At 28.1% G+C, this 119,007-nt stretch overlaps 7 protein-coding genes and 2 pseudogenes across 11 annotated transcripts; 5 read left to right on the top strand and 4 right to left on the bottom strand.

The window, feature by feature from the left end:
- The first annotated feature begins 30,209 nt into the window (after window positions 1-30,209).
- On the top strand, window positions 30,210-34,326 carry CDPMEK (4-(cytidine 5'-phospho)-2-C-methyl-D-erithritol kinase). 3 transcript variants are annotated; one of them, XM_022873595.2, is made up of 11 exons: window positions 30,210-30,531; window positions 30,637-30,732; window positions 30,849-30,917; window positions 31,077-31,181; window positions 31,274-31,330; window positions 31,510-31,692; window positions 32,296-32,388; window positions 32,478-32,577; window positions 32,944-33,043; window positions 33,478-33,563; window positions 34,028-34,326. In XM_022873595.2, exons 1-11 carry the CDS (start codon window positions 30,391-30,393, stop codon window positions 34,123-34,125), a joined length of 1,128 nt encoding a protein of 375 aa, XP_022729330.1. In that variant the 5' UTR covers window positions 30,210-30,390; the 3' UTR covers window positions 34,126-34,326. The 3 variants fall into 3 exon arrangements, with proteins under 3 accessions (XP_022729330.1, XP_089618161.1, XP_022729329.1); XM_089762035.1 differs by having other exon boundaries at window positions 31,507-31,692; XM_022873594.2 differs by having other exon boundaries at window positions 31,492-31,692.
- Window positions 34,327-34,380: 54 nt separating this feature from the next.
- LOC111284719 (uncharacterized) lies at window positions 34,381-39,007 on the bottom strand. 2 transcript variants are annotated; one of them, XM_022873592.2, is made up of 3 exons: window positions 38,776-38,976; window positions 38,297-38,423; window positions 34,381-36,533 (listed from the first exon to the last, which is right to left on the bottom strand). In XM_022873592.2, exon 3 carries the CDS (start codon window positions 36,511-36,513, stop codon window positions 34,555-34,557), a length of 1,959 nt encoding a protein of 652 aa, XP_022729327.1. In that variant the 5' UTR covers window positions 36,514-36,533; window positions 38,297-38,423; window positions 38,776-38,976; the 3' UTR covers window positions 34,381-34,554. The 2 variants fall into 2 exon arrangements, with proteins under 2 accessions (XP_022729327.1, XP_022729326.1); XM_022873591.2 differs by lacking the exon at window positions 38,297-38,423 and having other exon boundaries at window positions 38,776-39,007.
- Window positions 39,008-48,780: 9,773 nt separating this feature from the next.
- On the top strand, window positions 48,781-51,053 carry LOC111285330 (uncharacterized). The gene is made up of 6 exons (XM_022874723.2): window positions 48,781-48,962; window positions 49,175-49,247; window positions 49,488-49,581; window positions 49,692-49,808; window positions 49,892-49,949; window positions 50,250-51,053. Exons 1-6 carry the CDS (start codon window positions 48,930-48,932, stop codon window positions 50,703-50,705), a joined length of 831 nt encoding a protein of 276 aa, XP_022730458.2. The 5' UTR covers window positions 48,781-48,929; the 3' UTR covers window positions 50,706-51,053.
- A 1,501-nt stretch (window positions 51,054-52,554) lies between these two features.
- Window positions 52,555-53,938, bottom strand: LOC111286467 (cysteine proteinase inhibitor-like). The gene is made up of 3 exons (XM_022876451.2): window positions 53,693-53,938; window positions 53,369-53,579; window positions 52,555-52,741 (listed from the first exon to the last, which is right to left on the bottom strand). Exons 1-2 carry the CDS (start codon window positions 53,792-53,794, stop codon window positions 53,370-53,372), a joined length of 312 nt encoding a protein of 103 aa, XP_022732186.2. The 5' UTR covers window positions 53,795-53,938; the 3' UTR covers window positions 52,555-52,741; window position 53,369.
- An 8,799-nt stretch (window positions 53,939-62,737) lies between these two features.
- LOC111284285 (protein DGS1, mitochondrial-like) lies at window positions 62,738-69,409 on the top strand (annotated as a pseudogene). Its single transcript, XR_016342782.1, has 14 exons — window positions 62,738-63,056; window positions 63,151-63,265; window positions 63,810-64,013; window positions 64,199-64,336; window positions 64,480-64,641; window positions 64,782-64,976; window positions 65,111-65,211; window positions 65,869-65,958; window positions 67,043-67,115; window positions 67,190-67,218; window positions 67,316-67,439; window positions 67,674-67,784; window positions 68,732-68,832; window positions 68,957-69,409. The product of XR_016342782.1 is annotated as a protein DGS1, mitochondrial-like (transcript).
- Window positions 69,410-71,115: 1,706 nt separating this feature from the next.
- Window positions 71,116-76,584, top strand: LOC149518400 (cysteine desulfurase 1, chloroplastic-like). The gene is made up of 10 exons (XM_089761560.1): window positions 71,116-71,396; window positions 71,492-71,634; window positions 72,100-72,259; window positions 72,364-72,550; window positions 73,129-73,274; window positions 73,348-73,420; window positions 73,554-73,617; window positions 75,236-75,329; window positions 75,840-75,998; window positions 76,303-76,584. The coding sequence occupies exons 1-10, from the start codon at window positions 71,205-71,207 to the stop codon at window positions 76,471-76,473; spliced, it is 1,389 nt and encodes a 462-aa protein (XP_089617686.1). The 5' UTR covers window positions 71,116-71,204; the 3' UTR covers window positions 76,474-76,584.
- Window positions 76,585-77,505: 921 nt separating this feature from the next.
- On the bottom strand, window positions 77,506-78,551 carry LOC149518399 (heavy metal-associated isoprenylated plant protein 47-like). The gene is made up of 2 exons (XM_089763336.1): window positions 77,980-78,551; window positions 77,506-77,882 (listed from the first exon to the last, which is right to left on the bottom strand). Exons 1-2 carry the CDS (start codon window positions 78,062-78,064, stop codon window positions 77,740-77,742), a joined length of 228 nt encoding a protein of 75 aa, XP_089619462.1. The 5' UTR covers window positions 78,065-78,551; the 3' UTR covers window positions 77,506-77,739.
- A 10,883-nt stretch (window positions 78,552-89,434) lies between these two features.
- LOC111284283 (feruloyl CoA ortho-hydroxylase F6H1-3-like) lies at window positions 89,435-97,668 on the top strand (annotated as a pseudogene).
- A 7,465-nt stretch (window positions 97,669-105,133) lies between these two features.
- On the bottom strand, window positions 105,134-111,083 carry LOC111286026 (uncharacterized). The gene is made up of 13 exons (XM_022875790.2): window positions 110,691-111,083; window positions 110,494-110,589; window positions 110,283-110,360; window positions 107,978-108,058; window positions 107,680-107,899; window positions 107,516-107,574; window positions 106,938-106,987; window positions 106,738-106,825; window positions 106,393-106,650; window positions 106,199-106,291; window positions 105,943-106,047; window positions 105,646-105,762; window positions 105,134-105,530 (listed from the first exon to the last, which is right to left on the bottom strand). Exons 1-13 carry the CDS (start codon window positions 110,754-110,756, stop codon window positions 105,459-105,461), a joined length of 1,383 nt encoding a protein of 460 aa, XP_022731525.2. The 5' UTR covers window positions 110,757-111,083; the 3' UTR covers window positions 105,134-105,458.
- Between the last annotated feature and the right edge of the window lie 7,924 nt (window positions 111,084-119,007).

Below are 119,007 nucleotides of genomic sequence, written 5' to 3'. Positions count from 1 at the left end.
ATTTATATCAGAAATTTGAAAAAGAAAAAAAGTTTTTTTGTCATAAATATTATTTGACTGATTCCCATTCTTTACTACTGTTAGTTCCCAACACATTTTGGAAAGGAGAAATTTGAACAAAAAAATGAATATATACAAAAGATTGATACATTTTCTTTATTTCCATTTGAATATTCAAAATTTTTGGGTCACATTTCTTTATCTTTTACTAATTTCTTGAATCAAATACAACTTGAAATGTTCTCCTTGCTTAATATTTTGTTGCATTTTTTCATGCCCTTTTTATAAACTAACTAATTAGGTGCTTTAGATTAATAACTTTGGGATCTTAATCCCCTTGGTAATAAGGTATCATTCCGTTATACATACATACATACATATATATATATATATAACGGAATGATCAACTTACAAGTGTAACTTATTTTTTTTAATTTTTCATATTTTTTTAACATTTGATTTTAATGATTCCAAAGAATTAAAGAGATAAAGGAAAATAAAAAAAAATTAATTTTATTACTTAAATCTATTAAAATTAATGATTAAAGCAATATGTAAAACTAAAAAAAAAAAATACATTGTATACGTTGATCCCTTCTCATGTCTATATATATAAATATATATATATATAGACACACAAATTCAACCTAAAAAAAAATACTAATTAATTAAGAAATCTGCTGCTTTTATTTCAAGTTTTCACTTTTCTCTTTCTTTTCATGTTGTGATATCCGACTCTTTTGCATCCTAAATTTACTTGCTAGATTTTATGATATATCGTAGTTTTCCCGTATCTTCTACCTTCTATATATGAAAGTATATATGTACTCTTTGTTTTTAAATTTGAAAGTTTAACACATATAACCTATTTAAATAAAAATAACAAAGCACGTAAGGTTTAAATATAAATTGTACAATATTGTTAAACGAAAAGCATGAAAAGTAAATATAATTTATTTTCAGTTTATATTTTTAAGAAATAATTAATATTTATTATATTTAGTTATAAACCTTAGCTTTCTGCTACTAACTCTGAGTGAATTATTATTTATAATATTTAATAAGATAGTTAAAATGATATATATATATATATATATATAAATATGGATCTTATTATTAATAGATTTTTTTAAACTGAATTGATATATGAAAAATATAATAATCTGAATGCATGTCGAGTGCAACAAGTAAGATTTGAATATTTATTTTGGCTTTTATGATTTTTTTTTTGTAGGTGCCGTTTTGTCTAACATTTTTTTTTATTTTATTATTATTGTGATCATCAACAACTTTGAATAATTAAAAAGATGAAAAATTAGTTGATTATGTATTTCACTATTTATTCCATATAATATATATATAATTTTGACGAAACATATACAAATAATATGTAATTTTGAGTTTACTTTAAACTAATATCAAACTCCTTTTTATCGGGAGAAACATCGGAATTTTTTTCGTTTTCTTAATTACATTAGTTGAAGAATATTTATTTTTGCATGCTAAAAAATTCAATGAGTCATCAAATGTGGTCATATCAAGTTAGCTAACACTTCTGTTACAAAACAATTATATGTCTTTTCGCATCTCAACTCATGAAACTATTAAATTTTAAAGAACATTAGATTATACAATAATGAGTAAATAGCACGTGTGATTTTTAAATTTTAGGTCAAATTTTATATTAATCTTTAAATTTTAAAAAGTTTTAATTGAATCCTCAATTATTTAAATATGTATCAATATAAATCCTCCATCTACTGAATCATCTAAATTAACGAAATAACACAAATCTAGCGTGGCATGATATATCCTTACAAAATTGTATTATATGTAAGGTTAATATTATGTCTTTGATTTTAAGTATCTCGACCAAAGGATGAGTCAAACAATTGGAGAGACAAGCAACAAGCAATCAAAGATTGAAGCAATCAAGCACACATCAAGCAACACACAAGGGAAGCAATTCGGCAACAAACATTGAAGCAATTTAGCAGTAAATTCAATTAGACTCCATATAGAAAATTCATCAAATCCATACCCAAAAACCCATTAAAAATCATGATAAAAAAACCACCACCTAATCAATCCACAATCTCTAATTTAGCAAAAATCTACAACACTAGCAAGCAAACCCAAAATCATCCATACCACAGCCCACAAGTAACTACACTTGATATTGACCATTAGCTAAACTAATTTATAGAAAATCCAAAGTTTCAACCTAGAAAATAGAGCCCATTAAAATTAAACAAAACCCAAATGCAGAAAGAGAGGCATCGCAAAAGAAATGTCTAACAACAAAATTTTTTAAAGTTTAGTGGTTCTGTTAGGGTTTTCCAAATAGAAAAAAAAAGAAACCAAATTCGCTAAGTTTTGTGTCCAACATATAACAACAAACGAGCTTGCAATTGGTGCAATGTACAATTAATTTTATCTATTTAAATGTGTATATACATACAAAGTAATATTATTTATAAAGTTATATGAAAGTTTTCAATATTTATAATATAGATAGAATTTATATATATGTCATAATGTTTAAATTGAGAGAACTTATTCATTAGACATAAAAATTATTAAGTCGTCACTAATTTTTTTTATTTAAGTGTGATTGACTAGCTATATGAATTTATCCTTTTTAATGTTGTCATAAACCTAAGCTAAGGGTTCGTAAAAAGAATATGTTCTGTTTGTATCATCAAAACTAAGGTTTAGTTATGTGCAAAAAAGGTATTAGCACCCTTTTATACCCAAAATCGGTACTTAATTAATTATGTGTTATATGATTTAAGCCTTATCAAATATGATTTTATAAACCAATTCCAATCCTTTTATTTATTTATAAAATATGGTGATACAAAGATTCTATCAAAAATATCAAATAATCACACAATCATCCAATAAATATTAAATTATACATTGCAAAAATTATCACGTAAATATATTATAAATCATATCAAATATCATGTAATAATATCATGCCTAAATCATGCTAAAATATTCATATAAAAATGTCATGCAAATATATTAATTATCATACAATAATAATAATCATGTAAATATATAATATCATGGAAATATATTATAATGCAATAATATAAATAACTATTTATGCAAATATATAATCATGAAATCAAATATAATCACACAAATATATTAGTAATTATGTATAATCATACAATTATACATACAATAAATATAGAAACATGTAACTAAATATCATTCAAATATAATATTAATCATGCGATAACATATAATATCATACTAGGCAATAAATATAAACTTATGTAATAATAATAATAATAATAAATAACTATACAAATAAATATATTAATAATCATACAATCGCACAAATAAATTAATTAATAATCATGTAATTATAATGTAAATCATACAAATAAATATGCAATTAAATATATAATCATACAAATAAATGTACAATTAAATATATAATCATGCAATCACACAAATAAATAAATTGATAGTCATGCAAATAAATTACTAATCATACAAATAAATTAATAATCACGCAAACATATTAATAGTCATGCAAATTCATGCAAAAATAAATACCATGTAATAAATATAAAAATAAGAGTAAGTAATTAAATACTATAAAAGTTATGCCAAAATCACAAAAAAAAAAAAGCAAACATTACCTTAATGAATCATGAGTTCCAACAATTTTTTACTTTTTAAAAATTAATGTTTTCTACAATAAATCTTAACCTTCTTTCCAAAAACTTCAATTGGATCTTCTTGCAAAATTTCTTTACTTGATTGCTTCTTCCTTGTTGATTCAAAATTTCGTTGTTGATTGTAAATTTATCTCTGTTTTCAATGACCTATATTTGATCTTAAAGTCAATTACAATAAGGCTCTCCCTCTTATCTTAGATTCAAGGTCCTTATATAAGGATTGAATCCTTTTCGATTTGAAAGAAATTAATTCAAACGAATCTAGGATTTTTTTTTAAATTTTATTCTTTATGTAATCTTTCTTTTTTCAATAGATTTAACCCTAAGTCTTTCCAAAATTATTCAACCATTAAAGTTAAAATCTGATATAAAATCTAAGAGTTGAATTGAATCCAAGATTTTTCATGCAAAATCTCACATTTTTTTCTTTTTTATTTTTAGCTTTTTTTATTTTTTTTACCAATTGAATTTGACTCTTTTGACTACAAAAACAAAAATAAACCAAAAATTAAACTAAAAAGTTAAAATACAAATAAAATTTAAGGCACACAATTCACTTTTCCAATTAAGACCCAATTGCACAATCAAAATCAAAATTTGAAGCCTAATGAATTTCAAAAAATACCCGAACAAAATAAAGTATCTACAGTTGGCCCCTCTTTGTATATTTTTTGTGAAATAGGAATTGTACAAATACAAAAAACATCTATTTTATTCGAGCAAAAAAAAGTCAAAAAAGAAAATTGTAAAGGTTTCTCCTTGACAGAGGCGTTGAAACTTTTGGAAAATAAAATGCTCTCCCACAACTAAAACTTTGAAACTTTGAAAAGATAAAATGCTCCCTACAATTGAGGATTTGAGACTTTTAAAAAATAAAATGCCCCCCACAAGTAAAGTTTTGAAACTTTTGAAAATAAAATGCTTCCCCTCAACTAAGGTTTTCGAACTTTTGAAAAATAAAATGCTCCCTCACAACTGAGGCTTTAAAACTTTTGAAAATAAAATGCTCCCCACGACTGAAGATTTGAAACTTTTAAAAAATAAAATATGCCCCCACAATTGAAGCTTTGAAACTTTTGAAAGTAAAATGCTCCCCATAACTGAAGATTTGAAACTTTTAAAAAATAAAATACACCCCCACAATTGAAGCTTTGAAGCTTTGGAACTTTTGAAAATAAAATGCTCTGCCACAACTGAGGCTTTTGAACTATTGAAAAATAAAATGCTCCCCACAACTGAAGCTTTAGAACTTTTGAAAACAAAAAATGCTCCTCTACAATTGAAGCTTTAAAACTTTGAAAAATAAAATACTCCCCCACAATTGAGGCTTTAAAATTTTTGAAAAATAAAATGAGATCATTCTTACCTTCGAAAAAGCTCCTCCCTAATATAGGCATTGAAACTTTAATAAATCTTACCTTAAATTGAGTTTCTGTATCTCATCTGAATCATTATTCATTGCCTTCCAATGTCTCTTCTCAAAATTGTTTCCTCATTTAGTTTTTTCTTCTTACTTTCCAACCATATGCAATGAATGAAAAGATTCTCCATAATTCTCAAATTCAATTTCAAGATTCAAACTTTAATTTTTCTTTCTTTCAAACATACATGATGCATAGGATTAATATGATGAAAATAATGTATGCATACAATGAATGCATGAGCCAAAAAAATTTTAAAATTCCATCCTAATTTCACAACTTAAACTTTGATCTTTCTTTTCCAAACATGAAGTGCATGAAAGCAATAAATGCATTGATATATACAACATGAAATGAATGCAATGAACAAAATTTCTACCTAATTTCGAACTTTAAACTTTTTTTTTTCAAATATACATGATGAATGCCATGAATGAATGCAATATTTTCAATATGATGCATACATGTAATGCATGTGATGAATGCAATGTATGCTATGCAATTCATTTATCTTTTCAATTGTGGTAAATCATAGGATTTTTAAAACTGTTAATTTATCTTCTCACTCCTTTTAACTCATCAACACTTATGGTTTTCAATATGAGCTATCATGCATCATCAATTAGTCTTATCTATTAAATTATCCAAATCCAAAGTTTCTTTCTTTTAATAAGATCTCAAGACTCTTCTTTTCAGCTTTTCATGATATTTTTCTTCAACTTCTTTGGAACTTGCCAACAAATGTATCAATTAATTTATGACCCAAAATTTAGCTTCATTATTTGATCTCAACATTTGGAATGTTTTTTTTCATTTATATGCCACAAGGATCAACATCACTTTAAACTTCTTTCATCTTTCACATTTCATTTTTAATATGCCCCAATAACTTTGAAATAATGAAAAAATCTTTCATAACAGTCATTTATTCATTCATCATCATTTCAATTCAATGCCAAATGTAATACATCACATTGCTTTAATTCATCATGGGAAGAAATAAATGGTGAAAAATAAAAAAAATCAAAGAAAGGGTATTCATTATAAGAACAAGTTTAGTAAAGAATAAATAGGTAAATAAATTATTTTATGATGAATCATCAAGTTAAATACTAGAAATGATACGTAACATCTAAGATAATGAATTTTCAGACAATTCTAGATAAATTAATTTTGATTTCTTTTTTAAGAGCTCATTCAATTTATATTCTTGATCTTTCATCAATTCAAGCATTATCCCTACTTCTTAGGGATCTTCATCAGTGCTATTTTTTCAAGTTTTTTTTTTGTTATTTAAACCTCCCTTTCGGATTTTCAATTTAAGTTTTTCTTTTTTTTTTCCTTTTCTTTGTTTTATTTTTGTTGTGCTTTTTTTTTTCTTTTTTGCATATCATGTCCTTCTTATTCCTCATTTTCCCTTAATCTATCAATAACATTTTCATCAAAATTTCCAACATTCCCATTACAAGTTTGTCTTAGTTCAATTTAAGATTTTTCACTTCGAGCATTCACATTAGATCAAAATGCACTTTTAAAAGATGTAACGCAAGTTAGGGTGAGGGGTTATGAAAGAAATAGATAACATAAGCCCAAAATTAATTTGAAGGGTTATAAACCAAATGATCATTTATTATCATAAAAAGCAGCTTAGTTTTTTGTCCCATTCTTCATCAATTCTCTCTTTTTTTTTCACATTTTTTTTATTTGCACTTTACATCCATTTTTAGGAAAAATCTAAGTGCCAAATAGGGGTTTTTTTTCCCCCTAAAGTCATTATAGACCTTTATTTTCTTGTTTCGTTGTTTTTCTCTTTGTGATTAAACTTTTTTCAAACTTTGTCCTCAATGTGAATGGGATAGCACATGAATAGACTCAAATGGGATAGCACATGATTAGGGTTTATTTCAAAAAAAATTTAATAGACTCAAATGGGATAGCACACTCCTTGTGTGAAGAGTAAAAGAAATATGACCATTTCTTATTTCAAATATGAATACTCTTAATAAAGAATATTTATTGATTAAGAGTAAACTTGTAAGTGAACCATCACAAAAAATACACACTACATCATTTTCGTCTATAAATGAACGAAATTTCATGCTAGTTTTATTTCATAAAACTTATCTTTTTTTGCCTTTAATTATCCCAGTAGATTAAGAATATCAACTTATTAATTCCATCAATATGAATGATGCTTTCAAGATAAAATTATGAATTATTGTCATGATTATCTGAACATCAATTATTTAGAACATGAGAGTAAGTGAAATATGAAAGGTATATATATAAAAACAATGGAACAAATGAGGAAATGTAATGAAAATGCATATGTCACTTTATTGAAATGATGAAAGATAAATAAAAAACTGGTATAAAAGACTCGAATGTTCCAAACTTACATTACTTCTTAAAGTTTTTAAGGTAACAGATAGTTATATAAATTTCTTCAAAATTATGCCCTAGTGTGGCTCAACAAAAAGTTTTTGATGACACATGTCCTTACTTCTAGATCAAAATTCACCTATCCATTTTTTATCAAACTTTGCACATTACACTTCAATGTTGGGTAATTTTTTGTAAAATGGCCAATAATCCCAGGATGATAGCCACAAATAACATTAACATCATACCACTTTGGGTAAAAAGGCTTCATAAGTTTTGAATAAATTGGTGCGATCAAATACTTTTCAATTAGTTGAAGGAGTAGTTTAGTGTATGTTATAGAAATTAGATCTAATAGAGCTTTTTCTCTTTTTACCCCATTCTTAGGTTAAGCAATTGATCAAAAGTTGAGTAAGTATATGACTGGTTGATGAGCATAAAGACTTAAAGAGACATTATTGATAGTTGGATGTATGGTTGGTACATCGAGTTATGCTCACTGTAGGGTTAAGTCTCTAACTTGTTACCGTTCATGAATTACAGCTTAAGAATTTTTTTCTTTCTTTTTTAGCATAGCTCCTTTCTTTGTATTACTACCTTCAAACTTTTCATTCTTGATGGTATTTTCAATGATCTCTTTAAAAATTATCATATCATTACAACATTTTCAATCATCCTTTCATAGTAAAGAGTCTTGAGAGTATTGACAGACAAGATTGTGATCTTTTTTACAGTGAGCAGTGATTAAACTTAGGCAGCAATATCCTTTCATCTCTAAGTATATTCTTTGAAACTTTCAGAATCTTTCTTTTATATGCTTTGTAGAGACATGCAATCTAGTACCAAATCTATAATATGTTTGTATTATGCAATGAAAGCCCTTACAAGTTCTCTCCATCCATAAATGTGAGATCTATCCAGTTACAATACACTTAACAGCTAAATTAGTAAGATTGTCTTAGTAAATATGGATGAGCAATTTTTTATTATGAGTGTATGTAGCCATTTTGGAACAAGACATCGTAATATATATGAAAGGGCATTTGGTTCCATCATACTTTTTGATCTTAGACACTTTAAACTTTGGTAGAATCACAACATCAAGAACCAAGTATAATCCAGTAGCATCCATTAACCTATAAAAGTTTATTTTTTCAATGGCTCTAAGCTCTTTTTTATAAGATCTATCTTTTAATAACCAAAGCTTTCTTTAGTTTCACTAGTGCCTATCTTCAGCTTTTTTTATTCCTTGAAACTATCAAGATTTAAATCTTATATAAGATCAAATATCTTGATGTCAAGAATAGAAAAAATGAAAACATGAGAGTAGTTATTGGCATGTCAATCTACACATAAAAATAACTTACAATGAATGACATTTGGTGCTAAACCTCTTGAGATGCATGTGCTGAATATGGGCCAAAACCAAGAGGTATAGTGGATCAGTCTCATTTTGTATCACTACTTTTTTCACCACTTTCTTCTCATTGCTTATATTTTTCAACAATTCAATAATAGTTTTCAACTAACCATTCAATTTTTCTTATGCTTTTTCAAACTTTTGGAGGCAAAGAGTATTTTTTTTCTTCTATGATCCTTGCTTAATATCTAGTGTTATAGCGCCTCAAATTTTTTGAAGATTTAGCTATCTTTGAATCTTAATTTTTCATAATTTTTAAGAATTAGGATGACTTATTATCATGCACTTTGAAAAGATATTTATGTATGAATACATTAATACATAAATGCAATGAAGAGGATTTACACATAACAATTGTTAATAAAGAAAATCTTTATTGAATTGAAAGTTATTTCCAACCAAAACCAATATTACATCCATGAAAAAGCTAAAGTTTATTATAAAAAATAATCTCTAATTTGTCGATATTGACCTTGTATTTTCTTACAAAAAATCTAATAGTTTTTGGCCATGTACTCCTACTGGTGGCACCCTTATCTTTCATTCTTCAACTTTTTTTACCATGTCCTTAGCTTTATAAGTAGCCATGGTAATTTGATTAAGCAAGCACTCCAACTAGTTATGCTTTCTCACATATGCCTTATTTGCTTGCTAACATTCTTCATTCACAATAACCATTTGTGTTCCAATTTTGATCACTACCTCATTAAGTATTTGGATGTGCTTTTATGCTTCGGTGAATATTTCATCATTTTTTTACATCTTTGCTTGCAATTGTCCATTTTTTTTCAAAAGTTGGGCTAACTCACGATTAGCAGATGACTATGTAATGTTGAGATAAAAAAAAAATGATTCTTCCATTCATGCCTTTTCTTGTCTAAGTGTTTAAACATTTTTATCCATTTTTCCTTCTAACTCCCTTTTTAGCCTTTTATTTTCAAACTGCAATTCATTTTTTTTCAACTTAGAGCTTTCTTTTAGCGATTTTCACTGTCAATAGGGGATCAAGATTTGATGATTTCATTAGGCTATTTAAGTTATTTTTTTAGGGATTTTAATATCTTTACCTCACATAATGTGCCACACAAAGTACTTAAGGATAACCTCTTTTGAGCGTCTCCACCTATCTTCCTTTTGAAGAAAATTTCAAGCTTGCAAGGCTTTGACTATCTTTATGTAAGCATCAATTTCAACATATAAGAACTCAATTTTACTAAGCTTGGAAGTGGCTGGATAAATTATTCATAGCCATATTGTCTTTGCATCATGATGGGAAAATAACTTATCGTACCCCAAAAGCCTAAGAGAAGAACTCAAAGCTTATCTTCATAACCATATAGCACTAGTCCATAAGGTATCAAAAAAGCTCATCATATCATATCTTAGCTAGCAAGCGTGCATAGAAATAAGATCCATGCTTCCTTGAATTTTTGTGTAAGCGATTCATTTTTATAGAATTCTTTTATATGAGTGCTTTTAGTGAAATATGGCTTTCAAAATTTACCACCATTATTTTTTATATAACTTTTCATCCAAATGGTTAATAATTGAGCATATCTAATAAAACAGTCCTCTTTATTTCGACAACAATGATTTAAAGATCTAATAATTTCAGTCAAAATTATAGAAATAGTTAATTTGGTCACCAAATTGATCAAAGAAATCCATCACTACTACATTAATATAGCCAATTACTTTTAAAAATACCATCATCCCATATAGAGCCAGTGCCATCAAATATATTCCTCTTTTAGTGTCAAAATATTTATATATAAAGTCACGAACAATGGACCAATGAATACTAACACTTTCACCTTTTTTCTTTTACCCACCTTTTATCAACAATTTGGATATCTACGACCATTATTTGAGCAAGCTTTTTACGATAACCAATCTTTTACACCTTATCAAGATTGGCGAGATCCAAGCAAAGGAGAGTTGAATATTCTTTAATAGTTGGCACAATGTCAACCTCATTGAACACAAAGCAATGTTATGAAAGGTTTTAAAACTGAACCATAGCCCTAATAAGCTTATCAGCAACAGGGACTGAAAGAAGTAATACAAGGTCCCCAAACTTTTTTTTGGAAAGTCTCATTGGCAGTGACACTCCATTGGTTTTAAATACTAACCAAATCGCTAGATCATTTCGTTTGAGATTGAGATGGATTTTTTAGGGTAGAGTAGTTACATAATTGGCTAGCAAACAATCACCTCTTTTAAGTTGAGCTTCTTCAAATTTCATTCTCAAGCACATAAGAAACTTTGATAGGCTCTCTATGGATATAATCAAGATTTTTTTTTTTAAGATTGTTTTATGGCAATCACTCCTTATGTAAATCTAATTATGCATGTATGCAAATAAAGTAGAGAAAAAAGGTTAGTTAACATAATAAAACATAAATTTACAAGAATAATAATTGTCCCATCATGTGTCTTATTTAGATTTTTTTTTAATTAAAAAAGAAGATAGGGCTATAGCTTAAATTTGGATCCTTGGGGTTTATGTACACACTGGGTTCAAAAGCTTGACAACCTAAAGGCTTTCAAATTGTTTCTTACACTATCATCTATTATAAACTAGTAGGGTACCTCAATCCTCGTCCACCATTATAGACTCAAACGAAAATGACTCAATTTAAGTAAGAGTTTTTTCTAGCTCACATAGAGGTTATCATCTCACGAAAGTGTAGGTACTTGCTCCCTCTTAATAAAGGATAAAACCCAGGTATAGAGCTTATGTATGAATGCAAGTGTGGTGTGTGTAAAAGGATATGCCAAATAATTAAATAAATAGATGTGAATAAATAATATCTACAAAATAAACAAATAAAAAATCACAAACAAATAGGTTAGTCCACATGAAAATCATAAATAATTACATAATAAAAACTATCAAAGTAAGGCTTAAAATAACACATAACTAACTAATGGCTTGACTCATTAATATCCCCAATGAAATCGTCAAACTATTACAACGTTTAGGTTGGAAAAACCTACCTATTAGACATAAAAATCATGGAGTCACCACCAATACTTTTTTCCTAGGTGTGATTGGCCACTTTTATGAATTTATCATTTTTAAGGTTGCTCTAATCCTAACCTAAGGGTCCCTTAAAAGAATAAATTCATGTCTATATCATCATAACTAAGGCTTGGGAGTTGGTTACGTGCAAAAAAGATATTAACACCCCTTTATGCCCAAAATTAGTACCAAATTAACTATGTGTTATTTGATTTAAACCTTATCAAATATACTTTTTATCATATAAATAAATCAATTCCAATGCTTCTATTTATTTACAAAATAGGGTGATATAAAGATTTTATCAAAAATATCAAATAATCATGCAATCATACAATAAACATTAAATCATACCATGCAAAAATTATCATACAAATATATTATAAATCATACCAAATATCATGCCTAAATCATGCTAAAATATTCATGCAAGAATATCATGCAATATATTAATTATCATGCAATAATAACAATCATGTAAATATATAATATCATGCAAATATATTATAATGCATTAATATAAAATACCATGCAAATATATCAATAACCATTCATGCAAATATATAATCATGAAATCAAATCTAATCACACAAATATATTAGTAATTATGTAAAATCATGCAATTATGCACACAATAAATATAGAAACATACAATTAAATATCATTCAAATATAATATTAATCATGTAATAACATATACTATCATATCATACAATAAATATAAAATTATGTAATAATAATAAAAAATAACTATGCAAATAAATATATTAATAATCATACAATCACACAAATAAACTAATTAATAATCATGCAATTAAATATATAATCATGCAATTAACAACGTAAATTATACAAATAAACATGCAATTAAATATATAATCATGCAAAGTAATATACAATTAAATATATAATCATGCAATCACGCAAATAACTAAATTGATAATCATGCAAATAAATTAATAATTATGTAGATAAATCAATAATCATGCAAACATATTAATAGTCATGCAAATTCATGCAAAAATAAATACCATGCAATAAATATAAAAATAAGAGTAAGCAATTAAATATTATAAAAGTTATACAAAATAAAAAAAAAAATGAAAGCAAACATAACCTCAATGGATAACGAATTCCAATAATTTTTCACCTTTTAAAAATTAATGCTTCCTACTATAAATCTTAGTCTTTCTTCCAAAAACTCCAATTAGATTTTCTTATAAATTTTTTGCTTGATTGCTTTGTCCTTGTTGATTCAAAACTTTACCCAAATTTTTTCTCTTTTCAATAACCTTTATTTGATCTTAAAGTCAATTGCTGTGAGATCATCTTCTTAATCTTAAATTCAAGGTCCTTATATAATAATTGAATCCCTTTCTATTTGAAAAAAAATTAATTTAACCGAATTTAGGATTTTTCTTCAAATTTTATTCTCTGTGTAATCTTCTTTTTTTCAATAGATTAAGCTCTAAGTCTTTCCAAAATTATTCAATCATTAAAGTTAAAATATGATATAGAATCCAATAGTTGAATTAAATCTAAGATTTTTCATGCAAAATCTCACATTTTTTCTTTTTTATTTTTATCTTTTTTTATTTTTGTACCAATTGATTTTGACTCTTTTGACTAAAAAAACAAAAATTAAATAAAAAATTAAACTAAAAAAATAAAATACAAATAAAATTTATGGCTTAATCTTTGAGCCCAAAATTTATTTTTCTAATTAAGATCCAATTGCACAATCAAAATCAAAATTCAAAGTCCAATAAATTTTGAAAAATCTCTTGACAAAATGAAGTATCTATAATATACAATTGATATCTCATAAAAAATTAAAATTTTTATGATAAAATTGAATATATTTTACTCTAAAAATAATCAATCATAACTATTCTTTTCATTTAATGATTCTACAAATTATATACATCTCATCACTATTAAGATCTAATTCAAAATCATGAAGAAAACGTTTAAAAAAAAAAAAGAGATGTGCATCAAAATACAAAAGATATTATTGAATGATGAATTACATCATAAAATAATTATTCACATACCTTCTCTCATTTGTTCTTAATCAAATAGCTACACGAAATATTAAAACAATTAGCAAATGTCTATCAAAAGAAAAAATAAAACAAAAAGATTACATAAGAAAAAAATAAATAGCTTTGAAAGAAAAGTTGCAAATAGTATTATCATTGAATGGTAATTAGGATGTATATATATATATATATATATATATATGTATGTATGTATGTATGTATCAAATTGATAAGTATTTTTTAATTTAAAAAGTTGTTAATAATGAAACAAATAAAATGGACATGCACATCCATGAAGCAGCGAAAAATATGAGCAAAATGAATAAAGGGAAGTCTAGCTGGAAAAAGAAGGTTAAAAACCAGAATATAACACCAGACAGAAAGGAGTTTACCTTAGGGAAAAAAGGAGATGACGAAATGGAAGTGGCCATTATAAGCGAGGCTGAGACAGTAGAAACCATGGCAAAAAACATTAGAGATAATGAGCAAATGGAAGGAGGACTTTTGCTAGAAACAGCGGAGGCTGGGAGCCAGCCCCACAGACAATCATGAAGTGCTTATTATGGAATTGCCATGGGCTTGGGAACCACGCGCAGTTCAAGCCCTTCGGCAATTGCTGAGGTTTGAAGAACCCCATGTAGTTTTTTTTAATGGAAACATAACTGCATGCTAGGAAGATGGACGGTATTAGAAGGATATGCGGTATGAAATCCTGCTTTAGTGTTGATTAGAGGTGTAATCTATCAAATTCGAGTCGATATAATATGAAGGTCGAGCTCAAGCTTGACTCGAAATAGAAATCAAGCTATTCAAGCTCGCTCGATTAAGCTCGATTAATATATAAAAATAATTTTAATTATTATATTTAATAAAATTTTGATTATTTATACTCAAACACAGACTCGAATACGATATATTTTATTAATTAAAATAATTAAAAATATATTAAAATATAAAAGTTCAATTAGGCTCACGAGTATTCAAGTCGGATATAGAAATACTCGAACTTGACTCAATCGATAAGTTGAGCTATTAAGCTCAATAATAACCTAACAGAATTCAAGTTTTATTCAAGTCGAACCTAAATAATTTATAAGTATTAATATATCATTTATACCCTTGGTGTTGATACAGAAGGAACTAGAAGAGGCTTGGCGATGCTTTGGAAAGATGGTATCAATCTTCGACTCTTGAGTTTTTCGAAAAAACACATTGATATGATGATCCAGGGTAGAGAAGGAACTCAGAAATGGAGAATAATAGGAATTTATGGAGAGCCTGATACAAAAAGGAAGCGGCTTTCGTGGAGCATATTGAGGAACTTAGCAGTACAATATAATAGACTATGGATGTGTATGGGGGATTTCAATGAAATTGTTTGGTCCCATGAGAAGTTAGGGAGATGCCAAAAAAGTGAATGTCAAATGGAAGATTTTTTAAAAGCCTTATAGGATGTTGGACTTGAGGACCTAGGATACCAGGGGCAATGGTTCACATGGGAACGAGGAAATAGAACCACAAATAATGTTTGTGAAAGACTTGATAGGAGTGTGGCTAATTGAGATTGGGAGGAATGGTTCCCACAATACTAGCTGTCTCATTTGGTATCGAACGTGTCTGACCACATACCAATATTGGTTACCACAGAAAGCAGGAGAGGGCAAAATAGTGGCAGGAAGAAAAATAGGCGCTTTCGATTTGAAAGTATGTGGGTAAAAGTTCGGGCTTGTAAGGAGGTAATAAAGGGGGCTTGGCAGGAAAGCTTTAGTGAGCCTTTAATTGATAGGCTGGGATCCACAGGTCAAATTCTTGCAAAGTGACATCAAGACCATTTCATGGCCACACAAAAGAAGATAAAAAGGATGTCAAATAAGCTCCAGGCACTAAGCTATGTTGTGCCGAATCAATCCACTATGGCGAGCATTGGGACAACTAAGGAGGAATTGAACAAGGTCATTGAAATGAAGGTATCTAATTGGGCCCAACGATCACAAGCCGATTGGAAGAGGATCACAACACTACCTTTTGTTTCATGCTAGAGCAAGCCAACGTAAACGATGTAATGTCACTAGAAGGTTGGAGAATAATAATGGAATTTGGTGTGAAGAGGATAATGAGATCATTGATATTGCCATTAACTATTTCAACCAACTATTCCAGAACTAAGGTGGTGGACAAAGTACAGACAGTTGAAAATCGAGTGCCCGATGAAATGAACAGTCTCTTATTAACAAAGTTTACAGTTGAGGAGGTCCAGACAGCCATAAAACACATGCACCATTTGAAGGCATCTGGGCCAGATGGTATGCCTGCACTCTTTTATCAAAAATTTTGGCATGTAGTTGGCGATGATGCAATTAGGTTTTGTCTTAATTTTCTTAATAGGGATGAGAATCTAGGAGAGATTAATCATACTAATATTGATTTGATTCCTAAGGTAAAAAACCCTTATAGCATTGCCCAATTTAGACCTATTAGTCTGCACAATGTCTTGTATAAAATTATAGTTAAAGTGATGGTTAATAGATTAAAATTGATCTTACCAAATTGTATTAGTGAGAACCAGAGTGCTTTGTTCTGAGGCGCCTCATAACAGACAATATCCTAGTTGCCTATAAGCTTTTCCATTTTTTAAAGAATAAGAGGAAAGGTCGAAATGGGTACTTTGCTTTGAAACACGACGTGAGCAAAGCATATGATAGGGTTGATTGGGTCTTTCATAGAGATATGATGAGTGGAATGGGTTTTAGACCTAGATGGATCAACCTTGTTATGCAATGCATTACTATTGTTTTAGATTCTCTTATTGTAAATGGTTGTATCACTAAAAAGTTCTGGCCAGGGAGGGTTCTTAGACAAGGAGATCCGTTTTCCCCATATTTATTCCTGATATGTAGTGAAGGCCTATCATTGTTGTTAGCCAAAGCTCAGATAGAAAGCTCTATACATGGAGTTTAAGCTAGCCGAAATAGGCCCATAGTCACTCATCTACTCCTTGTAGATGACAGCTTATTGTTTGCTAAGGCAACGTCAAGCGAGGGCGAGAAGGTGAAGAACATGCTACAGAAATACGAAGATAGCTCTAGACAACAAATCAACTTTGATAAGTCAACATTATTCTTCAGAAAAATACGGATCACCGTCAGAAGGAAGAGCTTACAAAGATGTTTGGAGTACAAGCTACAGGGAATCCTAAAAAGTATCTAGGTCTACCATCAATAATGGGAAGGAGCAAAGTTAAAGCCTTTAAGGAAATCAAGGAACGAGTCAAAGCAAAGATGAAAGGATATAGTAATAGGTGTCTTTCACAGGGAGGGAAAGAAATCTTCATCAAGGCAATATTACAAGTTGTCCCTACCTATGCTATGAATTGTTTTATGATGCCAAAAAACTTTTATAGAGAAATAAATAGCATCATAGGCCAGTACTGGTGGAAGCAAGGCACAAAATCGAAATGACTACATCGGCTGAAATGGAAGGATTTGTGCGTACCAAAGACAAAGGGAGGATTGGGCTTCCGAGAAATTGTGTTTAATACAGCTTTGCTCGGTGAAAAATGTTAGAGACTTCTAATCTCAAACAACACCTTAGTAAGTCAGAATTTGAAAGCAAAATATTATCTAACCAAGCCGTTCATGTAGGCGAGTCTGGGACATAATCCATCCCTTACATCGAGAAGCATTAGGGAAACCAGAAAGGTGCCGGAAAGAGGACTAAGGTGGAGAGCTGGAAACGGACAATTCATAAGGATTTCAGAGGATAACTGGCTACCAACAAGATTGTCCTTCATAATTCAACCACCAACAGAAAATACTGGAGGAATATATCTTGTGGCCCATCTTATAAACCAACAAAGTATGCACTAGAGCAAAGAGCGACTAAGTAAGTTTTGTACCCTGGAAGACATGAAGGTAATCTGTGGATTGCTTATTAGTATGCTAAATAGACCGGATCAACAAGCATGGCATTTTGAGAACAAAGGTATGTATTCTATTAAAAGCGGTTATAAACTGTTAATGGAAGAAACACAGGAGAATTGAGATAGTTTTGAAAATTCACGAGTGAATATGGCAAATGTGTGAAAGAAATTATGGGGAGCATCAATCCATCCGAAGATGAAAATGGTGCTTTGGTGATTTTACCTAGAAATACTTCCAACCGTGGTGAATTTGGCCAAAAGGAAAGTAGAGACACCCAGTATATGTCCTTGATGTGAAAAGGCAGATGAAACTGTATTGCATGCAGTGATACAGTGCGAACATGCAATTGAAGTCTGGAAGAATCTCAATATGTTCAAAGAAACATGGAATAACATCATGGATGTTGCCACATTGGTGATGCATGTATGCAATCAAATAACAGATGGGCAATTGGAATTGTTTTTCACGACGGTACGGGGGAGATGGAGGGAAAGGAATAAGGAGACAAATGGAGAACGAAGGACCAACCACAGGTTACTGCAAGGTACATTCAGGAATACAACACCAAATTTAGGATAACACAGAAAATGAGAGTTAGTCAAACGAGTTCTTCTAAGAGATGGATTCGACCAACCGAGAGGAGAGTGAAGATAAATTTTGATGGAGCTTTCAACCACCATGAGCAAAAGGGAGGTGTAGGAATAATTATGAAAAACTGCCATGGATGCGTGCTTGGGGCAGTAGCTTTACAATTACATGAAGTATTTGACTATTTTCAAGTTAAAGCAAAAGCAGTAGTGCATGCACTAAAATTCGCATAGGAAATGAGAATTACAAATATCACGTTGGAGGGAAATTGCCTCATAGTGGTTAGAAGGCTAAAGATGTTGAAACCGAATTAGTCACCCATTTGGGTCATTTTAGAAAAAGCCAGATGGCACTTAGCAAACTTTCACTCCTGCCAAATTCTTCATTATTGAGGTCTGGAAACAAAGCTGCACTCCAGCTTGCTAGATATAGCATCCAACTTGTTAATGATGAATTTTGGGTAAAGGATTACCCTGCTGTAATTGATGATATGATACATGAAGAATGTAACCTATTTGAGTGATGAATGAATCATCCTTAATTTATTTTTTTTTTTAAGTTATATATGTGTTTTTTAATTTTAAAAAATCAAACACTAAAAAATTATATGAAAATTTATATAGATAAATATCATATTTGAAATTTTTAAATTTAGATCTCTATTGATTTAAGTTGAATTTTTTTAAGTTTTAAATTATTATTATAACTTAATTTCTATTTTTAAAAGGCTAGCATCATAGCGTCATGTTTTTTGTGTAACCAACTTGTAATCCACTTTTTCCGTTTTTTCTCATCCAATTTTATCTTAAATTTTGATTAATTTAAATAAGATAACTTTAAGTAATTTCAAATTTTAAATTTAAAGATTTGATATTTTTTTTTAATTTTTGATCACATAATAATTTTACATATCATTTTATGCGTCAAAAATATAAATCATCGATGTAAACATTTACATGACATATCTTATCAAATATCCATATATCTTATAATATAATATTATATATGATATATGATTTATTTAATTGGTAATATCATTTATCTTCGTGAAAAAGCGTCATTATTGGACGGAATATTATTGAGAGATTCTATTTTCTCCTCTTATTGCTTACTTTTTCTCTCTTTACATGTGATAATTTCTCCAGTCTTTTAACATCCCAATCCCCTTTCGCTACCCTCTTTTATTTATAGCACTTTTTCCACTTTCTCTTTGTGAACAAAACAAACAAATCTTTATTTTTTTTATTCTGTCTATATATTTTGTCTCACAATTGATTGGAAGAATTAATGTTGCTTCAATGATAACAAAATAAAAGATAATTCATGAAACTCATATGATCGGTCTTACGTTTGACATGATTTAATTAGTGGTAAACTTCATCTTACATTTTCTACTATTATAATTATAATTCCAAAAAATTGTCTTAGCCTGGTATGATGTATGGTCTACCTAATAAAATTAATATAAGAAATTAGGAAGAAAAAAAAAAAGAAAAGAAAAGGCTTTTGAGATAATTTTTATCAGCTCAAAGTTAACATAGAGTAAATATTATTTGACTAATTCGCATCATCTGGCCTTTACTATTGTTAGTTCCTAAAACATTTGGGAAAATGAAGATTTGAAGAAAAATGAAATGCGAAATGAATATATATTTTATCATAAAATATATAATTTAAATTTTATTTAAATTTTTACTTAATTCATTATCGTGGTTTTTTTTTTTTTTAAGTTTTCCTTATAATTAATTAGTTTCATGAATCAAATTCAACTATAAATGTTTTTTTTTTGTTTAATTTATTTTATTTATTTCATTTTGATTATAAACAATAATGTAGGTTGATTTACATTAATAACTTCGGGATCTTAACCGCAATGGCAAGGTGAATTGAACTAAAACTATCTTATAATTGTACAAAAATAAAAAAATTAATTAATTTTGTTGCTTGTTTTCCCTTTCAATTTTTATTATCTTTTTTTTACTGTAGCCCAACGATAGGTAGAGTGATTATAAGTGCTGAATTTTGAATTTCCAACTGTTGATACTATTAAATTTATTTGCTAGAATATTACTTACGATATCTCTTAACTTTCTCATACCATTTAAATATTTTAACATTTTCGTCCTTTCTCTATAAAAATATATTTTTTACATGTTACTAATTAGTTGGCTCAGGAATATGAATGGAAAAATTAACAGTTGTATGTGTCCAATATACACACGTAATACATGGAAATTTAAACATAATATAACTAGTTGAAAGATTTATAGTTTGACATTGTAACATTGCAAAAAATATATATAACAAGATACTTTTTTGCTCCTTTCTATGATAATATAGGCTACATGTATAAGATGCGTAGCAATTAATCCAAAAGTATATATTATATAATTCCTGCTTAACCTTAATTAGTTCATCGATGGAAGTTAAGATTCAACATTCAAATTTTTTTTTTTAATTGGCACGCTATAGTTAATTTCAATTCTTTCTCACTTTTGTGTTTTCAATTTGTATAATAAAAATTATTAAAAAATACGAAAAGTAAATAGAATCCATTTGAATGGAAAATGAGATTAATTTTTATGATATTAAAAATAACGATGATAGTGAAATTAATTATTGTAACAATGAGATTGAGTATTATAACGTTGAGTTTAAAATTAATGGTAAAATATATATTTGGATATAAATGCAGCGGTAGCGATGAAGTAAAGTGTTATGAGAAGAAAAAATGACAATTAAAGATTTTAGATTAAAACTTATATATAATAAATCTTATAGCATACATTTGATATTTTTTAAATTAATAAATAATTAGAAATTATTTAAATTATTTTATATCAAATAATATTTTTGTTAATAAATTAAAAATTAATAAAATTATTTTTATATCAAATAACACTTTTGTTATTAAATATTTGAAAATTGTTTTTATGTATATGTTAATGTTATTTAACATTTAAAATCTTTAAAATTTTATTTAATAAATAGTGAAACATTATTTTGGATTAAAATAACATATTAAGGAACAGATGTTAGGATTTTAGCAAATAAAAACTCATTTAAAGGTATAACGAGGATAAAAAAATTTTAATGGGGATAAAAGAGTCCAATGCATACATTAGTGATCCACTATATCTATGAGTATAATTGAGTCGAGTCAAATTGATACAATGAGAAATTCAAACTCAACTTGAAATTCGTTGCTCGAAACTTGACTTAAGCTCAATCAAGTTTTAAATTTTAAGTTTGACTCAAGATAAAAGTTAAGTTATTTGAACTCATTCGATTGGACTCATTTATTAAATAAAAAAATGAGCTTAATTTTCATACTTAACTTCAAGCTCAATTATTTGTTTTTAAATTCGAGATATATATGAGTAAAACAGTAATTTTTTAATTAAAATAATAAAAATATATATTAAAATATAAAAACTAGATTAAGCTCATAAGCTATTCAAGTCAAACATTAAGAAGTTCAAATTCGATTCGCTCAATAAGTCAAACTGCTTAAACTCGAATTTAACTTAACAATGATCAAGTCAATTTTAAATTTTATCCAAGTTAAATTTAAATAATTTACGAGTACTAATATATCATTTGTATTCTTATTCTTAAAATTTTAGATGGGATGTGGATTCTAATTTTTTCTCCTTCTCAGGGTATAATTATAAACTAGAAAACTTAACTAGAAGGAATCGGTAAAAAAATTTTATGTGATATATGGTAATCTGTCTGATATTCGAATTGTATCCAAAACTTTCCAGTTGTGAAAAAAAAAATACAAGTTGTCTAATAGAACTCTTCCTAACCTATAGTAGTTGACATGTCAAGAAAGTTTTATGTGAAATAAAAGAACAAAAATAGATTCATTAAGGTTAATTAGTGAATCACGTCCACTCCATATTCCTTTTTGTCTAATCCACAATTGGAGTTTCGGCATGGGCCAAATATTCAATTATACCACAAATCATGTTCTCCAAACATGACTGATGGTGCGATTGAGCCAAAAAGCTGGCCCAGCTGCACCTCGTTGGCCCTTCAGTAAAATCCAAACGAGCCTTTAAAGTCCATTTGGATCCTTAGTTGACTATGGCGTGGTGCAATTGGTACATCCAATCATACTGGTGACTCATTTGGATCACTTTAGTGTGGCACAAAGAAGTTTTTTTTATCATGCTATTGTCTTAATTTCTGACTAGAGCTCAAAGGTCTAGTAAAGATTTTGAATCTTTCACCGTAGCCCTTCTTCCTATGGACAAAATTGCTCATAACACTTAGCATTTTTTTTTTTGTTTAACAATTTTTAAATAAATTCTTTAATTTAAGATAAAAATAAAAAAAATTATAATTATAAGATAAACTAATTAATAAACAGCTAGAAATTGAATAAATATATAAATAAATAATAAATTGAATAAATAATTTTAGTAATTTTCAATTGCTTAGTAACTTCAAAAATATTAAATAATTTAAATTTTTTATTATATACAAACTTTAGCTTAATAACCTTTGTAGCCATTTTTTACTATATTTTATCTCACAATTATTGTTACTTTGTATCTAAATGCATAACTCGTCGTTGATTTTAATCTCATCATTATTGTTATTTTTAAGCTCATTAGAACCAAATCTCACGATCATCCAAATGAACTATCAATTGATAAGTTCATATATAAATGATTTTAAATTTGATGACTATCAGTTTTGATACTTTCCGATAAAAAAGGCAATTCTAACACCTACAAAAAGTCAATATATCATGTATTTGTGCTTTTTGGGCTTATAAGTTTTTTTTCCTTAAAAGGATTTTTATTTAATGAAAAAAGAAAATTCAGATTTACTTAAAAATATACATATACCAATCATTATATAAAAAATGCTCAAATGATTTTTCTAATGGCTTTATCCAGTTAAAAGACCAAAACCTTGAATCAAAAAGAAAATTCATTTTTGGAAAAAAATTTTATTGGGATCCAACTGAAAAATAAAAGTAGTAAAGTCGATTAAGGCCTAGTTTAACATTACTATTGTAGAGGGATTCTTTGTTGAGATGAGGAAACATTACAAACATGTAGAACAGGATGTGTCGAGAGACGACGAAAAGGAAAATTGGAGTAGACACAAAATATTGAGTGCAACGGCAAGTGGTAGTATGTGGTGATGTAAGGTTGAGTAGGGAAGAGAATAAGGTTGAGAAAAAGATTTAGGATAAGAAAATTGTAGAGAAAATTGAGTAAATTTATCAAAAGTCTCCAAAAATTTCTCAATGAATTGTGAAAACTCTTATTTATAGGTTTCAAAATTAGAAGTTACATATCTTGAATATTTAATTGTAATAATGGTGAAATTGACATTTATAAAAGGTGTTAATGTATTAGATATGAATAATGGGACAACTGATCATTACAAAAGGTGTTAATGTATTGATTAATGAGAGTTTAATTAGTTTTTAATGATAAGCATAGTGAATATAAAAGTTTACTATCTGTTATAAAAGAAAGAGAGAAGCACTAATACTTTAAAAAAGGGTTAACATGAGACCTCTTAGCTCTTTCCATATTTGATCCACTAAGCCAAACTCTCCGAACCATGTAAAATAAGTGATATTTAAGTTTAGGGATGCCAATAGAGGTTTGACAAGAGAGAATTCAATATTGAATGAGAACAAAGCATTGAAAAGAATGAATGCTAAGTTGATGAATGAAAATAATTGTTAAAGAATATATGCTTGTAGAATGAAATCTAATGACTTATTTGATGAAATAGCTATATTGAAAATTGAGAATTAAGTGATGCATGAAAGATTGAAAAATGTCAAGATAGATGCAATAATGGAAACAAAGGCAAAGAGGTTATATAAATTAGCTTTCATGTTTACTATATTAAGTTTGTTGTATTTTATATTTGGAGTATACGATGATGGTATAGTGAGGGATAATTTGTTGGCTCTTTTATGACTAATTATGTATGATTTATATTAATGGTAAACTAATAATGGTATGTAAGGATTTTATTGTCAATAAATATTTGTTTATGAAAGAAGTTCTTTTTTTTTCACTTTTTTGAAAATGTTTTATTGTAGTGAAATGAATACAAATTGAATATAACATCACAAATTAACTTGGTTTCCATTTCAAATTGAATCAACAATGAAATATTGATTGCATTTCAAAAACTATGCTTCACAAATTCTGTTTGGATTTGAATCCATATAACATCATAAAGTAACAAGATCACAAAGCTCTTTTATAATATTCAATTAAATTAAACCAAAGGCAACCTAAATCATTTGGTTTAATATGGTTCAACCAAAATAATAACAAAAATCAATCTCCTTAAACCAGATAATAGCAAAAATAAAAAGCAACAAAATTAGTCTCCAATTATCATCTGATGCAGTCTAATCTAGTAAACCTAAATTAAAACAAACTTGAATTTGGTTCAACATAAACCTAAACCTAATTGAATCCAAAACTTGGTATAATTTATCCCAATAAACAAAAAACAATGAAGTTGGTCTTCAATGATCATCTGATGTTTAAACATGTTTTTTCCCCATGATGGATGCTAGTTCAACTGTATGATATTGTTATGAGATTGATACGGAGGCCATTGCATTTCGTATTGTAATTTTTTGAATCTTTTTGTTCTTACAAATGAATAAATCAATGGTTACTATAAATTAAAAGTTTATACTTTATAGTAGATTGAGTATAGTTTGAAGATTTACCAGCAATTGATTCTTAGTAATGTATGACCGATAAATCATGCCTCTTCTTCCAATAATCAGCTTACCAAGTCTACCAAGCTGTTATATTGAAATACAATAAGGTATAAGTACTAAAACCAATAACAATTAATCAAAAAAGTGACAAATAAACTACTTACATTGAATACTAAAATTTTACTATCAAGATCTTGGTATAACCCAATCCTTTTTTGATATAGCCATGATTTTTCTTTAATTTTATCTTTTCTTGAATTGTTAGCCTTAATCTATACAACTGAAGGAATAAAACTCACAACTTATACACAATAACAATCAAGCTATTATTAAAAAGATAATACACCATAAACATCATAATACAGACACTAATCAGTAATAAAAAAATATCCAAAATAATTTTACCTTCCTAAGATTGTTTTTATCAACACTTTCAGCACTTGAGTACATTGTTTTCTTTTTCTCAGACCCTAAAATATCAATAATGGCCTATAGCCCATTTAAATTAATAAATATAATAACAATAACTAATCATTAACAGTCTAAATCATAATAGTGGAATATCCTATTACCTTGCTAGAATTTTCTTTATCAGTATTCTCAATATTAGTAAACATTATTCTCCTTTTTTGATGCCTTGAACTATCAATAATTGCTTATAACAAGTCAAAACAATTAATAAAATAACAAAACTAATCATAAAATACATAGTAAACCACATGTCATAAAATATATAAAGTAATTGACTTATATATTCGGCTATTTTAAAACAGCCTAACTTGTTATGACCCTTTTCATGACAATAATCACATGTCATCATCTTTCATACCATTGACTTCTTAGACCCATTTTTTTGTTCAAATAGTTCCTTTCTTCTTTTTTTAGCAGGTCTACCTAGCATCATTTTGTCTAAATAAGGCATAACTAGTCCATTAATACTTTTTAGCCAGAACAATCTTCTTTTAATAGGGTTTAACATGTGTATATATGCACATAAATATGTTTTTCTATTGAATCATAAACTTAAATAATTGATAATATTAGTCTCTTCATATAGTATAGCACTTATAGCATGCTTATAAAGAATCTCATTTATATCTCACTTCCTACATAAACATAAATGCTTGCTTAATATGACAGTGTAACTCTCTCTATATGAAGTACATTTTCTCAATAAACTCCATGGTTGACATTCCATGCAACCTCTCACTTAGCCAAAAGCCTTTTTAACTTTTCAATCTTTTCTATAATCCTTAGGCCATAATCAATCTTTCATTATTTACCCACATGCTCTCTTTTTTGAACCAATCTCTTCATAAAATAGAATATAATCTATTTTAGCATGCTAACGATTTGCTTACACGCAACTTCTAAAAACATACCATTAAAAGTTTCACACATATTGTTATCTATTATATCACATTTAATGATATTAGCAAAAAATGCTTGGCACCAATCTTGGACTGGCCATTTCTTTAGTAAATTTCCTTTGCAATCAAACTTTCATGAAGTCTTTCCATAACTTGTAATTATTTCTACAACTATGGCAAGATAGAAGACCTAACACATTTACAAAATTACAACTACAGGTTTTTTTCTCTATGCCTCTTCCTCCATATTGTAGTGGTATTTGTATCCATAATTGCCCATGCAATTGAAAATATTTGATTGTTCACATCTCTACCAATAACCACAAGCAATTAGTCCTTGACCAGCTATTTAAAAAAATACCCATCAAGTTCAACACTATGTCTACACCCCTCTAAAAATCTTTTCTTTAAAATTTCGAAGCATATATATATATATCTTTTCAAAAGTAGGTATTGAATAAAGGGTTATCTTCTTAGATGTGATAAAAATTGTACTACCAAGATTTGTTTCATTCAGCTCTTCCACATAACCATTCAAAGTTGATAATTCATCATTGTATTTCTCTTTTATTTTTTTTTATCACAATCCCCTTCACTTCCATACACACATCATATGACACAATCATCCCTAACTCTTTTTTTATAAGTGCATTTAAATGCCTAGACTTAATGAAGGGCATTGTAGTTGTATGTTTACAATACTTTCGTGTAAACATAAAAGTTGTAACCCTTTTGTTTTTTATGTAGGCAAGCATGAATGCTTAGACACATATGTTTTAACCATATATGTTTTATTACTACTATACCATGAACAAATAATAACCCACTTATAGCCTTTGGCATTACATATTACCTTCACTTTTAATTTGTCATTCTTCTTGAACTTGAACTTAAATATTTTTCTTGTTAGAAATTTATAATGAGCATCTTTAAACACCTTTATATTCAAAAATTTAAGTCCAAGCTCAAATTCTATTAATAGAGCTCCAATATTATAATAAGTTCTGCTAGACTATCATTTGCATTTGACCCATCATTAATATCCTTATAATTGTTAGGGTTTAAAAATTCAAAGTACTCACTGATGTAATCATCAACTTTGTCATTCTCGGCTCTAATATCCTCACATCATCATTAGCTTATTACCAACATTACCTTCACCACCATTATTACCTTTTTCACTAGCATTAACTTCAACACCATCATTACCATTATCATCCAAATTCGAGTCACCTATACATATTTGTTTTAACTTCTCAACATAAACCCTCAGATTCTGCCTAGTAGCCTCTAATTCATTATCATTATTTGAATCATCATTACTCATTCATGTTACATCCACCATAAAATCATCACCAACATCATTCGAATTAGTTTCCTTATTAGTAACATAGCTAGCAATGAAATTAATTTCATTCACATCTACATCATCATTAAGTTTTTTGGCTTTCCTATCAGTACATACCCATCCTTCTTACCCTTAACATGGCCTTCAATGACATCCATTTCATTTTAATTTCTTTCATTGTTTACCTTAAACTTAGCATCACTATGAAAATCACTTAAGGTAGGTTTACGTTGTCTAGTAGGTTCATTACTCTTAATCACAACAACCTCATTACCTTCACCAACTTCAATCGATTCAAGCAGGGCATTAGAATGTTATTGTCAATTTGACCACCCAAATGTTCTACATATATATATGGGTTTCCTCATCTTTAACTAATCACCAAATTTTCTTATACATTCATTTGCTTCTATTAACAACTTTAACCATGTACTTAATGTTTTGTTTGTCTCAACATAGTAAACTTTAACCCTGTTTGATAAATCATAACCTAAATACTTCACTATTCCTAGTATTGTCCAACAACAAATCTAATTTGTACCCTCATCAAACTCATCTACAAAGCCATTCACATATCTCATTGTTGTACGAATTCTATTAAATCTGCCCCCATAGTGGTTCTTTACTTTGCATACTTTCTAGCTTATACTAACAAATGATAAAAAAAAACAAATAAAATAATTACATAAATATATATTCATAGTACAAATAAACAAATACTTTATATAGAATATTCAATAAATATAGCATATGGGAGATAAAACTTAATTGCTTAAGTTACATAACCCAATGTTTCAACAATAATAACTATTTTACAACAATTATAAGAACAGTAAACACATTGTTGTCATTGCAGACAATACAAAAGGACATTAAACACAAAGGTAAAAAGGACCCAAATGGACAGACAACAAAAAAAGATAATAAACACAAAAGAACACACAAGGGCCATACACCACTACCGAGCATTTTTATGACCATCCAAAATTTTAAATCACAAACAAACAAAAATGACAAAAGTAATGAAAGGAGTTAGTTCGATTACTTGATAACGATAATTGAAAAGTAAGAAAAAAAGACAAAAATCCCTAAAATTTTATCCAATGTCCCTAAACCTTAAAACCATTAAAATAACAAACTTGATTAATTTGTTGACGATAGTCAAAAATGAGTTTAAACAAAATGTCGAGCTTGTTGGATAAACAAGTTAATTAAAAGTCAAGCTTTTTTCATCGATGTCAAAAAATCCACCTTTGGGATGGGGTTAATCATTAACTAAGCTTTTTCCTTCCTCAATGTCAAGAAATGCACTTTGAGATTGAAGGTGAGCTTGTTTAGGGTTTAGAGATCAAAGATTGGATAGTTTAGCCTAATTGATCTATTTAATTTTAATTTAGGGTTTTGTTAAAATTTTTTATTTTTTAGTTTTTATTAAGATTAAATCTAAATTTTTTAAATTTTGTTTAGTTAGTAAATACATGTGAAAAAAAAATTTACGTTATAATAGCCAGCAATGATCTTAACCATTCATTTTGATAAATCATCACAATCAATGTCACGTCAGCATGATCAATGACCACATCATCAAAATTAATGAGATCATATAACAATATTATCAACTGGATTAATATTGTCAAATTCAAATAGTATAAGGATTAAATTTTAAAAAATAATAATATAGGAATTAAATTTTAAATTTCATAATATTACAAGGACTAAATTCATAATTTGATCAAAAAAATAAAATATTAATAACCAAAATTAAATATCTACAACTATTAAAATTAATTTTTGCATTCAAAAATTGCTTTTGATCTAACTTCAATGTTAAACAACAAAAATATGACATTTCAGTTTAAAAGCCTGATTTTTCAATTCAAATAAAAAAAATATTTAAGAGATGTTTTTTGGGTGAAAAATGCTTTTAAGATAAAAAAAAAATTATAAATTATTATATTACCTTATATCTTTCTTTTTTATTTTTTTTATATATATTTTTAGACATTTCAATTATTTAAAATATTTTTTTACAACAATTTTAAATACTTAAAATTTTTAACTATATTTCTCTTATCATATTTTTTAATTCAATTTTTTTAAACTACCATAACAATATTAGGTTAGCCCTAAACCCCACCACGTCAGTGTTTGCCAAACGATGCACGACGCGATTGAAGCAAAATTCGCACCTTACTGCTGGCTGATCCAAACGGGCCTTGGAGTTAATTGGGAATTAAGAATTGGTTGTCACCAAACGCGAGAAGACAAGACAAAGCAAGTAAATTCCTTTGTGCCAAAAGAAAATCGGCTCCGATTCCATTTAAAGCCTAAAACAGTTAAACTCATTTGTCCGAAACCAAACTTCAAAGTAGAATTATTACTATCAGATTCAAGGAAAAGTTTTCTATCCACTTTGGGATTACAAAAGTTCACCAGTCTTAAATTCCATGGCTTCCTCTCATTTGCTCTGTAACCACAATCTCTTCTTCCCTCCATCCTCGAAAAATAGTCACTCTTCAATTACTCCCCAAGCAAAACTTCAATTTCGAAGAACCCCATTTGTCAAAGCATCCAAGAAACAGCTAGAGGTTCTTCTTTTATTTACTCTTTCTTTGTTCTGCTTTGGTTTTTAAGTTAAAATGTCTGTGTTTTCAGTTATATTTTATGGGTTGGGTTTATTTTATTTTATTCAGATTGTATATGACCCTGATGAGAGGCTAAACAAGTTAGCAGATGAAGTGGACAAGGAAGCTCCTTTTTCAAGGCTTACTTTGTTCTCACCTTGTAAGGTAATTTATTCCCTCTGCTTTGACTTGACTTGAAATTTTCAGTTGCATTATTTTTACCATTTTTATGTTTCCAATTGTAACAGCTCATAGCCTTTTTTTTTTCCTTTTGGGTATAGATTAATGTTTTCTTGAGAATAACCAAAAAAAGGGAAGATGGGTATCATGATTTAGCATCTCTCTTTCATGTAAGTTTGTAATTTTCTTGAATTGAGATATATGTAAATATATATATATATATATATATATATATTTCTATGTTGGATTCAGTCTCAATTTTGCAATGAAGTTTCCTATTTGGCCTCCAATGGTCTGATTTTGACCCTTACCCTTGTTTGTGAATCCAGACAGTTAGTCTGGGGGATATAATTAAGTTCTCTTTGTCACCATCCAAAACCAAGGATCGTTTGTCAACCAATGTATCTGGTGTCCCCCTTGATGATAGAAACCTGGTGAGGTTTCAAACTTACTGCGAGTCTTTTGATTCCCTTGCCCCCAGGCCCCCTTTTTCTCATGTTCCTAAATTTGTTATTCCTTCTTGCAGATTATTAAAGCCCTTAACCTCTACAGGAAAAAAACTGGCAGTGACAACTTCTTTTGGGTAAGACGTGAGATACAATATAAAATTTGAATGTATACATTTTATTTTAATGTATGTGCTTCTGAGAAATTAGAGTTTATCTCAAAAGCCTCGTTTGCTTATATCTTTATATATATATATATATATATATATTTTTTTTTGTGTTGGAATAACATGGGCAGGTTCATCTTAATAAGAAGGTGCCTACTGGGGCTGGGCTTGGTGGGGGAAGCAGCAACGCAGCGACTGCACTTTGGGCAGCTAATCAGTTCAATGGTTGTGTTGCAACTGAGAAGGAACTCCAGGAATGGTCGAGTGAGATTGGTTCAGATATTCCATTCTTTTTCTCACATGGGGCAGCATATTGTACTGGTCGAGGTGAGGTATGATAATATCATACCTTAATTGTGGCTCACAGTCAGAGATGTTAACTTGTTTCCTTTTATGTTGCAACCTTGTTCTTTGATTGCATAATACATTGCCAGGAATATTTTGACCATTTTGTGTTTTAGGGAATGGTGCCAGTTTTAGAATCCTTCTCTGATGATAACTTCAGTTTTTGTGCTGCCTTTCTCTTTTCACTGATATAAAAACTAGTATCATTTTGAGTTTCATTTCTTTCTTTTTCTAGCACCCATTCTGTATTGTTAATTTCACAAATTCTAATGCATATTCATTCATGGCTTTTTTTGTTTGTGGAAACGTAAAGATGAAAAGCTCATTGTGCACATAACTAAAGCTTCCTTTGTTCCTTTACCACCTGAATTTGTCAGAATATTTTGTTAGAACTGGCAGTAGAACTCATAGACTTCTTGTATATTTGTGTATTTATTTTAGAGCACAATTTTGTGCCTAGATCTGTTTTCTAATTGTAGTTATTATGAGTTTGCACGTGCTCATGATGCAATCTCATTCAATTGGAATGAAATTGATATGCTTTGTTGCCATACTTGCACGGTTAATGAACTCTATGCTGATATGCCCAGGTTGTTCAAGATATATCCCCACCGCTTCCATTGGACATTCCAATGGTTCTTATAAAGCCTAAGGAGGCATGTTCCACGGCTGAAGTTTACAAGGTAATGTATTAGGGCAATGGTGAACAAAATTCTGTTCTACTTTTATTGCTTGCAGTAGTTTATAGCTAAGAGAAGTTCTGATATCTCAGCGTCTTCGACTAGATCAAACCAGTAAGGTTGATCCTTTGACATTGCTGGAGAAGATATCAAGGAATGGAATATCTCAAGATGTCTGTATCAATGATTTGGGTATGAATACATAAAGAATCAACTGCATCTTCTATTCCCCTTATCTTTCTTTGGCATTTACTCATATTTGGAAACCTGCTCTTGATGCTTATATAATCAGGAGAAGTTTATTTGGGCTGATAATTTGACCTGACTTGACTCTTTGAGAGGACAATATTTGGTGAAATATTATTTGAGCATATATCACTGTCACAGCCTTTATGCATCAAATTGTCCTTCTTCTCATCTTTACTCCAAATTTGGAATTTAATTTAGATTGAGTGAGTTTATAAATATGCTTATTCTTAGTGGAAGTCAAACTGGGCCATGCTAATCATAGAATTAGAGATGCGTTGCCTTATATGAATCTGTGTATATTATTTGCAGAACCTCCTGCCTTGGAAGTACTACCGTCTCTTAAACGGCTAAAGCAGCGTGTAATTGCAGCTGGCCGTGGACAATATGATGCTGTTTTTATGAGTGGAAGGTACAATTTTGTACAGAGACTCTTTAAATTTTGATGTCTATTCCAGCATTCACTGTAAATTATTATGCCCAGACTCAATGAGGCCTGATATCTTGTGCTTAAACAGACTAGATAGGGAAAATGTGTGGACAAGTCTTTAAACCCATTAAAAGATTTGTAAGCAATAATTACCAATGAGCTGCTAATTGCAAACCTTTGTTGTTGAGTGTTATTTGAAATACCTTATTTAAAGAAAAGAAAGAAAAATGGAAGAAAAACATGTTCAGTTTTTGAGTCATCTGTTTATTTGTTTCTATGTTAATTTGATGTACATGCTAGCGTATGATTTCGTTGCCAAACAAAGATGGCTGGACCTGTTTTTATTGACATTTCATTCAATCATCTTAGTTGCCGGAAAGTGAAAACTCATTGCTAATTTGACATACATAACGCAGTGGAAGCACCATTGTTGGAATCGGCTCTCCTGATCCTCCTCAATTTGTGTATGACGACAATGATTACTGTGACGTATTTTTGTCAGGCAAGTTGCAAGTAATTTATTTGATTTCTCCTCTCTCTCTCTCTCTCTCTCTCTCTCTCTCTCTCTCTCTCTCTCTCTCTCTCTCTATATATATATATATATATATATATATTCTGAAGCCTTAAGCCTTTCACTGGTAAGTATAAAGTATTAGAAATATTGATGTTTGTACCTTGTTTAAGTTATATGACTCTGATTCATCATTCTTTTAACATAATTGCACTTAATATAATATATTCTTGTTTATTTGGATTAGGAAATTTTTTTCCAACCAAACGACAGAAATATTAAGTTGTTAATATTTGTCTTTTGAGGATTATGAACTTTATTTTGTCAAGTGATTGGTGAGATAAAATACAATGAGTGTGATTGCATGGTATCTTTATTTGCATGGTTTTTTTGTTTTATTATTATTATGGAAAAATTAGTCGCATGAGCTGACGGATGTTTCGTTCTTAATGCAGAGGCCAACTTTATCAACCGGGAAGAAAATGAGTGGTACAAAGAACATATTTCAGCGAGTGCTTGTCAACCATCGGAAGCATCACAAACTCTGGAGTGATTCATCCTTACCGAAGAACACTAAACTGTTTTTGCGTATAAGGTTTGCTTATTATATTATACACAACATCAATTCATGTTTTTATAAATGCTATCAGACAATGTATGTAAATTTAAAATGTCGAGTTGCCATCAGCTCAGGCAGTAGACAATTGTAACGCTTTAGGTTAAAAAATTCCACACCAGAAGGCCTCTTGTATTTTTTTTTTTTTGTTTTTGTTCCCTTCAGATTCACCTCTTTTCAAAGCCTGAATGATAGTGAATAAATAAGTGCAGATAGATATAAAAAGAACAAGAGTACTCGGATGCTTTTTTCTCACTAAAATGATATTCACCAGCAATCAAACATCATAAGAACCAACGGTAACATCAAATCCAAGCACATTTTGTCTTTTCTTTCATTTTTTATTCCATAAAACTTTTCCCTACCCTAGAGTGAGGGAGAAGAAACAAACTGCCTGGGTAAGCTAAAAAGATCTTTCCCTTCAAATGGTGAAGTCCACTCGTGCGAGCCTGCAGTTGAAGAATCAGCAGGAGCTACTCCACTATCCTGCAACCCCGCAATGGGTACACCGTTCCCATTAGGTGTCAAACTCATTGCGGGTTTAGCAGTTAATCCATTTGTATTAGGATAATACATGTAAGCGGTCTTCATAGGAGATGTGGGTCCGAGCCAAATTCCACCAGGCCTTGGAGAAGAAGACAACCCCCTATCTAAGCTCCAATCAATATTGGTATAGTCCAACTGTGCCATTGAGCTACCACTGCTCCAGTCAACTGGAGAAGACGCTCCTGATGAAGTGGTAGAACCCACACCGGTGAAAAGTCCAAGTGAAGATGCGGGTGCAAGCATTGTTGATGCACCTGTTCTACTCCATAAACCATTTGCTCGGCTTGTTCTTGGAGAATCTCCTGGACCACTGCTGGATGTGAAGTGTTGCTGTTGTGGATAATAAAACTGGTGATGCACCTGATTTGAACTCAAACTGTTGGAACTAAGGCTTCTAGCACTCGGAATATGGGGCATAAAGCCATTAGACTTTGGAATTTCAACACTATTGGTTGGATACATAAAGGAGGTTGTTCCAGGAGGAGATGAGCTTATACTTGTAGCAGGAATCTGTTTTGTATTTACAGATTGAGGTCGCTGCATCATTATAACGGGTTCCCTAATTGATGGCTGAAGGTTCTTAAAATCACTTCCAACAGCCACATAACGGTTTTCTGTCTTTGCTGGTGGAGGTGAGGCCTGCAAAGGTGATGCCAAGGAATAAGAAACAGAAGGATTTGATCCGGAACCTGGCCACCTTTTGTCAGCTGGAAGTGCACTTTGTTGGGGTTTTGCCAATTCCATCTTCGGCTGTATTCTCTTCAAAGGCTGGAAACTTTTACTCATGGATTCTGAAGAACCTACCACTGTAACTGCTACTTTTGTATAGTTAAAATCCTTCTCATCCCTTCTTTGCTGTGTTGCGGAAGATACATTTGGTTTTGGTTGTGGCCTTACTGATAGGTTTTGACTAGCTGCCACTGACACCTTATTGGTACTAGCAGTCAGGGGATCACCAGTTTCTTCTGGCTTTGGTGGAGTAGGTGGGTCCTGCTTCAAAGTACTTAAGGTTTCTGCTGCTTTCTCAAGATCACCTTCAGCAGCAACAACTGCTCTTTCAACCTCCTGCTTTGTACACTTGTATCTGATTTCCATATCAGCAATCCGTGCAAGCTCTTCCGATATGTCAATTTTCAAGTTCCCACTGCCAATATTTGATTCCTTATGCTTAACTGCTTCTTCACTTGCTTCGAAAAGCCATGCCACAGACTCCTCCACTTTGCCTTCATTCAATATAAGTGCCATTGTTGCCCGATCATGTGAAAATCCCATTGCTACAAGCTGCTGAGCAAGTGCTTCAAGCTTTCTTGACATGAGATAGCCACTGGACCGCTCATGCAACTCCTGAGCTCGCCTCTCCTTCTGACGCTGATGTTTCCTCTCATTCTTTTGACGAATTTTTTCTCGCTTATCATTGTCAGCGCCTGGTATGATTTCCTGCCTGACAGGAGGATTAGATGTTTTCTCTTTGTGATCTTCTGACTCGCCAGACCAGCTATCATTATTAGATACAGAATCATACTCAACCCCAGCTCCAAGTGAACCCCCCAAATGCTCATCTGACTCATCTATGTTTCGGAAACGACCATTGTTTTGAAGAGGTGTAGCAGAGGAAGATGGTACTGTTTCAATGGTATGGAATGTTCCCAAAAGTGGATTATATGCACTAGCTGGAACACCACTACCAGCATTAGAAGGTCCTGAATGCTTTGAAGAAGCCTTCTGAGATTCCTTGCCAGCTTTTTTATCCTTGGACTTAGACTTGGATGCAGGAGACATTGTTGTGGCCAAATATAGTCCTGAAATGTTTAAGACAGCAATTTACTAAATCAATGATGTATGAAAAGACTCGAGCAATCAATAATCAGAAAAAGCAAGAGCACTTGTCATTTCTCATTTTCTCTAGCTTGTTACTAAAATAGGCCTAAAAGTGAAGACAGCCAAAAAAAAAAAAGAAAAGAAGGAACAAAATAAAAGTTCACTTCTCACAATGTGTATCAAATACACATACGCAGATGGTTTTTACAATAAAAAATGTATTGGAATCAAAAAAGCTCCAACTAATACATTGATTCAAGGATGCTAGTCTGTTGAGACCAAATAAATACAATCTTGTCCCTGGACTTCAAGTCTATAACAGGTATCCGGTTAAAGAAAGCATATCAAAACTAAACCTGAGAACTACACCCTGAGTAAACAAGTTTCCTACTCAATGAGCAAAATCTTATATCCCAATAACATTAGAAGATCACGAGTTATAGAACGGCATTTAGGCTCCCTTTAGTTTATGCTGCGTTTTACATTTGGCTATTTGTCTCTTGTTTTCAATTCATTTTTGTACTTTTTGCTTTTTACTTTTTAGTTAAAAAAGTAAAAGCACCAACCAAACAAAGCCTTAATTTTTATCATCGGCCAGTATACCTTATTCATTATCTAACAGCTGTTCCCCCATAAAAAACAATAAGATCCATTATCTTAAGAAGAATTTTAAAAGGGCAAACCAGAAAATAATAATAGACATGAATAATAATCAAAGAATTAAAGTAAGTACACCATATTAACAGAGTATCAAAATCCCAAGACAATGACAAATAATTACATTTTTATAATTCATCAAAGAACGACACAGAATGAAATGACAATTGCAAAAATCTTTCACAAGCCTTTACAAGCATGGTTTCTTCTTACAGATACATTTTGAAAATAGATACAACATATGCAAATAAATTATTCCCATCAAAAATCAAAGTTCCAGCTACATACCAAGAACTTGCAACTCAAACATACATGTGCTTATATGAAAGTTGGTGAAGAATTAAGAAATTTTAAAATTCATTATTTCTGCATAATGGAAAAAGATAAAATTTATAAAATTTAATTGACTGATTTTCAAGTTCCTTCCGCCACATTTAAAGGTTACAGTTAGTGCCTAGCTCTTGCATCTCAGACCAAAACATGATCCAAAAAAATAAAATGAACAAAAGCTTCTGTTGCTCTAATTTAAGAATTTGCAAGCTTCATTCTTTGTCCACAATGTGCTTACCCATAACACTGAAAATATTCTCATTATAAAGCTTCACTACCACGCTTGAAAGTTCCAGTTAGAACCTAGCTTACTAAATTCAGATATAACATTCTTGGGCTTGCAATAGAATGAAAAGTACTTATAATTAATAGACAAGAAGAAGGAGAACAGAACTATGGCAAGCAAATCCACCTTCCTTGGAGGCTCTTTTTCTTCCCCCCCCCCCCCCCCCTTCTTTTATATTTTACAAAAGGCTAAAACAAATTATATCCCCGACCATATTCAATGCTGTTCTGACTATTTTTGAGAATACTAACTAATTCCTAACACATATAACACTGCTTCTTCACTAGATTCTTCACAGTTTCCCAAGCTTCCCACTTTTCGCAATTCCTTAAAGCAGATAATAGAATTGCAGGTATATGAATCACTTAGCAACGCGAAATCTGCCAAATGAACATTGTGATTTCTCTAATAAAAAAAGAGTATTATACTACGAAGAAGTCAAAATTCACGCAATCAAGAAGGAATTCTTACATAAGATCAGTTGCAGACTAACACCCATGTTTTCTGAATTCAATCACAAAGAAACCTGATTAGCCGCAACCAAATTCACGAGAAAAGAGACTGTAACAGACGCCTCCAGCTTTTCGAAAGCATATTTCTAAAAAACCCAAATTAAGGTTCAAAAATAAAATTTTTGGTTTTCCATTTTCCTTAATCAATAATGCATGCATCCAGACATCATATTTCAAATAGGTACTTTATTTTCCTTATTCCAAGCACAAGATTTCAAAGAGCCAATTCGATCAGGAAATTACCAAAACAACAGTAAAAAGCGGAATAAATTCTTTCAATGAAACAATGCAGATTCAATGGAAATTCACAATAGATTGAAGGATTCAGATCAATCATACAAAATTTCCCATATAAAAATAAGAAATTAAAAAAAAAATTAAAGAGCAAAGGAAATGAAAGGAAGACATCAAATTGGGGAATGAGAAAAATCGGAATACCTGTGTTGAAAGGAAGGGGGAGGTGGATCGGACGATCGAGATTGAAGGATCGATGGTTGAGAGGGTTGGATTCCAAGAGACAAAAGAAAGAGAGAGAGATACGTATATCGAGGCCCAAACTGAATCGATAGAATTAGGGTTTTGTTTTGTGTTTTTTACAACAGAAAAAGAAAAATATGAGATTTCATAATAACAAAATTCACTCGTTTATAACGGAACCCCATTTATACTTGCCCTTCTCCCCTACTTTTTTGTTCTTTTTTATTTATTTATTTATTATTTTAATTTTGTAAGTTCCATATTATTTTTTTTTTAAGCAAATTTTCATTTTTATAGGATTTTTAATTTTAGTAGTAGTATACCTATTATTAAGATAATGTTTTGGGATCGGGTGATCATTCAAAAAAATATGATTATTTACATATGATAATTAGATTACCATATTTGATAATCACTTATTAATCTTATTTAACGATGAATCATTAAAAGTGATTAAATTACTATTTTTTAAAATAATCTAATTCTTGAACAATAGGGGTGAAAATTTTTTATCACAAGATGAAGATATATATAATTAATAATAGTCAATATTATTAATTTAAAACATAAATTAAAAAATTTTTTCAAAATTAATTGTAATTATTTTATATTATAATTTTTTATATTTTCAAACTAATATTCATTTAATATGTTTAAAAATAATTTGTGTGATCTTTTAAAAGTTTTTAATCATATATATATATATATATTATATTACAACATACAATCGTATCTGATAAGGATTATTACATGGACGCTTAAATAGATATCTCATTTTTTTGACATATGAATACTATCTATTATATATTATTCAAATTCAAATATTAAAATTTAAAAAAAAAAATCTTACCCAATTTATCTATGAGTAATTTTCTATGATTTTTTCTCAAAAATAAAAAATTTAAATAAGTTGTAATAAAAATATAAAACTTAAAAAAATAATCTTATTTAATTATGATTTCACTTATAGATATCTCTTTTTAAATTTAAATTTTTCAAATAGATATTTTTATTTTGTTAACTCTCTTTATAATCCTTTAATCTTTATTTTTTTTTAATTCAAAAACACAAATATCACTTGTTAAATATATTTTTTTATTTTCATGTTTTTCAATTTTTTTAAATCACATAAATGAAGGTACATAAATATTATGAGCTAATTTATTATTCAATTATGTATAATTTTTTCTTTTTAAAAAATAATAATATTTTTATATTCTCATTTTTTTCAATATTTAGATCACAATTGTAATGGTGAATGTATGTCAAATTTTTATGATTTAATTAAATCTTTATTCAATTGCTTTGAAGGAAAAATATTGGTATAGTAATAGACTTTCTATATAATCCAATAGTCATATAAGGTTAAAATTTTACTAGACTCTATTTGTTTCATAAAAGATGACTTTTGAAAAATGATTTTTAAAAAATATTTACATTTTTTTTAATTGAAAGAGACTTTTTGTTCTTTAAATGAGTTAATGAAAAATATTTTTCGTTGTTTGGTTGTTTTTGGAAATTTTTTTTTTAAATAATATTAATATAACTATTAAAATATTACAATTTATTTATTATTAAAATATATTGAAATTAATTATTATTAAAATTATTAATATTGAAAATTATTATATTTTAATAATAATATTTAATATTAAAATATTATGTTAATATAAAAAACTTAAAATAAAACTATTTATTATTCTTTATATTATTTATTAATATATTATATTAATAGTATATTATTTATTAATAAGATATTATTTATTCATATATTATTATAATATTTATTATTTTATTAATATAATATTGTGGACATCAATTTTGTCTAAAAAAATAATAAAAATAATTGGACATCAATTTTGTCCCAAAAAAATAATAAAAATAATAATACTATTAAATACAAAAATATGAAATACAAAAAATAAATACCAAAAAAATAATATAAAATACAAAAAAATACAAAACAAAAAAATATATAAAAAAAAAGAATAGAAAATAGAAAAAAAAATCGAGGATGTCACCAAGCCCACCACCCATCCCTTACCCATACCTTGTTCATCCTACCTTACTACCAAAAACTACAGAAGAAATAAAGAGGCATGGGCCTCGTGCTTACACCCCATCCGAGCCCCATGCCCTTCCCTCCAAATACGCACTGTTGGAGCTCTATAAATAGAGCTCTTAGTCAAACCAAAACAAAAAAAAAATGGAGACAGAATGGGGAGTAACGCTGTAAAAATAAACTACCAAAACATAAAAAAAAACAGAAACCACAGTTCTCGCCAAATCGACGAGGAACCTAGCACCAAGAAGGTACCTGCAACAAAAAAAGAAAGGTATTAGTTTGAGTATTTTTATAAAAAAAAAAAAAAAGAAGAACAGAAAACTTTAAACCCCGATCTACGTCGATCAGGGTCGTTTTCGATGAAGAGGAGATCGGATCTGGAAAGATTGCGTCGAAAGGAACCTCCTGATCACTTTTGAAGTTTTCGGCCACCAGCGACGGCGAACCAGGCAACGGTCGACACGGTGCTCCGGCGGCTGGACAGCGAGGGTGCCGAACCTCTGCCCAGAGCCCTCTCTCTTTTTTTTTTTCTCAGAAACGAAAAAATAAACTGAAAAAAAAAGCTGTTTTTATAAAGAAAGCATAAAAGCAAAACGACGTCGTTTTGAGCATAGGGTCAAAATGACGTCGTTTCAATCATAAGAGGATCCGCAGGTGGACCGAACCCAACCCGAGATCCGCACAAACCAACCCGCCTCAGCTACCCTTCAACCGGTTCGAACGAACCGTCAGTGAACTGGTCGAACCGCTGGATCGCCCGAACTGCTGATTGAACCGTCGAACCGGTCCAGACCAGCGTTGATTAGACCGTTGATCGGTCCGGTTCTGGTAAAAAAAATTTTTTTTTAATTTTTTATATATATTATTATTTTTTTATTTTAGGTATTTTTACATATTTATGCATGATAAGTTTTTAAATTTGTTAGGATAGATTTTTAATTGTTTTAACAATAATAAAATTGAAAACAAGTAATAATTAAAAATATATATTAAAAATGCTAAAAAAAATTATTATTATTATTTTTCCTGCTTAGATGTTGGAGGGAATAAAAAATATTTTTTTAAAGAAATAATTTCGCCTAGATGTTGGAAAATTATTATTAATAAATTTTTATAAAAAAAATATAAAAAATTTTTAATTAACTTTCAAAAATCATTAAAATCAAACTTGCTTCGAAAATTCACCTAGATGTTGGAGATTTTTAAGATGTTCGTATTTTCTTAAAGACGAAATCTTAAACACCAATTTTTAATTTTCAAAATCTTAGGTTTCTAAAACTCCTAAAATTTGAAACCCCTAAAAATCTAAAATCTCTTAAATCCAAACTCCATAAAATCCGAAACCCCTAAAATCCGCCCTAAAATTCAAACCCTTAAATTAAAACTCCAAACCACAAAACCCAAACCCTAAAATCTCCAAATTAAAAAATCAAAACCCTAAACCTTCCATATCCTAAAATTCAAGCCTTAAAACCCTCTAAACCTTAAAACTAAACCTTCAAAACCTCTACTCAAACCGTTACTCAAAACATCCAAAAAATCCTAAGGACACGTGTGAAAATTTCATTTGAAACAATTTGTTCTCGAATGCTGCCTAGAAGATTGGGTATTTAGAAAATTTTATTTCATTAAGTTTTTCATACAAGTTCTTAATTTGCTTTAATAATAAGATTAACTACAAAAGTATAATAATGAACTGGAATCTTAAATATAAACAGTCGCACCTAAGCTCTGCCTAGATGTTGGAGAGTCGGGGTGGTCTCATTATATTTAAGAATCCAACTTTTAAATTACATTTCATTTTACATGACATTCATTAACATATATACGTTAGTATGTTATCATCGATAATTATTGGCATTATTCTCTCTTTAATTTACTGTTTAATGATAAAATATTTTACAATAAAAAAAATAATAACGTGTTTAAAAAAAATTGTGATATTACAAAATAAAATAAAAATAACATTCTCAAAGAAATAATTCTTAGTACTCTGTCTAGATGTTGGAGAGTCATTAACAATTATTTTTTATAAAGATTGTTATTTCATTTTAAGGATTATCGTATTAAATTTTGAGCGAAAAGAGCTATTTTAAATTCTGCCTAAATGTTAGAGAATTTTAAAATAATTCTTTAACTTTAAAATTTTCTCAATATTCCTAAATAAAAAGTTTTAACAAAATCGTATTTTTTTTAATAAAGGGAATTAGTGTTAAATTTCAAATTGAAACCATTTTTATTCAACATAAAAAATAGCGCGTAATTAAATGGTATCAATTTATGGGCGTTGTAAGGGTGCTAATCCTTCCTCACACGTAACCGACTCTCAAACCCAACTTGATTTTTCACAGACCAAAATTTATCTTTTTGATAAACTTCAAACTCGTTTTTATAGTTTTATTAAAAATATAAGCTTTTGGGTGACCAATCACATCCTAACAAAGATTGGTGACGACTCCCCTTATTTATTTCGATTTTAAAACTCCTTTACGTCTGATAATCCCAAAACCATTACGACAAATATTATTTATTAATATATTACGTTAATAGTATATTATTTATTAATATATGATTTTTAATATAATATTATATATTTATAATATAATATTATTTATTAATATTAATATATTAGTTTATATTTATTTATAATAATATTGTTAATATATTATAATATTATTTGTTAATATAATATTATTTATGAATATATTATAATATTTTTATTAATATATTATATTAATAGTATATTATTTATTCATATAATATTATTTATTAATATATTGTAATATAATATAATTTATTAATATAATATTATTTACAAGTAAATTTATGCTCAAAAGTTTTACTAAATTGTTATACTCATTTATAACCCTTTTTTTTAATGTTTTTTTTCTTTTCAAATTCGTAAAATAATTTTTATAAAAATAATCTTATTATCCATTAACAAGTAAGTCATTTTCCGTTAATCAATCAATTTTTTACCAAATAAATAATTAAAAATATGAAATTTATTTGTTGAAAATCACTTTTCACAAAATAAACGAAACTTAATGTTAAAACCCACTTCTTCCCATTCTTTTCTTATTTTTTTATTCCTATCATACTTTTTTCTTATTATCTACTTATTGGCGCAAAGATACATGTATAATCCAATAGTTATATAAGGTTGAAATTTTAAGTAATGCAAAAACTCATTTGTTTCCTCTTCTTTCTTTTTTATTTCATTGTTATATTTGTTTCCTAACTCTCTTTATGTATAGTTTACAACAAATATTGACTTTAAATTAAATTTATTTTTTAATTAACATATATATAAATTCATTTTTTAATTTTAAATTTTTTATTTGATCCATTTCATGTTCTTATATTTTAAAATGTATCATGCTTTTGCTTTCTTGGTTAGTTTCTCTTTCTTTCGTGGTTTAATTAGTAACTTTTAAATTTATTATATTGCTATTTTAATGATTTTTATCAGGCATTATCTAAATTTTAATATATTTATGAAAAAAAATCTTGATTTATTACTTAATTGCCTATTATTAAGATACTTTCAATTATTAACAGAAAAGTTTTCGTGTAAAAATTCAGGACTTTATAACTATGAAGAGTTTTTTTTTTAATACATAAAAAAAGATAGTAAAAAATAATTTACCTTGGAATCAAGGCGACTTAATACTAACTTTTACAAACCTTATAGTAATTATTGGATAAAAATGTTTATACTAATTATATTGCTTAATACATATCTACATGTAAATATGATAACTAATTATTATAGACTAAATTACTAAAACAGAAGAAATAAGTAAGAACCTCATTTTTTTTTAACTCTTAAAAAAAGTAAGCATTGCATTTTATGGAATTTAAGTCTCTTTGATTAAATATTTTGGCATGCAATTTTGATGGGAATTGAGATTTTAATTATGTTATTTCACAATAAAAATAAAAAGTTTTGATGAGTAAGTCTTCTCACATATATGAATTCAAGATTAAACTATCATCTAATATGAAATAGACCATTATTTTTTTAAAATTAACTATTAATTCTTTTAGCATGAAAATGATGCATTTGTTTCCTATTTTTCATATTCACATACTTTTAATTTGATATATTTTTTCTTTGTAAGAATTTAATAATATTTTCTTTATCAATTTAACTGTTCAATGTCCTTTTTCTTACCAAGTATTTGTAGATTGTTATCATTTTTAATTATAGGAAAATGATACACTTTAATATAATAATATCTATTTTAATTGAACACAATAACAGAATTTAATGGTTTTATTTCAAATTACTGTGATAAAATTGATTATTAAATGATAATAATTAAAATTCATATATTTATATTAGATATATTAATCATATAAGAATAAAATCAGTATTAGTGCATTTAAAAATTGTTTGGATATTTAATTTTATTATGATTTTTGTTTATAGTATGTTTTAAATTTATCAAATTTTTAATTAAAAACTTTAATTTTGTTATGATTTTGATGTCTTAATTATATTATATGTATTATATATATTTTAAATATGTAAGTGATTAAATAGTATTGATTTATATTTTTATACACATTTAATAAATAAAAATATTATGTACATCACACAAGTAGCAACTTAGTTTATATATATAATATAATCTTTTAATTTTAATAGAATAATTTTATTTTCTGATTCAAATTTTTTTACATAATTTATATTATAAAAACTCATTTATCTTCAATAACTATATTTTTTAGTTTAATAATTTAATTATATTGTATTATGAAGTAAATAAAATATTAGTAATAATTTATAAATTATTATATTAAAATAATATTAAAATTATTAACTTGTGTAGCTATTATAATGTGCATGACTATTTTTATACTTTTAAACAAAATAATGTTAGATTTTGAATAATAACAAATACAGTAATATTTAATTATTAAAAATTAATAATAAAGTGATTATAAATTACGAGTGATAAGATTATTTCGGTGATTAAATTATCATGGTAATTTTGAAAATGATACTAAATGCTACTTAAGTAAATTTTATTAGCACTAAAATGATTTTTTATTTTTTGTGAAATTTTTTATAGAATTTTATATATAAAAATTTAAAATTAAATATTATAAATAAAAATATTGATAAATAATAATAATAACTAAAAAATATATTTTTAAATATATATTTTTAAAATTTTAACTAATAAATTTTAACTTATTAAATTAATTATTTTATTCATTTTATTCTTATCCTTTTTTAAAGTAATTTGATAAATTTCATTCTTATATTTTTTTGCATTACTTTTTAGCCGCTATATCATTTTTATAAATTTGTATACATAAATAAATATAAAAATATAAAATATAAAAGAATAATTCACTTATATCAAAATAAAATTAATAATTTTACGATGAGATTAAAACATTTTTTACTCATCTCCCTTCTCTCTTTCCCTTTAACATTTCTCCTCTTTCTTTTTTTTTCAACATTTCTCCTCTTTCTTTTTTCACTCTTCTTAATTTTCTTTCTTAAAAACTCAAATATAAAGCTTTAAAAAAATTTTCATTTTTCTTATTAAAAATTTTTAATTACTAGAAGCCTGGAAAATTAATGAGTAAATAATTAAAAGAATTATTGTAAAATAATGTTCAAGTTCTTTTTTTTTTTTTATCATGAATTTTTTATACTAAAAGTAGCATAGGGATGGAGAGAAGAAGCGTGAAAAAAAAATTTGATAGAAGTGATAAGTGATAAAAACAGGCTCCAATTGAATTCATTATAATTCGAGATATATTATTATATAAATTTTATGTATCAAGTCAAATGATATTAATTTATTAATTAATTTTTTAAAATAAAATTTTATATATTTATCTTAAGAATTAATTAAAAAGTATAAAATTTATATTTTGAATATGCATCATCAAATATAATTTAAAAAATTTTTTAAAGTAAAAAGTTAGTAAAAGAAATAAAATAATGACATAAGAGATCCAAAATATACTTATATTTAAAAATAAAATAGTTACACCATATCAATATATATTTCTTCTATTTAAGTTATGTCGTATAATTAAATTATTAAAAAAATTAATTTTTTTATTTGTGCAAATGCACGAGATTTTTATATTTATAATAATATTTAATTTAATTCATTAAAAATGTACATGAAATTTTTGTAGATTCAAAATTTTATTTTTATCCCTAAATATTTGTATCTTCTCTCTTTTATATTTTTAATTTAATTTATATATCTAATGTTAAAATCTTTGATTTGATTTTTAATTTCATAAATTGAAAATACAAAATTTCAAAACAAAAAAACTTAATTTATCAACAAAAATCTTAAATAACTTTTGAATTCCATCTTAATTTAGAAAAGTATATTAGTAAATATTTAAAACATTTCATTTTATAAATTTGATTGCTTAATTGGCAAAAAATAAAATTTTACTATATAAAAAAGAATGTTTACATAAAATCTAAATGTAGTAGGTATTTGTAGATATCAAAAAATTATAAGAAAATTTGATAATTAAGATAAAATGCAATTAAAATTTAATAATGAAGCCAATACAAAAAATAAAGAAATTTTAGATTGAAGACAAAAATGTGATTTAACAAGTTGAATCAAGAAAAGTTTATCAAATTCTAAACCATTTTTCAATATCCTAAACATTTATCTTCTCTATACGTACATATGCCCATGAGTAAAAAAATTTATTCATTATAAACAAAAAAAAAATAATGATAAGAAAACTCCAATTTAAAATTTTTATCACCATAATAAAATAAAGTTTTAAGTAGTAGCAACAGAATTACTATATATATTAACAAAAAAATTACATGAAAATAAAAAAAATGAAAAACCTGTTTAAAAATAAATCACATACTTAAGGAAACAAAAAAAATGTTTTTTTAAAAAAGATTTATTATTTATTCTTATTAACTGCATAAATTATTGTAAAAAGAAAATAATAATAAGGAAACTTAAGGGAGGCAATAGAATTTTGAAAAATAAATATTAATGAAAAAAATATTTTTAGATGAAGAATTTAAAAAAATATAAAATGGAATAAGTAAATAAAAGAGTTTTAGATATAATAAAATAGTAAAAATTTATTAAGTTTTCAATTCTAGGTAAAGTGTTTTAAAATATAAATAATTGAACATGGTTTTATCCATTTGTTTAAATTGTTGTTTTTATTTTTTTACTTAACAAGATATTTAAAAATATATATTAATATGGACATCTTTAAATCCTAAAACCAAAATATTTAAATAGTAATTTATACATGCTCCAATTAATTTAAACAAATTTGAATAATTTAAATAAATTTGAATAATATAAAATAAAATAAATAATCATATATCTTTTTCTCTGTTTTCAAATTAATATTTTAAATAAAGCAAATAATATTAAATAAAATAAAATTTGAATATTTTAAATGAATTTGAATAATATTAAATAAAATAAATAATCGAATATCTTTTTATTTATTTTTAAATTAATATTTGAATATATATTATTATTTAATGATTTAATTTAAATTTTTTTTATATTTAATTATTTTTATAATATATTATAATTATTTATTATTATCTTATATATCTTCTAAAAAAAATCCACGTAATATTATATAATATATGATTAATTATTTATTATTTATCATATATAATAATTAAATAATAATTAATTAATTAATTAATTATTTTATAATATATAATTAATTTTTTAATAATATTATTATTAAGCATAATTTAAATGGAAGTGTCAAAGTGACGTGTTTCACCATATCTTTTTCTTTATATTTTATAATATAAGGATAAACCGTGGCAAGCAACCTAATGCAGAACAGTAAAAGGATAAACCGTAGGTTTGAAAAGAAGAGGGAGAGAGTCAAAAATTTTAGAGGGAGAAAAACGCAACAGAACGATGGGAAAGACGCAGTTCACTAATTTTTGAAACTTCATTCCAAATCTTTGCCCTTTTTTTCTTTGTTCGTCTCTCACTTTCTCTAGGGTTTCTGCAATTTTCTCTTCCTATTTTACTAACGAAATATGAAGAGGAAACTTGACACTCGTTTTCCCGCCGTAAGTTTTTTTTTATTTCTTCGCGTTTTTCCCTTTAGAAATTTTTTTTTTTGTTACTTCCGTCAGTTATTACAAAATTAAAGTTGTTTCTTTTAGCATTTCTGTCGATTATTACACATATTTAAAAAATATTGCTTGGAGTATTATTTATTTTTACAAGTGTGTTATGAAATTCGTTTGTCTTGTTATAATTGACGTTAATTATTCAATAGGCTCGAATAAAGAAGATTATGCAAGCTGATGAGGATGTTGGAAAAATTGCTATGGCTGTCCCTCTGCTTGTTTGTAAGTACTTTTGATTTTCGTTTTTGTCATAAATTTTATTCATTGCAAATACAAATGTAGTAACAAACTACTTTATGTTTTGTCCGAAAAGGGACTTCCCGAAGGTTAGAACCTCAAAATTTCAGTTTCGAATCTTAGGCAGGGATTAGGTTTTATGGGATGGGAGAGGGCTATTTCCCGTTATTCAGTTGTATTTAAATGGAAAACTAATTTATCATTTATGATAATTAATGTTTGTAGCTAAAGCATTGGAGCTATTTCTGCAAGATTTATGTGACCGAACATATGAAATAACTTTGTTGAGGGGTGCCAAGACTGTGAATTCCTTGCATCTGTAAGCGAAAATTTTTTTATTAAAGATTTTTTTACATATTATATTGTCTTTCTTTTTTTCTCCTTGGGTTTTAAACATTGAGATTAACTTTGTGGGTTTTGATCTTGCAGAAAGCAGTGTGTACAGGGCTTTAATGTTTTCGATTTTCTCAGAGAAATTGTTGGCAAGGTTCCTGACCTTGGTGGTTTGGATGCTGCTGGTGAGGATCGTTCTGTTCCCAAAAGAAGGTTTGGAAAGTTGTATATTTATAGGTGAATGTATAAAGTAAGCTGGTTAACTATAATGTTGCTAATACTTTTTTATTTGCCAGGAAAGTAGTTGATGATGATCAAAATGCTAGTGATGATGAGCCAAAGAGGAGCAGAATGGTATGTCATTCATGATCTTTGATACTTATCATGGATATGCCCCCTCCACTTTTCAACCCAAAAGCAGTTGGGGTTGGGGAAGTACTTAATATAAAAGAATGGAGCTGTAAGAAGTAAGAACAGTAGAATACACTTGCAAGCTAGAAAAAAAAATTGCTGCATTTAGTAACCAGTTAACTTTAAGTCTAGATAACAATTATAGTTCGTGCTAGAAGTTGTGTTGTGTTGGTAAAAAATATGATGTAATGTAGCATGACAAGATGAACATTGTGTTCACTGCCACTTTTCCTTTTTTTGTAGCATGAGACTGCCCATGTTATTAGCTGTGGCAGAGGACGGGGTAGGGGCAGAGGGAGAGGTCGTGGAAGAGGGAGTCAAATAACAAAGAGAGATACATCTGCACAATGTGAAAAGTTTGAAGATGATCTGGACATTTCTTATTTTCAAGAAAAGCATACTTTAAGTTGTGAAAGGCTTGACGATGTGGCAGAGCCTGAAGAGCTGAAGAAACATAATCCAGCTGGCAAGAACATTGAAGCCCCAGTTCGAAACTTTGACCTCAATGCTGATTTGGATGAAAATGGGGACTCAACCACATCCATTGCTCCAGCTAGTCCAACAACAGACAACATACCTGAAAAGGAGCAATGCCCTGGTTGGTCACTCTCTGAAATTGAGAACATGGCTATTGATCCAATTGAACTTGCTAATTTAAGCAGGGAGATAGATGAGGAAGACTATGATGAAGAAGTCTAAGCAACCGAATCTCTGCTTCAACATTTGGTATTATAGTTGGCTGTCTCATACATGTGCAGTTCTTTTCTTAGATAGAGAAAGTAGAATTTAAGCTTGGAAAAGAGAAATGTGGCAGGAAGAAGAGGAAGCGCTGAAAGGTACATTCTAGATAGGTAATGTTCTAATGCTTTTAGCATTTTATTTAAAAAAATTTCTCTAGGAGTGTGTAATATATGTTTACACTATAACTGACTGCACTTTTCAATTCCTCGTGTCCTCTGATGACTAAGGAGCAAAGATCTTTTAAGAAAAGAAAAAGAATACTGTTCCTGCTACCGTTAATGTCAATATAGTTTATTCCATTTTAAATATGTTTGTCTTTTTGGGCTATATTTTAAGTTAATTTGGATGGGTTAAATTAGTTAGCTTTAAGTAAATTTGATAATTTTAAATACAATATGTTGATACCATATGAAAAAAAAAGTGATATGATTTAAAATTTCATAAAAAATTGTATATGAATTTGTAAAAACAAAAAAAAATATATTTTTGTATTTAAGGTATTAACACGAATTATGATACGATAATTTTCATATTTTATGTATTTGATATGAAATAAACACGATACAAATATTGTTGGACTAAAATTTTAATCCAATCAAATTTCAAAGTCACTAGATGTGAAATTAAATAATCAATTAATTAAATACATAAGAGATAATAATTTAATATAGTTCGGTTTAATCGATCTACATTCATGGATGAAAAACAAGATTTATTAGTTGTAGAGAATTACAAACATATAAATTAAATCAAGTACTCATAATTGATACACATAAATTCTCTCAATCTCTTTTAATCTTATGGAGTATTTTTAATCTAAACAAACAAATATTCATGTGCATCTTTTCAATACAAACAAATATAAATCCAAATATATCCATTCATCATACCTATATAAATCCTCATACCACTCCTATGCATTATACCTATGTGGACCCTTTAAATTTTTCTAGTTCACTCATAAACATATAAATATATATACTCATAAGATTTAAATCTTTAGTATTTTTATGGGGTGTCTATCTCATGAAACTCTATAACTCTGTTACATTTTTTTTTGTACCTAACTCTATAGAGATTCCACCTATTTATAAGCATATAAATTTGTCTATTAAGAATTTATTTCTTCTTAAATTTTTTTTTGCAAGTCAAACTAAACTATTAAAAATCTTTTTTTGTTTTAAATTTTTCTTTTACAAATTTTTTTATCAGTCAAACAATATCTAACTAATCTTAAACAAATTAGTTATAGGATTAGAGTCAATATTCCTAACAAATATATGAATTACCAAATTTAGGTCTAATAATTTCACCATATAATATATATATATATATATAAATATAAAGTTCGTTTATTAATGTAATTGAGTTAGTGCTGCTTCCATAAATTTTTTATTCAAGAACAAGCTGCTCTTTCTTTTCCTTTCACTTGCAAGCTAATAATGCCAGCCCCATTGGCTTATATATTGTATCTCTAAAAATGTGCTGTTCTATGAAGTTTCTCTTAAATTGGAGATCGATGTAAATATTGTTATGGTATTAAGGATAGGGAAGCCCAACTCCTAACATAGCAAGAGGATGGTAGGGCAATAATGCAAGAGGTGCCGTAGATGATAAAGCAGCTCATCCAATTGGTGCAAATTTTGCATACACACTATGGAAGGCCTGATGAAAGTACTGGAAATTGACTTTAGACATCCAGAAAGGTTGTCATGGAATTCTCCACAATGGAGATTAACTTCAGACAGTGCTATCATATTAAATTTAATTTAACTATAGAAATTACAGAAGAAGAAACAACGGAAAGGTAAAAGGGAAACAACGTAAGTAAATTATTTACTTGCATCAAATTTATATTTGTGTTCTAGATATGCTTAACACCACTGAATTTAGCACATGTTAAATCCGAATTAAAATAAGACATAATTACATTTTATTTAAAAGAGACACGCCTTTGATATCCTGATGTCCTTTCACCGCCAATCTCCTGTCACCTGAATTAAAACGAAGATAATAGTATTATTAATATAACTATAGCACCAGATGTTCTTTGTCAGGAAAACATGCCCTTCATTACTTAAAAATTTATGAAAGTTTTTACGTTGATAAATGTACTTTCACTTAAATTAATGATGAATATTGTTTAAATTATTATTTATTTATTTTTATATTTAATTTAAAATCATTAAGTTTCAATCATAAATTTAATTAAAATTACATTTATCACTCTTAAATAAAACAATAAAAACTTTCATTGATTTTTAAATAACAAAAAAGATTCTAATTCTTTTCTTAAAAGCAGACCGCCAGACCTACATGACGACATAATTTCCTTCCAACTATTCTTAATCTGTGGGTTGAGGTAACCTATACGACTTGATTATCTTGGTAGATTCATATAATCTTCAATTATTTTTACTACAAATTTATAATTATACATTCAAAACCATGAATTATATCAAGTTACAGCATTCAAACATCCAAATGGACCCACAGCATGAACAGATGAGATTTCATAATTGTATATAATTTTAGTGGTTTAAAAAAGATAATAACCCATAATTTTTTTTATCTTTTAGAGTAAAAAATAAAAACAAAATTAAGAATGAGTTGGCCTTTACTCTAAGCGGTGGCAGTGCAAACAGCAGGGGCATCACCAATAAACTTGAAATCCTGCAACTCTTTGAAATTCATCCAAGGTTTCTCCCACACTTTGGCTTCATAAATTTTCAATTTGTCACCGTCCATTGCCTCCAATGTTATGTAGTACATAATCCCAGAAACCACTTGCTGCTTTACGTTCAACACTTTCCTAAACTCCAGCATCGTACTCTACATTTATAACCCAAAAACTAATAATAATAATAATCATAAACGAGTAATTTAGAATAATTTGAATAGAATTAAGATGTAAAAATCGTAATTAAAATAGCAAAAAGAGGTACCTCCTTCTTTTTGTGTTCATCAACAGCAAAACGAGTGAGGTTTTCCATCTTCTGACTATTCTCGTTTCTATCAACCTGGCTAACTCCACCCAATTTTGCCATTCCTCTTTCTCTTGTTTTTCTGATAATTTTTTTTTACATGTGATTCTTATATCCAAGTGTGTGTTTTTATAGAAAATCAGAGGTACGAAATGACAAAAATAAGATTTTTTTTTTTAGAATTTTAAAATTTCTCTTTTTCTGGCCAAATAGAATTCTTAAATTCTAATCGTTGGAAATAGACGCGGAATCAAAGAATCACATTTTCCACACTTCAAAATATCCCGGGTCAATTTTTTTTGCTTGTTTTGGTTTGGGAAGGTTTTATTCCGTCTCTTTTTCTTTTCTCAAAATCATTCTTAAATAAAATTATTTAGTTTTCTTTTCAAATTTCTTTTCACTTTTAAATTTTGTATAAATTCAAAATTTTTTTAAAGTCTCCTCTTATATCCGGAAGCTTTTAAAGTTTCTATCCTAGATCCTTTAAATAAAAATAATCTAAAGATCCACATGTATAATTTTTTTTTATTAATTTGTAACTTAGTTCATAATTATTTAAAATATATCGTGTTTTTTTTTTACAATGTTATAAAAATTCTTCAGAATATGATTTTCTTTGAATTAATTTTAAATATAACTTATTCAGATATGAAATATAATTTATCAAATATTCATATCTGATAAATTATAGAACTTATTGAATTTGATAAATTTTATAACTTTAATTATAAAATTTATTGGAAATGAATATTTAAAAAATTTTAAAATTAAAAATAATTAAAAAAAAGATAAATGTGAAGAGTAAAAATAGGAGCGCTAATACAAACATCCTTTGGTTTGTTGCGCCTTTTGCAATTTGCTTTCAATCAGCTATTTTTCTTATTTTGTAGGTTATAACATTGGGGAGAACGAAAGAGCGACGACAAAATATGTCGAAATTTGAAGTAATGTATTGAAACTCAAGGATTGTCCTTATCGAGAAAGTGATGGGCATAAATAACAAAGTAGTATTTATAATATATTTGAATTTGATTAGAATAAAATTTAAATATAATTTAATTATTGTTGAAATGAGCAGTTTAATTTATTAATTTAGTTAATTTCAAGCATTAATTTGACTTGAGTAGTTTATTAGGTTAATTTAATTTTTTTATTTTAATATGTATTTTTATTATTTTAATAAAAATTGTTAATTAATGTATATATATTTGAGTTTAAATTAAAATTAAAATATAAATAATTAAATTTAAAATTAAATACAAAAAATGAATTTATTTTTATTTAATAAATAAATCTAATTAAATAAATTTAAATTTTATCTCAAATCAAATTTAAATTTAAAATTTAATTTAACTCAATCAAATTTTGAACAATAAATTTTAAATCTCAAATTGATAATATGAATTTTTCGCTATACGAACTCAATTACACAAAACCACATCATAACGTAAGCTGTTTGAGAATCGAAATCTAGAGCTCATGTATATCCAAAACATGCTCCAGCGAGCAGTGGCCCATGGATTTCCAGAGAATCTACTTAGCTTCAGGCTTAAGAGTCGTGATGGAATTTGGCTCATTAACAATAGCTGCCAAATCTGCCAAAATGATGCGGAAGTTGGGAAGCTCGGCATTGGTTTCTGTCATCCCAAATGTGAACTAATGAGCTAAATTATAGATTTAATTTAGGCTAAATACTTAATTTAGAAGTAAACTTTTAAGATGATGCTTAAATTACGAGTAAACTTTTTATTTAAGTTAAATTAAAATCAAACGTTTGCAGATTTTAAATATTTAATTTTTTTTTCAGAGAAGAGAAAAATGCATTTTTTTCATTTTTAATCTTCTTTTAATTTTTTACCCTAAATTAGGTTAACATGATTAATTAATCTAAACTAACCCTAATTATGTTAAGTAATCACACAATTATCATTAAAAAATATATATTTGGACATGTATCATGTCACATAATTAAAAAATGACACCTATTCTTACACATCATGTAAAAAATGACAAGCGATTCATCAAAACGTGTTTTAATTACGCACGTTACACATATACACAATTTTATCATGAAAGATCTTTATTTGTTATATCTTGAGAATGTTTGATTCGTATTTAACTCAAATAAAATGTTTAATTTTAATTCAAATATTAACTTAAAAGATTAACTTTAAATTGAATATTTAATTTTTAATTTATGATATTTTAGTATCATATTTAAATTATTTCGATGGAGATAATTTTTAATATAAATTATTTTAAGTTTGAGTTATGTCCATTTTAACTAATTTCATTAAGGATTATAAGTTTTTAAAATTAATAGAAATAAAGTTGATTTATCGTTTTTATAATCATTTATATTATATCCATTAATTTTGCAATTAAATTGAAGTTTAAAATATTATATATTTCATATATATCGATTAGCAATTGTTCATGAAAAACAAGAGTGAAAGCTCAGGGTTGAGATCAAATATAGGAAAGCTGCTAGGGAGTGGGCATGGGTATAATGGCAGAATCATTGTCAACTGGTCTCCTGTAGAATGCCATTGAATGTAAAGGTAGTGACTAGTGAGACTATACAAACTTGGCTGGAACTCCCATGGGATTTTCCTTTTTTTTTTTTTTTTTAGAAAAGGAAGTTCATTGCTTTTTGAGGGTAACTTCAAGTGTAACTTTAATTTAATATTTGAAGTTTTTTTCCTTTTTCTGTCAAAGAACCTTAAATCTCAATTCTCAATGAGCTATCACTCTTGTTTTTCATGATAAATTGCTGATGGATATATATGAAATATATAATATTTTAAACTGCAATTTAATTGAAAAATTAACAGATATAATATAAATGATTATAAAATGACTTTAAAATCAACTTGATTTCTATTAATTTTAGAAATAAAAAAAAAATCTCAGTCGAAATAAAAAAAATGTTAAAAATGTTGAAAAACAAATTGCAAATTGAAAAAAAAATTATCTTCTGGAAATAAAAATGTCTCATGTAAGATAATTACAAAATACAAATACCTTTAAAAACTTTAAGCCCTTAATCTTTAAAAATATAAACTATTTGGAACATAAGTTTTCACATATTTGTTAAGGAGATAATCATGAAAAAAAAAATCAACCTTCCATTCTATTAAATTGAAACGACATGAAAACGTCAGGATTTAGTGCAAGAAGTAAAAGTAGAAAGTCCAAACTCTTCCTCTTCTTATATGTTTTTAATGCATATAATAATTGTTTAATGGCTAACTTCAAGTTTATGAGTATTAAAACCTCTAAATTTAATTTCAAATTTTTATAAGAATTTTATTTTTTCATCATTGTGCAACTTATATATTTTTGTTATTTATTACTTTTAATTGATCATAACGTTTTTTTGATATATAATAAATTCAAACTTTACTCATAAGATAAATATGCCTATATACAATAAGAGTTCATAATATATTTAACTTCAATTTCAAATACTTTCACAATCATTTTATGTCTAATATGTTCATATCTAGATCATCATATCAATGCAAGTCATGACACATAAATCCAAAGAATCATTTTCATAAAATAGTATAACTAATAATTATAATATGAGTTTTACTCATATTTCATGCAAAAATTCGTGAAAATTTTGCATTGGTTAAATCATTGATTGTTTAACTCTAAAACTTATGATTTTTGCAAATCAATATTATTATCTAAGCCCATATGTTAATATGATGTATAACCAACTACGTTCTTGCTATTGTTATGAAATTATTGAAAACTTCATAAACTTGTTCACTTTTTATTTTAATAGCTTGTAAAAAGTCATTTTTTTAGATACAAGAAGCAAAAATATCTTCATTATGTTTAACCAATAATGCATTAATTAGATGATGGCATTCTATCTCTATTGTTCATATTTTTCTTATATGTATAAGAAAGAAAATTCCATCCCATTTAGTTTATTTTCGTAATATATGAAAAATTGTACCAATGTTCTCCGTGCCATCACAAAATGAAATTAAACACATGCATGTATTGGTGCCTTTGGAACATTGAATTTGTATGTTATTTTTTAATTTATAAACATGCCTAATTAGACATTGATAAGCATCATTCAAAATGTCAGTAACTATCAAATACTTCAATATTTTTTTTAATGACATGTCTTTTCGTTTAGTCAATATACCATAGCGAAAAGCAACAATGATTTTTTGTAACCATTGATTAACTCTTTGATTACTATTTATGATTTTCACTTTGTAATTATTCACAATAAAATTTTATTTTGTAAAATCACTTCTACTGTAATACACCCAATAGACAAAATACATATCATATTGCCCATATTTCTGATAATAACAATTATTTGATTTATTATCCACCAATTAATCAATGAAATATCATATCTTAATAATAATTATTTACAGATATCGATTTAATTTTAATTGGTTTTCATAAAAATTGAACACTGATCAAAATTTGAACTAATAATAAATTTAAAAAATATATCTATATTAACATTTGATTTATAAACGGTCAACAAATATAGAACCATACAAATAGCTTGACTCAACTTCTTATCTTAATTTTGATGCCATGATTTAATAATAAAACTGATTTTGTAACCAAATCTTATTTTTTGCATATATTTTCTACTTGCATCTAATTTTTTATGGTAAATTCCTTTATCCTTTTTTGATTATTTTCATAGAGACCATATAACAATTTACTTATTTTATATATAACTAAGACATGATAATTAAACAATTGGCTATTCCATTAGAATCCCATTTAATTCATTACTTGATAATAAGTGATAATTCTTTTGGTTATAAATCAATTCATGTCTTTCTCTTTTATGTTTTCAGGCTATTTCCCATCCTAATTTTTATAAATATCTATTTTTCAAATAAATATAATGCAATCTATTAAATCTAATTATGGAGTTAATTTTAGTATATGTATAAACTTATACAATATAATCAATATTTTTCATATTGTGTTTTGACTTTACAAACTAATGAAATAAATTGTTAACGTGTTTATCTCATTTAGTCAATTTTTTTATCAACAATTATACAAAAAATAAAATACATACTTTTAATGAAGATTTTTATGAAATTAATATTTTGATTCATAAAAACATTAATCTTTTGACACCTTGAGCCTTCTCTAATATTGATTTTCAAATCATGTCAATTTATTTTTCTTGTATCTTCCTCATGTGAAATATAATTTTTTTCATAATTATCTTTAAATTGTTAAAAAAATAAAGAAAATAAATAATATAAAAAAATTTTAGTTTTAAGACGTGAAGAATACTTCTTAAAGGCTATTATACTTTTAGGATATAATAAAGCTTTAAATTTTCTAGTAAAAAATAGTGAAAATGGTTATGCCGAAAGATTTATTTATAATAAATGAATAGATATAAATTTCTATTCAAATTATTATGAATTTATGTATAATCATTACTTTTATAAATAATAATCTATTTATATTCAAATAGTTATAATTATTTGTCATATGATAATTATTTTTGTTTAAACATAATTATTTAAAATATGAATAAAATTAATACAAAAATTAATTTTATTTATTAATAATTAAAATGTTATATTTAATGTGAGATGTATCACATTTTAAATTACTAATATATATTTAGTAAATTATAAAATTTATCAAATTCGATAAATTTTATAATTTTAATTATAAAATTTACTGGATAAAAATATATGAAAGAATTTAAAATTAAAAGATAAAAAAGTAATTAAATAATTTTATTAAAAAATAATTAAAAAAGAAGATATAAAGAGTACAAATTCAGGTGCAAACGTAAACACCCTTTGGTTTGTTGCGCGTTTTGCAATTTGCTTTCAATCAGCTCTTTTTCTTATTTTGTGGGTTATTGTATTGGGGATAATGAAAGGACGTAGAGAAAATATATCGAAATTTAGAGTAGAGTAGCAAAACTCATGGATTGTCCTTGTCGACTAAGTTATGGGTATAAATAATAAAGCGGTGTTTGTAACTTATTTGAAGTCAGTTCTAATAAAATTTAGCTTTAATTTGTTTATTGTTGAATTGACTAGCTTAATTTTTTGATCGAGTCAAATTTAAACGTAAATTTGATTTGAATAATTTATGAATTTAATTTAATTTTTGTATTTTAATAAATATTTGTTTTATTTTAATAAAAAATTATTATATATATATTCACGTTTAAATTTAAGTTTAAATATAAATAATTGAATTTAAAATTTAATATTAAAATTTAATTTATTTTTATTAATAAATAAATTTAATTTAATAAAATTTATCACAAATTAAATTTGAACATAAAAATTAAAATTCAATTGAACTCAAATCAAACTTCAAACAATAAATTTTAAATTTTACACCAAGAAGTCAAAATTTTCAACTATATGAACTCAATTAGACTCAACTGCATCGTAACGCACGATGCCTGGGAGTCAATCTAGAGCGCATGTATATCCAAAACAAGCTCCAGAGAGCAATGGCCAATGGATTTTCAGAGAATCTACTTAGCTTCAGGCTTAAGAGTCGTGAAATTTGGATCATTAAGAATAGCTGCCAAAAATCTGCCAAAAAATGCGAAAGTTGGACAGCTCGAGATTAGGATTGACAATTTAATTTGTATTTTTCAAGTTCCACCTCAACCTAATTTTACAGGGCTGGGTTTTTTTTTTTTTTTTTGTTTTTGAAAAAATTGGGTGAGATTGAAGTAAGATTTTAGATAAATATATATAATTTTATATTTATATTAAAAATAATATTTTTAATTAAAAATATTTTATTATTTTAAATTAAATCGATTGTGATTTTATACGAGACAAATATAAAAATAATATTTTAATATCAAATTAAATTATATTTAAATATTTATGATATTAAATCAAATCAAGTTTAGGATCAACAAAAACACGATTTAATTCAATTCATTGTCATTTTTATTTGAGATTGGATTTTGTCATTTAACTAAAAACAAATGAGCTAAATTGTAGATTTAATTTAAGCTACATGTTTCATTTAGGAGTAAACTTTAAAGTTGATGCTCAAACTAAGAGTAAATCTTTTATTTGAGTTAAATTAAAATAACACGTTTTTAGGTTGTAACAGATAAAAGGTTTTTTTGTGACAGAACTTTGTGAGTACGACGTTAACTTATGGTGAGGAAAATTATTTACGTGGATGTTCAGTGACATTTTCTCTTATTTTAAAAATGAAAAACTAATTTTAAAGAAAAAAATAAATTCAAAACTGATTCAAAATAGAAGAAATTAATTCAAAGCCAAAATTGAAGTACAAGAAAAAGAATCATTATCAAAATCAAAATTCACCAACAAAAATCCAAACAACCTATTTGTAAAATCCCAGAACTCATAAAACCCATATATATTTATATATAATATCTTAAACTGCAATTTAATTGAAAAATTAACAGATATAATATAAATGATTATAAAATAACTTTATAATCAACTTGATTTCTATTAATTTTAGAAATAAAAAAATCTCAGTCTAAATAAAAAAAATGTTAAAAATGTTGAAAAACAAATTGCAAATTGAAAAAAAAAAAATCTTCTGGAAATAAAAATGTCTCATGTAAGATAATTACAAAATACAAATACCTTTCAAAACTTTAAGCCCTTAACCTTTAAAAATATCAACCATTTGGAACATAGGTTTTCACATATTTTGTTAAGGAGATAATCATGAAAAAAAAAAAATAAAATCAAGCTTCCATTCTATTAAATTGAAACAACATGAAAACGTAAGGATTTAGTGGAAGAAGTAAAAGTAGAAAGTTCAAACTCTCTCACTTCCTGAATGTTTGCCCTCTCAACAAAATTATTTTATCTTATCATGGGTTATTAAATTAATTTTTAAGATAATAACGGATAATTGATTAATTTTTAAGATAATAATGAACGATAGTAAAAATTAAAAATAAAATTTTCTTTATTTTGTTTTAATTTTTAATTTTATAATTTATGACTGATAGTTTATATGTTTGAAAAATAAAAAAAAAATACAATACTGCATGTAAAACAACAATAGCTAATTGTTAAAGATAATCATCAACGTGTGATTGATTCAATTGGTTAAGATTATTTTTTTCGACGAAAAGATTTTAAGTTCAAGTTCTGCCGGTGATCATTTGTGAACTCATTTCGAATGTATGACTTGCAGCTACCTATTTGAGATTGTCAGATACGACACATCTTACTTTAACATGAGAAATGTACGACCTACAGGCTACAGCTACTTGTTTTAAACTGTCAGGTACGACACATTTTGTCCTAACATGAGAAATTGAACAATCTATTTACCCTCAAATTTTAATGACAAAAAAAAATCTACTAAATATTGTTTAAATATTTTTATTTTTATTTTTTAATCTTGCTATTATAATGATATTTAATATATTCAAGTATATTTTATTATTTTTGAAAAATGATCATTAAATATATAAAAAAATAAAAAATAATGGAGAATAGGGAAATAAAAAATTATTTATAGACTTTAAAAATAAAAAGGGTGAGCCTGGGCTTAGTCGGGTAATCCAATATTAATACATTAGTGTTCTAACCTCTTTTATTTATTGATTTAATTTTCGTAAATACTCATTAATCAAATACTTAAAAAAATAGATATTACGAAAACATCAAGAATATTTTTTAATACTGATTTAAAAATTTACATTTTGTAATAATTGTTTATCCTAATTATAAAGAAAATACTGTATTTTTTTAATAATTGTAGATCTTTCCAAGAATTTTTTTCTAATTTAAATCTAATTCAAAACAGATTTAAGAAATTATGAAATTAATATATTAAATGATTTTATCATTTAATATATTAAAAAATGAAGATAAATCTGGGCTTTATCTTCAAAGCCGGGCCTCAAGTTAGGCCCAGAAAAGCCGGTGGACACCACAGACGAAACCTTAAGAAGGTAATAACCCTATAAATTCCCAAAAAGCACTTTTTAAAGGGTGTTCTTGCTTTTGTCCGGACGTTGGTCGACGGTTTGAGAACAGCCGTCATCAACTTTGAGTCTTCTTCTTCACTGCAATAAAATATAAAGTATGAACGCTATGCCTGACGGAAATGAATCAACGAGAGACGTTAAAACTTTAATCTCATTTTACTCCAACTATCTATGGAATCAACTCACCACTTTGTTTCCTTCTTCGCCTTCCAATTTTCTCGAGAAAATCTCAAATTTGTCTCGCCAAACCGCTCTTCCTATCTCAACAAAACGTAGGGCTGGTCTTCCTCTGCCATTGCCTGCCAACTTATTCAACTCCACTCCGTATGACCACCTCCACCTTTATCTTGATTGAAAGAAAAATCATGATAGTTTAGTATAATATTTGATATTGGATATATATTTTTTTAACATGCAGGATCAAGCCAGAAGCATCGAGAGTTTATGAAGTTCTAAATGATATAATGGATCGCTCCATTTCAAATTTGCATAAAATTCAAAATAATTTGCAATTTTGGCAGTCTAGAGCTGAGGTAATGTTTTACGCTAGTTACTTAGGCTTATTCGATTTTTATTTCTTTTCCTAAATTGAAAATTTGAATAATAAGGAAAAGAATAGCTGAGGTAATGTTTTACACTAGTTACTAAGGCTTATTTGATCGTTATTTTTTATCTTAAATTGAAAATTTGAATAATTAGAAAAAGAAATATAAGAATTAGTATTGCATTTTTGTTACATTTAGCTAATTTTTTAGTCAATTTTGATTTTTCTTTTACAACTAGCAAATGTAAGAGTTGCTATAAGGCAAAAATTGAATGTCATAATTCAAAATCATACTTGCTAAAAAAATAGAAAAATGACTAAAATGCATCATCAACTATAATTATTATGTTTAATTATAAAAGGAAAAAATTATAAATATTATTTGCTTTTGTATTCTCTATCCGAGCGCATTTATTCTTATTTGCTTCCAGAAATGAAATATGTGTAGGAAAAACTACAACCTCATGATACTTAAAGGTGTAATTCTTGGTTATCGGCTTCTGTTTTTATTCTAATTTTGTGGAAAATTTCAGGGATCTAATGCTAGGAAAGCTTACTTCATGATTTTTGAGAGAGGGCCACGAGCTTTTGTTAATGGAACGGTTCAACTCATGCGTGAAAGTGTTACTAACGGTTTGGGAATGCAGCATCTTTCTCAATCTGCTTCTGCCTATATCTCTGAAAGAATAGCTGTCTTATCTGCCTTAAAGTGTTCGCTTGCTATTTTTTTGGCTGAGGTTTGCTCTATCTTGTTCTAATTCTGTACCATCATGTCATGTTTTGACCAGAATAATGATTCCAAAAACATTGGTGAACTTAACGTTAAGTATGTAGTAGTTTTTTAGGCTTGATCATGTGAGCATTGTTGTTTCTTTTGTCATGCATAATTAATCAAAGATTCATTACTTGTTTGTTTGACTAGTTTTATGTGGAAATTGACAAATGTGGAGAGGAGTTAGTACAAGATCCAAAGAAATCATTTTCCTCACTAATGGTCATTCTTAGTGGTTTATTTTCTAAGTTGGAGGCATCAATTGGACATTTTCATGCACAGCATCAGGTAACAAGATTGATTTATAGCTTTTCATAATTGGTTTTGTTTTTGCAACATTTTTTTCTCTTATAGAGAGTGCTTTATACTTGCTGCTATGATTAGTTTTTAAAAACTTATGGTTCCAATTTTGATATACAAAAACTCTGCAGAGCAATTTATCTGTTCATGGAACCTATTCATTTCCCCTATGATTTGAGAAATTACCAGAAATCAATCAAGAAGAGTCTCAATGGACGGATCGTGAAATTATTGATGCTATCAACTTGGTTTATAAGAATCTACAAGAACTGGACTTTTACTTAGCTCTAATGGTAATGAATCCTTTTCTCTTTAATCGACATTGCAATAAAATTAGACAGTATTAGATTGATTAACTGGCTTGTTCATTTAAGGTTCTTGCATGATCAATTAATTTTGGGATGTGTTGCTTACTTTCTTACCTTGCTCTTAGGTAGCTAAACATAAAAAACCAAGAAAAGTAACTCGTTATTGGATCCGGTATACGTGTGGTGTAGTTGGCCTTTCAGTTTGTTCTTTCTGGCTCCTACAGCATAGTCGTCTTATGGGAAGTTCTGACATTGACAATTGGATTCGTGAAGCAAGGGAGTCTACAGTTAGCTTCTTTAATGACCATGTTGAGCAACCGGTACATTCTATTTTGCTAATCTGATTGCTCTGTTATTTTACATTTCTATTTCCTCCGAGTCTTTATGTTGGCCATTTTTATAATACTTGAGAATTCAGCTGGTTTCATTAAGGTTAAACTCAAATTTTCTTCAGCTTCTGTCAATAAGAGATGAACTTTTGGATACATTCAAGAAGAGGCAGAAAGGTGTAATGGCTATGGAGGAAGTGCATTTGACTTCTAATTCTCTCCACAGGTTAAATTTTCTTCCTATCGTGTATTGAATTAAAATTAGCAACCAAGACATTTGCAGCATTTTAAGTTTTTTTTGGTTAAGACATTTGATTGATAAGATTTTTGTATTTTTTTTTTCAATTGATAAACAAGTCTATAATTTCTCATTAGTCTAATTTGTGAGAGGTATTCTGCTGATTTAACTAAGTCTTAAAGTTTTCTGTATTCATGAAGCATGTCTTTGTGAAGCTACATGGTTGTGAATTTTATGCAAATAGATGATTCTGAACATAGAATATAAATTCCGAAATATACATAACCATTTTATTTGAAAGTGTTAAAACCTTGGGAAAGGGGGGGTGGGGGTGAGGGGCTTCTTCTTTGTCCCAATGGGCCTCAATATGATCAAAAAAGATTTGTACTTTATCTTTTCACACTACTCTAATCTTGGATTGAGATATATAAACAATAAAACTTGGATTTTTCTGGAGATGTAAATTTGTTTGATGTTTGTTATATTTGGCTCTAGGTTGTCTTCCCGCTTCACTATTTCATCCCTTTCTTTTTTATGGTGATTGGAATCAATGAAATCCTTTTCATTCATTATAAGGTGATTGTTATATTCTTGACAGCCATGTCAAGTGCTTTTTCTGAATATGGCTGCTTTCATGGTTTGCAGAATGTTATTGGCCTTCAGTGAGCAGTCAAAGGGTCAAAAATTCCCAGAGAATGCATCAGACCAGGAAATGCTTGAGATAGTTATGACAAGGTGTGACTTTCTTTCTAATATTATGGGTAATGCTAATCCTATTAGCACCAATGATTTATGATGCATTTGTAGGACAGTACTGGTGAAAATTTTCCATCGCTCAATATTTATTAATAAGTGCATAGGAGGAGTACCACGTTCAGTGCTAGAAACAATAGTGAAAAGAAAGAAATTATGCGTAAATAAGAGTTTCAAGATTGAAGTGGACTGAATTTTTCACCTTTAAATAGTGGCCTCTTGAATATAGTGGCTCAAGTTTTCCATGTTTGAGCTTTACATTTCAATAATTTACTATTTCCATGTCTATATAACCTAAAACTTGTCATAATTTCGTATTGATGTCTGCTGCTTTATAGCTGTAACAAAATTTGATGTCATGGTTTATCTAGGCAGTTCTATGACTCCAGCACTGAATTGCCTGTACTTTAAGCTGGTTCTTTTAACCTATAGAGATGTGCAACAGCGAGTAGAAGTGTAGCAATAGCTTTTAAAAAATCCCTAGATGTTGGATTCAAACATGTGTAAAGCTAAATACTTACGGATCCAAGTCCAAAAGTGAGCAGAGACTTAGACAATGGAGTCATTCCCATGTACGTGATTGTGTGTTTTTGCATGCATGCAAGTATATGCTTCTTATTTCATAGCTGTATATTCTTGTCTTGTGTGTGTGGCTGAGAAAAAATCAGGCATATGATGATCTGAAGCAATTAACAGTATATCTAAGAATACAGGCAATGTTCAGTAGAGCGCAAACATTAGAGTATGTTTGTTAAATTTGAACTCAAGCTGAACTTTTGTTTGGTATTTTATCTGTATGAATGCTTCAGCTACATGAGTTCCTTGGACTGAACAGATTAGTAATAGTAAGTTTTATAATTGCCAATATATCTGGAATAATGTTGCATTCTCAATGATAGCATGGTTTTCCTGTTGATACTTTCAAAATGTTCCAAAATAAATATGTTCATGTGATTGCTAATATGATATATTGCTTTAACCGACTACGATGTTATGGCATGTACCTATTAGTTTAGAAAATTTCTTCTTTGAGAGAAACTCTAATTCATTGGGATTTCTAATGTAGATATGAAAAGGAACTCATGCATCCTATCCAGAATCTTCTCAATGGAGAGCTTGCTCACGCTTTGCTCATCCAGGTAATGCTCACTACTTTTACTATGCAGTTACTACCTGTAATTCTGGTTGTGTAACCTTATGTTCTTGCTTGCAGGTTCAGAAGTTGAAACTGGATATTGAGATGTGAGTTCAAAACCATCTTATTCCTACATAGACTTTTAAATCTTATTGTCTTTGTGGTTTTCCTCAAAATTCTTATGAAATATGCTCATTGAATTAGGGCAATGCTTGAACTGGATCAGATTCTCAGAGCAAATGAAATCAACTTTGCGATCCTAGCTGCATTGCCAGCATTCTTTCTATCTCTCGGTCTGATTGCAGTCATGCGTGCATGGTTTAGACAGGTGAGAACACTTCAAAGATCTACAGTATGTTATCGAATTAATTTTTTGAAGTGAATTCCATTTGTTGATCAGTGTAGGAGGGGACCATATGTTAGGTTTAGTTCATGGCACTTCTTAAATTCAGTTACTGTGTTTGCTCAGACCAGCAAAACATACCTTCTAATCATCAAATTCTTATTTCCTTCTGCTTGTTTCCCATGCTGTTAACTATCTGGTTTTTGTTATTGTAATCAGGATACTAGAGCAGAAGGCAGGGGAAGAATTGCTCGTATCCAAAGGAGGCTACTTATTGTGGAGGTTGAGAAAACAATTATGCAGTACCAAACTTATCTTGAACAAAGGCTGGTAAGAACCTTTGTATTCCATTTAGTGCTTGGTTGCTTCTGATTAATTTTTCTTTTTCCCTTATCCACATTGACATTATTATTATTATTTAGCTTATTGAAAAAGCAAAGGGTTAACTTTTTTGTTTGGACTTCAATAAACTTTCAATTCTGAGCAATCCATTTTTCAAGATGTAAGCATCTGAAGTTGTTTCTTCTAGTTGTTGCGTCATTATAGTTTCACTACTATTTGGGAGGAATAATTGGAAATATTAAGATCTTGTGCTTTATTTGCTTTCTCGAGCAAGTTCTAACTAGCTTTGATGGCATTGAGGTAATAATAAGGCATTAAAGTGATGCTAACACCACTTTAATGATCCACCACTTTAATGATCATTCTTAATTTTTCTTGTTTTTACAATTCTACTTTTACTGTGGCATCGAATAGAGAGAACTAGAAGCAGCTTTCTTATTGCCACTGGCTCCGTGTGTGTATTTTGTTTTTGTTTTCTGAAAGCGTCTTCACCCTCCATCCCTCTCTGAATATTCACTTGTTAACTAGCATAAGTTTATGGTGGATTAGGCAACTCTTAGGCTTTGCCTGGTAAGAGGATAGAAAGTGGTAAAGATGGAAAAGTATTTAATCCGAATCATTAGATGAAAAGTTTTTTCATCTTTACCCTTTGCCATCCTTCCAACCAAGCCAAGCCTTTATGACAAGAAAGAAAATTTGATTTGAAGAAGCTTTATTTACTTTTCTTATATTGTTTTAACAGCTGTCTCTCTTGATGGATTGTAATACTTGTTTTTGGCTTGTTCTTGTTCCCCTAATTTTTTGCAACTCTGATGAGTGAACAAGCCAAAATTCCTTTTGCTCCGACTGATGCTGCACATCACTATCTCTCACTCTGTATCTTTGTTCCTAAAGGGTGAGAAAGGAGATATAACATATTTAATGCTCTTTTGCAGGAAAATGATGCACGATGCATGTTTGGGATGCTGATATATTGTCTAGATCGCTTATACCATGCTGTCAGAAGACATGCGAAAGCAATGGGTGAATGGCAATGGTTGGTTTTCTTCTTCTGTTTCATATATGATTTTACTACTTCCAACTCTGTTTCAGCTTTCTGTTGTAGAATAATGAAGTTGAACTCGATAACAACTAATCAGAAATGTAACTATCATCAACAGTTTGAAACAGGATATAATTGATTTGGGAAAGCCTGATCTTCAAACTGCACGTAAGCTAATTGTGACAGCACGCATGGAACAGGTGTATGACTGTTTGCTTCCTTCACTAAAGCGCCGATAGAAGTTAGAAAAAAGTCTAAAATTTTTTGGATAAATGCAATTTTATCATCCAAGAAGTAGAAAAACTACTTGAGTAAGAAACAAGCTGCAACACTTTACCTGCCTTCTTGCATTGCTTTCTTATCAAATTTTGCCAGGGGAATTGAATAATTTTGATCCAAGGTTGAAGACAGCCAAGGTCCACTGCTACTTTTCCTTTCATAGTTTATATTTCGCATTTCCCTGCTTACTGCTTCAAGTTTCATTGTTTAATAAAATTTTGTGAAGTGGGCAAGTTAGAATTGTTTCAACTTTTACCTTTTGAATTAGTTAATGCGTATTGAACATTTGCCATTTCTGAATTGAATTAAGTTAGGCATATTGTTTCTCTTGCTCATGGTTTTGGTTTACGAATTTAGCAGTTGCTACACTAAGGCTTTGCTTCAGTCAAATAAGGCTTCATTTTTATTATTCAGTAATGCTTATAAGCGAAAATTGATCTTCCAATGTTTTTGGTTATATTTTCTTTTATAAGAGATTTTTTTTTTCCATTTATGTATTACTACTAATAAGGAATTTGAAACGGGAAAACATGTATGTATGGAGTAGTTAAAGGGACACCAATACTAACGTTTTAAGTGATTTGTGATTTTCGACTTTAAGGAGAACGATTTCTAATATATTTTTGTTCACTAATCAAGCCAAATGAACTCTTTTCCTTAATCTTGAAACAAAACATAACGTTAGGGAGGTAAAAAGGTGTAATCGAATTGAATCGATGAAGTTACAAACTTGAATTTGATTAATAATTTATTATTTGAAATTCAATTGAAATTAAATTAAATTTTAATTTCTAAATTTAAATTTCATTCAAAATAAAAATTGAATTATTTAAATTCATTTGATTATATTTATTTATTGCATTAAAAGATAAATTTGATTTCAGGTAATTTGATTAAGCTTATTTATTGAATAAAAAATAAGTTTGATTTTTTATATTCGAATTTAAATTTATATATATATATATATATCAATAAAATAATAATTTTTTAATTAAAATAATAAAAGTATATATTAAAATATAAAAATTTAATTAATCGAAAGTTACTTAAGTTGGACGTTAAAATTTTTAAATTCGTTTCATTCAATAAATCAAGTTATTTAAATTTAAGCTTAATTTGATAATGATTAAGTTAAATTTAAATTTTATTAGTATTAATTTCAAAAATTTTGAGAGTACTGAAATATTATTTAGCTCGTTAGGTGCATTCCACCTTTGTTACTTTCCTTTTCTAGATTCCATCTTTGTAGCTTTCCTTTTCTAATATTAGCCTTTTTTTTTCAATCTTGATCAATAGACTTTTGGTCCAGACCCCATAAATGTAATCAGAATTGGATCAAATAATGATAACTGCGGTAAAAACTATTTATTATTTTCGTTTTTGATAATTGAGATTGTTAAAGATTGAATATCAATCATTGAAATTAAATTTTTTAATATTTTATTAATAAATTACAAATAAATAAATGATTATATTATATTTCAAACAGTTTCTTTTACTAATAACAAATTTTTGTAAAGCAAACCACAATCTTTTATTTGCCTTGGTTTACTTATGTGTTTTGCATTAAAAAAATAATAATTAATACTTGTTTTTTTAAAAAAAAAAGAAAAAATAAAAAAAAAGGATGTGCTGTCTATCAAACTTGTTATAAAAAATTTTACTTTTCTTAAATTTGACCCACAAGTTTATAAAGAAGCCCAGCGTGCGTAATTATAATGGCATTTGGCAAGGTTCTATGGATTTTAAAATTAAAAAAAAAAAAAGCGGTGTGGTTGTACTTGCAATTGGATTTGGGACCTAATGGCAGTTGGTTAATATGGAAAATAAATTTGTAAATTAACTTTAGTAGGAAGAAAATAAATTAATTTTCCCAAAATGGTAAGTTCTCCAAAAAACAAAAAAAAAAACTTTCTCTTTGTCCGTTGAGCTTTAAATGATGCAAATAGAAATGAAAATAAAAAATTTAGACCCAATGGCTTAAAGCCCAGCAATTCAAAGCTGTCAACTCTATCACTGGGAATGAATATAAAGACGATAAGAATCGAGGCATGAAGCAATATTTCAGCGTATTGAAAAATTTTTAGATGAGAAAAATGATGGAAGGAGTGGTAGTAAAGCTCCCTTCTTTTCCATTCCTAAACCCTACCATTTCTTCTCCTTCTTCCTCAACTCCTCGGCTAGGTCTCCGCTGCTTCTCTGCTTCGCTTTCCACCGTCAAAGAACGCTCCGTTTCGTTAGGCCACTTAACGCGGCCCGACTTCCCCATCCTCCACCAGGTCCTTCAATTTCCCTTCTTTGCTTTTTTTAATATATATATATATATATATATATATATATATATATTTGTTTCAGTTTATGAAGTTGTTAGTAAATTTGGCTGGAAGTAAATGGGTCGAAACTTGTATACTTAGACAATGCGGCAACTTCTCAAAAACCAACGGCTGTGTTAAAAGCTTTACGTATTTATTACGAAGCTTACAATTCAAATGTTCACAGAGGAATTCATTACTTGAGGTAATCCCTGGTCTCTTCTTAATTTTACTCAAAATTATTGGCTCCCTTTGGCCAAGTCGGTTTGGTTGGTGCTTTTGTTTTTTGCTATTTATATTTGTTTTCATTTCAATTTCTTTCATTCCATTTTCTACAACAAGAAAAAAAAAGTTAAAAGCACCAAGCAAATGGAGCCAAAGGGTCCTTTTGTTGCATGGTGGGGGGACTCCGATTGTGTGTAGCTTCGATTTATGACTGGATCTCTAAGGGTCCGATCGTGCGTTCAAATGAACTCTAAATGTATGTTTTTACTTTATTATGTATATGTAACAGTTTTGTTAGAACTTGCGTTGCGTTTTCAGTTATCTGTACACTTTAAAGACTGATTGATTTTGCTGTTTAGTAACTTTCTATGAAGCAAAAACAAAGAGCAAAAATGAAGAATTTTTATTTTTTTTTCAGATTGCTTTATTTTTGTTATATATACAGTGCCAAGGCAACTGAGGAGTCTGAGTTGGTGCGGGAGAAAGTGGCAGCTTTTATTAATGCATCAGATTCTACTGAGATTGTTTTCACTAGAAATGCTACTGAGGCTATTAGTTTAGTGGCTTATTCTTGGGGTTTATCCAATTTAAAGCCTGGGGATGAGGTGTGGTACTTGATTGTTTGAATTTTTTATTTGCTTGTTTCTATCACTTGGGAAAGCTGTTAGTTTTATTTGAATTGTGATGTTATGATAATTTATGATTGCAGATTGTACTTAGTATTGCTGAACATCATAGTGCTATTGTTCCTTGGCAAATTGTGGCACAAAAAACGCGTGCTGTTTTGAAATTTGTAAGTTTAGATGAGAATGAGGTTCCAGATGTAGAGAAACTGAGAGAAATTATTTCGACGAGGACAGAACTTGTAGTTGTTCATCATGTATCTAATGTGCTTGGTAGGTTTCTCTTTACATTGACTGTTTCTATTTTACTTGTCAATACTTTTAAAGAAAAATCTTGTTTTCACGTTTGACACTAATTTATCTTTTCCTTCGTGGATTTGAACTTAGCTAAATCTTACATTTGAATCAAGCCTTATTGGGCATATATTTGAAATTTCTCTGTTACTTATTCGTGTTTGATGACACTAAATCAGATCAAGGCAATATAGATTTTTGTTGAGAAATTTGGTCTTTGATTTATGCGGAATATCAGGTTATGATGATGCAGTTTTTTACAGGTGTTTCTTATCTCTATGTAATCACTTTTTATTGGGTAATATTCCCAAATAACCTGCATGATGCTATCTTGCTACCTTTCAGACGACGAAAAATAAAAAGATTAGGTTTAGTAGAAAATTCAAGGTTTGTGTAGAATAATTTTATCATCATCTAATCATATCATATTCTTCTAAAGTCATTGATGGATGATCTCTCTCTCTCTCTTTTTTTTAATCAATATCAATAGTTTTCTAAACATGGGAATAAATATAGCATGATCATATTTATTTGACCAAAATTTCTTTTTCCTGAAGGCTCTGTTCTTCCTATTCAAGACATTGTGATTTGGGCTCATGAGGTTGGGGCGAAAGTGCTTGTAGATGCTTGTCAAAGTGTTCCTCACATGGTGGTTGATGTCCAAGGTCTTGATGCTGACTTTCTAGTTGCTTCCTCTCACAAGGTTAGTTCATTGCCTTATGTATGATCTAAGCCATATGGACAAGGGAATGAAGTTAGGAATAAGCATGCTTCAGATGTGTGGGCCTACAGGCATTGGATTCTTATTTGGTAAGAGCAATCTCTTGTCAGCCATGCCTCCATTCTTAGGTATGACTTCGCTTTCATTTTCTTTTTCAAAATTCAATTCTTATCTGCAACAGTTCTGTGCATTAATATCTGTGGGACTATAGTCATGAAAGTAGTTTTGAGCTGATCTGGATAATTGTTTTTCTCCTTTTAGGTGGTGGAGAAATGATCTTTGATGTATTTTTAGATCATTCAACATATGCAGAACCCCCGTGCAGGTTAGTGATCTTATTTTCATCTTAAAAGTATGATATTCATAAGAGTTTGTGGATGGGAGGAACTTTAGGAGTTTTTTACGTTGTTTGAGTTGTGTATGCATGATTAAGCTGGCTTCTTGAATAGTAGAATTTTAGTCCTGCAAACCCCCTTTTCCCAAAAAGAGAACGAGAGACGGAAATACAGGAAATATTTCTCTTTTTAGTTTACTCTTCTAGATCATTGTAAGTCAATAAACATGTCAAAAAGTACTGTAAGATCAATATGGTCATGGATAAACCTCTGCTGTTTTTGTATGCTTATAAGCATAATGTCCATGTTCATCTCTCTTTCAACTGCATGGAATTTTAAATTTTTCTCTACTTTCCACATTGTAAAGGACCTCTCTAGTGGCAGCAACTGGTAAGATCCCTTTATGGTTAGATAATTGGACATGTAATTTTAAAAGAGATCAATAAATATGAGTGTACCATATTTTCAAGAGAAAGGTCCTAAAAGGAACATAGACATAATTGCTCAAAGTTGACGACAAAGTTGAAGAACTAAAACATGAGGTATTCTGTCTTTTTCTAAATCATTGCAAATTATCTTCATGTAATGACAGAAAAATTACTTTTTTTTCTTAAATTCTAGTAATTGAAATAATTCTATCCAACCTGAAAGAAAGAACAACAAAATACATACAAGACTTCTGCCACAGAAAAAAATAACCAGCATGGAAAACAAGCTTGTGCATGAAGGTAAATCCCCAAGCAACTTGAATCTGGCTGCTGTTAACTGTTGTTATAGTAGCTAGCTTCAATGAGAAGTATACTCCATTTATTTGCCAGTTGTCAAAGAAAGGCCTGCAAAATGAAGTCCTCAATATTTCTGGATATTCGCTATAGTTCTCTGTGGAATTGTTGAGTAATCAGCCTTTACTTGTTGAATACTCCATTGGTGTAGTGCAGCTACAAAAGCAGTTTTAAGAACCTTGCTAATGGTGGTACCTTTGCTCGTTTATATTGTATTGGAGCAATATCAGATCATTTAGCATCTGCCAACTGTACAACTTCCTGCAATGCAGTTCCTCTGAATAATATTTATTCAAATCCTCCTGGGATAGCTACATTTGAAATATTATAATAATGTTCTAAGCTTAGCTCTTTTCTACCCAAAATCAAAGGTTCTAAGCAAGTATAGGATGAAATGCTGCCCGGGCACTATGTGCTTTTGTGAATCTTTTACCTAGGAACAGCAGCTTGACTTATTTTAGTCACCCTCTAAGCACTTCTAATGGTGGAGTTATACTAAGCACTTCTAATGGTGGAGTTATACTTATCTTTAGGAGTCAATTAAATTTAAGCAGTCTTAAAATTGTTAAGAGATGTTGGTCTGAATCTTTTGTCGTCACCTATTGCATGCAGAAACTTATACACACACGCACACACTCTGCTTCAGTTGACTGTAAGTCTAATCGTAATCGAGTGTGGTTATTGACTATTTAGGATTTAGTTTACCGAAATGAACTCTCCCTTGTTTGTTTAAAGCCACACATCATTCAAGTAACTTTTGGTCTAAATATTTAGTATTTTGTTTCTTAGCATGGCTTATTCTGTTCTTGCTCTTCAACTGGATCAGATTTGAGGCTGGAACACCTGCAATTGGGGAAGCAATTGGATTAGGCGCTGATTACTTGTCTGGGATTGGCATGCAGAAGATTCATGACTATGAGGTCAGTTGCATTTTTTGCTGTTTGCACTTTCTGTTCCTTCATCATAAAGTAAAACCCATTCATTTACGTTTTAGGCATAGGGTTCCTGATTTGATGCACCACGGACAGATAAATGCCAACATATTTTTTGGCTTTAAATTAAAAAGAAAAAAACTTGGTACAAATTATTTGGTTACAAACACTTAAGGAATCAAATACTAAATTATGCTATGGTTGTTCATCTATCCCTAGGATTTTTATTGACTAATTTTATGGTTTGAAATGTATTAAATTATGTCTCCGATTAGAATCTTTCTTCTTGCCTCGGATTGATTCCGAGGCAGTTTAAAATTGTTGTGAAAATGTTATTGTATGGGATTGAATTGCCATGCTACATTATATAATGGGACAGTAACACAGTAGCTTAATTTATATATTTATTTTGGGGAGGAAGGGGCTAGATGGATTTAGAAGCCACTTTCTGATAAGCTATATCTGTTTTATTCTTACGATGCAATTTTGATTTTATAGATGGAGCTGGCTAATTATTTATATGAAAAACTCTGTTCTGTTCCAAATGTTCAAATCTATGGTCCAAAGCCTTCAGATAGCATTCACCGTGCTGGTCTCTGTTCTTTCAACGTCGAGAATATTCATCCTACAGATCTTGCAACATTTCTAGACCAACAGGTAGCATAATAAATTAGGAATAGCAGTGTAATGCTGTCGTTTACTTTTCTGTTCTTATCTATTTTCTTAAAGCTTTTGTTGGCATTGTGGTTAGTTTGGAAAACTGTCGTTGAAAAGTTATGATTTGTGAAACTGTGATAGAAAGCCACTTAAATGACTCAAACTCCAATTTGGGTTAAAAACTGCGTTGCATTTGTTGCTCAAACAAACCTTTGGTAAAAGCAAATTCAGTAACTGGATGTAGTTTATATGATTTGGAAAGGAGTTTTGATATTGAATGGCAACTTATTTTGTTTAATCTCAGCATGGAGTGGCCATCAGATCGGGTCACCACTGTGCCCAGCCTCTCCATCGCCATCTAGGAGTGAATGCAAGTGCACGCTCCAGTCTTCACTTCTACAATACCGAAGAAGATGTTGATGATTTCATCCGGTCGCTCAATGACACAGTCAACTTCTTCAATTCTTTCAAGTAGTTCCTGTATACTGAAACAAGTACCTTTTTCATTTTTTACACTATCTATCTTGTTTATATGTTTGTTCTCTTTTGTATCTGAAAATGTGACAATTCAAATGAATACTAGAAATTTACTATAATTAATGCACAAGGGCGGAGTTCCTATCCCCTGTTTTAACCTTACTGAACTTCTTCTTGGTTGGCTTGACACCTGCGAACCGAGTTATTGTCTTTTGTTTTGCCACGTGTATGGTTTGCGGGGTTATATGGACAACCAGGGAAAAGGAACAATGAATATCCGAAGGATAATAAGATGGTAAGTGAAACTTTTTAACTTATGCTGCATGTTGATAAGTCTGAACTTTCTACTGAGAGAAAGTATTCAAAACGGTAAAAATGGGAAAGATGCTTTTCCTCAAGAGGGATATGTTTGTTTAATTAGTAGATATTAAAATATTATTCATGATTATTTGTTAAATTTAATAAATTAATATAAATAAATAAAAATGAATTTGTGCATAAATTGTTCGTTGGATATTATGTTTGTTTACTTTTTTGAATATAAACAAATTTTAAAATATTGTTTATAATTATTATTAAATTTAATAAATTAATATAAATGAAAAAATCGAATATGTTCACAAATTTGTCGTTGAAAGTTTGATTGTTTATAACCCTACTTTTCCCTTGAATGTGACTTTGTACGTTTACACTATAGAGCCAGCAGCCTCAGCCTCCCCCAACCCCGAAGGCCAAGTTAACAAACGCGTTTCCATCATTCAAAAAAATTATTAAAAATGACTTGTAAACCGGGGCAGGGCATTGCCATCAATTCCCATAGGACTGAATATTTCCGTTCGGTAAATTGATGATCAAAATGTACTAATGCTTTGCTGTATCATCCACCAGGAGAATATTTATTAGTACCTTTGTCTGCAAAAAGCTCTGGTGACTGTAATTTGCTGCAACTGATTTCAAGTTTTTTTCTGCTAACTTAAAAACCACAAGTCGAAAAAGATTCAGAAAAAAGAAATTGAGGTAATAACATATCTCCAACAAATCAGAAATAGATGATTAGCTTCTATCAAAGCACATCTGATACCAAAATAATAATGATAATAATAATTCAGCGCCTAAATAGAAAGCTATGAAATTTGTCAACACAAAAATACAAGCCATCAAGAGCAAGAACAAAGTCTTCTATTCTCAATATTGACTAGTGTACTTCTCCAGTTCTCCCTATGCCCATGAAGAGATATTTGGGGACCAATCAGCTCGGATTTCATTATGTCTGCGGAGCCAAACTGATAATTTGGGTATCTCCAACCTTCTTCCTTAAGCTGGTGGTCAACTTGACAACATCAACTCCGTCTCCAATCACCACCAATTTGTCTTTCTGTTCTCCTACTAATCCAACAGAGCTGACACCTGTTTTTCCAGTCAATTGATTAATCTCAACTCTCATGAGGTTTTGACATCAAAACAAAACAAACTAAACAAAAATAACACCAAGAAAATAACTCACCCTCTTGTTTTGCAGCCACCTTGAGGGCCTCAGTCTGGCATTTGTGGCACTTCATAGCCACCTTCAACTCCACCGTTTGTTGCATAGTTGTCAATGGATCATGCAAAACAAACAAAAATTCAGTACTAAATCTAATAACAAATAAACCCAAACCATAGAACTTACAAATATTAATTACTAATAATTATTGCCAACTGATGTTTAGATCAATTGTCATGTCATATTATTCGTGCTGATGCTTGGAGATTACAGATTCGAAGGGATCAGAAGTAGATTAAAAAATTCAAAAAAAAAAAAAAAAACTAATAATTTACTAGTCTTTTATGCATGATGAAACAAAATATGACCTTCATTTCGTTTCTTGTTTTCCGAGAAGAAAATATTATGAAGAAGGAATAAGGATGAGCTGATATTACATACAAGAATGCCATTTATATAGTGATCGTGAAAGCCAACTTGACTTACTGCTCAAGTTTCTTTTTAATTTTTTACACATTTTTTGTGATCCCACAAAAATCAAGTAATATAGGTTTTTAGTCTTCTACAAATTTCCATTCACCTTCTTTTTACAAGTTTTTTACACTATATATGTCTATTTCATATAATGAAAATGGAAAATGCATTTAATTAAATAGAATCATTTTTATTTGCCAATATAAATAGCATCACTATGATTTCTTTTGGGAGGTTAAATAGGGTGAAATTATTTGTTGTTTAGGTTCAATCTTTTTATTTAAATAAGAATTAAGTTTGAATTTTTTTTATGGGAGTTTGAAATTTTGTTCTCTAAATTGTAGCACTTGATCAAATGGCAATTAAATTTAAAAAAAAAAAAGGTTTCTAACCTTGAATTGTACATTACCCTATTTCATTTTTCATTTTTGAAGTTGAAATTAAACCAACTTATAAAGTTCATCTTCCTAGAGTGTTAAGCATTTCACTTAAAGTAATGACCCTTTAATCATTTCATATTGAATTCCTTTGAGGAGTTTTTTTTTTTTTTTAATAAAAAAATCATACCTTGAAATATAAAAAAAAAATTATAAGCAATAAAATTTGAATTATAGATTTATTAGATATAATATTACATGAATAAATTAATTTAAATCTTAAATTTTTTTTTATATAAAAATATCGCAGCATGAATTTCTTTTTTCATTTTAAATTAAAATTTTATCATTCTGTCACCAATTTATTGGGTTAATGCACGTTACAAGAATTTCGTTGAACTAAAAAAATGTACGCAAATCCCCCGCCCCCCATATCACGTCAAGGAAGACGAATGACCCTTTTGAAAAGCGAAGCGAAAATTAAAACAAAGTCTTGGTCAATTTAAGTCTTATTAAAAAAAATTTATACTCGGTAACGAAATGCGACAAAGCATGTAGTATTTTCATAATTAAATTTATTTTAAAATTAAAATAATAATGATTAATTATTTTTTAAATTAAAAATATAATAATAAAATTACAGCAGTTCAATACATTTGTACTGTAACCGACTAAAGTTCCGATATCAACCTTTTTATCTTCCTTAGACTTTATTAAATTGCATAGAAAGAAATATAATATTGTACGTAGAAATGTTTCTTTGGAAGTCGACAAAAGACTTGTTGGAAAGTAATAAATCGATAAACGCCTGGGTCGGTTTCATCTTTTATCTCAAGCTTTTCCTTTCAGTAAGTCTGGTCATGGCAGAGCTTTAATAGAATATTAATAAGTTTTTTTTTTTTTTTTTCAAAAGAATATTAATAAGTTTTAGATTTATTTATGTTAGGCTTGAAATATAGATTTCATTTATTTAAATTTGGCCTATTTTTAAAAATAATTGTCCAAACATGCCCAAATTTTAATTTTTTTAAATAAAAAATAAAAATAAATTTTATAATAAATATTAATTATCATAAAATAAATAATTATAAAACTTAATAATTATAAATAATAATATATAAATAAAAATTAACAAGTCTTCGATATAAACTCAAACCTTTTGTCAACTCAAATTTGGAATAATATATTGCTAAACATCTCCGTTACTTTCACTTTGTTTCAAAGAAAAAAATAAATTGCTTATGCTCATAAATATCTTTATCTTTTTATTTATTTCAGATTTTTTCTTATCAAATTACAATCAGAAACAATAGAAGAGAAGTTATATAATCATAATAAAATACTACATTTATATATAAAACATTATTAAATACTTAGTCAATAAATTAAAATATAATTAAACAAATTTAATATAAATTTAAACCAAAGTAACTCACATTTAATAAGATTTGAACTTAAAATTTCAAAATTCTAAAATTTTTTCTTTATCACTAAATCAAGGCTTTGTTAGCTTGTTTCAGATTTTTTATTCATCTACGATTGTATCTCCTTGTTTAAAAAAATTTCATGCAAATCCCCGGCCTTTTCCCCACCTAATTAGGAAAAATCTTTCCTCCTAACGTCTTGAGAACGAAATTTCTGAATTAGGTACTCTGTACGTTGGAAAAATGAAGTTGAATTTTCTACTAAAGCTCACAAATTAAGTGCCTTAGCCATGCTCAAAATCCTTGGTCACCAATGATTATCGATTAATTGCATTAAAAGCTTCAGTAGAACTATAAATTAAATTTGACGATTTATGTATTTATATTGTATAAAATATTAAAATTTATATATTTATATTATATTTTATATAAAAATTATTGAATTTATTATATAATTCAAAAACCAAATAAGTGTCAACTCTTATATGTTATTCTTACACTTATAAATTTGAATTTATTAGTACTTTTTTTTCTCTCTATATATAAGTAAGGATTCATTTATATTAGTATAATTTTTATATTTTAAAAAAATTTTAAATTATAATTAAATTTATAATTCATCTGAATTAAATAAATATTTTTAAATTTAATAATTTTGATTTAAAATTTAAAAAATATAAAAGTTAAACTAATATAAATTAATTCCTTCTTATATATTCATATATATATATATATATATTCAAACAACTCAAATTTGAATAATTAAAAACTCAAAATATCTTTAAATAATAATTTTTTTATATTTAAAATTAATAGATATTAAATTTTAATCGATAAAAATCATATTATTAGCAGAAGACGGCTGGCAGACTAAATAATGATTAATTGACACATAAAATGACACAAATTTGAAGATGACCTTGAAAAATTAAACTGACCAAACTTGGTTAGTGCAGAAAAAAATCAGAGTTCGAAAAATATTAAAGTAAAGAAAGGAAATGGTTTTGCTTGCTAGGTTTGTGGGTAGAGAAGATAAAAAAATTCGAAATCGACGGATTTCGATTCTATTTGATATTTTAAGGTCGATTTTTTTTTTTAAAATCGGGTATCGGGTCGGATTGGGTAGCATGAAGAAAAAATCAAGGTCGGATTTTAGGTAAATCCGATCTTGCCTGACCTGATATATATATAAATAAAAATTTTAATTATTTATTTAATTTTTTAATTATTTATATATATATTTATATATATAATTTTATATTTATATTAAAAATAATATTTTATTAATTTCGGATCAAATCAAATCGGATATGATTTTATATAATATCGAATCAGATCGAGTTCATATATAAAAATAATAAAAAATTATCAGATCGAGTTCAAATTTTATATGTTTAAAATCGGATCAGATTCGAGACGAGTAAAAACCCATCCCATCTCAACCCGTTGCCATCCCTATTTGTGGACATTAATTTGTATGGCTATTTTGTCATATTTTAATAGAAAAGTAATAACTCTTTTCTAAAATAGAAAAGTAATAATTTATATGAATTCCTATAATGGTCGAGAACGCTTTTCTTTTTGGAAAAAAAAAATGTAGCTTTTCCTTGGGTAATTTCGGGGTTTAATTAAGTTTTAAAGAATGGAAGATCGACCGTTCAAAAAAATTTTTTTTTTCTCAAAAGGCTTAAATGAGGTGCGTCAAGCTCAATATTATGAAATCAATTATGATCTTGAGTCCCCTACAATTTGATAAAAGAAATACTAAAATTTTGAGGTCTGAATTTGTATTATTGAAAGCACCTAAAGTTCAAATGTTGAATTTTTCATTGATTTTTGTCATATTTATATATGTATGTGGTATATCTATAGGTTTCATAATTTTATAAAGATTAAAAAAAATATAGAGATAAAAAGAAAAACAATGGTTAAATCTCTAAAAAAAATGGTTGAATTAAATTGTCCGATTAGGGATCTAATAAAAAATTATTCATATCCGTTATCTTTGAATGTAGTTGGAAATGATGCAATAATTTTTTTCAAGGAAAGTCATAATACAAAATAAGAAAACTATGAATAAAATTTTTTATATAAAAAAAACTGTAATATAATAATATAAGAAAAAGTTATAAATATCACTTTTTAAATTTATTAAATATCATTTTTTAAAATAGTTATATATCAATTTATCTAAATTCAAGATTCAAAATGTCTGAAAAATTTCAGTGGACATGAACAGCACAACGTATCTATTAAGTAGACTTTAGCTAAATAATATTTGCATCACGTTTTGGGTGAGTTTGGTTCTGGGTTCTTACCTCCACTGTGCTTTTTGTTCAGGCTTCAGTCACTCTCATGCCAAGTCAAATTTGGCAACTCCTTTCTGGACTTTGCTTCTTTGTTGGCTTCCAATTACCAGGTTATCACAATGACAGATAGATGGTGACTCTTCACATAAACACATTTTTCTTTTAGGAGATTTAAAATTTAGGCAAAATTTTTTTTTATTTTAGTAAATTTTAATTAAATGGTCTATTACTACACGTTAATCAACATTTTTACTTAAAGAGACAGTGCTTACAAAAAATGAATTCCATGTTATTCCTTTCATTCCAAACTGTAAAGTAAATCTATGCACACCCAGAAATCATAATCTTTTTTTTTAGTTAGAAGGAGGGAACAAAGAAATGGGTAGTGGGTAAAGTTGATGATAGATTGGAGCAGCTAAGTTTTGTTGATTGGTTAAAAGTGAAATAACTACAAAATCTGCCAGATTGACACTAGGATATATGGCAATCACTTATTGCTTGTTATTACTGATGTAAAACACACACAGAGAAAAAGGCCCACTTCACCTCCAATGTCTTGCACAGCCTGATTTCTATGGCAGCCACATGTCTCTTCAAGTTGAGAAAAAATACACACTATCATTCACTTTTTGAATAAATGGAATAACCGACCAAACATGAAATTTATTAATATAGATTTGAGAGGTCACTTAATTACGAGATCATCTTTTTCTATTGTCTAGTCAGTAGTTTGTCTATCAGCTCAGTTGCTAATAATGCAAACATTAATTATTCATTAATATACAGACACTTCACTTAATTATATTTATGAAACTGATATAGGCTTTTGATATAGAGATGTGTTAACATTTATTATTATCTTCAGCCAATGTAGACGAAAATGAACAATTTCAAAGATATCTGATTCTCAAATGCTCAAAATTTACAAGAATTCATCCGCTAATAACTATAAGAACTTGAGATTGTTAAGCCTGCATGACTCCCCTCATGCCATGTAGGAAGGCAGCCAACACTCTTTGGCAAGCTTCTTAGATGGCATTCAGGGAGCCAGGCAGAACAATCCCATTCCCAGGCTGATGGAAATGATAAAAAACATTTAATCTCATGCAAAACTATCAATTACCACACACTTTTGCAGAACTTATATATATAAAAGCTAGTGAATTGAAAAGTTTGTTGATTGGAAATTAAGAAGAGATACTTACATGAAAAAGTTTGCACTTTGCTCTCCTCCTTCTGTTTTCCTATTGCTAAGTTGTTGGATATTTATTTCCAATTTGAAGCAGAGAAACAGTAGAAATTAAGGACTCAAAGGAGGAGAATCTAAAGAGATGTTAAAAGGAGAAAAGGAGAAAAGGAAAGAAGGCAAAGACAAAAGCAAAGTCCGTGGAATTTATGGGAAGAAGAGGGCGGCAACCGAGACATAATGTTTCTAACAAACAGTTAATTCCATACATAAAAGCCAAAGCTACTTTGGATTTTACAGGTAGCCCACTTTGGATTTTCTATCCTTGTCTGTTTTTCTATTACATGCCCTCCTATTAATTATTATTGGTAGCAATACCATTTTTTTTCTTTTCATCATATAAACAATCCTATCTTTTAACTTTTGATTAATAAAATTTGGGAACATATAAGTTGCTTTGATTCGAGATGGAAACGTTGAAAATTATTTTATTTTATTTTTTATAACATTAAAATAGATTACTTGTAAATTTATATCTAAAATCTCTTTACATTAAATAAAGAGTCAGCAGCTGTACATGATTTAATAATAAAAATATTAAATATTGTTATTATCAAAATTTTCGAATGAATTACTTTAAATAATAATCATGTTATGCCTAAATTATCTTGTCAACATCAACCAAGTCAAGGCTTGATCAACATAATCACATTTTTGGATCACCAGATAAGACACACTTAGAATATCAAGTCATCTATTTTCAAGGAAACGACTCGTCTCTCGTAAAAAAAAAAATTTCATCTAATATCTTACTGACGTCCAATCAAAGTAACCACTTCAAAATTGATCGTTTGATATTTAATTTGTTTAAAATTATTAAATACAATCCACACATATTTAGAGTTATTAAATGTAACTCACATCTACTCAATGAACCATTCTCAAGCTCACGTATATATTTCAACTGTCAATTATTAATTACCCTAATCTTATCACTTACTATCATTGTATACATAAAACGGTGAGAAAACCTAAATATGTAAGATATTTCCATACTTCACACCTAAGTTGACCTTCGTTGAAGCTTGAAACATACACTTCATCATCTTCCCTTCTTCTTTCCTCCATTTTTACATTATTAACTTAAGCATGAGAGCGTGCTAACAACAACTTTAATGTGTCTTGATAGTATTCTTTGACCGTATGTTATAACTGTCTTTCCTTTAATCTTACCTCATTCGCTTTTAGTCAAGACACCCAAAAACACTAGATTCTTGGGTTTGGTTAATTATTAATTACATAATAATACAAAATATTTCATTGTTTAATAGACAGAAGGGTTAACGGCACTTTGGATGTTTTGAAGAGAGAGCCAAAATCAGTGAATAAGACAAAGCCTTGACTCAAAAAAAGCAGAATCGAAAATCTTTGATTTTTTGTATAGCTGTTTTCCCTTCTATCTTGGAATTCTAAAAAGAAATCAAGTGACAAAGGACAAGTATACTACACAATTTACAAACTATACAATTCATCTATAAATTACATTTTTCAGTGCTGTAATCAAACTGTTTGCCATTGTTGGATCTTTTATGTAGTAGTTCTCCTTGCATTATTTAGTCAATGAACATTTCATTGAGTTGAACTTTCATACAATATATTTGGCACGTAAGGCATTGGATGATTGCAATTGGATTACCAACAAAGTTCTCAGTTATGGTCTTTTCTTAAATAGAACCATGGATGTATTTAAAAAAAAAAAATTAAAGCATAGATGTTTGTTGATGGTATAGACAACTTGTAACTAGACCTGTCTATCCCGTTCGGTTTCAAAGCCCGAATTTAAAAAAAAATATTTAAAATATATTATAATATTAATATTTCTAATAAAATTTAAAATTGAAACTAAGTAAAAATATTTTTATATATTAAATAATAATCCAGACGAGATCATATCGGGCTTAAAAATTATTGTTTAAGGCTCAATCCAAATCAAGCTAGCCAACCTTTAGATAAGTCTAATTGCAACAACTTTCATTTCTATCTACTTTTGTTTTGAGAAAATTAGTTAAGATAAAATTTTCAGTGGATTTGAGCATTGGTGAATTTATTTATAGGGTTGCATAATATTTTAATTTCTTAAATAAATCTCTATTTTTGTTTGGCCAAAAGTGAATCTCTTTTAATTTCTTAAATAAATCTAGAATACGTAATTTATTCTTAATTTATAATGTACAATCACAGTTTAGTTAAATTACAAAAATAGGTAATTTTTGTTTTTTTCGAATAAAATCCTACTTGTACAAGCCAGCTTGAAAACTCAAGTGCATATGAACAACTAAAATTCTTTACTCTCCGAAAAAGAGAAGAGAGAAAAAAAAAATCAAAATCTAAAATTTTTAGGAAAATTTTTTGAAATTAATATATTTTATGAAATATTATAATTAAAAATAATCAAAATATAATATATATATATATATATATGCTTAATTTATTTATAGATAAAAGATCTAATTGATAGAAAAAGCATGATAAAGATTAATTGGTGAGGTTTTGGGTTGATAAATAAAAACGGTTTATTTACCGCATGAAATGGAATAAAAATTAGAAAACAACTTAGGTAATAATGTCGACCCCTTAAGTTATTGAGCATAGCATCAAATCTCCACAAGATAATAAGCCTTTGTAAGAAGAAGTCTTTTCAATGATTCTATATAAATTCTATGTGATGTGTAATCGAGAAACTTACCTTTTAGTAAAATCTGAAAAGATAATAATTATAAACGTTTTTATTTTAATATTTTTTTGAAGGTGAGAGAAAGGATAAAACTTATTATTAGTTTAATCCAAATTAAAATTTGAAACTCATGTAATTAGTTTTTTTGGTAAACCTGAGACATTAAGAAATTTTAAAATTTTCTATTTTAATAAGTTTTGTTTTTTATTTTTAAATATAATATATTTTCAATATATTTTATAAAATAAATTCAATAATTTATATTTTATAAGTTTTTTTATTTGTAATTTTTTAAATATAATATAATTTTTAACATATTTTCTCATAAATTATAATTTAGAAAAATAAAATTAAAAAATTTGTGAAATTCATATTTTTTTATTTTTTAAAATTCATATATAATTTTTATTAAAATTTTAAATTATATTATTTTTATATTTATTTTATAATTTTCATATTGTACTATCATATAATATTTAAAATTATTGCTACTAACTCAAACCTGATAAATTTATTGGGCTTAAAACGACAAACACAACAATGCATAAGTAATATATTATAATAAACTTATAGCAACAGACAACAACCAATAATTAAAACGTAGAAAAAATAAAACACATTAAGATTTACATGAAAAACTCTTCAATATAGAGAAAAAAATTTACGAACCATAAAAAAAACTCGATTATCAAATAATGGATATATAAAGTTCTCTTTTAGCTGAAACTAAACTAATCAATAACTAAAAGGACAATTGAAAAAAATCTCACTAAATAATAGGTAACTGAACAAATACATTATTGATTTATTTTTAGATAGCTTCAAACTCAATATTTATTGTTCAAAATGTTGAATATTGAATCATAAACATATTTATAAATTTTTAGCTCAATCGGATTATAAATTGACCTCTGTTTAACTGGTAGCTCTCGTTTCTCTACTTTTTCTTTTTCTTTTCTGGTTTCTTTTTCTTGGTTTGCGCCGTTCACACTTTTATGCCAAAAACACAACCCTCATTTTTTATTATGCAAGGCTTTTATTCCTTGGTCAAAGATAATAGGCCCATGGCCTTTAATTAGCTAAAACAATGATGCTAGACCTCACACATAGTAGTTTCTCCCTCTAGCCCCATTAGGAGGAGATTTATCATCATAACAGTCTCATTTGAAACTTAGCTTGGCTAAGGAATCCATTTCGAACAAATTATTGCACAGTTCAAGCTTTTTTCTAGGAAGTTTCTTAGTCAATATATTTGTTACAGTCTTATTAGTATGGGCTTTTTTCAACTATATTTGCTACTCCTCAATCATCGAATGTAGTTTGTGATATCTAACATCAATGTGCTTTGTTCTAGTATAATACATGACATTCTTAGTTAAATTTAAAGCATTCTAGCTATCACAAAATATCACATACTATTTTTTATTCAACCTTAATTCAAGAAGAAAACATTTCATCCAAAGCATTTCTTTACTAGCTTTAGTTGTTGCAATATATTCACCCTCTATAGTTGATAAGACAACACACTTTTACAACTTAGATTGTCAAGATATAACTTCTCTAGCAAAAATGAAAAAATACCCTGAAGTAAATTTTTTATTATCAAGATCACCTGTTATGTCAGTATCAGTACACCTTTTTAAAATTGTTGTGAAGTTTCATAACTCAAACACATTTTTGAGGTGTTTCTTAAATATTTAAAAATCTATTTTACTACTTTATAATGAACTTTTCTCGGATTAAAAGGAAATTTGCTCATTACACCAATTGTATGAGTAATGTCAGGTCGTAAGTAAATTATATATCAAATAACTGACTATAGAAGAATAAGGAATACTAGACATAACTAGTTATTCTTTTTTACTCATTGGATAAGATTTTTTACTCAAATAAAAATGGTTAGCAAATAAAGTACTAACTGATTTAGTATGTTGTATGTTGAATCTACTAAACACCTATTTAACATACTTTTCTTGTGACAACCACAATTTTCAGCTCTTCTATCTCAGATAATATTCATACCAAGAATCTACTTAACTAGACCTATATTTTTCATGTAAAAAAACTTAGACAATTACTTTTTCAACCTACGAACCATATTAGCATCTTGTTCTATAATCAACATATCATTAATATATAATAAGAAAATAATGAAGTTGCTATTAGAAATTTTTTTGATATACACACAATGATTCATTGTTGTTCTTTTATAGCTATGACTCATTATAAAAACATCAAATTTTTTATATCATTGCTGCGAACTTGTTTCAAGCCATACAAATTTTTTTTTTCAGTTTGCAAACTAAGTGCTTTTTTTCTTTCATTTCAAAACTTTCAGACTGATCCATATAAATTTTTTTTTGTAAGTCACCATGTAAGAATACAGTTTTAACATCAAGTTGCTTAAGCTTAAGATTCAAACTAGCTACTAATCCTAATACTACTAGAACAAAACTCATCTTCACAACTGGAGAAAAAAAATCTTTCACCACCAATTAACTTTTGTATCCCACTAACTTGTCATTATCCTTTTTTAGCTTAAACACTCTTTTTTTTTTTCAATGGCATTCTCACTTTTGAAAGTTTAACAAGATCATATAGACTATTTTTTCATAATGACTATTTTTTTTATTACTTTTAACCAATACTATATATCTGGAGTAGTTTGCAAATCTTGAAAACTTTTTGGCTCCCCCTCACTGGTAACTAAAGTAAAATCTAAACTTAGATACCTGATAGATAGCTTGTGCTCTCTAGTAAATCTCTTAAGCTAAGACTTTACATTATCTGATGCTAAAAGTAGTTTTTCTCCTTCAACACTCTCTAGTGGAAAGGATTACTCACCATGCTCAACATTTTTTAGTGGGAAAAACTGCTCCTCATGCTCAAAATTAGTTGTATTTGGCTAATCACAAACTGTGATTAGCTCATTCATATCCCTAAGTTCTGTCTCTTACTCATTTCCATCATTTATGGCTCTTATAGGTGCAATTCCTATTGCTATTGAATCATCACACTCAACAGTAATTTATGTAGTCTTTTCATTCTTCTTAAGGTATGCTATAGTTTTTTTTTTCTTGGAAGATTATATCTTTACTTCTGATTGTCTTTCTTTTAATTGGATCTTATAACCTATAGCCAATTCCTCATTACTATATCTAATAAACACATACTGTGTGACTTTACTGTCAAGTTTTGACATCTGTTATTTTGACATATATATGAATGTTTTATACCCAAAAACTTTTTAAGTAAGAGTATAGAGTATCTTTTTTTATCTACACTCTTTCTAGAATTTTAAAACCCAACAATTTTTAAGTTGTTGAGTTGAAGCAATAAACACAACAATACAGAAGTAATATATTGTAATAAATCCACATCAACAAACAATAATAAAAAATTAATAATGTAGAAAAAATAAAACGTATCAAGATTTACGTGAAAAATTCTCTAGTGTAGAAGAAAACAAATTGCTTATCATAAAAAACATATCAACAATCAAATAATAGATATATAAAAATTTTTTTAATTAAAACTAAAATTAATCGATAATTAGAGAGATAATTGAAAAAATTTCATCAAATAAATAATTCAATAAATACGTTATAAATTTATTTTTAAAAAACTTCAAACTCAATCTTTATCATTTAAAATATAAAATATTAAATCATAAATATATTAATACAATTTTAACTTAATTAAATCACTGATCAATTTTAATTTAATTTACAATTCTCACTTTTCTTTCTTTCTTTGCATTTTTTTTCTTGGTTTGCGTGCTCACACTTTTACGCAAAAACTACAACCCCACTTTTTTTATTATGTAGGGTTTTTTTTTCTTGGTAAAAAATAATAGGCCCATGAACTTTAATTGGCTAAAATAATGGGAATGAACACCACACGTTACAAAATTAATACCGGAAATAAATATAGTGATATTGTGGTAGCAGTAATTAATAAAATGCTACTGTCGTTACCTTTATTCAAGTTTTGGACACAACCAAAAAGAAATACAGTAATAATTCGTCTGTTTCTGCAAAAGACAAAATCAGGGTTTTCAAAGCTGGCAACGTGGACATTAGGGAGGGGCCGAGTGGCGGTCCTTTTATTCTGTTTGTGCATTTAAATTTTAGTCAAAAAAAAAAACTCAAAACAAATTTCAGCATTCAACTTAACTGTGATTGGTCGATCTACCCGTAGATTCCACCGGCCTTTGATTAAACTAAAAGCTTCTTAAGCACCTTTTGTCACATTTCTGATTTCTCTTCTGAACGATTGGGTAGTGCATAATAGTGCTTTTTTATGGTTTGTTTGTTATGAAAATGTTCGTAATAACATTTCATGGAGGCCACTGTTTCTGTTTTTTAGGTAAAACATAGAGGTGACTGTTACAACTTCAGCCTTTCATGGAGCGGTTTCACCATGAACAAGATTTGTTCAGCTAATTTTAGAAACTTGTTTTGAATAAAAGGGTTAATAAATTTAAATCATTCATTGATGTTCGATCGTAAAAATGTCTTAAGATAAAGAAGCTTTTTTGTATTTTATTGCTGCTAAACAATGACTCCTTAAAAGAGTTTATATAATAAATAAATGAGTGATTGTAGCCACTTGAATTGATTTATGGGTCAAGATCTCCTCTAAATAACAAGATTAGTGCAGCAAATTATATAATATGTCACGTTTTCCTTGAATGTGCAGGAATGGTGGGGTGCATCATGGCCGATTTGATGCCTTGACATCTTGTCCTATTGCTGAGTACCCTGGCTTGGCTACGATTTTGTTCAGGGATGCCAAATGCCAATGGGGGATTTGCAACGGAGAGTGCATTTCTCCAACTTGCTTTTTCAACCGTCTCCTTCCCGACGACGCGGGATGGATCTTTACTCCGGTGGGTGGGATTTAGTTGGGCCGATGATTTTTCATTTTTTTATTTATTTTTATGTGAAATTAAAAAATTATTTATTTAAATATTTAACTATTTTTAAGCTTCTCAAATAAAATTTTAACAACAATAATTTAAAATAACTAAAAAATATAAATAACATAAAATTATAAATACAACAAAACAAATTTAAAATCAAATTAAAAAAGTTCAACACCTAAAATTCTAATTATTTTAATTTTATATTAGATATTCTTGAAGTGATATTTTTATCATTTCATAAATATAAAAGTTAAAATAAATTAATAATCTATAAATTATATATATGATTATACTTATTAATTATATATATATGTATATAAAGGACAAGACCAGGCATGAGATTATATTTCTTATCTCTGTCCTATTGAGGAATTCAATTTTTTTTATCTCAAATTTTAATCTCCAAACCCGTTGTCTTTTTTTTTTTTTTTGTAAAAAAGATTTAGAGATAAATGTGTTATTCAATTTTCAAATCAGAACAAGATATGTCGTACATGATAACTTAAGACAGATGATTGTAGATCGTACATTCGAGATGATTCTAACAAATAATCACCAATAAGATTTAAGCTCAAAATCTCTTTATCGAAGAAAACGATCTTAACCGATTGAATCAATTATTTATCGGTTCACTCTTGAGGTGAAGAATTGGATACTTCATAAGTTTTGAGTATTTTAAGACCTTTTATATTCAATTATGCAAAATTTTGGGATTAATTTGCACTTTTAAAATATAAATTACCCGTAATCTGTTATCTTTTATGACATTATCATTTACCCTTGACTCAAACAATTTTATATTTATCATTTGGGACTTGAAAAATTTTCACAGCCCATCCATAATTCGTTGGCTATAGTTAAAGGGCTATAGTAAAAGGGCATGCCATTCTACAAGAGTACAAGTAATCAATCCCCAAAGGCATTACCACAGGCCAAGGACCCACCTATGCATTCCTTCGCCACATGGCATATCTTCATCTTAGCACATTTGGCAATGATGTCTATACATGACAATTTTTTTTTACAGCCTGATCGATGGTAAAAATTTAGATGTATAGTTTATGACAAACTTAAATTTTTAGGTCAAGAATAAAAATAATAATAAATTTATAAAATGTAATTAATGACTTATATATTAGTAATTTACTCAAACTCAAAGAAACCTAAATTGAAGGTCCAATCTCCAAAACTGAATGTATTTCAATGAATATCTATATGCAATACTAAGAACGACAAAGAGACTGTGTAACGGCTATGTGCAATAGAAAAACGACAGTGAAAATATGTATCGGCTCTGATATCTCTAGGAAGGAAAATATATTGTTAATACGCTATTTTATATTTTGCTAAATTATGTCATAAGTTTTATATTCTATTAGAATTTGAAATTTAATATTTATACTATAATTTATAAAATTTTAATTTTTTGTATTATTTTGATTTGATAATTTTAATGTAATTACTAATTTCATTAAATTTTTATCGTTAAAAAAGTTGACATTATTATTGATTTGATGACGTAAATATTAATTTTATTGATGTAGCTTTGACTTGTTAATGTGATAACTTGAATGGATAAAATTAATTATTAAATTATTTAAATGGTCCTTATACTTATACAAAATTTAAAATTTAGTCCCTCTAATATATAAATATTTTTTAAAAATATATTAGGTGTTATTATATATAATTAATTATTAATAATATCATATTAATAATATTAGATTATCATTTATATTAATAAATTATAATATTAATAATTTAAATTAATATATCAAAGTTAATATTATTTACTTAGTTTAAATATATTATGTAACAAAATTTCTAATGAACTAAATTATTAAATAGAGTTTTATTTATAATGAATCGGAACAAGACTATGAATGAAATGATTATTCCATTCAACTAAATAAAATTAAAGATTCAAGCCTAGATTCTTATGAGAAACGAATTTTTATCCATTTAAAGGATGAATTTTGCTAAATCAAAACATTTATTTGATAAATCAAAACATCAATATCGTGTATCATAATGAAAATTTTTAATTTTTGGGATCTAAAAAAAAAAAACTTATATAAATAATTATGTCAAATTAAATAATAAGATTAATTTTAAAATTAATACACATTAAGTTTAGTAAATCACTTTAATATATTTAGAATCTTGAATCTAGATTTGATTATAAAAATCATTTAAATATGATTTAATTTAAAGGAATATAAACACTATTTGATGGATAATTTTACCTTTATGAGATGTAATTATAATTATAATTTATTTAATACATTAATAAAAATAATAATTTTATTGAAACTAGATAGTGACAAATTCGTATTATATATTTGACAAAGTTGTGATAGATTTTTTATAGATTTGTATAAATTTTTTTTTCATATGGCCACAATATACTACAATTGTGATGAAGAAGTATAACAAAATTAATAACAAATTTATATTTTATGACGAAATGTAAAAAAAAAAAAAATAATAGTGATAGAACTAGTAATAATATTTCAAATAGATTACAAAAAGTTATACCAGATTTAGTGACAATATATTAAAATTGTGATAAAAAATTATGATAGATTTTTTAATATTGTAATAGAATATTATGAAATAGTATTTTAGCAATTTTTAAAAAATTAAAAAATTTCAAAATTCAAAATATTTATTGTATTACAGGGATTGAATTTCAAATTTCCTATTAGTACAATAACTAAATTTTGAATTTCATGCCAATATACAAATTAAATTTCAAATCCATATGAATACAAGGATCATTGATTTGAATAATTTAATAATTGATTTCATTAATCTTAATTATCATATTAATAAGTCAACATCACATTAAAAAAGTCGATTATTATATCAATATTTTTAATAATAAAAAATTGATGACGATAACGATTGAACTAAAATTATCATATTAAAATAATACGAAAATTAAATTAGTTTAAATTATAATTAAAATTTACATTTTATCAAAATATAACAGCCTCTGAATTTCACCTTATACTTTCGATGATTCCTTTTACTCCTACCAAATTTATATTGCTGCATACACTCTAGTATTCGACTGATTGGTGCATCATGCTTTCTTCGATCGAAAGAATTATGTAAACAGGTGCGTCATTCTTTCTCATGTCGAAAGAATTGTGTAAACACCACATTTTATTCAGTTTCTTTTCAAATATTTTTTAAATAATTTAGATTAATTTGAGTTGAATATACTAGATCAATTATTTTATTAGGTTTAATTCGTTTTAATTTTAATTTGGATTTAAAATTACATTTGGTTTTTGTAATTCATTATCAAATTTATTAAGTTAATTTAAAGCTTGATTTTTTATATTTAAAGTTCAATTTTCTGAATCTCGAGATTTACTTTCGAGTTTCGAGATTTCTTTTTGAATCTTGGGATTCACTTATGGATCATTTAATTGTTAATTGAGCTTTAATTTTGTTTTCCAATTCATGACTGGGCTTTGACCTCAAGGAAAAAAAATGCCCAAAATTATTTTCCAATTCTGCTCCGGCTAGCTCTTCCTCTTCGAAATTCCTAATTTCAAATTTTCCCTTCTTCCCATCCTTATTTTGGTTGGCTGAAAATTTTAAATATTTTTTCCTTAAATCCCATGGATTTTTTTTTTTGTTATGCTTTCATAACGTGGAGAGATTTTTGTGAAATTTGCTTGGTTGTTACTAGAGCTAAATCAAGCTTTGGATCTCTCTCTTATTTTCCCTTCTATCAGATCGAAAATTACAGCCCCCAAACCACGGTGATTGATCGCTCAACACGTCCAGTTTTTGTTTTTGTTTTTTTGTTTTTTCTTTTTCTCAAACTATTGTCCCAATTAGAAAAATAAAAATTAATTATTATATTGCAAAAAATCAATTTGGCCACATGTGATGCCACGTGACGAAAAATTACAAGTCATCTTATTATTTCAACTCTTCATGCATTTTAACAGGGGTGTTCTTGATTGTGAACTTCCATCCAAAAAATTTTTATGTCAAATTCCAAAATTAGAATCTAGATTTGAAGCAAATAAAAGTTTAGTGCTGACGAAAGATTTAATCTTAAATGGAGCATTTAAGCATGGCAGCTAAAATGTAAGTAGTCTTCCACTTACAATTTTACAGCTTTCCTAGTATACAAACAGGGACAAGCTCAGACAAATTCATTTAAACTGCCTCGTCTATTCAAAGTGCAACTCTTACAATATTTTCAACAATGCCGAACCTAAACTCAGACGAGTCATTGATTTTGTCGTGAACAAAGGTAATGGAATAAAGGGTCTAGTTGATACAGGCATAGAAAGTGTACCAAAACAATATATCCTAGCTATTGAAGATAGATTGCAAACAAAGTAGTGACTGAAGAGTCCATTCCGGTCATCGATGTTTCCAATTGGGATGATCCACAGGTTTCAGAATCAATCTGTCAAGCTGCCAGAACGTGGGGTTTCTTTCAGATTATTAACCATGGAGTGGCCTTGGAAGTTCTTCACAACATAAAGGAAGCAACTCATCGGGTCTTCGGCTTATCAAATGACGAGAGAAAGAAGTATTGGGTAGGGAATTCGCCTACTGATACAGTGGCTCTGAGAACAAGCTTTGTCCCTCAGGCAGAGACTGCTCTTGAGTGGAAAGATTTTCTCAGCTTTCGTTATGTTCCTGGGGATAAAAAATCATCTGCCCTCTGGCCTCCTGAATGCAAGTAATTAATCATTCAAACCTTTTTCTTTAATTTATATTAATGCAAATATAATTTAAAGGCCATAATTACAAGAGTTTAAGATTCTACAAAATGTTTAAGTTCGATTCCAGCCTTTATAAAGGTTATGGCTTCGTTATGGATACTCCAGTAATTCCCAGATATTATCAAATCTGAGATAGGTGGACCTAATCATTTGTATATTCTTTTATATTTTATAAAAAAATTATGTATTACAATTCGTTAGGATAAAAAAATACAAAATATATATTTTTTATTTTTTATAAATTTATATATAATTTTGGTTAAAATTTTAATTTGTGTTACATTTAATATTTATGTATTTTTTTTTAATTTTTGTATCATATTACCTATCATATATTAAATTATAAGATTGGAAGAGAAGACTGATTCTTAGATATTTCACGAGCTAAACAATCTCCTTGATTTTGGTGCTTTTTCAGAGGATAATTAATTAGGACACAGTTTGTTCAAAGTAGTTTCAACCCAATTACAATTTGCCATTCTAAGTGCTTCAACAGTTTTGCACCCTTAAACTTATTCCTTGGTCTATCCTCAACTTGGAATGGAGTATCTTTGTGTAATAGTCCGCAATCTTTGATTTTTGTGTGCTTTATAGGGACCAAGTGGTGGAATACATGGAGAGGGCAGAACCTGTCATCAGGAAGCTGCTGGAGGTCCTATTGGAAGGACTCAAGGTGAAAGCGATTGACAAAGCTAGAGAATATACCTTAATGGCTTCTCCATTTGTCAACATCAATTACTATCCGCGTTGTCCCAACCCTGACCTCACAGCAGGAGTACGTCCTCAACTCTGATATATCAACAATCACTGTTCTCCTCCGAGATGACAATGGTGGCCTCTATGTACGAACAAACGATGATGATGATAGCTGGATTCATGTGCCACCAATTGATGAGGCTTTCGTAATCAACATCGGAGACATTTTACAGATAATGAGCAATGACGGATACAAAAGCATTGAACACTGTGCGGTTGCTAATGGAAACAAGAACAGAGTTTCATTGCCTATTTTTGTGAATCCAGGACCTGATGCTGTATTTGGTCCTCTGCCAGAAGTGCTAGAAAGTGGAGAGCAACCACTATATAAAGGAGTTCTCTTCTCTGATTACTTCAAATATCATTTCAGCAAGAAGCATTAAAGGAAGAAAACAATGTACTTTGCCAAGATATGATAATCCCTGTCTCTTGCATTACTCTTTCTAATGCTTCCTTTGCCGGTGTAAAATTGATAATGAAAATAAACATGCTATTAAGAGTATCGATTTGATCGGTTTTGATTCTGACATAATGCCTTGACATGCTGTGCTTGCATCTACACAAAAAAAGGGAAGAGAGGATAAAATTTTACAAGAGCGAAAGAAGAGAGAAAAAGAAGTCGGGAGAGAAGAGTCTGCCTATTTTTCTTTGTCTCCTTTTTTTATTGCTGCAACCAATAATTTTGTACCTAATTTTGACAAAGAATAGTGAAAAAATAATTATTATTTTGTATAGATACATATTCACCTTTTTGATTGTCTTCTTTATTCGTCTTATTGATTATCAAGGTTTATAGCCTCTTTTATCTTCTAGATTAAAATATGTTGGTGAAGTTATTTTTTACTTGTTCCACTATTCCGATCTTTCTTGATATTGGAGTAGTAAAGAAAAAAAATAATCTAGATATTCCATTCTAGATAATTTTTTTAGAAGTTCGATAGCTTCAAGCTTCAACTCTATATTATTTCTATCATAAAATTTTTTCACAAAAATCATTTTGTCATCTGTAGTAATAGTGACATAAGGAGTTTATGAATTTGATAAGATTTCATTCAACAATTGTTATGCTTTTTCTATTATTGTGATTACGGCTTGGAACCTGTATAAACTTGCTCTATTAAATTGTGAAAGAGTGAATTTTATATTTTTTTCATCTTCATTTGGTGTTAATAAATCTAGTCCATAAAGCACTTTTTTGACTTCTCAGATTTGATATTTTTTTATTTTTCAAATTTGATAGGGTTGAAAAAAATCTTTCTATATGAAAGAGACCTATAAAACTAATTATTTTAATATGCACATAAAAAAAAATTCATTGTTTTCAACAAAATCAAATATCTTTGATTTAATAAAAGCAGGAAAAAGTCTTATTAAATGAAAAGATAAATTTTGAAAAGTAATTTCGATACTGATTATATCATAAGGCTCATGATCTAATCTGAATTTAATTTTAGAAAATCCTCTTAAAATTCCTTGATTTTCTAAATATATAAAAAAATATTCATGAAATTTGTTATAAAGTAGAACATCTACTTCATCTCTTATTGAATTTTTTATTCTATTAAAATGTTCATTAGGTAAGACTTTATTAGCCTTTCAATATAAAAGAATTTTTTAAATTTTTAAAAAAGAAGAAGAAATGGTTTTTTCTTCAATAAGAAAATCACAAATATTTAAGAGATTGTTTATCTCTTTAACGAATATTTTTTTTCATCAAGTTCAAGAATTTGATGTTCCTCCAATCTCATAAAGTTAAACTATTTAAAACAATATTTTAAAAAGTTCAAAATTTATTAACCTAGTTAGTTAATCCTTCTATAAGCTTAGTCATGTTTTTTCTAAAGGTTGATTCACTACCTTGAAGTTGGGCTTTTTAAGCTTCATTTATGAGATTATATAACTCAGGAGATAATCCTAGGTTATAAATACAAAAATCTTTGATTTCTAGAAAATTTTATTATGGTTTCAACAAATTTTTTGTTTTCTAAAGAATTTCAGAATATGATATTGGAGTCCATTGGTTTGGATCTTAAGAAAATTGAGATAATCTATAAGGTTTCATTACTTGTTGTGATTATTTCTGGCATTTTCATGTATGGTTAAGGGTAAAAGAAATATCTTGGATTAGGATATGGAACTAATGGTTGGTTAAAGGACTGAAATCTTAATCCTTGGTTAGGATTAACATGTGTAAGAGAAGAACCTTGTTTCGGTTGCTTCTTTTTTACTGTAGTCCATTTGCCAATTTGTTTTAGAGGTTTTTTATCTCGATCCATTGGGCCTGCTTAAAAAATCAACAAGAAAATTGTTAGATCCTTTAATAAATTCAATAGCAAAATTATATTGGCATAAAATATTATACCATCTAATTATTCTAGTATTCATTTCTAATTTTTTATTTTTTAAGAAATCTTTTACTACTTGATTATCAATATTAATAATAATGTTGTTAGGTGCTAGGTAAATATGAAATCTAGATACAATATTTTTTATAACAAATAACTCATTTTCAAATATGATATATTTTAATTCATTTGGTTTAAATTTTCTTGAATTATAGTCACAAATTAATTCTTGATTATGTACCTTTGATTTAAGTATACATCCTCAATGTTGGTTTGATGCATTTGTTTCAACAATAAGTAATTCTTCAGGTTTTGAAAGATATACTTTAGATATAAATTTAAGTTATGATTTAATTTGTTTAATAATATTATAATCATTTTTTTACCAAGAAAAAGGTATATCCTTTTTTAGCTTTTCTTGTAAAACTTTCTCTTTTTTAGAAAAATTTTTAATGAATTGTCTTCTATAATTAAGAAAACCAAGGAAACTTTGAAGTTGTTTTTTATCTTCCAATTGTTCTAAAAATTCGTTAATTTTTACTATAATATGATCTTATAAAGTAAAACCGTCTGAACATAAATATAATCACAAGAATTCTATATTAGTTTTTCCAAGCTCTATCTTTTTAAGGTTTAATATTATACCATGTTTTATAAATTCTTGAGCTATAAGATTTAATTGTTTTCTGTGCTTATTTAATGTTTCAAAACATATAAGTATATTATCAATATACATCATACAAAAATCTTTATATTTCCTAAAAATGGTGTCCATCTATTTCTGAAAAATTTGTGAAGCATTACAAAGTCCAAATGGTATAACTTTCCATTGATATTGTCTTTTTAGTGTATTAAAGGCTGTTAATGGTTTTGACTCTTTGATTAGCATTATTTGCCAAAATCCTGATTTACAATCAAATTTATTAAAATATTTAGCATTTGTTGCCAAGTTTATTAACACATCTTTTCTAAGAATAAAATATCCATCAAATATTAGATTTTGATTAAGACTTTTATAGTTGATTACCATTCTGGCTTTTATTGTTTTTAGTTCAGCATGATTTCTTACCATAAATGTTGGACTTAAATGTAGACTATTAGTGGGTTCTATAAGTCTTTTTTGTAAAAGTTCATTGATTTGTATATCAAATTCAATTATATCTTGTTTAGTATAAATCATTAGTTTTACTCTAATTATTTTCTTTGAATCAATAATTTTTAAGCTACAAAATCTAGGGTTTCTAGATCATAATTTTATTGGTTCATCACTAAACTTTTCTTTTAAAATTTTATATAATTAGTGTTTTTCATTAATTGATTTAATTTTCATTTTTTTGGTTTTAGGTCGAAAATTAGAATCACATATATGTTTATGATTTTTTAATAGTGGTATTTCTATAGATTCTTTATCTATTGTAAAAACAATATTATTAATATTCAAACAAAAAGGTAAATAATTTTTTATAAAATTATTTCCTAATAACATATCACCATGCATAAAAAGAAAGTATAAAATTTTTGAAATTATGAATTTTTATTCATAAAATAAATAGAAATATTTTTTGCTTTGTATTCTATTATAGTTTCTTTTCCATTGATTCCTATTACTACAATAGGTTGTTTCATTGGTACCCATTTTTCTAATGGTAAAGCATTACTTTTACAGCTATATATAGTTGTTCCAATGTCTATTAAAATATTTAAAGAGTATGGTTTATACTGTTTAAATCTAAATTTTGCTTCAATATAATTGTAGAACTTTTTTTGTTGATTTTTTGAAAATGTAATTACTTCATCATTACCAATTTTATATTGGTTAATTAGAGCTAAACTTTCAATATCATCTCTTTTAGTATTTCTAGAAGAAATTAAATTTAAAACCGAGTTTACTGAGTTGTAACTTGAATTTTCTTTATTTTGACTACTTGTGTCTCCTGGAAAAATAGGAATATTTATATTTTTTGTTCCTATTGATTAAGGTTGAGAAAGAAAAGATTGCCTATGTAAAACAAATGATTGTTTACTAGCAATACTCTCATTATCTTCATTGTCTCTATTTGAGAATGAATGTATTAAAGAAGGTGGAGGTAGAATTAGATTGTTACTAGAACTACTTTTTTCATAATTTTTAAAATACAAATTATTTCTTGACACAAAAAATTTCATAGGTTTTATTTTTCTCTTAGAAGGAACACGTTCTGTAATACCTTCTAATAACCATCCGATTAGTACTAAAAGATCTCTAAGATTCATTAATCTTAGTTTGATTTCTAAATCAAAAGGTTTAGGTTCAAATATTTTTATAATATTGGAATCTATTTCTTTAATAGATATAAAAGTATGATTAGTAAATTCATTGATAGCTGTCAGTTTATAGACAGATCATGTGCTACATTTATAATTTCTTACTGTTTTGTCGTTATTCTTAATATAAGGTAGTCTTCTATTAATAAGTCATTAATAGAAATAAAATAATTTGATTTTACTTTAAACCAAACAACGCTTGATACAAGATTTGATCGTATTCCTCCTATTAGTGCTTTAATAGGATTTTCAAATCTTTTATCTATTAATACTGCTATTATTGGTATATCGTTACCAACTTTGAATAAAGCTTTTATAGTTATCATAATTATTCCTAAATATATATATATCTAACTTCAGGATATTTTTGTTTAATTTTCCTAATTTTTTTTTTCAGTAAATAAAGGAATATCTATAGATCCTTGATTAGAATTAGTAGTTATAGTATTGCCACTAAATTTTTTTTTTGTCTTTTTATCCATGGTTTGAATTTTGGAAAAATAAAAAGTTTATAGATTTTATGTTTCTTTAATGGTTGTAGTATTTTTAACAATTCATTTGAAATAGTAATATCTTGTCTTAAGACATCACTTAATTTTGGCATTTGTTGTTCTTCAATAGGTATATTTTTAGTTTCAGAATTAAGTTGATTATTAACTTCCAATATAGTATTATTATTAGGACTGCTACTTGTATTAAGCATAAAAATATGCTTATCATCATCAAAATCAAATCTGTTTCAGAAATTAATTTATAAATAATTTCATCTTCAAAAACTTCTTCTCTAATACAATTTTTTAAATCTCATTCTTTAAGAGTTTTAATAACTTTTTTAGTATTTTTTCCTTTATTAGGACATTGAGGTGCTATATGGACTTCTTTATCACAAATAAAACATTTGTATTTAGATTTCTTTTTAGAAGTTTTTCTTTTAACAAATTTTTTCTTTTTGTCAAATTTATGCTTTTTTAGCTTCCATTTGACCAATTTATATCTTCTTTTCCTTTTGTATTTCTTTGAATAGGTTTTAGATTAAGATTTACAACCAAATTCTTATTCATTTTCTAATATTTTGTGCATTTTTTATCACTTAATTTACTTTTTACTTGCTTAAAAGCCTTTGTTTTCAGGTAATGTTCTATGATTTGTTTAGAAATAAAATAAATTATATTTCTTACAGAATATAAATAGTCTTTATTTTCTATTGTAGGGTTGTGAAGTTCTAAATATTTGGGATACTGTTGATTATAGAGTTCATCCCATAATAATGGTAATTTATGAAAATATTGTTCCTTCCAAAATTCGGAATGAGTTTCATCCAATTTTTGGTATTCATGTATATATATTTTAGAAAATTCTTCTAAATGTTTTATGTCACATAATTTTATTTTAGTCAATATATAACTAGCTTCATTGTTTTGATCAATTAGTTACCTTCTTCCACAAAATTTATTTTTTAGTAGATTTGTAAGGTTTTTTTTTAACAAATCTAGTATAGTAATTTCATTTAACAAAGTCCCCTTTTTTAGCTTTTCCTATTTCAAAGTTTTCCCATTTACGCAAGAATTGTAAAACATCTCCTTGAAATGTTCCACAAAAATAGTTTAAAAATTTTTCTTTACACTAGCTGTCTTTGTAGTTTTTTACTACAATAGTCATAGATTATGCCTAATCTTCTATGGTTTTTTCATAGTCATTTATATATATTTTTGAAAAATCTAAATATGTTCCTTATTAAGCTACAATTCTTTTGTTTAAAGATTCTATAAAACTAGATTGCAGTATAGGTTCTGTAATAGTTTCAAAAGATGTTTCTACTTGTTTGATTTCATCTATATAAATATTATCTTCGGTTCTATTATCAAACTTATCTTTATCATCAATTTCTTGATTAAAAATTTCTCCTACTTTTCTTTTTCCCTATAAACTTTTTGTTTATCAAGATCCATAAGTGTAGGTTTAATATCTATTTCTTCATCTACTTCTTCAGAGGATGAAAATTTTGTACTACTAATTTCATCTTTTATTATTGGATTAGTAGTTGAAATTTTATTTTATTTTATTTTATTTTATTTCATTTTCTTCATCTAAACTACTTTCATCGATAGTATAATCAAGCATATAATAATAATTAAACTTTTTAAAAAGTTCTTTATGTGTTTCATATAGTTTTTCTATTATATTTAAATAATCAATTATTTTTTTAGGAGTTGTGATTTTTTTCCATTTTATACTTAAAATGTTCTATAAGACTTTTATAGGATTTAAAATCTAATTTTTCTACTTTAGAAAACTTAGTTGGTTGAGAAGTTGAGAAGATGATGGTTTATCATCATTAAGAGTAAGAATAGCATTACCATAATATAAAGGTTCAAAATAATTTGTTTGACTTTTATTAACTTCTAATAATTCTAACTTTTTATTAATATTTACTAATAATTGTTTAGAATCTTGGTTTAAATTTAAGCAAGTAACTTGTCCTAAACTATCTACTTTTGATTCTAATATATCTACTTTATTAAACAATTTTTTTAAAGAAAATTATAGATAAATCAACTAAACTATTAATACTATAGCTGATTGTCGGTATATTGATTTTCTAATTAAGGATCTACATGCAAACTATAATTATAAGATTTTTTTGAACAAACACAGTTTTCAATACCTTGTTCCATGTTCCTGGTATCTAAAATCGTTTGCATATCTTACAAAGATATTTAAGGCTCAATTTAAAAGCCATAACACCAGTACAGAGATAGTAAATAGATATATGGTTTTTAAAACATAAAACTTAAAATTCAAAGCTATGAAAGTAAAAAAATACTTATAATGATAGTTGGGATTTGAAAATATCAAATATCAAATATATATATATATATATATATATATATATATATATATCTAAACACTGATTTGTACAGTCTATGATCTATATAAGGCTTTTATACCAATTACAAAATTAAAAAAAAAAAAAAAAGAGAGTATAAATTTTACAGGAATAAAAGAAAAAAAAGAAAGAAAGAAGCCGGGAGGGAAAAGTCTGCCTATTCTCCTGTCTCCCTTTTTTATTCTTACAACTATTAATTCTGCATATGCAAACGCATTTTCATTTGATATGAACCAGGATGACATGGTCTATTGATAGGTTATTCTTGTTGTCATTGCTTGTTCTTTTTGTTGGCCTTCCTAATGCCGTCAAAACTCATCATAGCCCATCACTTGAAGTATCATTTTGGGGAAAACATTGTAGAACAGTTGCTCAATTTGAGCTCAGTATAGTAGGAATTATTGGCCATTGGGGTTGAGAGAGCTGCTCTCTTTTTTAAGTAGTTTATGCTTCAGACAATTCTAGGCCAAGGCAAAACGTATTAGCCAATGTATGATCCTTTATTTATGGGTGTAGACAGTCAGTTTCATCATACAGATAAACTAGTCCGTATAGAAGCAATATATGATCTGATCGAGACCCTTTGCTTAAATTTCATAAATAAATCATCGCAAAACAGGCAAGTATATCATCTAGCTACTTTGATGGTAGAATTCTGCACTACAAACTTTAAGAGGAGAAAAACAGAGTTGAACAAGAATATGTTAAGGCTTTCCTTTTTCTAATACTAGTAAAATTTGAATATCAAAAAATTAAGCCAAAATTGGGCTAGTCTGTATATTCCCTTTAGTCAATGAAAATATATAGGCTTGAATACATCAAATACAAGCAACACAACCATTCAAATAAAATGGGGGCAGGAAAAATACAATGGTTAATCTTGGTCCTTCACTTGCCAAGGATCGGCATTTTACTGGCACCAGAAGTTCTGGAGAAGTATGTCTAACAAGCTCCGCAAAAATGAGTTGGTTCGGGACTGGCAATTTTCTTTCAATTCTGGGATACAACCTTAACTCATTTCTCTTTTCTAGCCATAGATTCTCCCTTATACTCGCTACCGGCAGTAACTACGAAACCTGCTCCAACCTAAAAGAAGCACAATGCAAAGAAACTACTATAGATACGAATGGTAATAAAAATAATAAAATCAATTGATTCTTTACGTGTATGTGAAGTTGACACAATAGTGTTAGAGAAGTACTTGGCAATCTTTCAATACAACACGCTCTTGAAGCTGTACATTGCTGCAAATCACAGAACCTTGAATTATACAACCATCACCAATGGTAACATGATTCATTACAACTGAATTGACAACCTGCATATGCATGGAAAGAAATTTTTAGTTACAAAGTGAACAATTATCTAAGCTTGGAACTTTCCTCTTATTTATAAATTCATAAATGAAAAAAATCATATAGGACAAGCTTTACTGACAGCATCGATTTACTTTCTGCTTAATTATGCTTGCCTGTTATGATTAGAGAAATCATCATACCTTCACATGGGAGCCTATCCGGCAGTGACGGCCAATGACAGATCGTTTTACCTGGCATTTGTCGCCCATTTCTGAACCTTCGCCAAGCATACAGTGTGGTCCCACCTAAAATCATAGAAAGATAAGGCCTTAGTTTTAAGAGTATAAAGCATAGATGTTAAAAACCCATTGTTATTATTTATCATAATAATCAGCAGCTGTTATCCAAACTGATTTTAAATAATTCTAAAAGTTAGTGTTGGTGATGTAGGCTTACAGTAGTTTTGGTTCCAAGCTTCGGTGAAGGACCTATAACATTATTATGATCTGAGGAGGTATTGCTTAACAGATAATCTGCCTCACCAGTAACCTGAAATATTAGACAAAGAAATACGTCAATTGAATGACATAAAAAGTGGATTAAAAAGCACAGACTGTAAAAGAAAAGCATAAATGAGAAATAGAACTCACATCTCGATTGATGTCCATAAACGCTTGAATGGAATTTAAGCGCATACAATAACTGCTGCTGCTTGCAATATAAGCGCAGCATTTATGGGTCCGAATAGAAGCAGAACCATCAGGATCAACAGAACTGATTTTGTGAAAGCTTGGGATAGATGAATTAAAGAGGATTTGAGAGACCAATACTTGATTGTTCTGGGAACTAAACTTCTCATTACCATTTTCTTCTGCTTGTGGAATTCCATTTAATAGGGCCTCTGATTTCTGATAGTTATAAAAGAATGAGGAACAAAATTTGATACCCAAATACACAAGTGGTTTTTGAACATCCTGACATGTAGTGATACTAACCAGCTGGCTCTGGACAAGATAAGGAAGCACATCATGTTTCAAGCTTTGAAATGTATCCTTTTGGTCTAAAACTTCTTGCAGGACAGACCTGAGTTGAAATATAATAAGGAATTATACACAATGACAAAAAGCAGACCGAATTTGAAGTCTGATTTCAAAACAAGTCGGGGTGGGGGGTGTGTTAGATGGAGGGAACCAACCTCTTGAATGCATACATATAAGCATCCATTAGATCAGATCGAATTTCCATCTACATAAAATGTAAAAAGGAAAATGAGGTTGACAACAGAATATCTCACAAATATAAACTGTTTGATGGATGAGCAAAATGCGAAAGGAAAAATTGTCCTTTAACAGACAATTTACTTTTCCATTTGACAAAAGAAAATAAATGAATATGCACACACATAAAGAGTGCAGGGAGAAACATGTACATAGCAAAGAATAATATTATAAGACAATAGGATAACATGATAAGCTCTGTTACCAAACAGAAGGACATTTTATTGTAACGTGAATGCTTTCAGAAGAACTAGACCCAAATAGTAGCTTTTAAATTATTGCCCGAAAAGAATATTACTAGCTTTTAAATTGGCATATAGGCAGGTAAAGGCTGGTCCAATCAATAGAATATGTTTTGCTTTAAATAAAAAACTGAGCCTCTAAACTTGTACGTGGGAGCATACAACTCTATCATTAATCATTTTCATCAGCTGGGCATCAGTTGTCATAGTTGAAGAGTCGTAAAAAAGGTAAATGGATTGATGTTAAGCAAAACCTGGCCTACTGCATGGAGAATGCGCTTCTGAAGTCGAGTATCTTTCTCAATTTCTGCTCCTATAAAGCATTAAAAGATTCTATGTCAGGCAAGTCCAAGTTTGGCCAATAAAAAAGGCGAGTCCAAGTAACAAGCTAAATAAAACAAAATGTTTAAATTCTAACCTGTTGCTATGTGTAATAAAAACTGTTTGCCAGGGTCCAGTCCAATGATGTCGTATCGTCCTGGTTTCTTGGCTTTGTCTTTTCCACCAGAGGATCCTGACTCTGAAGGTCCACTAACAGGAACAGAGCAAAGCATTGCAGTTACTACTGCATCATGTCGCCTATGGGTGGCAGCAACTGCACCAGGAGGAACATCAGAAACAAGATCACCACTCACAACCTGCAGAAAAATGAAGTGGTCTGTAAAGAAACAACTTTGCTTGGGAACTCAAACACTATTAATGAAAAGAATTCTAACCAAAATGTCTTTTGTGGTGAGGTGGTGTGAGATTGCCCTAATTGCCCCAGCTGTTCCTATATCCTCAGGGACTGCAGCAATCTTCAACATCAGAAAAGAAGAAATTAATTAGTTATTAAACTAGAGAAAGGAAAAATTTTCAATGGCAAACACATGTAATTCATATCAAAAGAATGACATGCAATCTTACAACCTTAAAAAGCATATTCATGAAAAAAGAACAGAAATGAAAAGCATGCATTGTCATCTTAGATGTATGAATTTAGGAACTGGAGAAAGAAAATAGGAAAAAATTTACACTAATAGACTCAAATTAAAACCAAAAAGAGGAATGCATATAATAAAGGGATTCTATATGTAACAACAAGAGGAGAGAATTTTGTTCAGTAGCATCTATTCTTGTTAAGATCATCAACTATGTATTTGGAAAGACAATACAGGACAGGTGTCAACAGATTCTACAAAATAGAGCAGGTATAACCCTGATTAGGCTTCAGATTAATAATAACAACAGATTCTGACATGGAGCATTACTGGTTGCCAAAAAGAGAAGAGGACATAGGTGAAACCGCATGGGAAAAGATAAAGTGACAAGAAAAACTTATAATAAAAGCATTTGTTCAAAAATCATACTTAGAAAATATTAAAGCATTTGAAAGTCTACTTATTCACCAAAGAGATCTCCGGATAAAAGAAATCATAACAGAACAGGTCAATTTATGAAGCTGTTTAGTGCAGTGCCCGAGTTACCAAAATGATGAACTTCACCTGGTTTTTTAGGAGGAAAGACACGAAGCCCATACAATTCTGTCATATTCCAGACTTTAACAAAATGAGCAAAAACCTAATGACCTAATGGATAAAATTGCTGTTCGCTCCCATAGATAAAACAATCTAAGTTTTGCAAATTAAAATGGCATAACAAGAAAACTTCTGCTTCCATGCCTGCATCAATTAGTCTTAAATTCCAATAAGTTAGGGCACAACCATTAACCATTATATATTGTGTAATATGATAAGAGAGCTTAGCCTGATTATCATTATCCTATTATCATATTGGCTTATAATTGACAAAGCCTTAATTCGTTTCTTATTAATAACTGATTACAATCTTGCAAAGCCCAAACCATCATTAAAGAAATATTCAGCCTAGCTAAGGCAAGGACAGCAAATTTTGAGGTCCAGAGAAGCAACATGAAAATTAGACTCCAGCACATGCAAGAATAAGCATAAGTTAAATTTCCAACCATAGGATGCTGCCGTCAGCCTGCCACACCCCATCCAAAAGGGTAAATGGTCTTGCTAATATCACACTTATTATTGGCATAGGGTCATGGTCCATTCCAAGTCAATGAACAAGATCTGACAAAAGGGCTTTATCTCACATTGTTCTGTTGAATTTGATATTTCGGTCATCTAAAGCTACAAAACGTGCTCAGCCTCCATGTAACTTCCTAAGCTTGATCTACCTGTTATGACATTTACAAAATTTTTAACTCAAACTCACCCTCCAAAGACTATTTAGGACTAGACTTCACAAGTGGATCAGGAAATAGATCAAGACCTGACAAAACAAACAACTAATAGAAACCCAAAAAGTGTAATCCTATTTCAGAACTTAATTGCACAAACACTAGGTCACCTATAAGTTCATGCATTCCTCTCTTTCAATGACAAATAATTGCACGAATAAGCCACCACACCAAGTCACCTAAAAGTTCGTGCATTCCTCTCTTTCAATGACAAATAATTTGCTCAAACACCAAGTTTTCTTTATTTAATACGATTAACTGGTCCACTTCTCTAAGTAAACCAAAAAAGCTTCTTAGAATGAGCACAAACACCAAGTTCACTTGTTTGGTACGGTGAAGGCATGCAACCTTCTCAGAGTGCAGTATGATGCAGATTATGTTACAGAATGAGCACATGGTAGGTTTCCAGGGACTTCCTAAACTACAATTGACACGCTGGATATTCTAGTTTGATTGGTTTAAAGATTCAAATTTGTTCTTAGTCTTGAAGCTTGATGAGAATTTAGTGAAAATGAGTTAAAAACTCTAAATAGGTGAAGCAGCTTATGAGCTCAGTTCAACCCCCACCCTTTTTTTCTCTCAAATCAATTTCATGTTACTATTCAAGTTTAATTGTACTTTAAATTCGTTCCAATCAAGTAATAACATTCATAAAACACAGTACTAATTCAAGTCTTAATATAAATCTTCAATAACCAATAAAATGGCATAGTTTCAACATAAACAATCTTAAAGTTAAATTGTAAACAGAAAAAAAAAAAAAAGGTAATTACCTCAACATGCAGACGATCAACGAAAGTCCCAGAAATCCAACTACCAACAAGAAGCGCAGCATCTTCCCCTTCAACCACCTTTTTTGCCACCCCAATCATTCAAATCAAAACATCAAAAACCCTTAAAACTATAATTAATAACATCCATTTAACCTATCAAACTTCAATAAAAGATAAGGAAAAAAATGGAATTAGGGTTTTTTTTTCTTACAACAATGAGATCTTTAAGATTGCTTTGTTCTAATTGGTGCAAAACGTAGTAGAGAAGGGGGCGGTTGGCTACCGGAAGAAGCGGTTTAGGCACTTCCTGCAAGCATTTCAAGAAACAGAAATGAGAAAAAGCAAAGATAAATGAAATTATGAAAAGGGTAATTTTGAATGCCAAAAAAGAATAGTGGGAGGAATGACCTTGGAGACAAGGGGTGTTAGATTCTTTGAAGTGCCACCGGCTAAAACCACTACTTGGAAATCCATGTCCAAAGGGAGAGAAGGAAGGAAATAAAATTAAAAAAAAAAAATTATACGTAGAGTTTTGCCGTGGGTTTTTGGTGAATCTAGGAATGAATAAAGATTCAAATAAAGAGTGTTTTTTTTTTCTTCTTTTGTTTTTTTTTGGATTTTGATTTTTTAGCAGACAGCAGCAAAAGGAGCTCTAGAAGTTCGGGGGGGGGGGGGGGGGGTGGAGAACTTTTCTGCACTGTTTTTTGCTTACAATCAACCGAGCTGCTGAAAGGTATTTGGCTCGAATCGTGGGGTGCGGTCACGCGAGCGCTCGCTTTCCGTGACTGAGGAAAGTGGGTCGATTCCTTGCATCTCCGGACCACACTCTTTTTTTATTCTCTTTTTTTTTTTTTTTTTGGCGTTGGGATAACTGTGGTTTTACCCCTATAACGTTTTCAGATGTTTAATTTAGTCGTTATTCTTTGATAATTTTGTAAACAATTTAAGAAAGGCTCCCTGTGAATAATATTTCTTTTATAAATATAATTATTAATGCCAAGAAATATCATAGAGGATTAGGTAATTTTTTTGGGTCAAGTTTGTATCAATTAAATAAAAATATATATATTGATAAAATTTAATGAAAAAATCAATAATATGTCAAAATTAAAAATAGCATATAGAAAAAAAAATTTTTGATCCAACATTTATTGAATAGTGATAACTTTGTTAGAATTTTCAATACAAATGTTTATTTGAATAAAGTATTCAAATCATTTTAAATTTTATATATTTAATTTATATAACAAAATTTTTTAAATTATCAAAATAAAATTTCAAATTTATTTTTTAATTTTTTTTATTTAATCATTTTTAATAAAAAAAGCTTTTCAACTTAGACTTTAAAAAAATTATTTAAGTGTTCGGGGATCATTATATCACGTGCATGCATAATTTAAACTGAAGTTGCACAAAATTTTAGCTAAAGCATTAGCACTAAGCTTTCCTAAATTCGTTGAAAGTATATATGTTTAATTTATATAAAGTTATCTCTTTTCCCAAATGGAACTGCCCAACAGACAAAGCTGGAAAGCTTTATTTTTAAGATTTTGAGTTTAAAATTTGAAACGAACAAAACGTACGTTTAATAAGATGGGATAGGATATTATTTCTTATTGCATTGCTCAATATCACATTAGAAAAAGAGTATAGCCAAGGTTAATAAAATTAACCTTTATACAATTATGCTACCAAATCTTTGCAAGATTATTATGAAAAGAGTCCAACAACTTGAACCATGACACGATGGGGTTTTTTTTTTTTTTTTTTTGGCCAAAATACAATAGGGGTTAACTGCGCGTGAAAGACTATGCTTAAACAAGGAATTGGACATAGCAAATCCAGGTTTTGGAAAAAGCATTTCGCCTAAGGGCCAAAAGAAAGGACTGCCTGAAAATATAGTAATTTGTATATTTGTATACTGTTAAATATTGATAATTTATGTAATAATATTATATTTTATACTAAAATTATATATCATATTGATATAAAAATAAAAAATATTTTCTTTTAATTTTAATAAATTTATATATAATTTTTATTAAAATTTTAAATCATATTATTTTTATATTTTTATATAATTTTTATATCATGTTTAACAGTTTTACTTCTTAAACTCTTACTACACAACCTGTGATGTACCACACATACCAAAGTACAAACCAATATTTACGTGTGTGGCCTTGAAAGACAATTGGTTTTAATCCATGTGAATTGAATTTATGGCTTTGTATCAATCCACAACTATAAGGTTTGACCTACACGGGGTTTTGATGTGATTATATATATTGGTAATATTTGGTATATAAAATAATTAAAAAAATAGAATGATAATTATTTTGTAGTATATTTGATTTGTATAAAAAAAGATAATATTATAAAAAAATTAATCATCATTTATCAAAAAAATGATTAATCATTTCAAAATAAAGAGAATTATTTTTAATTCATATAATTAAATTTATATATCTTATTATTTTTTAAAAAAATTATATCAATAATTTAAATTATATAAATTTTAAAAAAATAATTTTGATTAATAAATAAATTATCTTATTATAATCCATGTATATATCAAATACAAGATAATATAATGATATTATTTAATTTAATCTTATTTATAATATTTTATTATATTATTTTATTATAATTTTATATACTCAGTACATCCATTATATGCTACATTGTAACCCAAGAAGATATAATACTAAATGTTTTAAAACAGCCTAACAAGAAATGTTGGTTAATTTTGAGAGAAATTAACTATGAAAGTTTTTTTTTTTTTTTTTGCCAATTTCCTTTTTAGGTTAGATAATGGATAGTGGCCGATAACCTCTTGAACGAATAGTAAAGAAAGATTTGTATCATATTATAAGATTTAGATTCAAATTCAAACATTTCCAATTCCACTCCGATATCAAATTAAATAAAAAGAAAGACGATAGATAGTGAATAAGCAGTAATACCCCCCAAAAAAATGAACGACATCCATAATGGACAAAGTGAACTCAGTAAAAAATATATCAATCCACACATATCCTATAACTAGGAAATTGATTTTTTTCTACCTCGACAATTTGTTTGGAATGCCAATTGGTAGCCATAGTTTTCCATGTGAGAGAATCTACTTTATAAACCACCATTGATTTTACAAGTCCTTTTCTTGTAGCAAAACAGCCCAAGTTTGCTGCAAGATCTAACTAGAACTATTCCTAGGTCAAACCCCACCTCCAATTCTTTGATATTCTCAAAGATCTAAAACTACTTTTTTTTTTGTAAAAAGAAAAAATTCAATTTCTTAAAATGAAACAGCATGCAAAATGCTTTTATAGAAATTGGAATGAATTTAAGGGTTCAAGCCTAAGAACTCATTTAAGGAATCTTGTTCAAACTCAATTCAAGTATTTTAGACATAAATTGCAAAAAATACAGAAGTTGTCATCAATCTTTTTTACGGTATAATTAGTCACCCAAAAATTTTATTTTTTTAATACAACGAATTTAAAGTTTATTAAAAAGATAATTTTGATTTACGAAAATAAAATTAAATTCAAGAATCGATCACGCATGAAAAAAATTAGCACTCTCACAGTACTCATAAAATTAATACCAATTAATCATATGCTATTTATAACTTTGGATAAAAATAATTTTTATATGAAATTTAATTAAATTTTCGTTCATTTTTAAGAAATACCATTATTTAAAAATCCTTATTTTAGAAATACTATGAAAATATCTAAATTAAAAAAATACCTTAAAATCCTTCGACATAAAAGCAGAATTTAAAAGTAATCTTTTCCATCTAAGATTTACCACAATATTTTTGTGAAATAAAAATAATATTCTTCGAAAATAATAATTATCAGTGACTCTCCAATATCTAGGCAGAGTACCAAAAATTATATTCTTTAAAATATTATTTTAAATTTATTTACTTATTTATTTTAAATCCATTTTTAAATAATATTTTTCATAAAAAGATATTTATACAGAAAGAGGATGATGTCACAATAAACAAGAAACAATAATAACAATTTAAAGATATAAGCATGTGAATTCAGGATCGGATCCTTAAATATAAAGAGACCACTTGGAGTTTCAACCTGTAGATAGAGTTGTGTGATTTTTTATATTTAAAATCTTATTTTTTATTTAATTTTATTATTATTTTAATTAAAAAAATTATATAAACAATCTTAATGAGATAAAATTTCCTAAATATCATATCGTCTATGTAGCATTCAAAAATAAATTACTTTATAAAATGTTTTCATACAAATCCTTAAACTTTAGATGATTTTGGGGTTTTGAGGTTTTAATATTTCATTTAAGACCTCAACTAGGGTTTAAGGTTTCAAAGTTGTATTTTAAGGTCTCATGTTTTATCTAGGGTTAAGGGTTTCACTTAAGGTTTTTGAGTTTTACCTAAAGTTTAGGCTTTCACTTAATGTTTCAATTTTAAGGTTATATTTTGGGGTTCATTTAGGGTTTAAAAAATTTGTGAATTTCTTTAAAAGTTTTTAACATCTAAATAAACTTTCGAAGCAAACTCATATTTTGTAATTTTCCAAAAAAATCAAATTTTTTATATTTTCATATTTTTTTTTTCTTTAAAATTATTGTTATTACTTATTTACCCTTATCTATTTCTAAAAAAAAAATGGATTTTTTTATATTTTTATTTATTTTCTTTTTCATTAATAATAATAATAATATAATAATAATAATATTATTATTATTATTACTATTAATCTTTTATTATTTTATTTTAATATTTAATAATTTTTCAACATATAGATGAAATTATTATATTATTATTTTTTAAACATTATTATTATTTTTAAAATATAATTTTGGACTCTTTCAAACATCTAAACAGAAAATTTAAAATCTTTAATTAATTAATTAGTAATTAATTAATATCTTTTTTACATTATTATTATTATTATTATTATTAATCAAGCCCATGCAATAATTAAATTTCAAAAAAAAAAAAAAAAAAAACCAAGACAAACCTCATGGCATACTAGATAAACCATCCCCACAAATACTTTTCTTATTTATTTATATTTGCTATCATCTCTGTTTATCAAAAATTAGGAATCATGCAGGAACAAGAATGTGCCATGAATCTTGAAATGCCAACTCTTGCAGACAACAAAAAGAGACATGCACTAAACTGACAAACGTGAGCGAAAGGTAAAATTTTAAACTTTTTCTTCCTACTTCATAATGACAAATATGTAGATAAAAGGCCATAAACTTTAATCTTACATTCAGATAAACTTCTATGCATAAACTTATATGCAAATAAAAAGTTTTATCATAAACATATATAGCTTTAAACTTTCTCCACCTATCCTATAAAAGGAATGGATAAGCGAAATGCATCAATCAGGATGAAGTCTTAGGCTTTTGCAAACTGGCCACTTAATAAACAAGAAATAAAGCACAAGCTTTAAACCGAAACAACAGACATGATTAAAAGAGCTTTAAGCTTTCAAATATGAAAATAAAAAAACTTTAAGCTTCTATTCACAACCTACTCTCTTTCTTTGTTTTTTAAATTTATTTTTCTGAAAAAAATATTTTTAACTTGAAAATAAAAACACTTATCATCATACTAGTGAACACATGTCAATAATGGAGACTTGAAGTTCTTATCACAACCAGAGAAGAATCAAAACCTTCTTCAACAAAAGGACCACCTCAGTGAATTGCTTTCTTTTTCATTTCTATGTTGCTGTTCTCTTATCTGGTTTTAGCTTCTTCTTCTAGCACTTTTTCCTCTCTTTTGTCCACTTTTTTTTTATGATTTTTTTTTTTACTTTCTTTTATTTTTTGCTACCCATATGTCTTTTTCTGGTTTTTCTTTTCTTCGTTACAAGTTTATTTTTTTGCTTTTTACTTTTTCAGTTCACTGTTCCCTGTCCTCTTTGTGCCCAGCATTTCTCACGTTCATCTTTCTTTCTTGGTTAATCTACATTCTCTACTGGTTAGTTTTTTTTCTTATTGCCTACTGGTTACATCTACCTCCTCTGCTGATTAGTTTTTTATCTTGTCACCTGTTACTACCACTAGCATTTTTTTTGTTTGTCTCGTACTTAGTTTTTTTTTTCTTTGGTTTCTTTAGCAGCCCATCTAAAAAGTGCCTCTCATGTTGCCTAACTTGGCTATTTCTCCCAGTTTCTACCTCTTTCTTCTTCCCACGCCTTCAACGCATGAAAACATCTCTTTTGTTTTTCTTTTTATCACTTTTCTCCTTCTCATTTTTCTTCATGCCTCATTTTCCTTTTTTCTTTCTTTTACACCATTTTTCACTGTTGAATGCCCCAAATGCCTCATCTATTATTGCTATTGGTTTCCTCATTTTGCCACTAGTAAGAAGTTTTTTTGCTTTTCCCTTCAAGTCCTCACGTTCCATATGGTTTTTAGTTCCCTTTATAACTTTTCTTTTACTTCCCCACATCTCATGCATTTTGACAAAGCCAAGTGACTTTTGTTTAGTTAATTTCGACCATGTTTTATAGCCCATTTGGGCTTTTGTAGTTTTACTTTTATATTTTATATTTTAGATTTTATTTGGGTCATACTTTCTTCTTTCTTTTTTTTTACTTAATTTTTATATTTTTATTATTTATTATTATTTTATTATTTACATTTAATAATTTTATATTTTATTTAATGACCAATGGTAGGTTTTTTTATCGGCCTTTATCAGGCATCTTATTAGGTCACTTTAGATATTATTTGGACTTATGCAACGAGCCTCACTTTAGAGCCTATATTGGGCATTATCCTCGAACATTAAAAATGGATCATTAATAGACTAAAAAATTTGAATTCTTAAAAAAAATCATGTTTGCCTGATTTTCTAGGAATTTAAATTTCTTTTTTCTTTTTAAAATTAGTTGTTTCATTATTTATTACCTTGGAAAAGAATATCACCATTTGATATCATAACATTATTAGATGAGGGCAAGGTTCACAATTTAAATTCATGGCTTTTGAAAGGTCATGTTTGATGGATGGAATCAACTAAAAGGTTTAAAAAAAAGTGTTTATGTATTTGACAAATTTCTAATAGCGATCGTCAACTCATCAAAGACTCAAAACTTTCTTTTTTTTCTTTAAACGATTTCTCTTTTTATAGCCTTAGTACTTAACTATATGGGGTTTTATTCAAATCTAATAATTTTTCCTTTTTTACCATTTTTTTTCAAAGAAAACCTACAAATCCAAATTTTAAAAGAAATTGAAAACATCAAATGATAATATAAATCCATAAAACATTATGATGCACAATGTCTATTCATGCAATGCAAACATTCAGACTTGACTTAAAAATTCACATTCTCAAATATTCTTAAGATAACACTCAAATTTATGGAAATAAAAGTTCTTCACTTGACAATTCAACTTTAGCATTGCTGACCCGTAACTTCACTACTAAAAACCACTAACCAATTCTTTAAACTTCTTAAGATCTATGTCAATTAAAGCCTAAATTGTATTCTTGAAGGCAATGCAATCTTCTATGGAATACCCTTCGACCTCATCATGAAATTCACATTTAACATTGGAATTATACAACTTTAGGTAATGAGACTTTCTTGATTTTACAAGGATAATGAAAATTATATGATTTTTGACAAGTAAGGTGAAAAGTTCAGTGCAAGACATTGGGAGTGAATGATACATCTTCATTCATTTTCTCTTACAATTTTATGAATGGCTTGTGTTAATCCTTTGCTCTATCAATGTTTGTGACAAAGGAATTAGAGCACACAGATGAGATGGTTGAGAAAAATTATCAACTTGAAATGTCAATTCGGAATAATACTGTGATCATTAGGAATAGTCATTCACCAAACATTCCTATATCATGGTGATGTTTCTCTTATTTTACCATTCAATAATTATATCTTGAATGTATTCATCAAAAATATTCCCTTACCTTTCATTAGAAATTTATATATTGACATTCATAATTCTTCATCTTTTTATCATATCTTCAATTCTACCCACAATAAATAACATATCAGCAAATTCTGAAAATGTATTACCAATCAGCTTATCATAATAAGAAGAAGGAAAGGTATTCACAAATAAGGAATTCAACTCCCTATTAGTTAAAAGTGGTTAAACTTGTGATGCAATCTCTTTCTATCAATATCATATTATTCGTAACCCTCATTAAGGCTTTTTCTCATGTTTTGAAGGGCTAATTGGTCTAGAGTCAGCTTCAATAAATGCTAAATTACTTTAAACATGCCTAAAATAAATTTCTCTACGTATAAAATAGGCTGCTTTCCAAACTATAATAACAATTAACTATTATCCCAGTCAAACTTTTTTGAAAGACATGAATAAAAAGATTTTCATCCCCACATACCTAACTATTTTGTGACAATATTGAGCCAAATATGTCTCAAGAATCTAGTTTTATTATGCTTCTCAAATGTTAGAACCTTGAACTTGGATGAAATAACCACATCGGGAACTAGCTAGGATTCTTTTGCGTCACTATATTAATCCCTACCTTCGACAGGTTGAATCCTTTTTTCCAAAAGACTATACTTCTTCTGTTCATCTAGATTCCACGATTTCTCCTTTAAGGGTCCTAAGTTAGGTCCTTCGGTTTGATTATTTCCTTGAACAAAAAGTCATTCGATAATCTTTTCCATCTTTTCTATATTAGTATTCTCCTGATCCTTAGAAA

Source organism: Durio zibethinus, chromosome 6 (assembly GCF_047325235.1).
Source record: "Durio zibethinus cultivar Kanyao isolate XHJ-2024 chromosome 6, ASM4732523v1, whole genome shotgun sequence".
Lineage (NCBI taxonomy): Eukaryota > Viridiplantae > Streptophyta > Magnoliopsida > Malvales > Malvaceae > Durio > Durio zibethinus.
Note: the sequence above shows the minus strand (reverse complement) of the source record. Positions and strands in the feature narration are given on the sequence as shown.

Excerpts from the sequence above, each read along its gene's own strand:
- LOC111286467 (XM_022876451.2), bottom strand. The coding sequence starts at position 53,794 with ATGGCAAAATTGGGTGGAGTTAGCCAGGTTGATAGAAACGAGAATAGT. Across the intron at positions 53,580-53,692 it reads ATGAACACAAAAAGAAGGAG|AGTACGATGCTGGAGTTTAG; the intron begins GTACCTCTTTTT and ends TTATAAATGTAG.
- LOC149518399 (XM_089763336.1), bottom strand. The coding sequence starts at position 78,064 with ATGCAACAAACGGTGGAGTTGAAGGTGGCTATGAAGTGCCACAAATGC. Across the intron at positions 77,883-77,979 it reads GGTGGCTGCAAAACAAGAGG|GTGTCAGCTCTGTTGGATTA; the intron begins GTGAGTTATTTT and ends CTGGAAAAACAG.
- LOC111286026 (XM_022875790.2), bottom strand. The coding sequence starts at position 110,756 with ATGGATTTCCAAGTAGTGGTTTTAGCCGGTGGCACTTCAAAGAATCTA. Across the intron at positions 110,361-110,493 it reads ATCTTAAAGATCTCATTGTT|GTGGTTGAAGGGGAAGATGC; the intron begins GTAAGAAAAAAA and ends GTGGCAAAAAAG. Across the intron at positions 107,575-107,679 it reads TTTATTACACATAGCAACAG|GAGCAGAAATTGAGAAAGAT; the intron begins GTTAGAATTTAA and ends AATGCTTTATAG.
- LOC111284719 (XM_022873591.2), bottom strand. The coding sequence starts at position 36,513 with ATGTCTCCTGCATCCAAGTCTAAGTCCAAGGATAAAAAAGCTGGCAAG.
- CDPMEK (XM_022873594.2), top strand. The coding sequence starts at position 30,391 with ATGGCTTCCTCTCATTTGCTCTGTAACCACAATCTCTTCTTCCCTCCA. Across the intron at positions 31,331-31,491 it reads GCAGTGACAACTTCTTTTGG|GTTCATCTTAATAAGAAGGT; the intron begins GTAAGACGTGAG and ends TAACATGGGCAG. Across the intron at positions 31,693-32,295 it reads ATTGTACTGGTCGAGGTGAG|GTTGTTCAAGATATATCCCC; the intron begins GTATGATAATAT and ends TGATATGCCCAG.
- LOC149518400 (XM_089761560.1), top strand. The coding sequence starts at position 71,205 with ATGAGAAAAATGATGGAAGGAGTGGTAGTAAAGCTCCCTTCTTTTCCA. Across the intron at positions 73,421-73,553 it reads AGCCATGCCTCCATTCTTAG|GTGGTGGAGAAATGATCTTT; the intron begins GTATGACTTCGC and ends TTCTCCTTTTAG. Across the intron at positions 73,618-75,235 it reads TATGCAGAACCCCCGTGCAG|ATTTGAGGCTGGAACACCTG; the intron begins GTTAGTGATCTT and ends CAACTGGATCAG.
- LOC111285330 (XM_022874723.2), top strand. The coding sequence starts at position 48,930 with ATGAAGAGGAAACTTGACACTCGTTTTCCCGCC. Across the intron at positions 48,963-49,174 it reads TTGACACTCGTTTTCCCGCC|GCTCGAATAAAGAAGATTAT; the intron begins GTAAGTTTTTTT and ends ATTATTCAATAG. Across the intron at positions 49,809-49,891 it reads CGTTCTGTTCCCAAAAGAAG|GAAAGTAGTTGATGATGATC; the intron begins GTTTGGAAAGTT and ends TTTATTTGCCAG.